Source organism: Drosophila kikkawai, chromosome X (assembly GCF_030179895.1).
Source record: "Drosophila kikkawai strain 14028-0561.14 chromosome X, DkikHiC1v2, whole genome shotgun sequence".
NCBI lineage: Eukaryota > Metazoa > Arthropoda > Insecta > Diptera > Drosophilidae > Drosophila > Drosophila kikkawai.
This window is the reverse complement of record NC_091733.1, coordinates 5,882,131-6,004,026: the sequence shown is the minus strand read 5'-3', so window position 1 is coordinate 6,004,026 and position 121,896 is coordinate 5,882,131. Positions and strand designations below refer to the sequence as shown.

Below are 121,896 nucleotides of genomic sequence, written 5' to 3'. Positions count from 1 at the left end.
TTTCAATTGCTCTTTGCCAAGTGTGTATACATTTTTCGTAGTGTTGGTCATATTTGCACTGTTAAAAAGAAGAAATCAGAGTTGCACCGATAAACTATCGCCAAACAAGCGGTCGTTAGATTCAGATGCGCTTTGATGCTGGTCCATTTAAGAAAATTCGGAACGGCAAAACCTTATGGACCGTTTGTTCAACGGACGGTGGATGCGCTTTGACGGTGTTTGGGAAGACCCTATTAGGGTAATTATTTAAGTGATTTTTTTACTTTTACATAAGCTCAGAAGTTCAATCCACGTTGCTTTAAAATTCAGATATACCAATAAATTAATATTAAAACAAATATCGGGATGTCGATATTTGGGCAAAAAAAATATCGATTTAAATATGTAATTTTAGAAATATATCGATATATTGACATTATGATATTTTATCAACAACCCTACTTTGAACGGCTTCTAATCTTTTAAAAATATTTGTAATATAAATGTGCAGGGGCTAATAAGCTAGATATTGTACAACAGCGATTATGATTTATTATCAATTTTATCTACGCAGAAGCCACTTCAACAATCTTTGTTTATTTTCTGAATAGCCACAGCTGTTCAATCAGCTATTTTCGTTTGATAGATGGCGGATGTGTTCTTTTTGGAATCGAATCCAACTATTTCACACGAAAAGGCTAAGTGGAAACGGGGTATTACCAATGTCCATTGGAGGGTGGTTTAACATTTAACTGGCGCTTAACAGCACAGTTTATTCGTCTTGAGTTCGCCTTTAGATTATATGTCTTCCATCACAAGATTTTTTATTTTAATAGTCGGTATTACTGAAAAATATTTTGTTTATTTAAGTTAAAAGATGTCAATTCAACTTGGATTGTAGCTAATAAAACTCAAAACCAATCAATTCAACCGCCATATATATATACATATGTACATATGTGCAAGAGTAGATGTTGATAAATTACTCGTACGATAATGTTTACTCTGTGAGTAATATAAAAAAAAAAAAACGAATGTAGATTACTGTGATGTTCCAACTACCAACTGTTTCATTTAATGTTAAAAAATCACAATTTGTACGTATAAAAACCGCAAATGCTTGGAAAAAATAAACGCCACAAAATTGCATAAACCAGCCGGGTTATTTTTAATAGTGCTGTTTTTCCATTGTTTAAGTATTTATTTATTAGTGTTCATTTGTACATTCATGTGTTTCTATGTATCTATTTATATATGCATATATAAATACCTAATGAAATAAATGGAAATACATCAACAGAATAAACAACGAACATATATACCTAGAATAGCATTGGATTTTTCTCCAAAAAGGGTATGTTTGCCAACTAATTTGCGACTGCAACCTGTTTTTACGTGCCTAAATACATGCGTACATATGTATGTTTGCATGTGTAGTTATGCACCTATGTACATATAAATTCAACAAGTTTCTGGGAATGACGCCCCTGGCCTTTTGTATTTGAATTCATGTTCATACTTACATATGTATTTTTTATCTGTATTATTGTAACATAATAATCTCGGCTGTGCACATTTGATCATATTGTTAATCATAGTATGACGTGCAAAAATATATTTAAATCCTTCATGTACGCGATAAAACACATGTACATACTTAAGTATTCCATATGTACACCTCTATTTAGAGTCTTGTATGTGCATTTGTACACACATATGTACATATGTATGTATGTATGACTAAAAAAAAAGCATTTCTGTATGAACATATGTATATACATACGTAAAATACATATATACATACGTAAATATGTACATACAGAGGTAGCCAGAAGTATTTCCATAAGTGTACAATTATTTGCACATTCCAACTTCTTTTGTTATTCTTGTTGTTGACCAATTTTTCTGAATTTTTTTTTTATCGCGTAGATTAATAAAATAGCTTAACAAACTTATGGAAAGCCTTCAACAATGCCAAAGCTTAATTTTCTAATTATTTATAAAGTAATTTACGAGATTTTTGCTCAAAACATTAAAATTGAATAGAATTAGATTTAGGATGAAAACTATTTATTTTTAAATACCACACTTTATAAGCGCTTATTAGTTTGCCTTTAGCAATTCCCTATGAACCGTTATCTTTCGTATTTCTCTTTTCTTTAAGGGGTTATATACAGTTGTGATAGTCGAAAAAATCGATTTTTTTTTATTGCATATTCTTAAAGTATATACTGTTGAGAATACTCTTACAAAAATTCATAACGATCGGAGCATTAGAACCGAAGTTGTAGCTATTTATAGCGCACGACCTGCACGTCGGCCGGAACAAACTTGAAACTTTAAACGCGATTATCTCAGAATCGTTTTTTTTCGAAGTTACCTTTGCGGTGGACACGATTACTAAAAAACTATTAATCCGATCAACACCAAATTTTGACCACTTATTTATTATCTCAAAAACTAGTCCGTGAACGAAGGATTTTCAATTTTTTTGAAAACTTCCTTTTTTAGAGCATAAAAACAGAAAATTTTACCCCTTAAAAAGGACATTTTTTGTTAAAATCGTCGCCATTTTTTTTTTAATCAAAATTTTTAAAAATCCTTCGTTCACGGACTAGATAATTCAATATACTAACGAAATGTTTTTGAATTTTTGATTTCTGATGAACCGTTCTCGGGATATGATGTCCACCGCAAGTCACTATCGGAAAAAGAGGGTATTTGAATTCGGCCATAACTTTTTTATTAGTTAATATTTTTTTATAAAAAAAATTTTAATAAGTACCCAGAAAGATGTACTAAACAACGCCGGTAAAACATTTTTAATAAATATTCTTTATGGTGTCAAAAAAAAATCGACAAAACTTCATATTTTTGCGCGGTACAACTGTATATAACCCCTTAAAAAAATTCAGGAAAATTGGTAAACAACCAAAATATTAACTAGAAGAAATTGGTAGGTGCAAATAGCTCGTTGTGTAAATCCTTTTTTTTTTTTTTTTTCCTATCTATAAAAAGTAAAACAAATAAGCAAAGTCAGGTTGTCAAAAAATTAGGGGTACCAATTGCAATCTTTAAAAATTTTTCATTCCTTGTTGGCTGTCAGTTTGAAATGGCCGTGGATCTTTGTCTGCGCCGAGTTTAAGTAGATGAGTATCGCTCTGTAGGTGTTTCTTCTTGCCGAGTCTGTTCGGACTTTTACACACTCTTTTTACACTCTGCGCGCCAATGTCCTTTAAGACTGCTCGATTGGCATTGTGCCTAGGATATCATTTAGAGCACCTCCTGTGCACGCTGCTCAGAGTAATCCTGTTAATTGTATGATGTTCTCCTCGGTGCGTGCTGGCCACCACACTAGGGATCTTTAGGTTGATACTAAACATCTGCATGAGTGGCTAAAAAATTGCATTCCAATGCACAAAGCTCAAAATGAGTTGAGTGAATTTGAAGCAAATGTTAAACTGAATTGAATGAGTTGACTCGCTTACGTACGACTCAGCCGCACAAAGAAGAAACGAATGGAATGAAATGAGAACTCAGAAAACTGAGACGCTGAATTTGAATGATTCTACAGTGACTCCATCGCATAATCGGACAAGTACCTTCTTATTATAAATGTGCTCAAAAACTATCAAAAATGTACGAAATGGATCGGTTCCTTCTGTTCTTATTCAAGATTAACATTCTTGTTATTCAATAACATACAAAAAAATAACATATTTCAAGGAAAACTCTTAATTTACGAACTAAAACATAATTATTCCATTATTTGACGCTCAACGTATAATCGGACAATCCCAAGATGAACACAAAAAATCGATATTTTACCCGAAATTCGCTGAAAGCTTTGTGTTTTTTGCATTGTGTTTGTTTAATAATAGAGATTAGGAGCAGAAAACATAATTTTGCTATTAAAAAGTGGAAAATGGCTCCAAATGGAGAGCAATCCTCTGTGGAACTTCGGCAGTTGGATGTTAAGCTAAATTTTGAAGGAAAAACAGTAAGAGAAATCTCAGAATTAGTTGGGAAAAGCAAATCTACCGTCCACGACATTATTAAGAGGTTCCGTGATGAATTTAGATTTGCCAATAAAAGCAGGGAACGCCAAAACAAAATCTTAAGTGACCGAGAAGAGCAGTCGGTTTTAAAAGAAGTTAAGGGGGGGGGTAAGGTATTTAATTTTTTTTTTCGTAAATTTTTTTTTATTTTTTATTTTAAAAGTTCAATATCTTAAGAATATTGTGTCCAAGTTTTACATCAATCATAGTAAAATTGACGAAGTTATGCGGAGCTGAACGAAGGTCGGTTGGTGTTCAATGCATGAGAATCACAAAGTTTAAAGCGCTCTCCTGAAAAATGCCATTTTGAAAATCGGTGTACACGATAACTAAAAATATACTGAACCAATCGGTTTGAAATTTGGAACATAACTTCTTTAGATAATTCTACAGGTATTCTCGTCGAGCTTTTTTTAATTTTTAATTTTCTTATATTTTTTATTTAACAAATTAACTTAATTTTTTAGTCAAAAATCGGGGTTTTGACTTCAAATTTTGATAAAAAATAGGGAAAAAATTTTAAAAATAAAAACGCTTCGAGAATACCTCGGGACACTTATCCTTTAACGAATGAGGTATAATTTTTGTAGATCGGATGATTCTGTGGACAGTTAGGATGTACACCGCAAACCAACTTTTTTTGGAGGCGACTCGGGAGATTCCCTATAACTCCTCTACCTCTAAATATTTTTCAATACAAAATTTATCACAAACTGTTCAAATGTTGTGTTATTATATGGTATTTAATTCGTTAAGCTAGCTTTAGCCGTTTCGCCACAACATTTTTTTGAAAAGTGGGCATTTTTGCACCGAATTAACCTTACCCCCCCCTTAAACAAGATCCCTTCAAAAGGCTAAAGAACTTAATATTTCTTTACAAAACCGAACTGGTAAAGATGTGTGTCTCAATACTGTGCGTAATACTTTAAATAAATTTGATTACTTCGGACGAGTTGCGAGGAAGAAGCCCTTTATTAGCCCCAAGAACAAACAAAAACGCATTAAATATGCAAAAGAATATTTGATGAAAACAGAGGATTTTTGGAAGACGGTAATATAATAGTTAATGAGCTCAGAAAAAGTTGTTGTTGATTTTTATTAATTAATTAAAGGTTCTATTTACTGATGAGAGTAAATTTAATTTACATGGATCCAATAAAAAGAAGTTTGTTTCGCGTAAACCAAATACCGAATTTAAACCCAAAAACTCAAAGGCCACAGGAAAGCATGGAGGAGGTTCTGTGATGGTTTGGGGCTGCATGTCCAGTGCTGGAGTGGGCCAATTGCATTTCATAGATGGCATTATGGATAAGTTTGGTTACCTAAATGTTTTAAAAGAAAATGTAAAGCAAAGTGCTCAGAAATTGGGTATCGCAAACAACTTTGCTTTTTACCACGACAACGATCCTAAGCACACATCGAGTGTTGCAAAGCTTTAGTTGATCCATAATTGTCCCAAAGTTGTCGAAACGCCAGCGCAAAGCCCCAACCTTAACGTAATTGAACATCTCTGGGAAGAATTGGCTAGAAGAGTGTACCAGGAGAAATTTAACACTATAAATGGCCTCAAGGAAGCTTTGTTGGAAGCATGGAACTGCATTGAGCCGGAAGTGTGCGAAAAATTGGGTGAAATCCATTCCTAGGCGCTTGCAAGCTGTTCTAGAGAACAAAGGATTCGCAACCAAATATTAAATCTATCCTTTTCCTATTTTTTTCATTCATATTTTTGTTTGTCCGATTATACGTTGAGCGTCAAATAATGGAATAATTTTGTTTTAGTTCATAAATTAAGAGTTTTCCTGGAAATATGTTATTTTTTGGTATGTTATTGAATAATAAGATTGTTAATCTTGAATAAAAACAGAAAGAACCGATCCATTTCGTACATTTTTGATAGTTTTTGAGCACATTTATAATAAGAAGGTACTTGTCCGATTATGCGATGGAGTCACTGTAGTTGACTGTAAATATCACTACAGTAACAAATTTTTCAGAAAAAATAGGTTTGATCCGCCACTTTTGGCTGCTGCCTAGTCTAAATTGAAACATAAGCAATTGATATGCGTTTTCATGTTTCTTTGTCTTTGATCCGCGAGCTCTGAAAATTCGAATTCGTGCACAACAACTCGAATCATTCGAATGTACCACGCATTGCCAAATTTGTTGTTTCTTTTTTCGCGTCATTCGTTCTCTTTCATTTCGTTCAACGTCCCAAGCTATGAAGCAAAACGAGAACGCATATCTGATACAATGTCGTTTCATTTCTTGCATTCCACTCCTTCCATTCTATTTCATTCGAATGTATTCAATGAAGCGTATGTTGTGAGTAGTTTCATGCAGACGTCTAGTTGATACACTCCTGCCCACAATTATATGACACCCCGAAAATTTTACTTTCGACCCTCGAAAAAAAAATGTGGAAGCATATTACAACAAAATCAAGTATGCAGAATTTAATCCGTTCTAAAAGCCGCGCCACAAAAGAAAACAACCTAAATTTTTAGGAAAAAAAAACCTTAGAGAGAGACTGCGCTTCGGTATGAAATTTCAACTTTTATTTGATTATACAGTTTTTTTTCAATATTTTTCGTTTTGATAATTTTTTCAGATAAAAAAATTATTCAGATCGCTTTCGGCACTATTGGACAGATTTGGGTGAGGTTACACTTATTTTTTCAAAACGTTGTTTCGGTGGCGGATACGCAATGTTTTGAGGAGCCTTTTATGCGTCTAGAACACTTGATCTGTGATTCACAACTCCAAGATAAACATTGGAGAATACAAAAAAGTATTGCAGGGTCGCCATCGTTTTTATACGGCATAGTTCACCTATTCACCATGTCAGAGAGAACCATCGCTTCATAAATAGAGTTTTGGGCTGGTCAGCGTGCTCCCCTGGCTTGAGTTTAATTGAAAACATTTGGTTTTCTTAAGTCAGGCTGGTTGAAGCCCATAACAAGAGATGTGAGTGTCAAAACCCCTTGAGGGGGGATATACATGTAAGCGGCCAAAATTTGTCAATTTTTTGTGCATTTTTTTTTTATAGGAAATAGTCAAGCAATAGCCGTGAAACTTTGGATATAGTTAAAAGTAGAATCAGAGATGATAAAAAAAATTAGTTATAAGCAATATTTTACAAAATGGCGGATTTATGGAACATATGCCGTAGCGCCTCGAGCTTTGAGTTGCCGTGCTATGGACACGATAGAGCTCGTAATTCCTGTCCAAAATCCGTAAACTAAATTTTTTTGTATTCATTACACCTGTATCTTCTATTTGAACCTAAAAAACCCAAAAGAAATCAAGACAAAAAAATTAAATTTTGATTTGAAGGAAAAAATGCCATTTTCAGGTGATCAGTTTTCACTTCCCACCCTCTTAAAAAATAGTAATACTCAGTTTTATAACAACCATTTAGGTTCAAATAGAAGATAATTTCATGCTGATCATAATAAAATTTGACTCACTCCGATATGTTACATAGTTTCTTGTGAATCGTGTCCAAAGCATAGGTAAAAATGCAAAAATTAAAAGCTGAGAAAATGACGTATTAAGTTTTTGATGCGCCCATGTTAACACTTGTATACCTTGCGTGCATACTTGATTTGAGGCACTTAAAGTTGGAATTCGATATTGAAACTTACACAGTATATTCTTTAAGTCATAAACTATTTTTTAAACCAAAAAAAAATTTGCCCAAAAAATGTTGGTTTACATGTATATATAAAGTGAAATTTTGGGTCAAAAGTTTCCATTAGACCATACCATTAAAAGACTAAAATATTAACTAAATCGAACAAATTGACATGTGTAGTATAGTTTTGATACAGTTTTAGGCATACCAAATATCAGCATTTTATGCTATTTTTAAACTCTACTAAAAAATCAAAATACTTCTCTTGCTCTCAAAGTATCGGCATTATGCTGTTTATGTTTGGCATATTATATTTTGGTGCCTTTGTTTTTCTGGTAATGAGCATTAATACCAAATCCGCAGGTTCTTGTTTAGGCGACACAGCGGTTTCTGTTTGGCTGTGTGGTCGTCTTGCCCGTTAGCAGAACTCCTATACACTCTGATACTTTTCTCAATGCCTGACTAGTTATAGGAGCTTAGGATGGAGTCTGCGTTCACGTTATTGAACTTACCTTCAATGTTTAGGCAGACGGCTATCGTGCATTGTAATAACAAAACAGATCTAAAAAAAAAAAAAAAATGTCTCTAAAAAATGGTTTCTGTTTTCATTCCAACTGTCTATAGAATCCTGCGACTTTAAAAAAGAAAATAATTTAGATAATATAATACTATCCCGAGGTACTAAAGGCAATTATTATTTTTTTATACCCTTGCAGGGTATTATAATTTTATTCTGAAGTTTGCAACGCTTTAAAGGACGAATTTCCGACCCCATAAAGTACATACATCCTTGATCAGCATCAACAGCAGAGTCTATCCAGCCATGTCCGTCTGTCCCCAAACCAGTACCTCCGTTTTTAAGCTTTGCAGATAGTCTTCTGACTACTCTCACACCTATAAAAGCAGGAAGGGGTCTAATTAGGCGACCATATCCCGTCATAGAAATGATCTGAACATTTTCCAAAAAAAATTAAAAAATTGAAAAATATCTAATACGTTCCGAGTTCTAGGCTTAGAAGAATTTCTTTACTTGATATTTTGGCCAACTCATTTTCATGATTTTTGGATAAAATTGATTCCTGTCTTAAAATTTGAAATGTAAAATCCTTTTTACAGTTATTCTTATTATCTGGTTTATGTACGAAAACTAAAAATAAAGTCTGTTTTTCATTAGGTTTGTTAAACAAATTTTATAGGACTTAAAACAAACCTTATACGCATGTTTTTTTCTTGCGCTCTTAATTAGAGTAGATTTTAACCCTTATGTTACAAAATCTTTATATACTTCACTTGTTCGTCGTATCTTAGAATAAGGATCTCGCGTTTGGAGCGTTCAGTATGGAGTCCATAGTAAATGCATAGAATCGGTTCAAAAGAATTTTTTACTTTTCACTTTGAGCGGCTTAAACTGGAATGCAAACCAGAGGTTGCCGTCGTATACTAGTCGACTCATTCTAATTAACTTACCATCTTTATCTAATCGTAGAACCATCTATAACCTAATCCGCGGTGACGTGGAAAGTGGTGACTTGCTGGGTCAGCTTTACTTTTACGTACCAAGTAGGAAACACTAGATCCTTTATACCATTAGTTTTGCCGCACTGAAGAACATCTTTTGAACAGCAAGAACCCTTTAGAGTCCTCTGTGCAAATTAATAAGGATTTGTACAACATAACATCTAGTGTAGCCTTCCCAAACTAAAACCTTTAATCCTAACCCACTTAGTTCGCAAGCAAGCAACCAATCCGGCAGCACGCCAGTAGTAGTTTCAACGCTTCCTTTTCTATTTGTTTCCTTCCCTTGGTGTCGCAAGTTCCTCTTGATATGTACTGTACGTAGTGCACCATGACGTTAATATATATCAGGTTGTTTGGTAATGACATACCGGTTTCTTTATTGATTTTTGACGATGATATTAACATAGTTAGCATTGTCCGATTTTAGTGCTTTATGTACCGTTGTCTTCGATGATTTTCTGCCATTTTGATGGTAACTTGTATATGCCTCTCCTAAAGAAGTCCTTGTCCCTACTGGCAAAAAACTCAGCGATTCGATTTTCACAATCCTCCCTTGAACTCAATTTTTGTCCATCGAAAAAATTTTGCATGGCCAAAAACAGATGGTAATCGCTTGGGGCAATGTCCGGACCATAAGGTGGATGCATTAACACTTCCCAACCAAGCTCCCGTAGCTTGTGACGCGACACCAAAGATGTATGGGGCCTGGCGTTGTCATGATTGAACACAACGCCCTTACGATTCACCATGGCTGGCCGCTTCTGTTCAAGTGCAATCTTCAATCTCTCCAGTTGTTCAGTTGTTTGCCACCGTTTGAGACGACTCACCGTGCTTCGACCAGGATCTTTTACGCTTTATGTTGTCATATGTGATCCATTTTCATCACCAGTCACCGATCCAGAAATGAGTCGAATTTGTTACGGTGCAACAAAGATTCGCAGATTGATACACGGTTGAAAAGGGTTTTTTGGGATAACTTATGAGGCATCCTTACATCGAGCTTTTTGTTAAATTTTTTGCCTTTAAATGCCTATGGACTGTTTCCGTGCTTAGTTGCAGCTCCTCTGCGATGGTTCTAATAGTCACATGACGATCTCGATCCACTATTTCCATGATTTTATCCGTATCAACGGTCACTGGTCGTCAGGAAGGCTTGAGTGTTTCGGTATCAAAATTGCCACTGCGGAATCGCCTAAACAACTGTTCGGCGATTTGATTCGAAAGTTTGTTATCTCCTAAGACAGCAATAATCTGTCGGCGAGATTCCGCAGCAGTTTTTCCCTGTGCGAAATAAATTTTCAAAACTGCCCGAATTTCTGCGTTTGTGAACTCCATTTCAATCGATTGTATCTTTTTAACGTGGAAGCTCATGTAAACAATCTATATATCATTTTAAAGGTGATACCAATACCTTTCAAACGAGATACTACATTGCCATGTACGATTATATTTGACTTCACAAGCGAAGTGCGAAATTTGAATGTAAAAACCGGTATGTCATTACCAAACAACCTAATATATAAAATATGAAATAAAAAAAAAATATATAACATTCATGTCTGAGTTTATTTCTCAGTTTTTTTTTCAATTTCTTACAATTTTTCTTGCCAGGCTTTGAGCATTCACATATATGGTAGATTCTTGGACCAGATCTCTGCTGTCCGAGAATGCGCACGGCTATTTAGTCTATGTTGATTTGTAATGTAATCTTAATAGGTATTAAAATTATGAGCTCCGCACGCATTTTAACAAAATTTTTGCAAAAGGTAAAGACGCTCACAACAAATATAAGCTTTCTTTTATACCGACTGATTTTAAATACTTTTAAATTTATTAAATAACAAATGCATTTAAAATTACAATTATGTTTAGCCGCGAAAATAACTATTTTGTAAAGCTTAACACTTGGTGTTAACTGCTTTTGGTGAAGTCGAACTTTTGCAGCAGCTGGGCAGCAGAGGGCCGAAATCCGACCTGGTCGAGCTGAGTCTCCTTTCTAGATCGCTTTGCCACCGAATTCATAATGTTACTGATTTGTGTGTTCTATGAGCGTGCTTTTCTGTTTATGTAAATATATTTACGTGCAAGCGTATGCACAACGGTTTGATGCGGTTTGATGTAATTAGTCTATGGTCGATTTGCACAGCACATTGTTTTCGATCTATTTAACCGGCTTTAGTTATTAACAAGAAAGGAAGCTAACATCGGCACGCTGAAGTTTGTATACCCTTGCAGATATTATTTCATTACATTTTACCCATACTTATTATGTTTACAGTTTGACAGTTACAGTTTTACGTTCAGACCTTTACATTTTCTCTACATCTACCGATCGCTTCTATGGCAGCTATATGATATAATTGTCCGATTTTTATGAAATATATACCAAAATTCTAGAATAATAAAATAAGCTTATATCTCAGAGTAGATAACAAGAAAGGAAGCTAACTTCGGCACGCCGAAGTTTGTATACCCTTGCAGATTGGTTTTCATATTTATAATATAAATTATAATGCCAAAAACAGACACTAAATAGAGTTTCATAACATTTTACCTATATTTATTATGTTTACAGTTTGACAGTTACAGTTATACATTCCCAGCTTTACGTTTTCTCTACATCTACGGATCGCTTCTATGGCAGCTATATGATATAGCTGTCCGATTTTCATAATATTGTTACCAAAATTCTGTCAAAGTAGATTAAAATAAGTTGAAAAACAACGAAGTTATAATTTTTTTCGATTTATTTCCCGATCCTTCCTATGCCAGCTATAAGATATAATGGTCCGATTTTCATAAAATTTTTACCAAAATTCTGGAATAATATAAAAAGGCTATATCTCAAAAATGATGGAATAATATTGAAAAACAGCCAAGTTATAATTTTTTTCCAAAAATTTATCGAACATTTGTATGGGCAGCTATATGATATAGTCGTCCGATCTGGCCCGTTCCGACATATATAGCAGTTAGAGTATATAGAAGATTATATGCAAAGTTTCATTCAGATAGCTTTAAGGGGGTATCCTGTATTAGGAGGCCAAAAATTAGTTGTTTTTCGCGAATTTTTTGGAAGGTAAAGAAACGACCAAGCTTCTTGCAATTTTTGGTATAATTTTATACATATTTGTAGTGCTTAAATAAATTAAAAAAAAAAAAAAAAAAAAAATTTAAAATGGCGGACTTATAAGTAGTTCACTGAAGCGCCTCGTCACAGCAGTCCCTAATTGGCGGGAAATGTGCAGCTCGTAATTCTTGTCTGAAACAAAAAATTTATAACTTCGTTGTTTTCCAACGTATTTTTATACCCTTGCAGGGTATTATAAATTCAGTCAGGAGTTTGCAACGCAGTGAAGGAGACGTTTCCGACCCTTTAAAGTATATATATTCTTGATCATTTGAACGTATCTTTCCATATAGTCTTCTAAATACTTTCACTGCTATATATGTCGGAACGGGCCGGATCGGACGGATCATATAGCTGCCATACAAATGTTCTATAAATTTTAGAAAAAAAATTATAACTTGGCTATTTTTCAACATTTTTGCATTATTTTTGAGATATGGCCATTTTATAATATTTCAGAATTTCTTTTTTAATCTTATGAAAATCGGACGACTCTATCTTATAGCTTCGTTATTTTTCAACGTATTTTTATCTACTCTAAAATATACGCTTTGTTTTTATTTATTATTTCAGAATTTTGGTATTAATTTTATAAAATCGGACGACTCTATCTTATAGCTGCCATAGGAACAATCGGAAAATTAATAGATAAAAGTTATAGCTTCGTTGCTTTTCAACGTATTTTTATCTACTCTAAAATATAAGCTTTGTTTTTTTTTATTATTTCAGAATTTTGGTATAAATTTTATGAAAATCGGACAACTATATCATATAGCTGCCATTAAAACGATCGATAAGTGTAGAAAAAATGTAAAACTGTGCCAAGTTAGTGAACGATTCAGTTTCTATGCGCCAATTTTGATTTTGCAGATCAGAATTTTTATACCCTTGCAGGGTATTATAATTTCAGTCAGAAGTTTGCAATATATATATATATTCTTGATCAGCATCAACAGCCGAGTGGATCTAGCCATGCCCGTCTGTCCGTCCGTCTGTCCGTCTGTACGTCCGTCTGTCCGTCTGTACGTCCGTCTGTCCGTCCGTCTGTCCGTTTCTACGCAAACTAGTCCCTCAGTTTTAAAGCTATCTGAATGAAACTTTGCATATAGTCTTTTATATACTCTTACTGCTATATATGTTGGAACGGGCCGGATCGGACGACTATATCATATAGCTGCCATACAAATGTTCGATCAATTTTTAGGAAAAAAATTATAACTTGACTGTTTTTCAATATAATTGCATCATTTGAAATATAGCCATTTTATATTATTCCAGAATTTTGGTAAAAATTTTATGAAAATCGGACCACTATATCTTATAGCTGCCATAGGAACGATCGGGAAATTAATCGAAAAAAATTATAACTTTGTTCTTTTTCAACGTATTTTAATCTACTTTGACACATGAGCTTTTGGTATTATTTCAAAATTTTGGTTTACATTTTATGAAAATCGGACGACAATATCTTATAGCTGCCATAGGAACAATAGGAAAAGTAATAGAAGTAATAGAAAAAATTATAACTTCGTTGTTTTTCAACGTATTTTTATCTACTCTGAGATATAAACTTTTTTTATTATTCTAGAATTTTTGTATAAATTTCATAAAAATCGGACAACTATATCTTATAGCTGCCATAGAAGCGATCGGTATATGTATAAAATATGTAAAGCTGGGAATGTAAAACTGTAACTGTCAAACTGTAAACATAATAAGTATAGGTAAAATGTAATGAAACTCTGTTTTGTGAGTGTTTTCAGCATTTAAATCTATAATATAAACCAATCTGCAAGGGTATACAAACTTCGGCGTGCCGAAGTTAGCTTCCTTTCTTGTTTAATAAAATTTTTAGAACTCGAAAAATCAACTTCAAATATTCTTGAAAATAATCGTTCACGAACTGGAAATAATACTATACTAATAAAAATTTTTTGGTTTTTTTTTATTTCACTTGACCTGCTGGACTTCCATCGTGGTCACCGCAAGTCGCTATAAAAAAAAAGGGTTCCGAGAGAATTACCATAACTTCGTAAATTATTTATATTTTTTCAAGAACAAACGCTTGTTGTTTCGATAAAAACATGTACTATCAATAAATAATAACTTCAGTGTCATAAAATAATTGCTACACACCTGAAAAAAAATCGAAAGTTCCCTCAATTTTTTCGCTCAAAAAGGTATATAACCGCTTAATACTAACATACTTGATTTAAAAATAATTATTTTGTGGGTGCACCTTAAAATCGGTTCGATTCTAACCTTCAACATAATTGCAAGGGTTGTCGGCGTTTAAAAAAAAAGACATATATTTAAGATAAATTTTGAACAATTACTTTTTATGTTGTTTTTATCTAAAAAAAGATCTGTACTTTACCCTGTACACTGCCGCTTACTTGAATAGCCCACCCAAGACATTCACATTAAAACCCCTATAACTCACAAAATAAAATATTTAAAAAAAAAAACAGTCTTATTTATTTATTAAACTTGTTTATATATGTAATAAAATAATACAAATTAATACTGGTTGTTCAACAAGAATAACAAAAAAGAAAAATAATTCCAAAAAGTATCCAAATTTTAACTGAAAATTTGGCTCATTTGAATAGCACTATTATTTGTATTATCATTTCACGATCGATATAAAGTGGGGAAGTCAAACAAAAATGATTATTTGAATAAAGTTTAATAATATAAAATCAAAAATATTTGAAACTACGAAAAATGGGAAGTGCAAAACCGTTGAACGACGAAGAAAAAGGAAAAATCCAAGCTTTTATGGAGGTTTGCCTTTCTTTACAAGAAATAGCAAAAAAAAAAAAAAACAAACCGAAGTCGTAAAGTTATAAGTAACTATTTGAAGAATACCCAGAATTATGGGAAAAACATAAAAGGACGAACCTAAAGTGCAATTAATCCAGCGGACAGGAGAGCTATTTTGAGGCATGGACCCAATTCCCATGACTCTGCTGCAAAGATTAGGGAAAAATCCGGTGTGAAGGCTAGCTTGGGCACAGTTAACACGTCATTTCTAAAGCAGAATATTTAAAGCGTCGTAAATAAAAAAAAAAAACACCGCTAAACACGTCACAGGCCCAACAGCTTGTGTTTTGCCGAGCTAACATGTCTCTCAATCGAGAGTGGTGTGGTATCTAGTCCTTTTTTTGGACGAAAAAAAGTTTAACTTTGAGGGGCCCGATGGATATATCTTTTATTTCTATGATTTCTGTAAAGGGGAACACCTTTTTAAAAAAAAGCACAGTCGAGAAGGTGGTGTAATGGTATGGGGAGCGATTTCCTACTACGGCACACTCCAACTGCAATTCTTAACATCAAGAATGAATGCAACAGCATATAAAGAAGTTCTAGAGAAAGCCCTTCCTGAGGCAAAGAATTGTTTGCAAACCTGGAATAGAAGTTCCAGCAAGACAATGCCCCAATACACACGGCAAGGATCGTAAAATCATGGCTTGATAAGGTAAACGTGTCAATATTACCATATTGGCCACCTTATTCGCCCGAATTAAATATGATCGAAAATGTTTGGGAATGGTTAGCAAGAAAGGTCTATGAGTCCAGAAAGCAGTCTGATAATAAGACCGATCTCATTAATGCCATCCAAGCGGCGTGGTTAACAATTTCCCTGGACTACCTTAAGAGTTTGTGCGACTCTTTACCCAGCAAGATGTTTGAAGTTATCCATAATCGTGGTGGATCCACTCATTACTAATTTTAGGATAATATGTCAAGAAAGCTTTTTATTCTTTAATTACATTATAATTATAGTTAATTCTTCCGAAAAAATAGTCAGAATATAAAGTTTTTATAAAATGTGCTATTCAAGTGAGCCAAATTTTCAGTTAAAACTTTGTCACTTTTTGGAATTATTGTTATTTATGTTAATCTTGTTGAACAACCAGTATTAATTTTTATTATTTTTATTACATATATAAACATAGTTCAATAAATAAATAAGACTATTAAAAAAAAAATTTTTTTTTTTGAGTTATTGGGGTTTTAAAATGAATGTTTTGGGTGGGCTATTCAAGTGAGCGGCAGTGCATATGAAAAAGTGTTTTTGTTTAAAAGTTTAATCTACAAACTGAACTAAGTGTTATGCGAAGGGAATTTTTTCTAAACCCTCGGCAACTCTTCTCGCGAGCATTTGCGACCAGAACAGCTGATTGCAATTATAAATATTTCAAAATGTTTATTTCCAGCCGTAAATGCTTATTCCTTCGATTTTATTAATTAAATTAGTGCTTCATTACTATCTATGAGTTGGAGACTACAGCGGGCCAAAATTTGATCAGCTCCTTTTAGCAAGTCTTAGACAAGGCAAACTCTTTTGTTGAAAGCGACCAGCTGATTTTGTTTGGGAATATAAGGGAAATTAAAAAAAATTTCCTTAAATCACCAAGGGAAATTCGCTTATGTTAAAGGGAAATCCGCAAATGTTATCAAATTCACTTCCGAGTGGAAACTAGAACAGGCCTGAATAAGTATAGGTAAAATGTAATGAAACTATGTTTTGTGTGTGTTTTCAGCATTTAAATCCATAATATATAATATAAGGTTGTCAAAAAAGTCTTGCGGTATTTTCATTGAATTTTCAATTGTTCATAAAATTGGTTATAATAGTGCGATTTAAGTCAAATATGCGCCGTTTTGTTCGATGACGAATTCCCAACGAGATGCCAACTTCATAACGCCCCTCTTATAGAAGCTCGCTTCCCTACTGGCAAAAATCTCGAAGAGCCAATTTTCAAAGGACTCTCTTGTGTCCAACTTCCGATTACCAAGCTCGTTCGCCATGGACCGAAATAGGTGGTAATCACTTGGTGCAAGATCCGGACTATACGGTGGATGCAAAAGAACCTCCCACCCGAGCTTCGGAAGCTTCTGGCGCGTCACCAAAGACGTGTGTAGCCTGACGTTGTCCTGATGGAAGACAATTCGGCTTCTGTTGATCAAAGATGGCCTCTTTTGCATGAGTGCTGCATTCAAGCGGTCCAGTTGTTGGTAGTACAGGTCCGGATTGAGCGTTTGACCATAGGGGAGCAGCTCATAGTGGATGATTCCCTGCCAATTCTACCAAACACACAAAAGAACCTTCCTGGCCGTCAATCCAGGCTTGGCCACCGTCTGGGCAGCTTCACCGCTATTCGACCACGACTGTTTGTGCTTCACGTTGTCGTAAGGGACTCACTTTTCACCGCCAGTCACTATCCGCTTCAGAAAGGGTCGATTTTGTTGCGATTCAAAAGCGATTCGCATGCATCCATACGGTCAAAAATGTTTTTTTTGCGTCGAGTCGTGTGGCACCCATACGTCGAGCTTCTTTTTGAATCCGAGCTTCTTCAAATGGTTTATAACGGTTTGATAACTCATGCCCAGCTCTTGGCCGATGCTACGGCTGCTACAATGCCGGTCTCTTTCGATCAATTCAGCGATTTTATCGCAATTTTCGACGACAGGCCTTCTGGAGCGTGGCGCATGTTCGACCACCTCTGCACCAGAACGAAAACGTTGAAACCATCGTTGTGCGGTGGAAATGGAAACTGTCCATAAACTGCACAAATTTTATTGGCAGCATGAGATGCATTTTTGCCTTTATCGTAGTAGTACTGTAAAATATGCCTATTTTCCTTTATTTTGCTTCATGTTTGCGGCGCTATAACTCACGAACGACTAAAAACAAACAACCATAAATCAAACAAATGTTAGCGCGTGAAAAGAGCTTTCCAAAAAGGTCTAATGTAAACCGATGCGGAATAAAACTAGAACTACGCGCTTGCAAAGACACCTAGCGAAAATACCGCAGGACTTTTTTGACAACCTTATATGTATATACAAACTTCGGCGTGCCGAAGTTAGCTTTCCTTCTTGTTTTCTTTATAAATATTTTTGTAAAAAAATTTATAAAACAAATTTTTAAATGTTTGCACCAAATAATAATATTTTATTTACTTTCTATCATAATTTTAGCGTCAGGAAGTTCTACATACAAAAAACGTTACAACGTGGGACTAGGTCGACCTTGGAAAAAATATTAACACTAAGTCGATATATTTAATGCATTAAGTTTAAAATTCGACGTCATTAAAAACATAACAAACCAAAATGGGCGGCGGCAAAAATATACGCCGCGGCCTAGAGCCATTGGAATTTGAGGAATGTTTTGTTGACAGTCCAGAGTTTCGTGAAAATTTAAATCGACATGAGAAGGAACTGGATCATACTAGTCATCAAATTAAACGCATAATAAAGGAGGTAAAAGATCTTATGAGCGCGGCAAAAGGTGAGTTAAATATATTAAACCCCAGTTTTTAAAAGACAATAGCTAAAGAAAAAAATACTTGTTTAATAATAAAAACTCAATGTAGCCATTAAAAAAATATGTATATTCTTAAAAATCACAAACCTAGACATGTTTGCACTATAAGATGCCTGTGAGGTATTACACTATTAACAAGAATTTCGACACTATAGTTTTTCTACCCACCATCGGTGAGAGTAATACCGTATCCGGTTCGGAAACACTTACTTTCCTCCATTCCCATGTAGGCTGTATAGAATTACCAATTCGAAGTTCGGATAGTTTAGGTTAGATTAACTCAAACAACCCTCGCGGGACCACGCATAGGCCAAGGTGTTTTTGACATGGACAAGTAGCTTGCCTGGCGTCTTGTTGACATCCAAGGAATTTCTGTGTATCATGTAGTCGCCTATGGTCATGTCTCAGTCTATTGGACTGAGTCGAATCCCGGTGCCGACATATTTCCTGATGCAACCAGGCGTTGTGCTTTCTTCTCTGAAGCCAGTTACACGTGAATGTCTAAGACGTCGACTCCGATTATGGTTTCGAGTGCTTTTGTAAAAGTTGACCTCAGCACACCAGATATGCAGAGCAAAGCATCTGTGTTAACGTTGTTGAAGGACCCATATACATATATCCACAAACACTCTGAGACTTACTCTCTGTACTCCTCCACCTTCCATTGCGCTTTTCTTTTTATCCCCTTGGTGCATGGTGCCTCTCCAGATTTGAGTATGTGTCGAAGACGGCACCTGAGCGACTGAGCTTGCTCTGTAACGTTTTTGTTGTTATAGTGGCATTAGTGTTATAACCACTGCTGCCGTCATATCTACCAGCGAAGGCAAGTAGGATTGCTCCCTTCCGTGTCCTCCGTTGGTAGCTGTAATGCCCTCCATCATCGTTTGGGCTGACATACCAGCCCCATTGGCCTTCTGCTGTATTTCAGGGGAACCAACCACTTTTGTTTAAACCTAACTCTAGACATCTCCAGCCATGGCTAGTGGATCATTTGCTCCGTATGTAGGGACGGAGAAATGTATCCGTTGCTTTAGCTATACACTGCATTACCCCAGACAGATAATACAGTCCCCATTTCCATCCGGCGTCTTTGTAGAGGATTTCACTAACGGTTTCGGTTATTATATAGTTAGGGTGTTCTATTTTTATACCCTTGCAGGGTATTATAATTTCAGTCAGAAGTTTGCAACGCAGTGAAGGAGACGTTTCCGACCCTATAAAGTATATATATTCTTGATCAGCATCAACAGCCGAGTCGATCTAGCCATGTCCGTCTGTCCGTCTGTCCGTCCGTCTGTCCGTCTGTCCGTTTCTACGCAAACTAGTCCCTCAGTTTTAAAGCTATCTCAATGAAACTTTGCATATAGTCTTCTATATGCTCTCACTGCTGTATATGTCGGAACGGGCCGGATCGGACGACTATATCATATAGCTGCCATACAAATGTTCGATATATTTTTCGAAAAAAAATTATAACTTTGCTGTTTTTCAACATTTTTGCACCATTTTTTAGATATGACCATTTTAAATTATTTCTGAATTTTGTTTAAAATTTTATGAAAATCGGACCACTATATCTTATAGCTGCCATAGGAACAATCGGGAAATTAATAGAAAAAAATTGTATCTTCGTTGTTTTTCAGCCTATTTTTATCTACTCTGAGATATAAGCTTATTTTATTATTCTAGAATTTTGGTATAAATTTCAAAAAAATCGGACAACTATATCATATAGCTGCCATATAAACCGATCGGTAGATGTATACAAAATGTAAAGCTGGGAATGCAAAACTGTAACTGTCAAACTGTAAACATAATAAGTATAGGTAAAATGTAATGAAAAAATTATTTACAAGGGTATACAAACTTCGGCGTGCCGAAGTTAGCTTCCTTTCTTGTTCAATTATAGATTTGTTCCAGGGTCTTGCAATGCTCGGTGTTGCAGCTATTCTAGTTGTTGATTGCTTTCACTCGTACCTCGCTTTATGCTGACGTGTTCCTGATGAAATTTCTACTGGGATTATATGCAGAATAGCATTCAGCGCTGCCGCGGGGCAATTAATTTGTGGCATATGTGCTTGCCACTTTCTGTATCCTTGTGAGTTTCTTAATGCTGTAGGTCCGTGTTTGTGCTGGCCACCATTATAGCCCAGCAGACAAAAACTTCGTAAAAAATATTTAAAACGGAAGTTTTGCGGATCTCAGGCGGACAAAACGTCAGATTTTAAGCTCAAGAACGATAAGACAGTAAATTACCTGTCCTGGGGTTTGTGGCAGCAAAAGCTATCATTTTCGGAGCCCGAAAATGTACCGCTTGCGAACCTGTGGCGAGACCGGAGAAAGCACCGATAGCAGACGCTTGACGATACCCGGAAAAATACAGTAAGTGGACCTGAGGCGATAAAAAGTACTGTTTGCGTACCTTTGATGATACCCGAAAAAGTACCGTTTGCGGTCTTTTGACGACACGTTTCAGATACATTTTTTATATATATTTCCAATTCAATTTTTTTTTTAAGAATTTCGGTTTTTTTAAATGTAAATAAAACATACATTATGTTTATCATTATTTATTATTTATCATTATTTAACTTAAACAATAAAGGAAGCTAACTTCGGCACGCCGAAGTTTGTATACCCTTGCAGATAGGATTTCATATTTATATTATAAATTATAATGCCGAAAACAGACACTAAACAGAGTTTCATAACATTTTAACTATACTTATTATGTCTACAGTTTGACAGTTACAGTTATACATTCCCAGCTTTACGTTTTCTCTACATCTACGGATCGCTTCTATGGCAGCTATATGATATAGCTGTCCGATTTTCATAATATTGTTACCAAAATTCTATAATAATAAGTAAAGCTCATATCTCAGAGTAGATTAAAATACGTTGAAAAACAACGAAGTTATAATTTTTTCTATTACTTTCCCTATCGTTCCTATGGCAGCTATAAGATATAGTCGTCCGATTTTCATAAAATTTATACCAAAATTTTGAAATAATATTAGAAGCTCATGTGTCAAAGTAGATTAAAATACGTTGAAAAACAACGAAGTTATAATTTTTTTCGGTTAATTTCCTGATCGTTCCTATGGCAGCTATAGTGGTCCGATTTTCATAAAATTTTTACGAAAATTCTGGAATAATATATAAATGGCTATATCTCAAAAATGATGGAATAATAATAAAAAACAGCCAAGTTATAATTTTTTTTTCCAAAAATTTATCGAACATTTGTATGGCAGCTATATGATATAGTCTTCCGATCCGGCCCGTTCCGACATATATAGCAGTGAGAGTATATAGAAGACTATATGCAAAGTTTCGTTCAGATAGCTTTAAAACTGAGGGACTAGTTTGCGTAGAAACGGCTAGATCGACTCGGCTATTGATGCTGATCGAGAATATATATACTTTATAAGGTCGGAAACGTCTCCTTCACTGCGTTGCAAACTTCTGACTGAAATTATAATACCCTGGAAGGGTATAAAAATTAACATTTTACTTAAGATTTGTCTTTTTCCTTAAAACTAATAATACTTAATTTTAATACAAACCGTCCTGTGCATACAGATTTTTGTGTCACTATCGAAATATGTGTCCTCCAACGCAAATTTGTTCATAAAAGCGGCTGTAAAAATATAAATTATTATAAGTATTAAAAAATATACGAAAAATATACATACCTTTGACGGATGACGTTATAAGCATCTCTCGAATGCACATTTTGGACTCTGTCCCACACCAGGACCATTGACGCGCCACTTCGTTGGAAATTAAGTCTCGCCAGCATTGCAGAATAAATTTAAATAAATAAATATAAATTTAGTCAATATTAGTAGATTAGTAGGAGATTGTCCATTTAATCAATTTAAATTTAACACTTACGTCCGCACAACTCGCCGGTCAAAAGGAAAAGAGTCGCTACGGTATAAATTCCTCACACCAAAAGAGTTAAAAGGTGATGCAATAATAACTCCTCTCCCTCCATTTAGTATTTGCCTCTCGATTATTTGCAGCGAAATAACAAAAAACTGGCAAGCGACAAAAGAAGGAAGGAGAAGAACCGTTCACCGAGTTCTAGAAATATTGTTGATGAAAAGATTTTAAATCCGCACTGAGACTGCTCTTTGTCTGCTGGGAGTGCTCCGTATGTTAGTACATTGCTGTGTAGTAGAGAGTAGAATCACTAACCATACAACATATAGACTGGTCATTTCATAGAACGAAAATGGACACAAAAATTTCTTAGCGAGCGGTCCCATGTTAACTGTTTGCTGTTAGCGACAGACCGTCTGTTAGATTTTAGCTGTTAGCGACAGGTCCCATGTTAGCTGTCAGCTTTTAGCGTCAGGCCTTTACATGTATGCGTGTTCATGCATTCACGTACACGAGTGCATGTGTGCGATCATTTCATTTCGGCCCAGTAAGAATATTTGGTCTTTTGCTGCTTTTCGCGCTAGGTACCCTAACAATATGGGCATATTCGATATTGGGTTAATGATAAAAATAAGAACGTTATATGTTATAAAACATTTCTTAAAGTTTCAGCATACATTTCATATTTGTTTACAATTCAAATCAGTGGCAGCAGTGAAATGTGTTGCATATATGTACATATGTATTCGAATGAATAACAATCCATCTACTGAGATAGGAACAGGGCATATTGCAGTCGGTGTCACTTAAAACAGAGACGGGCACGAGATCTAACGGTTTGGGTAGCAGCTCGGCGATGTGCTTGCTATCTGCGCTAAAAGTCAGTGTCGTTGTTTTTGTAAATCTTCACGGTTCCCTGATCGCGAGCAAAAAAAAAAAAAAAACAAGAAAGGAAGCTAACTTCGGCACGCCGAAGTTTGTATACCCTTGCAGATATTATTTCATTAAATTTTACCTATACTTATTGTTCAGAGTTTGACAGTTACAGTTTTACATTCCCAGTTTTACATTTTCTCTACATCTACCGATCGGTTTATATGGCAGTTATATCATATAGTTGTCCGATTTTCATAAAATTTATACCAAAGATCTGAACTAATAATATAAGCTTATATCTCAGAGTAGATAAAAATAGGTTGAAAAACAACGAAGTGATAATGTTTTTTCTATTAATTTCCCGATCGTTCCTATGGCAGCTATAAGTTATAGTCGTCCGATTTTCATGAAATTTATACCAAAATTCTGAACTAATAAAATAAGCTTATAACTCAGAGTAGATAAAAATAGGTTGAAAAACAACGAAGTTATAATGTTTTTTATATTAATTTCCCGATCGTTCCTATGGCAGCTATAAGATATAGTCGTCCGATTTTCATGAAATTTTTATTGAAATTCTGAAATAATATACAATGGTCATATCTAAAAAATGGTGCAAAAATGTTGAAAAACAGCCAAGTTATAATTTTTTTTCTAAAAATTTATCGAACATTTGTATGGCAGCTATATGATATAGTCGTCCGATCCGGCCCGTTCCGACATATATAGCAGTGAGAGTATATAGAAGACTATATGCAAAGTTTCATTCAGATAACTTTAAAACTGAGGGACTAGTTTGCGTAGAAACGGACAGACGGACAGACGGACGGACAGACGGACAGACGGACATGGCTAGATCGACTCGGCTGTTGATGCTGATCAAGAATATATATACTTTATAGGGTCGGAAAGGTCTCCTTCACTGCGTTGCAAACTTCTGACTGAAATTATAATACCCTGCAAGGGTATAAAAATCCTACGTGTGTCGATAGCCATAGGTATTTTGCATATACTGTCAAAATTTCAGATCGATCGGTTAAGGGGGTCTTCTCATTGGGCAACTTTTTTCTTCGATTTTTTTTTTTTGCATTTATTTATAGCTTGGGATGGTGTGTATATGTCCCCAAAAGGATTTTTAGAAATTCGAAATACTTTAGAAGATACAGCCTTTTTTGTGAAGCAAGATCTATGCAAAATGAGCTTTTTTCAAACTTCAAACGCGTTTATCTCGAAACCACGTTTTTCGAACTGGCGGCCTCATGGCAGATATCATTATCTCCAGTTCAACTGAACCGATTTTCATGAAACAAAGTTGGACCGACGCAGAATTGTCACCATTCTCGGGTGACGGAACAGATTTTTTAAAAAATTTTTTTTTTTACACTAATCTACAAAAAAAAAGCCCGAAATCGAAAATTTTTTTTGAATGGCCGCCATTTTGTTTAAAAAAAATTTTTAAAAAATCTGTTCCGTCACCCGAAAATGACTTCAATTCTGATTATAACCCCGTTTTTTTTTTTCATTTCGGACGCTCTGGAGACCCTGAATCGTGGCCGCCAGGACGACACCTATTTTTTCGACCACCAAGTTTGAAGTCTCATTACTCTTTGAACAACCCTCGTATCGAGGCAAGAACAACTTTTTTAGTTACTTTGAACATTTTTGAATACAATAAATAAAAAAAGTTTTCAATTATTCGTTGCGTTTTCAAATAAGAATTTTTTTAAAAAGGGTCCAAAAAACGGCTTTTGAATGAGAAGACCCCCTTAATAAGCTGGACTTGAAATAAAGGACTTTAGAGCCTCCTCCTAGCATTTAGAGCGAGCGCCAAGCAAATGTATGTTTAAAGCTTTAAAATCGTATATGATTACATGCGAGGCATCGCCGCAGAATGGAAAATTTCGTCACTTAGAAACATTTGCCGGACTTTATCTTTTGATATGTTATTTTTAAGACCCTAAAGTATTTTTTAAGCAAAAAAAAATTTTCGATTTTTAAAAAAAGTTACTCAGATGTCCCCCCTTAATCACTTTGGTCAGAAGTAAAGGAGTCATTTGCAGCCCTATAATGTATATATGTATATTCTTTATCGACATCAACAACCAAGTCAACCTAGCCATGTCTGTCTATGTAATATATCAAATATAATATTATTAATTGATTAATTTTTGTATGTATTATTTTATTATTTCTTATTATTACCAAATAGCCAATATCTGCCATTGTAAAACCATCTTATCTTATCTCTAATCGGATAAGGAGTGTTTTTTAACGATATGCTGCGACTAACATCAGGTGGGCAGAGGCAAGGATAGGTGTCTTAAGATATTTTGTACATTAAAGTCTAAGGACATTTCAACAACCAACAAAAAGAACAGTTTGTTGTAAAGCGAACATAAAACGCGGAAAGGATCATGCGCCTATACATTTTGTTTTCACGCCGGGCAGGTCTGACGATCTTTAAGAGAGGGCAGGTCCAAAAGGCGTAGCCTATTGGCATAAGAAGAGAGGCGACGAAGTGGGTCCTAGTCTAAACCCCAAAGAGCGAAAAAAATTAATAGCTTCTGTACCGATTCTATAAGGTGTCGATACCTTGCATATTGAGGGGACCATACACACGAACAATATTCGAGAATAGAGCGAACCATAGATATATAAAGGAGTTTTTTGGTGTAGGGATCATAAAATTCCTTTGATCGATCCAAGATCCGTTACTGATGGTCACGTTTAGGAACACTCGTCCCTATAGAATAGCTGGCATGGAAACAATTTTTAACAAAAATATAATTGCATTGGACATTAAAAGACGATCTTCTTTGCTGTACGCAAACTTTTGAGACTACTATTTTTAAATGGGTTTGGGTAAAATGGTCATTATAAGAAAACCGCTAGGCACATAATTCTGCAAAAATAAGGAGGCGACGTCAATTGAATGACTAATAGATTGAACCAATTTTTGATTCGCAATGGAAAATATTTGCAGAGTTTTTTGACATTAAAGTCAATGTTATGATTTTTTATTGCCCTGTACGCAGAGATATGAGAGCAAGTGTATTAACATTTACAGTTGTTAACAAACAACAGGGAAGGATGTTGTTCAAATCAGCTTGGAAAAGCGTAGTAGAGCCAGGATTCGCATTAGGCAAAAATAGTTTAAAAGGAAATGAAATGGCTGACAAAACAGCCAAATCAACATTAAGAATGCCACTTGTATTCACACCCAACCATAGCTCAAAAGACATAAACAAATTCCTAAAACACCAACTAAACCAACAAACACATAGCCTACTCATCAAGTGCAATAACTGGTACCAAAACATTAATACCAACTCACAAACATCGATCTACTCCAAGATAGCACAAGAAGAAGTCACTCGCCTTGACCAAATAAAGTTTACCCGTTTACGATTGGGTCATACAAACCTAACACACAAACATCACCTAGATACAACAACACGACGAAACTGCCCACTTTGCCATACATACACTCCAGTCACTATAGTTCACATCCTAAACCTTTGCCCTACAATAGCCCAAATTAAACAAAATATCCTTAAAAAACATAGACGCCACACACTATTTAAGTCACCCCTCCACAGAAAACATCAAAATAATAACCAAATTTCTTAAAAAAAACAACATTGTATCACAATATTTAACATACATTTGCTTGGCGCTCGCTCTAAATGCTAGGAGGAGGCTCTAAAGTCCTTTATTTCAAGTCCAGCTTATTAAGGGGGTCTTCTCATTCAAAAGCCGTTTTTTGGACCCTTTTTAAAAAAATTCTTATTTGAAAACGCAACGAATAATTGAAAACTTTTTTTATTTATTGTATTCAAAAATGTTCAAAGTAACTAAAAAAGTTGTTCTTGCCTCGATACGAGGGTTGTTCAAAGAGTAATGAGACTTCAAACTTGGTGGTCGAAAAAAAAGGTGTCGTCCTGGCGGCCACGATTCAGGGTCTCCAGAGCGTCCGAAATGAAAAAAAAAAAAACGGGGTTATAATCAGAATTGAAGTCATTTTCGGGTGACGGAACAGATTTTTTTAAAATTTTTTTTAAACAAAATGGCGGCCATTCAAAAAAAATTTTCGATTTCGGGCTTTTTTTTTGTAGATTAGTGTAAAAAAAAAAATTTTAAAAAAAATCTGTTCCGTCACCCGAGAATGGTGACAATTCTGCGTCGGTCCAACTTTGTTTCATGAAAATCGGTTCAGTTGAACTGGAGATAATGATATCTGCCATGAGGCCGCCAGTTCGAAAAACGTGGTTTCGAGATAAACGCGTTTGAAGTTTGAAAAAAGCTCATTTTGCAAAGAACTTGCTTCACAAAAAAGGCTGTATCTTCTAAAGTAATTCGAATTTCTAAAAATCCTTTTGGGGACATATACACACCATCCCAAGCTATAAATAAATGCAAAAAAAAAAAAAAATCGAAAAAAAAAGTTGCCCAATGAGAAGACCCCCTTAAGTTAATAGATATTCCATCGGTCGTATAGAGGTAATAGAAATAGCTACTAGTCCGAGAAACGATTACAAATGATCTAGAAGACCCTGTCGCCGGTGCGTACGTGCTGGCGACGAGCTCAGTGGTTTGGAATCTTAAACTCCACCAAGCGGGTCAAATCAAAGCCAGCGGGCACTATTACAGGCTATTTGGCTCCGTCCAGCAATGAAGTTTCCTTTGGTGGTCCTGCCGGAACTGGCATATTCTCCAAGGGCGACACATACTCCTCAGCGGGCTTCACACTTGCGACAGGAGTCTTCTTAATGGTTTTAGCTGGTTTCATCACAGGCTGGACAACAGGATCGTCGTGCTTTTTAGGTGTCATAATTTCGTCCAAATCTTAGTTGAAGTAGGCATCCAGGGCCGCCGAAAACTCGCGCAGAGGCGAGCGTTTGAGATCATTGCACTTCTGTTGCGAACCAACCCAGATCTCGGTGAAGGCGTGCTTATGCTTGGCCTCAGATCTTGGATCAGACTCTAGGTAATCTTTTAGACGCAGTTGCGGCGGGTCCATGTCGAAGAGCTCCTCGTTGGGCACCTTCTTCGAGGCGAGTTTCGGCACCTTCCTGAGGCACATGGGCAAGGGCTCCTCGATGCCGTTTAGCGGCGAGACCACAAACTTCTTGAGCGTCTTGAAGCGCTTCGTATGCGGCTGAGCACCGCCGTTGGTGGACACACCATCACAAGCAGCCGAATCGCTAGAACACTCGCTCTTTTGATCACCAGATTTTGAGTCCGATTTGCCAAACAAGGCCTTTGGAGGCGTCTCTTTTGTGGTCTGCGGCTGCTGCTCTATCGAAAGCCCATCCTCCAATGAACCCGAAGTCTCATGCTCCGACATCCCCGCGGCGCTGGGATGCGCTCAGAGCTCGCTGATTGGAGATCTCGCTGTCGTTGAACGAGTGAAAGGAGTCACTGTCCTCGTTATCGGAAACATCACCCCCAGGAGAAAAGTTCATCTTGATTTATTTTCCACTTATTTGCGGTCAGCTGAAAATTATTTTGTCAATGGCGCAAAAGTCAAAGTGACACTCCTACGCAAATTGTACATGTTGTAAATAATACACCATAGCCCCGTATATAGTCGGTGGCCCTGGCAGCTCGCTCTATATATTTACATGTTAGTCTTAGTTTTATAAACTATTCTAACATTCAATAAAATAAAAAAAAATAAATAAAACTTTCTTATCTATATTTTCAGTACTTTCCAGTCGAATGAAACAATTGGCCATTTTACTTACCGATTTTAACTTTGAGTGCATAGGTACGGCACAGACCGATGATGAGAACGTCATTTGTGAAAGCCTAAAACGTTTTGGTGCTATCATTGGCAATATTGAAGATGAACGCGAAAAAATGGTAATTAAATGCTGGATATCAGAGCTACTTTGCCAAAAAAGTGATTCCAATGTTATCCCTTTTCTTATCTTGTTGGTTTTTTACGCAGCTTACTTTAGCTGATAAACATATTATTGAAGCTTTAGAGGACTTCAGAAAAAAACAAATTGGAAGCGTAAAAGAAAACAAAAAGAAGTTTGATAAAAAAACGGAAAAATTCTGCCAGTCGCAAGAGCGTTTTCTGAATATGTCTATAAAAAAACCCGAAAACGCAATACAGGAGGTAAGTAATGAAATGTAATATTTTAGAATGATGTATATTACGTTATATTATATTTATAAAATAATGCCGCAAAAAACCTTGACAGGAAGAACACAACAGTTGCATTGAAAAAAATCAAACAATTTATTATACCTTTGTAGTGTATTGTAATTTTGGGACTTTCTAATTTTATATATTTTGGGACGGATCGAACTCCAAAGGTTACTTATTGATAACCTTTTTTGTCAGCAATTCTTGGATTTCTTTATTTTTTTTTAAATACAAGGTGCAAAACGGGGCACTTTTCAAACATTAAATTAAATATTATAATACAACAACACTTGAAAAATACATATATTTTTAATTTTTGTATTACAAGTAAAATAAAATAAAAAGAATTGAAAAACGACAAAAGTTTTCAAAACAATTAGTCCAGTAGATTTTACTTATCGCTTAAAATTTGCAATGCTCATACTTTTTACACCAAACTACCTCCGCTCAACTACCAATAACATTGTCAATTTTTCGATGATCAATGTAAAACTTTAACAAAATATTTTAAAGATATTGAGCATTTTGAACAAATATATTTAAGATATTGTTTTCCATGGGCTATGTCATTTATAGGGTCTTCCCACAGAGGGAGAAAAAAAACTTATAAATTAGTGCCCTAGTCACAACGGGTAGATTAAGGGGGGATATACATGTAAACCAAAATTTTTTGGGCAAATTTTTTTTTTGTTTAAAAAATAGTTTATTATTTAAAGAATACAGTGTGTAAGTTTCATTATCGAATTCCAACTCTAAGTGCCTCAAATCAAGTATGCACGCAAGGTATACAAGTGTTAACGTGGGCGCATCAAAAACTTTATACGTCTTTTTCTCAGCTTCTAATTTTTGCATTTCTACCTATGCTATGGACACGATTCGCAAAAAACTACGTAACATATCGCAGTGAATCAAAAAGTATTATGATCAGCATGAAATTATCTTCTATTTGAACCTACATGGTTGTTATAAAACTGAGTATTACTATTTTTTAAGAGGGTGGGATGTGAAAACTGATCACCTGAAAGGTATAATGAATACAAAAAAATGTAGTTTACGGATTTCGGACAGGAATTACGAGCTCTATCGTGTCCATAGCACGGCAACTCAAAGCTCGAGGCGCTACGGCATATGTTCCATAAATCCGCCATTTTGTAAATATTGTTTATAACTAAATTTTTTTATCATCTCTGATTCTACTTTTAACTATATCCAAAGTTTCACGACGATTGCTGGACTATTTCTTATAAAAAAAAATTCACGAAAAATTGACAAATTTTGACCGCTTACATGTATATCCCCCCTTAAGATCTCATCCGGTTTGACGGAAGACCCTAATCTTGGCCTTCCGAAATGGCGTACCAGAGTCAGGCAGACAATTCTGCTTAAGGGGTTTAGAACCACAAAAAAGGCCTATTTTCCAGAATTTTTTAAAAAGATCCTATGACAATTTTGCAAATTTCATTTATTCTACATTAATACATAAGGTTTGAACTAAATTCTGTAAAATTTTGAACAAAAAATATTCACAAATGAGCCGTTGAGGGAGGGTTGAACTTAACCCTAAAAAAAATTATGTCCTTGCGGTAGGCAGGATTTCTCCGTAAATTTTTATTTGAAATCAAAAAACCAAAATTTTTTTGTAAGCTTATGTGTCTGGTTTGTCTTTGAACGAAGGATTTTTTAAAAAATTAAAAATAGAGTTTTTGGGAGTATTTTCATGAAAAATGGCACTTTTTACGTCAATTTTGGCCATATTTTGGGTTATAAAATCGGTTCTAATTGAAGATATAAAAAATCCTTTGTTCAGAGACAAGAAAAACATGTCTAGAAGAAGTGTGAATCTTGACTACCGACTTCAAGAAAGTGGTTTTGAGAAAAACGCGTTTAAAGTTTTAATTGCCAGTTGTGACTCATACGACGCGCTGGGCTTTAAATTTCTCCCATTCCTACAGTTTTGCTTCGATCGACTTGAAATTTTCGGACAACATTCCTGCACTTTGTACTATTATATAAAATAGTTTGAAAAAAAATTCATTTTTTAAAATTTCAAAACCCGGATAACCCCTTAAGGGGGGACATCTGAGTAACCTTTTTTAAAAATCGAAAAAAATTTTTTTTGCTTAAAAAATACTTCAGGGTCTTAAAAATAACATATCAAAAGATAAAGTCCGGCAAAAGTTTCTAAGTGTCGAAATTTTCCATTCTGCGGCGATGCCTCACATGTAATCATATATGATTTTAAAACTTTAAACGCATTTTTCTCAAAACCACTTTTTTTGAGTTGGCCGAAAACATAACTCGAACAAATCTTAACCGATCGTTCTGAAATTTTGACAGTATATCCAAAATACCTATGGCTATCGACACACGTAGGATTTTTTTTGCTTACTTTTTTTTTTATCAACAATTTTGTGACGTTTTTTTTCATGAAAATTGAACATTTTATTTAATCACTCACCATTTTGCTAAAAATCAAAATATCGAAAAAATCCTACGTGTGTCGATAGCGGTTGAGATACAGAAACTAACAAAATTTGATTTTTTGTTCTAGATCAAAAATTAAGGACGTTAGGTTTTCGGCCATGGACCCCTTTCAAAAAAATAGGGTCTACGAAGACATGCTGCACAGCCGCCATTTTGTTTTCGATTTATAAAAAAAAAAAATTATTTTGTAGTTCACATCTAACATTATCAAACCTACCTTAAAATTAAAAAAAAAAAAAATTGTTTATTATTAAAAAAATATTCTGTGTTAGTTTCATTACCGATTTCCAACTCTAAGTGCCTCAAATCAAGTATGCAAGCAAGGTATACAAGTGTTAACGTGGGCGCATGAAAAACTTTAAACGTCTTTTTCTCAGCTTCTAACTTTTGCATTTCTACCTATGCTATGGACACGATTCACAAAAAACTACGTAACATATCGCAGTGAATCAAAAAGTATTATGATCAGCATGAAATTATCTTCTATTTGAACCTACATGGTTGTTATAAAACTGAGTTTTACTATTTTTTAAGAGGGTGGGATGTGAAAACTGATCACCTGAAAGGTATAATGAATACAAAAAAAATGTAGTTTACGGATTTCGGACAGGAATTACGAGCTCTATCGTGTCCATAGCACGGCAACTCAAAGCTCGAGGCGCTACGGCATATGTTCCATAAATCCGCCATTTTGTAAAATATTGTTTATAACTAATTTTTTTTATCATCTCTGATTCTACTTTTAACTATATCCAAAGTTTCACGACGATTGCTGGACTATTTCTTATAAATAAAAATTCACAAAAAATTTTTGACCGCTTACATGTATATCCCCCCTTAATATAATAAATTGGAGGAGGAGATACTTTGCTTTGAGACTCATTCAGTCCTCTCTGAGCTCTCAGACATTGTTTTGCCCTTTTGGCAACCTGATGCTTATCCTTACTGAACTTCTTCACCTGCTTGACGACGAATGTCGCTCTGACTTTCCTTTTCCCTTCTTCTTCTTAGTATTCTCCGAATAGAATTTCGAATTGTCGGCAATGTCCTGGGTCTACCTTGCCCTTTGTGCTCCTTTGCCAAATAGAAAACTTACTTCGTTGGCTCTAGCGTACCATTTCAGATGTGATAGCCGCTTATCTTCTCCACTGTTGAAGTCAATTTCGGTGTTTGTTACATTGGACTAGTGGAGTGCTAAGACTAGCGTTCCCCTCCGTTCTCAAAGGAACAGTGATGACCGGACTTGGGAACGGAAGTTCATCTTCGTCGATCTCCGAAGTTGGTTGAGATGCTAAGCCCTAAGAATTAGAAAATCCCAGGGACCGTAAATAATGATTATCAATGTTTTCTTTAAACAAAAAAATATCGTTTATTTAAGTCTTAATTTTTCGCTCAAAATATTAATAATTGTTCTTTGAGAGGTTAAGTAAATATAAAATATAATTATTAATGGTAAACAAAATATACTAAAATCAATGGATAATCATTGAACATTGATTTTTATTTTTTTTTACCTATAATGATTACGTGCTCAGGAAAATCCTCCTCGTTTAGTCATCCCACAAGGTCCAATGCATGAGGTTGGTCGTTCATTATGAATTCATAATCGCCCGGTGAAAGTCAGTAGGCAAGGGTCACATAACCTGGCAAACTTGCCCAGATTCGCCCGAGTACCATTCTTCAGCATCAGATACCAGTTCTTCCAGCGTGGTCGCAAAACTCTCAAAATATATTTAATTAACACAATTTTGTCGGTCTTTTCCAGATTGAAAACTTATTTTACCCGGGGACAAGTATTATAACTTAGCGTCAACTGAAATTGTATGTAACAGGCATGTAACGGGAGAAGGCATTTTCGACCACATAAACTGAATATGTTATTGAACAGACTAGTCGAGACTTAGCTATGTCCGTCCGTGTGCAACAACAGTGAGATCTGTTTAGGCTATTAGAGCTATATATACTATATGTTCATGTTTCTTTTAAAATTTGACCACGCCCCTTTGGCCCATATAAAAAACCTAACTGGGGAATATGTGAATGGTTCGGTTTTATCGGACAATGAGACCTGTGCAGAGCTACTCTGATCAAAATAAAAACTTGGAAGTTATTACATAATAAAGTTAATATTAAAAGCTGAACTTTTCAACCATTTTTGGGTTTCCGCTAGTTTACCATTCTTGTTTTAAATAAAATCTACAACAAACTCCAACCACCACTCTTACTCTACAACAATAAGAAATTTAATCACCAAACTGTTCCCAAAAATGTAATTAATTAGAATCCCGAGCAACATCGGCATAGAGAGCAACAAGAAAGCCGGGAGTGAATTGCGCTAATCCCCACTCACATTTTCTGTGAACAACAGCACCAAAGACATCACACAATACCTAAGGAATTAATACACTCTCTTACAAAATGGACTGCAAAACCAAACCACCCAACGGTATAAACACATCTACATCAAACTTTTCATTCAAAAGCACAACCCTCAACACAAACAAACAAATAATAATTCATTTATTTCATGGATATTTCCCCAAAACAACTGCCACAAACAAACAAATAATAATTCATTTATTTCATGGATATTTCCCCAAAACAACTGCCCCTTCATAGACTGCACTGCACTTTTCCAAAAAAAATTTTTTGTTATGTCGTGAGTTAAAATTTTAAATCATTTTATTTGACATAAAAAAAAAACAAAAAACGTTGTAAACTTGTTGTTATTCATTTGTAATACCAACACAAATTACATTTACCTACAGAGAGTCACAAAAGTATTCGTTGCAAAGGTGGTTATGATGAAAATGACTTTAACTAACAACTTCAAAATGTGAAAAAATTAATTACTATCTTAAAGATGTATATTTTGTTGAGCATATATATAAAACAGAAAACGTTTTCAATAACAAGTTGCAGTGAAATATTTAAAACTAAATCGATGTTAAGGCTCACAAAAGTATTTCAGATTTTTTTTTTTTATGGGATGGTGCTATTTTTCTTTAAGGGTTTTGGTTGGGTTTATATTTTAAAATTGAATTCGGGGCAATCACAAACTTTCATTTTCCAAAAGAACATTATTTTACACCTTGCTTCTTGATTCTTTGAATATATTTCTGGAATGATTAATAATAGTTGTTTTACCAAAATGTACGTAATTTTTCGACTGAAATCAAGAAATTCGCCGGCCGAAAACAGTAATTGACTATCAGGGAAGATAGGAAATTTCGTTAAGAAAACAGAAAAAGCATACATTTATAGGCTGCAAAAATGGACACCGCCATGGGCACATCTGTGGGATCAAATGTATCCACTTAAACTGTCGGGAGAGTGCTCAGAAGCCATATTTTGCATGGTACCATAGATAGCCTATAAAAAATCTTATCTTTCACCTATCAACATGTCGAAGCTATTTTCTTTGATAAAACGTATTTGTACCGAAGTTTAGAGTATTGATGCTGATGTATATTTTAATATATTAAAGTGCAATTTACTCTCCAGTGCTACCAAAAGGGTTCAGAACACGCCAAGTTGAATTTTCTTAAGCTAAGATTCCAGGAATATCGGATTGCTTAAAAAAAAGGAACTGGAAGACATAATGCGGAAGTAATTATCGAATATACCCTAAGACAGGTGCCGAAAATTGGTAGAGTCTATGCAAAGACGAATATAAGCTATTAAACAAAACAAAGGATGGCACATAAGGTATATCACAATACAAAAATTATAAATATTTAAAGCCGAAAAAAAAAAAAAAAAACAAATACACTTTTGTGACATGAACTTTTGTAGTTCACAGAAATTTCTTAGAATAAAATAGCAATGAAGCTAGTTTTTTAAAGAACATTTTGTTTTTAATAGGTTAGGTTTGTCCGGACAGCCTTCATGGGGCCACGCATAGGCCTATATGACCCTTAGTTATCCGGGGAAATTCTTGGATAGACCTAGAGACTATTTATGAGGGTTTCGAGATCTTTGAAGATCAAGGTGTATTTCTCAAAGGCAAGGAGTTCGCCTGGCTTCCTCCTGGAGGCATATTCTAGTAATCCCAGAACCGGAGAGCCTAGGTATCTCATTCTTGCCCTCGTTAGGGCCGGACATTTGCGAATGAGATGCTCCAAGGTTTCGGTTGTCTCAGGTTGTCTCTGCAGACAGGCAGTGACCTGTTCGCATACCCCTTTCATAAATCCTTTCCCGGAAGATGCAGCACGTAGTGAGTGAGTTTCTCTTTGCACATGATTTTTGATATTCTTTAGGTTGTGGAATTACTCCTCCACCTGCTTTTTGCGCTTGCGTCAGCCCGTCTCTCTAGCTCGCTTTGGAGGGTTCTTAGGAAGACAGGGACGTTTTCTGCTCTTTCACTCGCCAGTCCGACGCCTTCCTTTGCAAGTTCGTCAGCGGTCTCGTTACCGTCTATGCGTTGGTGGCCGGGAACTCAATAGATCCTCACTGGCTTTGTCGTGCTCAGACTATCTAGTGACTCCCTGCTTGCCAGTACATTTTTGGAACTGACCGCTGATGATTGCATGGATCTTATTGCCGCTTGACTATCTACGAACAAATTAAACGCCTCATGTGGAGGTAGCAAGCTCTGCTGCTACCTTATGGTGAATAATTCTGCCTGGAATATTCTGCAGTGGCTTGGTAGCTTATACGTAGTTCTGTTGCCATGGGAACCAGCAATCCAAATTTGCACTTAGCAACCAACTCGCCGACATATACAGCTGTGTTCACTGAAATAGCAGTGCGACAGAGGAACAACTTCAAAACGTTTTTTTGTACATATTCCTTTTTGCAAGCTGATCTATTGCACATTGTTTTTGTAAAATGGAACATAAAGATAAGAATCGAGAAAAAATTCCGTTAGATTTGCTCTATTTTTATGTTTTATTGATATTTTTTCACATATGCAGCTCGTTTTGGCCGATCACTAAAATAGCAGTTTTTAATTTTCTTTCGCAAAAAGTGCCGAAATTTCTTTTAATTTTGTAAAAAATGACTTTAATTAAGGTCGTTATTATAGTTTATACTATAATACACCTTTACAACGCAAAAAAAAATTATTTTAGTGGGCGCAGGACCTCACTGCTCCATGAGAGAAAGGTATCAGATTACTTAGCCTAGAAAGAAGGGCAAAGCATGTAAAGAGTCTCTAAATCTTTCAAATTGTTCTTTTTAAATAGTTTATAAGTCATAACATTTGAACCGAACCCAAAAAAAGCGAGGTACGATTCGCAAAACCACAATTGTACAGGCTCGACGCGTACTTCGCTTCAGCAAAGCTCGTCCTTTTTGCATCCTCTAGGGATATATGAGCGGGAATTGGCATGGGAATCAGTCATGGGACCATTTCCCGGGGACTTATTGAATAAATTTTAGATTCTCGAAGTCCATGGAAAATGTCACTGCTTGATTAAAGGCATATCAAGGCCAGATTGGAGTTCGCCAATAGCCACTTGAACTGCCACTATTGAAATGGCGTAATATCCTTTGGATAAATGACTACAAACTGGTTTTATTTGGTGGAATAGGACAAGACAATATGTCCGTCGACCTCCAAATAGATAGTATCCTCCAAACCATACGCTGAAGACAGTAATGCACGGTGGCCTAAAAATCATGGTATGGGTATACTTTTCATACAACGTTGTAGGTCCCGTATATATGATCTGTGGGATCAAAGACCATTATGTTTATGTCCAAATATTAAAAACTGTCTTGCAGCCGTATCCTGAGGAAAATATGCCATTAATTTGGACATTTCAGCAGTACAGTGACCCTAATCATACCATCAAGGTGGCCAAGGACTGGGTTCTTAATGAAAAAGTGGATGCAATGCCATGGCCTGCACAGTCCCCGAATATAAATCCGATCGAAAACTTATGGGAGACATCAAGGGCTACGTATTAAAGAAGTTTCCGACTTCTAAGCCGCGGCTTTGGCAATTTGTGCAGGAGGAATGAGGCCATATTCCCCTCAAGCGTTGCTAAGACTTGGTGGACTCCTTGCCACCCAGGTATAAGGCTATGATAGCTTCTAAAGGCTATTTAACAAAATATTAGATCATAGTCAATTAGAATTTAAGAAGAAATAGGTTTCGTATACGATATTTTTAAATTTATGAAGAATTTTAGTTTTTCACTGCTATTTCAATGAACGGCATAATATAGACCTTTTTTGTTGTTATTAGCTATATCTTCTAAAGGGTTTATGTTACCTAAATTAAATGATTGTGGTATTGTTAATAATTAAATATACTAAGCTTTTATGAAAAAAAAATTTATGAAAATAGTGTTTGTAACAGGATTTTCCGATCTTAAACGTGCAGTTCGTTGGGCAATGCTATTTCCGTGAACACAGCTGTATATATGTAGAGTTTGTAATGTAAAATATATACTTTATTTAGATATGTAATGATAATTCTAAGATGATTTATAATAAGTGTGTGGGAGTAACATAAACTTTTAGCTTCTTTCTTTTACTGAACAACAGTAGGCGACTTTAGCAACTTTTTGACAACAGATATTTTCAACTTCATACGACTTTAGTGGCTGTCTTTAACAACTTAATCCAATCGCTCCGGAAACCCGACTACTCCTTGCGACTTCTCTCTGCGACTGCTTTTCGTCTACCTCTCTTATTGTATGCCAACTCTGCAACTCTCCCTCTTGGACTTTTTGCTCTCATGATCGGCTAGTTGCCATTCGCAACGACGCAGAATGTCTACTCGCTGCCAGGCTGTACCTTAACACCTTGCCCTCCTGCTCATATTCATCTGACCCAGATGAAGCCAACTCGTCGTCGTTATCGGCTATGTACCTCCAAAGCTTCATGTTATCGCATTTGGTACTTGTTATGTCTGGCCCTTCGACATGGGCTGCTTTTCGAACGTCGTATCGGCCATTTCGCTTTATTCGAACGACTTCGTACGGTCCTAAATACGGATTCGCCAGTTTTCTTTCTGCAACAAATTGAGTCCTCTTGATTGCAACGAGATGTGAGCACGCTTGCGCTTTCTTTTCTTTCTTTTTGTCTTCGTCTCACATTTTTGTCGCTCAAGATTAAACTAAGAAACAAACTCTTCATTCAGAATTTCTTGTTGACGCTCTTCTGCTTGGCTGTACATTTTTGTGCCAAAAAACAGCTTAAATGGGGACAGTTTTGTTGAGGAGTTTACATGTGAGTTAATTGCCTTTTGCACCTGAGGTACATATTTGAACCACTTGCTAGGTTCTTCTGCGAATATTTTGGTGATGACGGCAAGCATCGTTCTATTGATACGCTCGACTTGGCCGTTTCCAAGAGCCACTCCTGTATGTAGTAGAACAGATGTAGTAGAAATTTGGCGAAGCCATCCACAATTGTCAATATATTTTTAAACTGCTTCGATGTGGCATCCATCGGTCCCAAGTGGTCGATATGTACACTGTGTGCAACGGCATATCTCCTTTGGCAATGCAGTGCAAAAGCTCTTTTTGCTTTCCCAGCTTCTTACTGTAAATAATACATTGGTTGGCTATAAACTCTGTTATCTTTCTCTCCATGTGGGGAATCCAAAACTGCTGCTTTACGGAATGAACAGTTTTTTTAAACTGCAAAGTTGCCGGCTTCGTGTGATTCTCGAATGACATCTCTTTCCATCGATTTCGGCACAAGTATAAGATCGTATAGAATATGGCCTATCATCTTAAAGTTTTGGTATGGACGATCCGGGAAATTGATCAAGTGATCCACGTGCTTCATCTTGTCTCCTGGCTTGTGGACAACATCGCAGCTAAAATCCTGTAGATACATAACGTAAGCTGCATCTTCCCTCGAAATATCGTCTTTGCTGGTCGTGTCCTTAACTGCGAAGCAGTCCGTGACAAGCATGAAGTGAATGAATGCCCATGAGGTAATGCCGAAATTTTCTGAGTGCCAAATAAATCGACTTCGCCTCTAAAATGGAGTTGTGTCTTTCGGCCTCTGAAGGTGACGTCTTCTTACTCCAGAAGTAAACTGGGTGTAGTTGACCATCAAATATCAGCAGAAGAACTGCCCCAAATCCGTCCTTACATGCATCAGTGTGCAGCTTAGTGTATGCTGTTCTCGAGTATATGTGTAGGACCGGTTCGCAGGTCAGAATCCTCTTGAGCTCCTGAAGTGAATGCAATTCTGCATTTCCTATTTGGAATTCGACGTCCTTCCTGAGGAGATTAGTTAGCGGCATGGCTGTCTTTAGTACGCGTCTGGTTTTCCATCATCCATATACAAGTGCATAACATGGTAGTTGATCAGGTCTTGGAATATGTGGTTGACAAATCTGATAAATGCAGCCGCTGAATTATTAAAACCGAATGGAGTTCTGTTAAATTCATAGAGTCCTTCTTCTGTTAAGGGGTTATATACAGTTGTACCGCGCAAAAAAAATGCAATTTTGTCGATTTTTTTTTGACATCATAAAAAATATTTATTAAAAATGTTTTGCCCACGGTGTTTAGTACATGTTTCTGGGTACTTTATAAAATTTTTGCATAAAAAAATATTAAATATTAAAAATGTTATGGCCGAATTCCAAGATCGTCTTTTTTTCGATGGTGACTTGCGGTGGACATCATATCCCGAGAACGGTTCATCCGAAATCAAAAATTCAAAAAAATTTTGTTAGTATATTGTATTGCCTAGTCCTCTAGACCATGGATTTGTAAAAATTTTGATTTTTAAAAAAATGGCGACGGTTTTAACAAAAAATTTACTTTTTCAAGGTATACGATTTTCAATTTTTATGCTCTAAAAAAAAAAGTTAAAAAAAAAAAAAATTAAAAATTCTTCGTTAGAGGACCTAGCTATTGTTATAATAAATAAGTGGTCAAAATTTGGTGTTGATCGGATCAATAGTTTTTTAGTAATCGTGTTCACCGCAAAGGTAATTTCGAAAAAACAAGGTTCTGAGATAATCGAGTTTAAAGTTTCAAGTTTGTTCCGGCCGATGTGAATGTAGTGCGCTATAAATAGCTACAACTTCGGTTTTAATGCTCCGATCGTTATGAATTTTTGTGAGAATATTCTCAACAGTATATACTTGAAGAATATGCAATAAAAAAATATATCGATTTTTTCATCATCACAACTGTATAGGTATAACCCCTTAAAAAGGCAGTTAGCGGCTTGCTAGCCTCTTCCACCGCCACGTTTTTCCAATACTTCTTCCATAAAAGGTACAGGAAAACGATCCGCCAACACCATGCTGTTCAGTTTTCTGTAGTCAATACAGACTCTAAGGGTACCGTCTTTCTTCGTGACCACTACCACTCTGTTAGCTACGTTTGATGCTGACTTTCGTATTATCCATTGGGCCAACCATTCATCGATCTGTCCCTTAACCGCCCCTGCGAGATGTCATCGGGCACAACCAAAATTTTTTGTTGTGTAAGTAACTGGTCTGCAACAACATCAGCGGTAAAAAATCCAATCGGCTTTGTTTTCTTCTGCCCCAGACCACTTAACAGAGATGCACTTTTATAAATTTCAATTTTTTGCAATATTACCGTTTTCATTGCATTTGAAGCACTTCGTTGGAGACGGGCAATCTTTGATTTTATGCTCTGCTCAACCACACTTGAAACAAAATTCTTTTTCTGTCTCGCTCTTATTTTCTTTCTGCTTTGCAACTGGTGATGCACGTCTGCGCTTTTGGGGCTGCTTGCAAACTCGTCAATCAGTGCTCTCTTTAGTTCTTGTTACTCGCTCACACACACAGACTGCAAAACCAATTTGGAATCTTCTTTAAACATCAGAAAGAGAAAACCACAGCAATAATATAATAATTTTCCATGAATAATTAAATATTTGTCTTGTGTAAATACTTCTGACGCAAAAAGAAAGTGTGTAAATCATAGCTTGCAAATAACTGTCGACCGTTTTTTTCTTTTGCTCTCGTTGCGAGCACAACCGAAAAAGTTCATACTTTGCTGTCTTCATTTCTGTTTTCTGTTGAGCCCTTTTCGTTAAGCTCTTTTTACTTCGATCGTTCAATGAGCAGTGCGTAAAGAGCGGAACGAGAAACGCTCGCACAAAGAGAGCCAGCAAAAGACCGATTGACCGAAAAACTTAGCGCAAACGGTCTGCACCTTTACTTTCGTTGTTGTTGCAATTAATATATTTCGACTGCAAAACGAACGCTTGTGAATGTATACCAACACGTATGCAAAGAAATAATACAATTTGATTAATAGAACAATTAAATTTTATTTTTAAATATTTATGTTAACAAGTGTCATTTAGATTCCATATTTCATATAACACATTTTCATTCATATCTCTTCCCATTTTACAAAAACAATTAGTTCGCAACTTCACACACTCAATTGACGATCGCAACTAAACGTTTAACGATTTGCTTGCCTATGCGTGTGAATGTATACTAATACATACGCAAAAGACCTTTCTTCACTGAACACGGTCTTGGAACAACCGAAACAGAATAGAAAATAACGAGTTCGCTCTGAGCGCGAGCGAGCTCATTCGGGAACCCATGAAACGGTTGCTCTCTCAGTCTATTCGTAAAGAGTGAGAGAGAGACACTTATTTGCAGACAACGAGAAACGGTCGACAGTTATTTGCAATGCCTGGTGTAAATACTTTTGACAATTTAAGGCCTATTTACACCAGACTGCGTTATTGCGTTAGCTTAGCAAACGGAATTATACCCTTGCAGGGTATGTATAATATTTCATTACAAATTCGGAGCTTCTGAGAGCGCACTAATTATTGAAGTTAAGCTAATCGTTATTTGTTTGAGGTCATCATTTGTTTTTATTTTTAGGCCGATGCCAGTTTAGGCATGCATGAACGGGAGCATATTCAGGAATCATTGAGCTATGTTTTGCGCATACAAGAAGTGCAGGAAAGAATAAAATTCGAATTTGTCGAAATATTGCTGGCTTTTATTTCCGGCTGGTTAGTTTTTTATCACACAGCACACGAGCAGGCTGAAGATCATAGAGACTATCTGCAAGATTTAAGGCACAAGGTACAAAAGGTAAGGTAGAAAATAACCAATTGTATATACATTTTTCTGAAATATAACATTTATTCTTTTAGACTCGTGAGAATTTTGAGGAAGCTCGTGAAAAAGTAACTGAACTAAAAACCAAATACATGGAAAAACGCACAGTAAGATAATTGAGATTACATTTCATTATTCGTTCTAATCTTTTTTGTTAACAGAAACCTGAGGAAGTTTTTACAAAACGTGGTTACCTATTTTTAATGGAAAAAAGTACGTATTTGATTGTATTTATTATTATTTATTGCTTTTATTGTGGCAATTACACACTGGTAGACAGAATAAATAACCTTACAATATACTACTTACTATATGTCACAATACGCAAAGTAGTATGTTTTCACTATTTTTTATTTTTATTTTTATTTTTATTTTGTATTTTTTATTTTTATTTGTATTTGTATTTGTATTTGTATTTGTATTTGTATTTGTATTTGTATTTGTATTTGTATTTGTATTTGTATTTGTATTTGTATTTGTATTTGTATTTGTATTTGTATTTGTATTTGTATTTGTATTTGTATTTGTATTTGTATTTGTATTTGTATTTGTATTTGTATTTGTATTTGTATTTGTATTTGTATTTGTATTTGTATTTGTATTTGTATTTGTATTTGTATTTGTATTTGTATTTGTATTTGTATTTGTATTTGTATTTGTATTTGTATTTGTATTTGTATTTGTATTTGTATTTGTATTTGTATTTGTATTTGTATTTGTATTTGTATTTGTATTTGTATTTGTATTTGTATTTGTATTTGTATTTGTATTTGTATTTGTATTTGTATTTGTATTTGTATTTGTATTTGTATTTGTATTTGTATTTGTATTTGTATTTGTATTTGTATTTGTATTTGTATTTGTATTTGTATTTGTATTTGTATTTGTATTTGTATTTGTATTTGTATTTGTATTTGTATTTGTATTTGTATTTGTATTTGTATTTGTATTTGTATTTGTATTTGTATTTGTATTTGTATTTGTATTTGTATTTGTATTTGTATTTGTATTTGTATTTGTATTTGTATTTGTATTTGTATTTGTATTTGTATTTGTATTTGTATTTGTATTTGTATTTGTATTTGTATTTGTATTTGTATTTGTATTTGTATTTGTATTTGTATTTGTATTTGTATTTGTATTTGTATTTGTATTTGTATTTGTATTTGTATTTGTATTTGTATTTGTATTTGTATTTGTATTTGTATTTGTATTTGTATTTGTATTTGTATTTGTATTTGTATTTGTATTTGTATTTGTATTTGTATTTGTATTTGTATTTGTATTTGTATTTGTATTTGTATTTGTATTTGTATTTGTATTTGTATTTGTATTTGTATTTGTATTTGTATTTGTATTTGTATTTGTATTTGTATTTGTATTTGTATTTGTATTTGTATTTGTATTTGTATTTGTATTTGTATTTGTATTTGTATTTGTATTTGTATTTGTATTTGTATTTGTATTTGTATTTGTATTTGTATTTGTATTTGTATTTGTATTTGTATTTGTATTTGTATTTGTATTTGTATTTGTATTTGTATTTGTATTTGTATTTGTATTTGTATTTGTATTTGTATTTGTATTTGTGTGATATATTAACTTGATATTGGATTTTTTGATCTGAGTTATTGATCCAATAGTATAATGTTATTTAATTTATGTTTATTTTTTATATTTCAAACTAATCCTAGGTTCCCTTTTGAAAATGTCACTTCTGGAGCCATTCAAAGCAACATGGTCAAAATACTATTGCACATTTAAGAAACAAAAGCGCGAATTCACCATGCTTCAATTTAATCAAATGAACCACAATTTTACGAGACCAGAAACTCGGGAAGACGAAAAGCTGACTCTTTTTTCCTGCCAACGCCGGGCTTCCGAGTTCGAGAAGCGATTTTGCTTTGATCTAACCTTTAAAGAAAGACCCGGATTAGTTTACACTTTCCAAGCTTTAAGCGAAAAGGATCATTGCTATTGGCTGAACGCGATGGATGGAACGGAGCCGGTAAGTAAACAAAAAACAAAACTTTGAAAAAAGCATTATAGTCATACAAATCTCTTTAAGAGGGGGACGTACATGTCGGAATTCTTTATTTTTTTTGTGAAATTTTTAGGAAATGGAATTTAATCTTCGCGAAACTTTGTAGATAGGTAAAAGTGGAATCGGAGATGATAAATTAGCCATTAACAATATTTTACAAAGTGGCGGACCTCTGGAATATATGGCGCAGCGCCTCGATCTTTGAAGGTCTCGGTTATTGACCTCGTAATTCGTGTCGGAAATCCAATATCCAACATTTTTTGTATTTATTATACGTTTAAATTCAATTTGAACTTAAAAACTATGAGCGATGTTCTACCGATGTATCGATGTTTGGAAAAGAATACCCAACATCGGTACATAATTTCAAGCATCGATATTAACATCGATGTTTCTATCGCCGTCAGAATACTAGGCTTAAAAGTTAAAATATATAACTAAACCAAACCAAGGTAAGATAATTTAGTATTAAAATAAAATGACATATATGCAAATATGTAGTAGGCATGCGTGTAGTAAAATAGTGATAGGCACCTATTAAATTTCACATTACGTTCTTTTTAATAGCATTTTTGAGTTTACAACGGCAAAAAATGATCAGGCAATTGCCGATTTTTTGGTTCAGTTGTTTCAAACAACTTATTCAAATTCAACAGACTCAAATCAGACTTATTTTTATATCATTACCAAATCGAACCAAATCTTCAGTCCTACCTTAACCAAAAGCTTTTTTTTTCTTAGATCTTCATCATGTTTATTAAGTTTTTATGCCAGGTCCTGAATACCTGACTGTGTGCTTAGGTATTGTGCCAACGCCCTGTGCAATCCCTTTCTGAAATTGTTTACCTCATCCTTAGACTTCCCCCTTATTTGAAGAAATCATTTATTATTCCTCTCCACAAAAAAGGTGGCCAACAACTGTAGAGGAATCTCGAAGTGGTCGCCCATCACCTAATTGTTTGAAAGTGTCATAACTTCTCACTTGTACGGTACGGTATTTAATTTTTTGATTTTTCAATATCTTAAGAATATTCTGTCCAAGTTTTACATCGATCATATGAGAAGTTATGCAGAGTTGAACGAAGGTCGTCTGGTGTAAAATCTATGAGAATCACAAAGTTTAAAGCGCTCTTCTGAAAAATGCCATTTTGGAAATCGGTGTACACGATAACTCAAAATCTACTTAACCAATCGGTTTGAAATTTGGAACATAACTTCTTTAGGTAATTCTTCAGGTACTCACGTCGAGCTTTTTTTAATTTTTAATTTTATTATATTTTTTATTTAACAAATTAATTTAATTGTTTAGTCAAAAATCGGGGTTTTGTCTTCCCATCTTAATAAAAAATCGGGAAAAAATTGTAAAAATAAAAACGCCACGTGAATACCTCGGAACACTTATCCTTTAACGAATGAGGTATAATTTTTTATATCGGATGATTTTGTGGACAGTTAGGATGTACACCGCAAGCCAACTTTTTTTTGTAGGCGACTCGGGAGATGGGGAATAACTCCGCTACCTCTAAATATTTTTCAATACAAAATTTATCAAAAATTGTTCAAATGTTGTGTTATTATATGGTATTTATTTTATTTCATTAAGCTAACTTGAAAAGTGGGCATTTTTGCACAGAATTAACTTTACGAATGTTCTGTACGTGATTGTGGAAATGCCCATAATTATGTTGATGTAGATTAATGTATGTAATTTGTATAAAGGCTTGGTAACGCCCAGTAATTCTGATCCATCCGCACGCACAGGTGGCGGGCGTACTACAGAAGCTATAAGATAATGATCTTTGCAAATACGGATGGTGAATTCCAGTTTGGAATTCTTTCGTATGCTGGACTCGCAGCTAAAGCCCGCAGGGAAGCACTTCTTTGCCATGAGAGCGCCACTGGAGGGGCAGTAAGGACACCAGCCGTCCGTCGACCTTCTCGTCCCGATGCGCCGTTTTCACGATGTTGGTGAGGAAGTAGTTGCACCGTTCGATCTTGTCCCAATAGAAGAGGAAGGCCTGCGAAACTTAGAACACGTCCAGATTGTAGTTCTTTATGAAGGGCAGGCAAATGCAGTTCAGGGTCGCAAAGAGCCAGCATCTTTCGGAACTCCTTTGGTTGTTGATCGGTTTGCCCTGGGCTCCCACCTTGTAGTTGACAGCCAAACATCAAATCGGTCCACGCGGGAACAGGCGTTTTGAGCAAGCCGGTTCTTTGATTCGCTGTAGAAGTTCTTGCGCCATTGTCCAGGCAGGTCGTTGGTGATAACACTGCTACTAGGTAACTCCTACCAGACCGTAAACTTTTCTTTCCACCAATGGCCAATGGCGCTGTTGTTATTACCGTCGGACTCGGTGTTAGTTTCAGCTGCAAGTAAATTGGAGTGGTGACGGTCACCAGATTTTGAGTGACGTGCGAACGTACTCGGACTCCTGGCATAGTGCTTGCCGCCGCTTCCCCTGCCAAATCTTTCTTAGACTCCCATTCGAGGTTTTGAACTTGAGCTTGAGCTGTCGTCCTTCTGGACTGGGCTTTGGGCTTCACCGCCCAAACTGGTGGATCAGTATCGGTAACAGATACTGTGACAGGAACGAGAACCCAGAAAAGAAAGCAAAAACGAGAATTTTTTTGTGACGTTGCAGATAAAAAATATATTTCGCTACTGCCAATTTGAAACACGTAACAAGCAGCGTAGGGAATGAGAATTGATACCTTAACTGAAATTAAAACAGAGCCAAAAAACTATTTATCACTTTTAATATGTATAATTTGTTTAATTTAATTTGGTTCTATAAGTTTTTCTTTATTATAAGATCAATCGCTATTAATATATTAGCATTTTATTAATGCATTGCAAAATTGAGAAAACAATCGAAAAACTACAGTCTGCAGTGATGTAATCGCTTGAACAAGGCTTCTGCGACAAGTTACAAAACTTACAAAATACTGTAAAAACAGTGGGACTATTACAGAAATAAATGTGGGTAACGATATATAATTTTCAATGTTAATTTAAATAACACCATTCATTTTAAGTTTCCTTTAAAAAATAAATCATGCTGATACTCGCGAAACTTAAGTTGTCAAACTATTGACGCCCACCCAAAGCTCTAGCCAATATGATCGACGTATATTCATTCTTATGATTTTAGGCATTCAGATTTTTTTTTTTTTTTTTTTTTTGGTGAGGAAGTAGTTGCACCGTTCGATCTTGTCCCAATAGAAGAGGAAGGCCTGCGAAACTTAGAACACGTCCAGATTGTAGTTCTTTATGAAGGGCAGGCAAATGCAGTTCAGGGCCGCAAAGAGCCAGCATCTTTCGGAACACCTTTGGTTGTTGATCGGTTTGCCCTGGGCTCCCACCTTGTAGTTGACAGCCAAACATCAAATCGGTCCACGCGGGAACAGGCGTTTTGCGCAAGCCGGTTCTTTGATTCGCTGTAGAAGTTCTTGCGCCATTGTCCAGGCAGGTCGTTGGTGATAACACTGCTACTAGGTAACTCCTACCAGACCGTAAACTTTTCTTTCCACCACTAACACTTTCGGTGTTAGTTTCAGCTGCAAGTAAATTGGAGTGGTGACGGTCACCAGATTTTGAGTGACGTGCGAACGTATTCGGACTCCTGGCATAGTGCTTGCCGCCGCTTCCCCTGCCAAATCTTTCTTAGACTCCCATTCGAGGTTTTGAACTTGAGCTTGAGCTGTCGTCCTTCTGGACTGGGCTTTGGGCTTCACCGCCCAAACTGGTGGATCAGTATCGGTAACAGATACTTCGACACGAACGAGAACCCAGAAAAGAAAGCAAAAACGAGAATTTTTTTGTGACGTTGCAGATAAAAAATATATTTCGCTACTGCCAATTTGAAACATGTAACAAGCAGCGTAGGGAATGAGAATTGATACCTTAACTGAAATGAAAACAGAGCCAAAAAACTATTTATCACTTTTAATATGTATAATTTGTTTAATTTAATTTGGTTCTATAAGTTTTTCTTTATTATAAGAACAATCGCTATTAATATATTAGCATTTAATTAATGCATTGCAAAATTGAGAAAACAATCGAAAAACTACAGTCTGCAGTGATGTAATCGCTTGAACAAGGCTTCTGCGACGTTACAAAACTTACAAAATACTGTAAAAACAGTGGGACTATTACAGAAATAAATGTGGGTAACGATATATAATTTTCAATGTTAATTTAAATAACACCATTCATTTTAAGTTTCCTTTAAAAAATAAATCATGCTGATACTCGCGAAACTTAAGTTGTCAAACTATTGACGCCCACCCAAAGCTCTAGCCAATATGATCGACGTATATTCATTCTTATGATTTTAGGCATTCAGATTTTTTTTTTTTTTTTTTTTTGGTGAGGAAGTAGTTGCACCGTTCGATCTTGTCCCAATAGAAGAGGAAGGCCTGCGAAACTTAGAACACGTCCAGATTGTAGTTCTTTATGAAGGGCAGGCAAATGCAGTTCAGGGCCGCAAAGAGCCAGCATCTTTCGGAACACCTTTGGTTGTTGATCGGTTTGCCCTGGGCTCCCACCTTGTAGTTGACAGCCAAACATCAAATCGGTCCACGCGGGAACAGGCGTTTTGCGCAAGCCGGTTCTTTGATTCGCTGTAGAAGTTCTTGCGCCATTGTCCAGGCAGGTCGTTGGTGATAACACTGCTACTAGGTAACTCCTACCAGACCGTAAACTTTTCTTTCCACCACTAACACTTTCGGTGTTAGTTTCAGCTGCAAGTAAATTGGAGTGGTGACGGTCACCAGATTTTGAGTGACGTGCGAACGTATTCGGACTCCTGGCATAGTGCTTGCCGCCGCTTCCCCTGCCAAATCTTTCTTAGACTCCCATTCGAGGTTTTGAACTTGAGCTTGAGCTGTCGTCCTTCTGGACTGGGCTTTGGGCTTCACCGCCCAAACTGGTGGATCAGTATCGGTAACAGATACTTCGACACGAACGAGAACCCAGAAAAGAAAGCAAAAACGAGAATTTTTTTGTGACGTTGCAGATAAAAAATATATTTCGCTACTGCCAATTTGAAACATGTAACAAGCAGCGTAGGGAATGAGAATTGATACCTTAACTGAAATGAAAACAGAGCCAAAAAACTATTTATCACTTTTAATATGTATAATTTGTTTAATTTAATTTGGTTCTATAAGTTTTTCTTTATTATAAGAACAATCGCTATTAATATATTAGCATTTAATTAATGCATTGCAAAATTGAGAAAACAATCGAAAAACTACAGTCTGCAGTGATGTAATCGCTTGAACAAGGCTTCTGCGACAAGTTACAAAACTTACAAAATACTGTAAAAACAGTGGGACTATTACAGAAATAAATGTGGGTAACGATATATAATTTTCAATGTTAATTTAAATAACACCATTCATTTTAAGTTTCCTTTAAAAAATAAATCATGCTGATACTCGCGAAACTTAAGTTGTCAAACTATTGACGCCCACCCAAAGCTCTAGCCAATATGATCGACGTATATTCATTCTTATGATTTTAGGCATTCAGATTTTTTTTTTTTTTTTTTTGGTGAGGAAGTAGTTGCACCGTTCGATCTTGTCCCAATAGAAGAGGAAGGCCTGCGAAACTTAGAACACGTCCAGATTGTAGTTCTTTATGAAGGGCAGGCAAATGCAGTTCAGGGCCGCAAAGAGCCAGCATCTTTCGGAACACCTTTGGTTGTTGATCGGTTTGCCCTGGGCTCCCACCTTATAGTTGACAGCCAAACATCAAATCGGTCCACGCGGGAACAGGCGTTTTGCGCAAGCCGGTTCTTTGATTCGCTGTAGAAGTTCTTGCGCCATTGTCCAGGCAGGTCGTTGGTGATAACACTGCTACTAGGTAACTCCTACCAGACCGTAAACTTTTCTTTCCACCACTAACACTTTCGGTGTTAGTTTCAGCTGCAAGTAAATTGGAGTGGTGACGGTCACCAGATTTTGAGTGACGTGCGAACGTATTCGGACTCCTGGCATAGTGCTTGCCGCCGCTTCCCCTGCCAAATCTTTCTTAGACTCCCATTCGAGGTTTTGAACTTGAGCTTGAGCTGTCGTCCTTCTGGACTGGGCTTTGGGCTTCACCGCCCAAACTGGTGGATCAGTATCGGTAACAGATACTGTGACACGAACGAGAACCCAGAAAAGAAAGCAAAAACGAGAATTTTTTTGTGACGTTGCAGATAAAAAATATATTTCGCTACTGCCAATTTGAAACATGTAACAAGCAGCGTAGGGAATGAGAATTGATACCTTAACTGAAATGAAAACAGAGCCAAAAAACTATTTATCACTTTTAATATGTATAATTTGTTTAATTTAATTTGGTTCTATAAGTTTTTCTTTATTATAAGAACAATCGCTATTAATATATTAGCATTTAATTAATGCATTGCAAAATTGAGAAAACAATCGAAAAACTACAGTCTGCAGTGATGTAATCGCTTGAACAAGGCTTCTGCGACAAGTTACAAAACTTACAAAATACTGTAAAAACAGTGGGACTATTACAGAAATAAATGTGGGTAACGGTATATAATTTACAATGTTAATTTAAATAACACCATTCATTTTAAGTTTCCTTTAAAAAATAAATCATGCTGATACTCGCGAAACTCAAGTTGTCAAACTATTGACGGGCTTTGCTTTTATTTATTAAATCTTCTCATTTATGAGACTAACAATAAAAGTATCAAATCTTACAATACTACCTACCTAGCAGTCATGAGACTGGTACAGAGTAAATGGCCCTGACTAATTATGGCTGGGTTGGATGGTCGTTACGTAGTAGGCGGCTTCTTCTGGAAACTCGTATCAAGTCCCTTGCTAAAGGATTTGGATGGCTGGAGAGTTTTTCCTTGTAGGACGCTTTTTGTTTTTCTATTTCGTTCTTAACTGCAAGAATGCCGAGATCCCTGTGGATGTGTTCGTTGCGAATATACCATGGTGCCCCAGTGATAGTTCTCAGGATTTTTGATTGGGCGCGCTGTATGATGTCTAGATTGGTACTGCACGCGTTCCCCAGAGCTGGGAGCCATACGTCCATATTGGCTTTAGTGTGGAGTTGTAGAGCAGGACCTTGTAGTCCAGACACAGGGGTGATCGGGAGTTTATGAGCCAGTGGAGGCTGCTGGCTTTTAGTTTTAGATGAAGTTTCTTGCATTCAATATGTCTTCGCCATGTTAGGTGTCTGTCCAGGTGGACGCCCAGGTACGTTACCACGTTGACTTCGGGGATCAGTGTGCTGTTCAGGTAGAGCGGGGAGCATGTTTGTCTGTTGAGAGTGAACGTTATGTGCTTACACTTTTGTTCATTTATTTTGATACGCCAGTCAGATAGCCACTTCTCGACTACCTTGAGGTGGTTGGCGAGCTGGGCTGTTGCACGGACTGGGCATCTGGAACGGCAGAGGATCGCAGTGTCATCAGCGAAAGTGGATAATGTTAGCTGGTCGCTTGTGGGGATATCCGCTGTGTATAAAACAAATAGGGTAGGCCCAAGTGCGCTTCCTTGTGGGACTCCAGCTTCGATTGAATAGGTGCCGGATGTTGTTGCGTTGCACCTCACTGCGAAGACTCTGTTGTAGAGATACGACTCAAGTAATTTGTGTGTGTATACCGGCAAAAGTGTTTTTATTTTGTGCATGAGGCCGTTGAGCCAGACGCGGTCGAATGCTTGAGAAACATCGAGAAATATCGCGCTGCAATATTCTCGATGCTCGTAGGCCCAGCAACCAGATGACTTTCTTATCGGGGTGATGGTTTCATCCGGTGAGCTTAAATTTGGGTGAGCTCTCCATAAGGGATGCTTTGTGCTGGTTGGCGAGAGTTTTTCAATATATCTTAATTGTGCTTTTTCGGCATCTTGCTTCAGGGCCCGGCTTAGTTTGCGTGCGGCTTCATTTAGACGTTGCTTTGAGCATGGCGATCTATTGGTTTGCCACGCCCGTCGCAGACGCCTCTTTTCTTGGATAAGCTGTTCAATTTGCTGGTTCGTTTTGAATTTGATTTTTTGCACATCCGTCTGTTGTGGTGTTGAGATTCTGGCTGCAGTCACAAGTACCTCTTCCAGTGCGGAGGTGGAGGAGTCGATGTCATTCAGATAAAAAAGAAAGAGTTAAAACTAATATTGGCAATAATTTAGGTTAGATTTATCCGGACGGCCCGGGCGGCCCGACGGCGTGGGGCCACGCATAGGCGAATATGGTCCTTAGTTATTCGGGAAAGTTCCTGGATGGACCTACATACTATTTATGCGGGTTTCGAGATCCTTGAATATCAAGGTGTTTTTCGCAAAGGCAAGGAGTTCGCCTGGCTTTCTCCTGGAGGCATCTTCTAGCGATGCCAGAACTGGAGAGCCTAGGTATCTCATTCTTGCCCTCGTTAGGGCCGGACATTTGCAAATGATGCTCCAAGGTTTCGATTGCCTCGGATTCATCACATTTCCGGCATTTGGCGTTGTCGGTAATACCCAGCTTGACTGCATGTGCAGCAGACAGGCAGTGACCTGTTAGAATACCCGCTAACCTTCTGCAGTCCTTCGCGGAAGATGCAGCGCGTAGTAGGTCAGTTTCTCGTTGTGCTCTTTGCACATGATTTTTGATATTCTGCAGGTTGCGGAATTACTCCTCCACCTGCTTTTTGCGCTTGCGTCAGCCCGTCTCTCTAGCTCGCTTTGGAGCGTTCTTAGGGAGATAGGGACGTTTTCTGTTCTTTCACACGCCAGTCCGACGCTTTCCTTTCCAAGTTCGTCAGCGGTTTCGTTACCGTCTATGCCTTGGTGGCTGGGAACCCAGTAGATCCTCACTGACTTAGTCGTGCTTAGGCTATCTAGTGACTCCCTGCTTGCCAGTACATTTTTGGAACTGACCGCTGATGATTGCATGGATCTTATTGCCGCTTGACTGTCTACGAACAAATTGACCGCCTCATGTGAACGGTTTATGCTCTGCGCCAACTCTGCTGCTTTCCTGATGGCGAATACTTCCGCCTGGAATATACTGCAGTAGTTTGGTAGCTTATACGACAGCCTCATTTCAGGGTCTGAATAGTATATGCCCGCTCCAACTTCTCCTTCCATCTTGGAGCCGTCGGTGTATATATTGAGGTATTGAGCATGGTCCTGGGCTGACTTCCAGTCATTTTGGTCCCATGAATACTGTTATGTTTACATCCGGGCACGTTCTGGGTATCATGTAGTCAGATGTACTCCTCATGTCTCGACCAATTGAACTGTGCCCGAAACCTTGTAGCGACCAGTTTCCTGATGCAACCAGACGTTGTGCCGCCTTTCTTGCCGTTAGTTGCGCTTGGATATCTAGGGGATATATACCGATTATGGTTTCGAGTGCTTTGGTGGGGGTTGACCTCAGCGCCCCTGATATGCAGAGCAGTGCCTGACGCTGGGTTCTCTCCATAAGCTTATTATACTTTTCTTCTCCATGGCTTGCCACCACACTAAGACTCCATACAGCAGAGTCGGACGCACCACCGATATGTAGACCCAATCCATTAGAACGGGTGAGAGGCCCCATGTGCTGCTAAGCATCTTCTTGGATGCATAAAGCACTATGGTGGCCTTTTTTACCCTCTCTACTACATTGACCTTCCACGTCAGCTTGCTGTCAAGTACAATACCGAGGTATTTGACTTGTGTTTTCGGGGTCAGCCTGGTTTTTGGGGGGATCCATTGCGACACCTTGTATCTCTTGGTGAAGAGAATAAGGTCCGTCTAAGCCGCATTGATATTGAGTCCTACCTACCTAGTGGCTACCAACGAATGTAGTGCCATCTCCACTGATTTCCCCTTCGTGTAGGCGTGCTGGTTGGTCGACAGTTGTCTCCCTACATCGTTCCTGATGTATAGGTCCAACAGCTTTTCCAGCGTTTAAAGTAGGAATGAGGTGAGGCTTATCGGTTTGTAATCCTTGGGGCTCACGTGGCTGCACTTTCCTGCTTTGGGCAGGAAGACAATCCGAGAGGTCCTCCTTTGGATAGGGATATAGCCCGTGCTTAAACAAGCTGTATATATTGCGTAGAGCCATGGGGTGATCACTTTCTTGGTCGCCTGCAGCATGGCTGGGAATATTCCATCTAGTTCTGGTGCTTTTATCCTCGGAAAGGAGTCTATAGCCCAGTGGATTCTACTAGAGGATATCAGATCTTTTGGGAGATGCTCTACTCCAGTTGCTAGGTCCTGGTGCTTATTTGCATCGGTTACCTCAGTGCATCCTGGGAAATGCGCGTGCATTAGTGCTGTTAGGGCCTCTTCGCTGCCCTCAGTCCACTGTCCGTCGTCGCGTTTGAGCTGACTCTGTATGGTTGGCTGCTTCGATAGAAGCTTCCGGAGTCAAGCTGTTTCTGGGGCAGTCTATATATTGGAGCAGAAGTTTCTCCATAAGTTTCTCTGCGCCTTGCGTATTTCCTTCTTGTAGTCCCTAAGTAGGTCTTTGTATTCCTCATTGATGATATCATCTTTCGCCTGTTTGGCGATTTTGAAGAATTCTTTGAGTTTTTTTCGTAGTTGAAAAAGGTCCACCAGGATGGCCTGGTCCTCTTTCTTGTGTCCGATATAGGCATGATGCGTGGTACGCATCTAGCAGTTCTTTGGAGAGGGTCTCTAGGGACTTTTCTATATCTTCCGCGGACTTTACTATACCCGAAAAGGTCGCGAGCCGTGTCGCGATAATCTCCTTGAACTTTCCCCAGTTAGTATTCCGGGGGTTCCTGAAGACTGATTGTTTTGGAGAGTGTTCGAATGCGTATTGGAACCTATTGTACTTATGATCTGAGAAGGATGGTCTCTCAAGAACTCTCCGATACCGGAGTAAGATCTAGCACGTCTGAGAAGGTGGGACCTACAAAAGGTGTGTTCTTCCCCCACGTTTGCTATACTTAGGTTGCTTGAGAGTATAAAGTCTAAGAGTGACTTACCTCTGTCGTTTATGTCGGGGCTCCCGCAAACGCAGTGGTGCGCGTTGGCGTCTGCACCCACGAGCAGTTGCTGGTCCTTCGGGCTGGCTTCTACCAGGGTCATGAGTTCTTCTGGTGGTGCCGTCCTGTCGTGTACCATGTAGCAGTAAGCTACCAAAAGGCGCTTTTTTCCGCTCTATGGCATCACCACGATCAGGTCATCAGAGCTGTAGTGAGACAATGTTAGCATGTAGACCCATCCGATCAAGTACGGCGGTTCTATTCTATTGGTGGATGGAGCAAATTGTAATTTGTGGACTTTAGTCCGACGATGGCATTGCCTGAATATCCGGATTCTGACGCCCGGTCTTCTTGGATGGGTAAGAGTACCTTCGCTTTTGGAGTTACTAGTAGCTCCCGGTCCACCACTTCTAGCTTGGCTCCCTCCCACAGCGCCTCCAACTGGCAGACCGCTTGCGTCAGCCACTTTCTCGTCGGGTCATCCATGCACTTTAGGATTTTGACTCCATTTGGCCAATCAGCGCCATCGAAGGTGGGCATGGGAGCTTCGGGATCATCCTCCATCCGTGCGTACAATGACTCAACGAGCCGCGCATGCACCATCTTCCACTGCGCCTCGGTCACTTTGCCGGCTTCATCGCTTATGTCAATGAGGGTCACGATCAAGTGTCGTTTGGTCACCTCACTGACTCTTATGGTTAACATAACATATAAGAGATGGTGAATTAGATGTTATATCCAATAAATGATTCCTTCCAAATAGGGGGGAACTCTGAGGTTTCTAAAGATAAGGTAAACAATTTAAGAAGGAGGTTGCACAGAGCCCTTGCACAATACCTGAGCACGCAGGCTGGTATTCCATCGGGACCCGGTGAATAAACTGGTTTTACACAATGAAGATCCAAACTAAGAAAGCTTTTGTTTAAAATTGGACTGAAGATTAGGTTCGACTTGAGCATATCAAAAGAGTAAGTCTGATTTAAGTTAGTTTTAAAATACACAGCAAAGAGATCGATGATGGCCTGATCAGAGTTTGCTGTAGTGTTGTTAAATGAAAACGATGAAGGATATTAATTTGGTTTACGTTAAGTGTTAACAAAGTTATAAAACAGTTTCCGGCCCTGCGTGATCTGAACCCTGAACCCTACAGCCAGTTAAATAATGTTTGTAACACTGCGCCTTGAGCTCGTTAAAGTTCTACCGAGCGCTAACATAACTAGAAAGAGCAGTACTAGAACCAGTACATTTATACTTAATATAAAGCCTAGACTTAATATTTTTTAGGCGTGTCAGCCGACAAATATGTTAATGGAACACACGACAAAATGAACGAATTCATAGCACTGCAAAAAATATCCACGGCGGACACATGTAAACATGTATCATGTACACATGTCGACGCATTTTCGCGAAAGTATCGTATGTCGATAAATCCAATTTTACAGGAGAAGCTTTTTTGTGCTTTAATCTCTTAGGAAGCACTATAGAAAAGACAAAATTGAAACTTAATTTTTATCGGAACTATAGGGGTTTCAGTTATAATATTTCACAGGGTAGTGAGACATTAGGTGCCTAACAATTTTGCATTAAAATCTCAATTTCGAAAAAAAGCGACATACGATACTTTCGCGAAAATGCGTCGATGTAAAGATCAGACCAAATAAATTCGGAAATTAAGATATCTAGCCTTTGAAAGTTTTCTATACGAAAGCAGCAAACTTTATTGGCTAAGCGATCAGATTTGTTCGTTACGTTACGTTATGTTAGTCCCCAAATCGATGGTCACTTCGAAAGTAGGATGGTAGGGGTCTTTAGGAAGCGTCAATGGTTTAACTCTTGTTAAGTTTACACCTACAGGATCGGAGACGATTCGTTAGATCTATTAAGCGATTTAAAAAATTTAAGACATGGTTAACTTAAGAGAAAGAAATGTCAAGCCATCTATGAGGTCATGCCGTGCCGCAGTTTGGAGGACATTAGACGTACCATCTGATGACCAATGAGATCAAGGTACATTGAAGTCTCCTAGAGTTACTAGTTGGTCTCTATCTGAAAGCATGTTGGAAACGGCCTGAATTGCCGAAAGGTGTTTCCAATAAATAGGCTCTTCAGCAGATGGAGGAACGTAAGAACAGGTTATACAGATAAAACTACATGGAAATTATAGTTTTACGCAGATAAATTCAATACCTGTGAGATCGTAAATTTGAACCAGGATATAAGGCTGGAGTCAACGGCACGTCGCAATCTCCTGGGATGCAAATAAAAAACTATCGGAATACAACTTCGAGAGCTTGCTGCGTAAGGCTCTAGTATTCTGATAGGAAAGTAGGTAGGAGGGAGGTATTTAGTTTTTTGGCACTGCCGTGACACCGGTTTTTTAATTTTATTTGTTTTTTAAAATTCGTTTTTTGAAGAATAAGTACAAAAAAGGGGGGGATAGAAGGGTTGGGTCACACAGACACAAACGGTGTGTAAGCGCAATGCTTCGCGCGGACGCTGATCCCGACCTATGATGCCTCAAGGTACCTGCGTCGCTCCTCTGCTCGAAGCTTCGTCATTGTTTTCTCTGCGAAGTCCGACACGGCCTGGCAGTTCGTTTCGGACATCAACATCAGCGGAACCTAGTTTTCCACTGAGATGGTGTTGCTCAGCCTGGCCCCCAGTGTTTCTCGCTCACCGGCAAATCTCACACAATTAAAGACAGTGTGTTCTGCCGTCTTCTCCAAATGTCCTTGACAGTACGTGCGGGTGTCATACTCCTCGTGGCCGAATCTCCGCAAATAGCTCCGAAAACAGCCGTGACCGCTGAGAATCTGGGTCAGGTGGAAGTTAACCGTGCTTCCGCTTTAGCCAGCAATCCAACTGGAAAATCAGACGATATCCATCTTCCCTTGGACGCTGACTCCCACCGCGTTTGCTCCGCTGCCGAAGTTTCGTCTTTCGTGGCGAAGCGTAACACCTGTTTGTCACAAGGTGTCAGCGTTCTACCATTGGTCTGGCCGTGGATACTGGCACTCTATGTTGCTAGCAGGTCCAGCGGCGAAGTCCCGGCTAGGACAAACGCGGCCTGATCGGACACCGTCCTAAAGGCGCTGCAGATACGTAGTGCCGCGGGGCGATGGGCCGAGCACAGTCCGTGACTATAAGCCGAGGTCGCTAGTGCATGCCCCCAAACTGCAATGGCAATGGCCTTCTCAAGCCTCGTCCGCATCAGTTGCTCCAACACCTTGCCAGCCCCATCAATCAGGCAGATTGGTCTGTAGGCGGATGGGTCTTCTGGCGACTTTTCTGGTTTCGGAAGCAGGACCAGCCTCTAAACCTTCCATCTCCTAGGAAATGTTCCTTCTCTAACGCACTTTCCGTAACTTTTCGCCCCGGCTCTGCTGAAGGTGGGCTGCACCCCAGGCCTCGAGGAGGGTCCTACCTCTGGCATTGGTGAGGGAGCTGCCCCAGTCCACCGCCCAAGCGTTAAAGTCGCCGGCTATAAGTGACGGAATGTGGCCCGTCGCGTCTGTGGCGAGCCGATCCACGGCGTCCCCAAATTCCGCGAGTGACATGCTCGGTGACAGGTAGATACTATAAATCCACCAGCCTGCCATCTTGGCACGCACAAAGACTCTTTCTGAGCAAACGTCAGCCATTCGCTTAGGTGCGTTACCGCATAACCACAGGGCAGCTTTGCCAGAGCTGTCCACCGCACAGTATGGGCCAGGGCCTACCCTGTACGGCTCTCTAATAGCGGCAACATCGGCACCGCGTTCTCGGACCTGAGAGAGCGGGAGAGTAGGCGTGGGAGAGCAGAAAAAACAAGAGCTTAGAACCGCTTAAGTGCTTAGAACCGCTTATACGCAATGTTGAAAACTAAATGGGACAGCATAAAAGGGGGACAAGAAAACGCAAAAACTAAAAGTGTTTTTAAAATATATATTAAGGGGGTCTTCTCATTCAAAAATCGTTTTTTTGACCCTTTTAAAAAAAATTTTTATTTGAAAACGCAAAGAATAATTGAAAACTTTTTTTATTTATTGTATTAAAAAATTTTCAAAGTAAAAAAAAATTATTTTTGCCTCGATACGAGGGTTATTCAAAGAGTAATGAGACTTGGTGGTGGAAAAAAAAAGGTGTCGTCCTGGCGGCCACGATTCAGGGTCTCCAGAGCGTCCGAAATAAAAAAAACGGGGTTATAATCAGAATAGATGTAATTATCGGGTGACGGAACAGTTTTTTTTTTAATTTTTTCAAACAAAATGGCGGCCATTCAAAAAAAATTTCGATTTCGTGCTTTTTTGTTGTAGTTTAGTGTAAAAAAAATATGAAAAAACATTTTTTTTAAATCTGTTCCGTCACCCGAGAATGGTGACAATTCTGCGTCGATTCCACTTTGTTTCATGAAAATCGGTTCAGTTGAACTGGAGATATCATGGCATCCAGTTCGAAAAACCTGGTTTCGAGATAAACGCGTTTGAAGTTTGAAAAAGCTCATTTTGCGAAGACCTTGCTTCACAAAAAAGGCTGTATTTTCTGAAGTATTTCGAATTTCTAAAAATCCTTTTGGGGACATATACACAACATCCCAAGCTATAAATAAATGCAAAAAAAAAAATCGAAAAAAAAAGTTGCCCAATGAGAAGACCCCCTTAATTAAACACTGAAAGATACATGCACATGCACTCTCGTAGCTAAACGGCAAAGTTAAAGAATTGTATTTTAACAATTAAAGTTGGACCCCGGTGGTTTTTAATGCAAAATAAACAAAATAAACAGAAGTCACCGAAACAAGGTTCGAGAGCAAAACCGTGAATGCAACTTTTGAGTTCAGTTTAATAGTCGACGTGACGGGAAACCCAACTGTATAGGTTTATTAATTAGTTACTGATGGTTCACCTAATCAACGGCCTTTGCTGATATCTGTGAAGCAACGTCAGTCTACGTGTTATTTTTGAACGCGTTTCTAGAAAATGCACAAAAGGAAGGAAAGGTTTGTAGACGTTGATTTGCCTTAGATAAAGCCATACTGCAAGGAGGTGGGTCCTTGAGCGGGAGTGGGAGTGAGCTATTGAGCTACATTATTGCTAAAGCTAAGCAGTAATTAAAAGTTAAAATAACTTTGGGAATCACACTACATTTTGCTTACCCCTATAAAGAAAAATGATAAAGAATTTCAAGCTTCGGAAAAAAATGAATTTTTAAGGGATATCTAACAAAAAAGAGGTGACAGTGGTATAGATAACACACTCGTACAATTTCTCAAAACATATCTACAAGATCTACCGCAATTTGGGTTTGAACTGAGTATGGATACGATGACTAATTGATGAGACAAATTTTGGGAATAAATTCACCATATGAGGCTCGATAGAAGCGGACACCGTGTTGAGAAAGAAATTGTTTAAATTTTCGTCTTAAATTGACGAACGCGTAAATTTGCTTGGGGTTAGACTCATTTCTGTACCGATTTAAGTGATTTCTGTAAGCTAAATAATATAAGCAAGTAGTTAAGTATTTCGAATGACTCAACTGGTCGTGGACGGAAATATCTCTTCCGCTGCGTCGTGTAGCTTTAGCTAATATTATAACACGCTCTGCAAATGTAACTTATTTAACATAACTTATTTTCTTTTCATAGACATATCTAGCTCCAGGAAAAATTAAAGTCACCGAAGCATATCAATTAGACGAGCCTGGATTTATATTTGTTCGGCGCTGTATACAAGTATTAGAAAGCCGTGGACTGGAAGATGAAGGAATTTATCGAAAAAGTGGTGTTGGAACAAAAATTAGCAAGTTATTAACTTTAGGTATAAATCGAAAAGAAACCGAAGATGTTTTCACTGACGATAAGTACCGCGATTTAATGGAAAGTAACACTATTGCCAGCGCCCTCAAAATGTATCTGCGGAATTTAAACGAACCATTAATGACGTATCATTACCATGGTGATTTCATCGAATCAGCTAGTAAGCATTAAATACTTAATAAAATTGTTTACATGCTAATGGATATTTAACATAAATTTGTAGAACTGGAAACCCTGAATCAACGCGTAAATGAAGTACATAAGTTAGTCTACAAATTGCCAAAACCCAATTTCGAAATGCTGGACATAGTTATTTGTCATTTAACTGAGTGAGTACAATCATGTATATTTGTTAGACACGTGTATATATATTCATAAGCAAACTTTCTTTAAGACTTTAAAAAGTTCGGAGATACCAGTGAGTAGATTTCCTGGGCAATTTATCTACGAAAATAAAAACCATTGCACACATACAATACGTACAATTTTAATTCCGACTCATATATTGTGGCAAAACAACCGCTTAAATTACAATCACAAGGAAACCTGAGAAAGTACATGCAAATAAGGATTTTTTGAGGTATTTGTAAGAGCAATAAATGGTAAACTGGCTTTTGCGTGCTCGGCCTTTATTCAGGGGGGTTTCCTGAATTAGGATAGATAGAATTAAATTTTCTTCTAAATGAACTAAAACGGTTGTTGAAAACCGCGTTTTTTATATTTTTTACAGCATGTTAAAGTCAATATTTTATCCCGAAAAATGCAATATTGACTTTAACATGCTGTAAAAAATATAAAAAGCGGTTTTCAACAACCGTTTTAGTTCAACTAATTCTAAAGAGAATAAGCCTTTATTCGTTTCAATCGGTCAATAAGTTTTTTTGTTATCTTTCCCGCCAATTCGAAAGAATCGTAAAAATGAAAAGTCAGAAAACGGGCCTCAAAGTTCGCCAAGCGCCTGCAAACCTACCCGGCGCTCCTTTGCTTTCATCTCTGTATCTTCGAAAATACTTCGAATTGGCTTCTGAAATTTTTGTGGTATATTCTTAGATAGTTTATCTATCGATTTAAGCAATAAAAAAAAAAATCGATTTTTTTTTGCCTCCTAATTCAGGAAACCCCCTTAAACAGGCGGATAGTTTTTTTGAACCAAGAACCTTAATATACTTTTCCTATATTTTATTATACGCTGAACTTAAACCAAAATAATTCAACTTAAAAGGGCACAAAATACGGTTCTTAGGTACTTTTGAAGTGCTGTAACTTCAATACGTTTTATGTTTTTATAGCCTTGCAGGGTATTATAATTTCAGTCAGAAGTTTGCAACGCATTGAAGGATACATTTTCCATCAACATTAAAAGCCGAGTCGACATGGCTAGCCATGTCCTTCTGTCCGTTTCTACGCAAACTTGTCCCTTAGTTTTAAAGCTATGTGAATGAAACTTAGCATATAATCTTCTGAATACTCTCACTGCTATATACATATGTCGGATCGGGCCGGATCGGACGACTATATCATATAGCTGGCATACAAATGATCAACAATTTAAAAAATGTCTAACTTGGCTGCTTTTCAACATATTTTCATCTTGTTTGAGACATGGTCATTATATATTATTTGAGAATTCTCGTTTTATTTTATGAAAATCGGACTACTATATCTTAAGCTATCATAGAAGCGATCGGGAAACTAAATTATAACCTTTTTTTCATCTACTCGGAGATATGAGCTTTTTTCTTTCAGAATTTCGGTTTTAATTTTATGAAAATCGGGCGAATATGTCATACAGAAAAATGGAAACCTATTAATAATGTTTATTGTATTAGGTATTTCAGGTTAATTCGGTGCAAAAATGCCCACTTTTCAAAAAAATGTTGTGGCGAAAGGACGAAAGTTAGCTTAATGAAATAAATACCATTTAATAGCACAACATTTGAACAATTTTTGATCAATTTTGAATTGAGAAATATTTAGAGGTATAGGAGTTATAGGAAATCTCCTGGGTCGCCTCCAAAAAAAGTTGGTTTGCGATGTACATCCTAACTGTCCACAGAATCATCCTCATTCGGTAAAGGATAAGTGTCCCGAGGTATTCACGAAGCGTTTTTATTTTTAAAATTTTTTCCCGATTTTTTATAAAAATTGGAAACCCCGATTTTTGACTAAAAAATTAAGTAAATTAGTTATGTTTGTGGGGAAGACAACGAATTTGCCACCCTTTAGTTCATAATAAAAAACGCACGATAGGTATTTTAATATAAGCCGTGTTTAATGTGTTTGTTTCATCGGAGCTGCAGACTGAGTATGTAAAAAGTTTGGCTTCAATATATATACATGTTTATGGGATAACAAATGTAGTTTTGCTGATAGATAACGCGACAGCTTTAGCGAGATAAGAAAAGAGTAGCAAAGAGAAACCATAAGAGCGCTGCAGGTGCAGCGGTACGCCTGTGCGCGCGTGACTAGGTGCCGGCGGTCTGCTCCGAACATACTCCCCCCGTTGGAAGAGGTACGGTTCCAACCATTTCGGAGTCGATGAGCAGAGCGGCTAGTTTGGCGACGGCTCTCTTGATAAGACCCGTAGCGGTACGGACCATAGCTACTCTGATGACGCCGTCCCCGCCGGGTATAACTTCCTCGATGCACCCAAGCTGCCATTTCAATGGGGGAATGCTGTCATCCTTCAGCACCACTATGCTTCCAACCTTGATGTTGAACGTTTCGACGCGCCACTTGCTCCTTTCTTGAAGAAGGGACAAATATTCGCTGCTCCATTTTTTCCAGAAGTGTTGTTGCATCTGGGTCACCCGTTGCCATCTGCTGAGGCGGCCTTCGCGAAGATGAGTGATGTCAGGCTCAGGAAATTTTGTGAAGCTGGAACCCTTCAGGAAATGCGCAGGCGTTAGCTTGAGGTGCTCTCAGCATTTTCTGAAATTGGACAGAGTGGACGGGAGTTAAGGATGGCAGAAATCTCATAGGCAAGAGTTCTTAGTTCATCGATGGCTAAGACGGATGCACCGACGACTCGGTAGAAGTGATATTTGGCCGACTTCACAGCGGCCTCCCATAAACCACCGAAGTGCGGGGCACGCGGAGGGATGAACTTCCAATCGATCCCATCAGCTAAACAGGCCGAAGATATCGATGCCGTGTGTTGCTCGCTCAAAAAAAGCTCCTTCAGCTCGGCAAGCTCGCTCTTTGCACCGACAGAGTTCGTAGCATTGTCACTCCAAATGGTACGCGGACTGCCTCGAAGGCTGATGAATCTCCTCAGCGCTGCGATGAAAGAATCCGTCGTGAGATCCTGAACCACTTCCAAATGAGCGGCCTTCGTGGAAAAGCAGACAAAAACAGCGATGTAGCACTTGTGGGGTGCCTTATTTCTGGTCTCTGCTTTGTGATAGAATGGCCCACAATAGTCCACACCTGTTGTATGAAAGGCTGGATTAGGCTGCACTCGATTTGCCGGCTACCCATGACGTGCTCCCAAGTCACAGGCTTCATTCGGAAACATCGGACGCATTTGTTGATGACGCTGGCGACGAACTTGCGGCCTCCAATCGGCCAGAACCTTTGCCGTAATGCAGCCAGCAACGCCTGCGATCCTGCATGCAAATATTTTCCATGAAAATAAACGATGATTGCCTTGGTGACTGGATGATCCTTGGGCAACAGTATCGGATGCATCGTATCGTAGCCCAAGTTTGCGTTCTGAAGTCTTCCACCAACTCGAAGTAACCCGTCGGATCCGATTATAGGCCTAAGCGAAATCAGCTTGCTTTTCTGGGGACAAGACTTGCCCTGGCTAAGAAATCCATACTCCTTCGCCAAGTTAACCTGTTGGATGCTCCTCAAAAAGAAGTATAGTTCCAGAGTTGATCTCCTCCACCGAAAGACGACCTTTTAACGGCGCACATTTGGCTCTGCAATTTGAAATGAACCGATAAATGTATGGAAATACTCGCTGCAACTTGTCGAAAGAGTTCAGGTATTTGCAGTTTGAAGAACTATCCATGCAAACGGTCCCAATTAGAGTCGCAGAACGGCGCTCTGGAAGATCCTTTACTACATCCAGCAGGGACGGCCAATTCGACGAACTTTGCAGAAGGAATGGAGGCCCATTAGCCCAAAGGGAATGCTCCAACAATTCTCTCGGGGTACATCCTCGCGATACGACGTCCGCTGGGTTTAAGGCTGTAGGAACGTGATGCCAAGTCATTTCTTTCGTCATCTCCTGAATTTTCGCGATCCTGTTCGATACGAAAACGTTAAACTCCCTCGGAGGTTGCCGAATCCACGCTAACACAATAGACGAGTCCGACCAACAATGAAAGGCGCAATCAAGCTCAGCCAATAAAAGCGCTGCAGAAAGCTCTAAACTTGGAATTGTTAAGGCCTTCAATGGAGCTACTCTCGACTTGGCACAGAGCAGATGGACTTTCAATTCTCCATTGGTCTCTGATCGCAAGTATAAACACGCTCCATAAGCTGATATGCTAGCATCGCAGAATCCATGCAACTCAACGGAAGCCCTTGGCTGTAGTACAAATCGTGGAAATTTTAAGTTCTGTACGACCGCTAACTGTGAGGTCAACTCCCCCCATGACGAAAGAATGGGCTCTGGCAGTGCGTCATCCCAATCCACGTTCGCACTCCATAGAGATTGCAGAAAGATTTTGGACCTTGTGACAATTGGAGTTATTAGACCAAGCGGATCGTAGAATTTGGCTATTGTTGACAATGCAACCCGCTTGGTGGGTCGTTGATTGGTTGGCAGTTGAGAAAAATTAAATAGGAGTTCATCAGAAAATGGATCCCAGACTAGTCCCAATGCCTTGGCGATATCCGATCCATCATGAAATTTGATTAGCTGCTCCTTGTCGCAGTCAGACACTCCTTCCAGGGCTGCTGACTCATTCGAAAACCATTTGCGGATTGGAAAGTGGCCTCGCGACAGTAGTTCCTTCACCTGACGACGAATTTCTCTCACCTCCTCAACTGAGTCCCCACCAGAGATTAAGTCATCCACATAGAAATCTCTACGAACAATTCTTGCTCCAATAGGAAATGATTCCTCCTCATCGTAAGAGAGTTGATGCATGGCTCTTATAGCCAAGAAGGCAGCAGGCTTAGTTCCATAAGTTATCGTGTTTAATTTAAAAACACTCAACTCATCCGTGGGGTTCTCTCGCCAAACGATACACTGCAAAAAGTCATCCGGATGCGAAACACGCACGCAACGGTACATCTTGCAGATATCTCCACAAAGGGCAACTTTAAAAAATCGAAAGCGAAGCAGTATGTTAAAGATTTTCTGCTGAATAGTTGGGCCTGCAAGAAGTAAATCGTTAAGAGAGCTACCAGAAGTCGTTTTGGCAGATCCATCAAACACGACACGAAGCTTCGTGCTCGTGCTCTCCTGCTTATGCACGCAATGGTGAGGCAAAAAGAATTGTGGCACCGATGGTTCCTTTTTAACAAGCGACATGTGGCCTAAATCGATATACTCCCTCAAAAATGCTGAATACTGAGCTTTCAGGGCTGGGTTTCTATCTAGTTTGGCTTCCAAACTCCTGATCTCAAATCTTCCGGCAATAATGAAGGCTTTGACGAAGTGAAGTCCTCAATTTCCCAAAATCGCTTTACTATGGCGGCGAGTGTGTCATCAGGATGATAATCAGGGTCCTTGACTATGGCTGCTAAAACCGATTTGTGATTTGGCATACTCGATATCCCTCCAGAGACTATCCAACCAAGTTTGGTGTTCTGAAGAGTAGGCAAAGTCCTGTCCAAATGAATTTTTCCCATGGAAATTATTTCGAAAAACAAACCAGCGCCAAGCAAAAGGTCAATTCGTTGCGATTGATTGAAATACGGATCAGCGAGCGAAATGTTCTGCGGAATTCTCCATGCTGTTGCATTAATATTGAAGTGGGGCTGATAATCCGTGATACTGTGCGTCACAACAGCAGCGAATGACGCACGATAGCTGGCATCCCGAGATTGCGCAACAATATCGACTGTGTTATCAGAAATCATGGAAGATTCTCCTATCCCAGAAATCGAGGTTTGCGATTTTTTATGCTTCAAATTAAGTTGACTAGCTAAGCGAGAGGTTATGAAGTTTAGCTGAGAGGCAGAATCTAAAATTGCTCGGCAAGGCATAAATGCTCCAATTCTATTTCTCAAGTAAATAATTGCAGTCGGAAGCAACACGTAATCGATCGGCATAATATTTGAGGCTTTGGGTGGAGGGCTTGATATGTGATGATCAGGATGAGGTGATGGTTGAGCACATGACACTAATGCTGATGATGAAGTGGATGGCAATGGCTGAGAGCTCGAGGATGGATCGATTGATTGATGAGAGATTGATGGAGATGCAAATGAGATGGATGATGCGGATGGGTCATGGTTCATGTGTAACAATGAATGGTGCTTCATGCGGCAATATCTGCAGTGAGTCGACTTGCATTGCTGCAAACTATGCCCCTTGCGCAAACAGTTCAAGCAAAGGTGCAACTTCTTTGCTTCTCGATACCGAAGATTCGGACTCAAATTTAAAAATCGAGAACACTTTGGCAAATAGTGATCCCTTGCATCGCAAAATAAACAAATGGGCTGACTTGAGTTAGTGGCAGAAGCAATAAGTGTATTTGGGTTAAATTTGTGCATGCCTTTTCCCACCTGCTGGCCTGGTGTTTGCGTTACCAAGGCTTGATCCAAGTTTTCCATCATCCTGCACCTCTTCTCCAAAAACGACTCCTCGCATCCCAGGTAGACAGCTCGGTGATTGACAAATCCTCTTCCCATTTTTCCCGCGTCCTCTGGTCCAGCTTTCGAGTGACGATGTGTATCAGAAGCCCATCCAAAATCTGATGCGTAGTGGCCAGGGTTCGAATCGCTCGCAAATGTGAATTCATGCAATCACTGAGCTCCCGAAGACCCTTTGACGATCCCTTCTCGACACCCTTTAAACCGAATATTGCCTGTACGTGTGCCTCAAAATGTAAAACCTTGTTATCAAATCGATTTATCAGCAAAATCATAGCCTTATGATAATTGGCATTTGAGGGTTCGAGCGAGCGTATGGTCTCCAGAGCCACGCCGCCTAAACTCGACCGCAAATATTGTAATTTCTCAATATCACTTAGCTCATCATCATTTCCGATGACCGCCCGGAACGTCGCCAGAAAATCCGGCCACTCAGCATAGGATCCATGAAAACGAGCAATTTCCAGATTTGGCAAACGAGGCTTTTCAATGGATGTTGAATTGGCAGCGGTTGAAGCTGGCAATTGCGACTTGCGATAAGCAGCTAAGCCTCGGCTTAGCTTCGCCTTTACATCCATAAAAACTCCGGAAAATTCAATCCGGTGGTCACTCGAGATCTCCGTAAAATCCAGTCGCTCCAACGATGTCTGCGCAGCATCAAATGCCTCGTTTAAGGGGTTATATACAGTTGTACCGCTCATAAAAATGCAATTTTGTCGATTTTTTTTTTACATCATAAAAAATATTTATTAAAAATGTTTTGCCGACGTTGTTTAGTACATGTTTCTGGGTACTTTATAAAATTTTTTCATAAAAAATATTAAATATTAAAAATGTTATGGCCGAATTCCAAGATCGTCTTTTTTTCGATGTTGACTTGCGGTGGACATCATATCCCGAGAACGGTTCATCCGAAATCAAAAATTCAAAAAAATTTCGTTAGTATATTGTATTGCCTAGTCCTCTAGACCATGGACTTGTAAAAATTTTGATAAAAAAAAAAATGGCGACGGTTTTAACAAAAAATTTACTTTTTCAAGGTATAAGATTTTCGATTTTTATGCTCTAAAAAAAAGTTTAAAAAAAAAATTAAAAATTCTTCGTTAGAGGACTAGCTATTGTGAAATTAAATAAGTGGTCAAAATTTGGTGTTGATCGGATTAATAGTTTTTTACTAATCGTGTCCACCGCAAAGGTAACTTCGAAAAATAGCGATTCTGAGATAATCGCGTTTAAAGTTTCAAGTTTGTTCCGGCCGACGTGCAGGTCGTGCGCTATAAATAGCTACAACTTCGGTTCTAATGCTCCGATCGTTATGAATTTTGGTGAGAGTATTCTCATCAGTATATACTTGAAGAATATGCAAATAAGGCCGATTTTTTTTTATCATCACAACTGTATATAACCCCTTAAGGAGTTGATCCAATCCATTCGCGCGAGTAAATCAGCTTCATCAAACTGATTGACCGAATCACCATTTAAATAAAATTTCATCGAGTTTATTTGCCTCAAAATAGAGTCGGCTTTGGCTCGGTAGAAGTCCACGTCACTTGGGGATTCATTTGGTGCCCGAACCGAATTTTCCGTATCAGACATATTTTTTATTCGATCACAAAAAAAATAAAATAAAATAAATTAAAATGTCTGACCGCGTCAGAGGCACGAAACACCCTATGCTTTCTACCGCGAAAATGTAGAGGTTACAAGCGTCGCCGAAATGCAACGGAACCTTAAACTTGTTGTTGTTGTTTTTGCCGGTAAATTGCCTGCTTAGCAACAGCGGATATATGCGAACGAATGCATGTATGTATGGCGGTGGCTATATGTACATATATATGTATATGTATATGCACTATGCGAATTTAACAACAATTAAATTCGATTCACTTTTATGTCGAATTATTTGCACAACACAGTTTTGATTTTTCACACCGCGAAATGTACAAAAAATCAAACGGCCGGCAGCGCACTGTATGTACATATGTATGTTCGTGTGTTTGTGACCGCATGCCCGCAAACGACAGCAAACAAGCGTTTTTATTAAACAATTACGAAACCGAAATGCAGACTCCGATAAAGATCACGTCGGGGTCACCAAAATGTTTGTGGGGAAGACAACGAATTTGCCACCCTTTAGTTTATAATAAAAAACGCACGATAGGTATTTTAATATAAGCCGTGTTTAATGTGTTTGTTTCATCGGAGCTGCAGACTGAGTATGTAAAAAGCTTGGCTTCAATATATATACATGTTTATGGGATAACAAATGTAGTTTTGCTGATAGATAACGCGACAGCTTTAGCGAGATAAGAAAAGAGTAGCAAATAGAAACCATAAGAGCGCTGCAGGTGCAGCGGTACGCCTGTGCGCGCGTGACTAGGTGCCGGCGGTCTGCTCCGAACAAGTTAAATAAAAAATATAATAAAATTAAAAATTAAAAAAAGCTCGACGTGAGTACCTGAAAAATTACCTAAAGAAGTTATGTTCCAAATTTCAAACCGATTGGTTCAGTAGATTTTGAGTTATCGTGTACACCGATTTCCAAAATGGCATTTTTCAGGAGAGCGCTTTAAACTTTGTGATTCTCATAGATTTTACACCAGACGACCTTCGTTCAACTCTGCATAACTTCGTCAATTCTCATATGATCGATGTAAAACTTGGACACAATATTCTTAAGATATTGAGCCTTTAAAATAAAAAATAAAAATAAAATTAGGTAAAAAAAATTAAAAACCTTACCTGGAACCATCTTCTTGCGATGCCAGAACCAGAGTGCCTAGGTATCTTATCCTTGCCCTCGTTAGGGCCGGACATTTGCAAATTTGATGCTCCAAGGTGAGTTTCTCGTTGCGCTCTTTGCACAGGATTTTTGATATTTTGCAGGTTGTGGAATTACTCCTCCACCTGCTTTTTGCGCTTGCGTCAGCCCGTCTCGCTAGCTCACTTTGGAGCGTTCTTAGGAAGACAGGGACGTTTTCTGCTCTTTCACTCGCTAGTCCGACGCCTCCCTTTGCAAGTTTGTCTGCGGTCTCGTTACCGTCTATGCCTTCGTGGCTGGGAACCCAATAGATCCTCGCGGTCACTTTTCGTTTTTCGTGCCTCCCATTCCGCCAATATTTTTACACGACGCACTTCTGGACTTGGCAAGTCGTCCCATGTCTCGATCGCACCCTTAATGTTTCAAATCATCTCCAATTGTCACTCCGATCTCTTTCAATTTCTTCACTGCATCGAAAAAACCGTTGATGTGGAGATGGGCGTCGTCGCCCTCACTCACGCGACTATACGTTTAAACAAGGTGGCCTTTCGCACTGGCCCTTTTGATTGACATGTGGTTTGCTATTTCAACCAAAAATCTCTCAATGTGGTGCAATCCTCGATCAAACCTAACTCGGATGTACTTATCGACAAAAGTATATCTGCTCGACTTTTCTCGTCTTTAATGGTCCTTTCTGCGAGATCACTTTTATTAGTGGGACACTATTTCGTACCGCTCACATATGGCCATAAATCATTCTTCACAAGTATGGCACACATTTTCAATTTCAATATGTCGTAGTTCTCCGCGTTTAGCGGTTCGATGCGCATGTATGTACCAGTCATTTTTCACAGCGTCTCTCGTTTCTTTCCTTTCGCACTTATAATTATTTTTCTGTTTTCGATACTACGCGTCCTGGGCCCATAACTTGTTGGATGCATGAGTAACCAGATTAAATAAGTACACTTAAGCCGTTTAAGAATTATACAAAAGTTTATTCTAATTGAATATATATATGGAGAACAAAGAGTACGCGCAAGATCGACTGCTCTTTTCTAGATACTTCGCCGCGAACGCCGGAAATCAAAAGTGTGGCCAGTTACAATGATATTAGATTGGCCAAACGGTTCCCAGATTGGGTTACCAGATTGGTACTTTGAATAAAGCGCTTAATTCGAACATTTTTCTTGGGTGAAAGTCCGACTGGGTATACAAACTTCGCAGAAGTTATCATCCTTCTTTTTTTTTTTTAATCGTATTAAACAATAAATATATAAAATTTTATACTTGAAATATTTAATATAACTCAGGCCGCTAAAACACGTAGTCAAAAATCGCAAAACCAACAATCGAAATATACTTTTCAAAAGTTTTTGGTGCTGTTGGAGGGGGGCGGCTTTAAGTTGAAATGCACTCTGATAAATAATAACACGTATAACTTTTCGGGTGTTACGCGACACGCGTCGATATGTTTATTGCAGAAGGTAAATTGGTACTGAATACAAAGAACAAAAACTAAAGCTACGGAGAGCGGATTAGAAGCTCTAGGACTGGAAGTCCGGAGGAAGAGGGAGAGAAAAGGAGAGCGTACGAGATCACACTGCCTCCCGAAATTAAACGCCTATCTGGCGCGAACAAGAAACCGTTGACATTTCCGAAGAGGATGGTTCCCTTGGCAGACTCGGCATTGGTAGGATAAAATACCTCGGGAACGTCTGCTCTTGCTGTGGTCGTACGGAACCCAGTAATTGGAATCGGCAGAAAGGGTCACTCGTGTGGAGAACGAAGAAATCCTTTGGATGGGTGCAAGAATTTGTGGTGCGTCATCACGAGGATTCGAAACACTGGATGAAGTGTTGCTTGGATGCAACAATGTGTGATGCCGACCGTGACAAGTAAGACAGCTGTGGGCGCTTGTTCAATTACGGAGTGGATGACCGCTTGCAAAGCAATTTAAGCACAACTGCTTTTTCTGGATGTAATATGATCGATCGGCTATCGTCATCTGAAGGAAGCGTGGACACAAACGCACTGGATGGTTCTCTGCAGAACACAAATCGCATCTTTTGGATATGGGAACAATCCGCGTACTAAAGGATTTTAGTACTCGCGGTGCCACGATGGATTTTGTCGGTTTGGACGGACTGAGGCGTATCGTAGGAGGCTGGAGAGAATCGATGGTTTACAGAGATCTGTGGCGCTCAGTAAGGAACGAATCAAGTTCTAGCCACGTCGGAATTTCGGTTTTATTTGGTAGGGATAGCTCCCATAAGGAGAGCGTTAGCTTTGGAAGCTTCGAGGAACACAAATAAACCAATAGACAATCCCAATTATCCGTAGGAAGGCCGGACAGAGTTAGGAATGTGAGGCAATTTTGAATTGTATTCTGCAGCTCCTTCAAGGCTGCCGAGGATTCGCGTTCGATGGATTGTATGTTTAGTAATTTCTTCAGTTGGCTGTTCACCAACGCGCGTTTATTTTCGAAACGCTCAGTTAGTTCTTAGGAAGACAGGGACGTTTTCTGCTCTTTCACTCGCTAGTCCGACGCCTCCCTTTGCAAGTTTGCCTGCGGTCTCGTTACCGTCTATGCCTTCGTGGCTGGGAACCCAATAGATCCTCGCGGTCACTTTTCGTTTTTCGTGCCTCCCATTCCGCCAATATTTTTACACGACGCACTTCTGGACTTGGCAAGTCGTCCCATGTCTCGATCGCACCCTTAATGTTTCAAATCATCTCCAATTGTCACTCCGATCTCTTTCAATTTCTTCACTGCATCGAAAAAACCGTTGATGTGGAGATGGGCGTCGTCGCCCTCACTCATTCGCGACTATACGTTTAAACAAGGTGGCCTTTTGCACTGGCCCTTTTGATTGACATGTGGTTTGCTATTTCAACCAAAAATCTCTCAATGTGGTGCAATCCTCGATCAAACCTAACTCGGATGTACTTATCGACAAAAGTATATCTGCTCGACTTTTCTCGTCTTTAATGGTCCTTTCTGCGAGATCACTTTTATTAGTGGGACACTATTTCGTACCGCTCACATATGGCCATAAATCATTCTTCACAAGTATGGCACACATTTTCAATTTCAATATGTCGTAGTTCTCCGCGTTTAGCGGTTCGATGCGCATGTATGTACCAGTCATTTTTCACAGCGTTTCTCGTTTCTTTCCTTTCGCACTTATAATTATTTTTCTGTTTTCGATACTACGCGTCCTGGGCCCATAACTTGTTGGATGCATGAGTAACCAGATTAAATAAGTACACTTAAGCCGTTTAAGAATTATACACAAGTTTATTCTAATTGAATATATATATGGAGAACAAAGAGTACGCGCAAGATCGTCTGCTCTTTTCTAGATACTTCGCCGCGAACGCCGGAAATCAAAAGTGTGGCCAGTTACAATGATATTAGATTGGCCAAACGGTTCCCAGATTGGGTTACCAGATTGGTACTTTGAATAAAGCGCTTAATTCGAACATTTTTCTTGGGTGAAAGTCCGACTGGGTATACAAACTTCGCAGAAGTTATCATCCTTCTTTTTTTTTTTTTAATCGTATTAAACAATAAATATATAAAATTTTATACTTGAAATATTTAATATAACTCAGGCCGCTAAAACACGTAGTCAAAAATCGCAAAACCAACAATCGAAATATACTTTTCAAAAGTTTTTGGTGCTGTTGGAGGGGGGCGGCTTTAAGTTGAAATGCACTCTGATAAATAATAACACGTATAACTTTTCGGGTGTTACGCGACACGCGTCGATATGTTTATTGCAGAAGATAAATTGGTACTGAATACAAAGAACAAAAACTAAAGCTACGGAGAGCGGATTAGAAGCTCTAGGACTGGAAGTCCGGAGGAAGAGGGAGAGAAAAGGAGAGCGTACGAGATCACACTGCCTCCCGAAATTAAACGCCTATCTGGCGCGAACAAGAAACCGTTGACATTTCCGAAGAGGATGGTTCCCTTGGCAGACTCGGCATTGGTAGGATAAAATACCTCGGGAACGTCTGCTCTTGCTGTGGTCGTACGGAACCCAGTAATTGGAATCGGCAGAAAGGGTCACTCGTGTGGAGAACGAAGAAATCCTTTGGATGGGTGCAAGAATTTGTGGTGCGTCATCACGAGGATTCGGAACACTGGATGAAGTGTTGCTTGGATGCAACAATGTGTGATGCCGACCGTGACAAGTAAGACAGCTGTGGGCGCTTGTTCAATTACGGAGTGGATGACCGCTTGCAAAGCAATTTAAGCACAACTGCTTTTTCTGGATGTAATATGATCGATCGGCTATCGTCATCTGAAGGAAGCGTGGACACAAACGCACTGGATGGTTCTCTGCAGAACACAAATCGCATCTTTTGGATATGGGAACAATCCGCGTACTAAAGGATTTTAGTACTCGCGGTGCCACGATGGATTTTGTCGGTTTGGACGGACTGAGGCGTATCGTAGGAGGCTGGAGAGAATCGATGGTTTACAGAGATCTGTGGCGCTCAGTAAGGAACGAATCAAGTTCTAGCCACGTCGGAATTTCGGTTTTATTTGGTAGGGATAGCTCCCATAAGGAGAGCGTTAGCTTTGGAAGCTTCGAGGGACACAAATAAACCAATAGACAATCCCAATTATCCGTAGGAAGGCCGGACAGAGTTAGGGATGTGAGGCAATTTTGAATTGTATTCTGCAGCTCCTTCAAGGCTGCCGAGGATTCGCGTTCGATGGATTGTATGTTTAGTAATTTCTTCAGTTGGCTGTTCACCAACGCGCGTTTATTTTCGAAACGCTCAGTTAGGTTTCCCCATGCTGAGCGGATACCGTCATTGGTGAGTGGCGAATTGGAAACTATAGAATGAGCTTCACCACTAGTCTTGGCATTTAAATAGAACAACTTTTCTACAGGGGTCAGCGTAGGATTGTCGATATAGACCGCTGTGAAAAGGTCCCGGAAAGTCGGCCAGCGAAGATAATCGCCCGAGAAATCTTCCGTTTCACACGGAGGAAGCCGACAGCCAAACGAAAAGGAATTTTGGGGCGCAGGGCATTGAACTTCAGCTGCTTTAGCAGAGATCGTATCGATCTGTTCCATGAACTTGTTCACCGTTCATAAATGGAATAGATGTCGTCGTATTTTGCCTTAAGAGTAGGCAAGGTGTCTGCAGCGCCCTCTAAACCAACTGAAATTAGCTCTGAACAAGCTTCGTACTCTGTCTCTACCTTGTCCCATAGCGCTCGGACTTGGTCGAGATGGATTTGACAAGAGTACTTGGATGGAGTGGGTGCTGCTGGATTGCAGACTCTGGACGCGAAGTGACTCAGACGGTCACAGATCAAAGTAAATTTGTTTAAAATTGAAGGAGCCATTTTGGATATTTTTTTTTTACTATAAATAGGTATATATTACAAAATAATTTATAGGTCGAAGTTGGATTGGGAATTTAGGAATTTGTGCACTTGTCGTATGCAAGTGCAAAATAGCGGAGATAAGGAGAGGCGGCAAAAATTGCCAAATATTGGAGCGTCGACTTGCAGATGATTATATATGTATGTATATATGTATATTTAATTACCCAGCAAACAAAAACTTCGTAAAAAATATTAAAAACTGAAGTTTTGCGGACCGCAGGCGGACAAAACGTCAGATTTTAGGCTCAAGAACGATAACAAAGTAAATTACATGTCCTGGGGTTTGTGGCAGAAAAACCTCTCATTTTCGGAGCACGAAAATGAGAGGACGCTTGCGGACGCTGTGGCGAGACCGAAAAAAGTACCGATAGCAACCCCTTTACGATACCCGAAAAAGTACCGTTAGTGGACCTGTGGCGATACCGGAAAAAGAACCGTCTGCAGCCCCTCGACGATACCCAAAAAAGGACCGTTTGCAGACCTGTGGCAATACCGCAAGAAGTACTATTTGCGGACCTTTTGACGATACGTTTCAGATACATTTTTAATATCTATTTCCAACTCAATTTTTTTAGATTTTCGGGTTTTTTAAATGTAAATAAAACATACATTTATTTATGTTAATTATTTTTTATTATTTATCATTATTTAACTTAAAAAATTAACATTTAACTTAAGATTTGTTCATTTCCTTAAAACTAATAATACTTAATACTAATACAAACCGTCTTGTGCATTCTGCTTTTGTGTAGCTCTATCGAAATCTGCGTTCTCCAACGCAAATTTGTTTATAAAAGCGGCTGTAAAAATATAAATTATTATAAGTATATAAGTATTAATTATTTTAGGAATATTCATATATTGGGTTATATATTTATTTATTATATTATGTTTCGGAGTGAAGTGGACTGTATTTGTAGTATGTATGTAATGTAAATAAATGCTAGCGGGAACACAGTAAACGAGAAAGAATTAAGAATAATTCGAAATTGGAAAGTTTTACTGTGGCGCTTAGGCATTGTTTGGGAACGAGACACCCTGTATTGGGTTTCGCGCTCTTTGTTTTGATCGCCGCTGCCGGCGGCCTTATCAGCGGTCGCTAAGCGAGCAGCGCATCGCTGCTCATGCGCGCGAGCTTCTGCCCAGTAATTTTCCATTCATTTCTAACTCCTAACTGTAACTTGTTTACGTCTTCGACTAGCATAATCGAATGACGTGCATAGCCAAAGCTTAGTCAGTCACATTTTTGCTCTCAATGCAATCTAACGCAGCGCGGTCGACAATATTAAATGTAATTGTTCGGAAAAAAATAAAATTATATTAAACAGTATACACTAAGGCGGATTCATTTATAAACATTCTAAAAAACTGGTCCTTCGAGCCGGATCCACCAATACTGTTTATTTTCGGCCAATTAATTTAATTATTGAGGTTTTTGTCAACGGTAATCTATAGATTTCAAAATCGTATAGAGTCGTTATCTTTTCGCGATCGCCATGCGGAGTGTGATTCAACAACGGGGCTTTTGTAAAAGCCAAATCACACGGGCGCATAATAATGCCCTAAAATTTGTGGATGACATTCAATCAGTGGACACAATTGTGGTGCGCCTGTCGCAAATTCAAGACAATTATTTGCGGTTTGTGCGACATTCGGAAGAGCTGTACGCCTTCCAATCAGAGTCGGATTGGGAGAATCCGGACGACGATTTTGATGCCTATGAGGAGAAACATTACGCTACACACGCCATTCTAAGCAACACTCTGGAGGAGTTACGGCGTGATCAGACGTCTAACAATATTTTGGCCACTGTCCAAGCAACGGATGCGCCCCAGAGAAGCCATGTGGATTTCCAGTTCGAGCGAATCAAACTCCCAACCTTTTCCGGGAATTATGAGGACTGGAAACATTTTTCGGATATGTTTACGGACTCGATTGCTTCCAATTCGAGCCTGACGGATTGTCAACGATTTCATTATCTCAAATCGTATCTATCCGGAGACGCCCTCAATTTAGTCAAACATATTCCTGTGACTAATGAGAACTATCGGGAAGCATGGGATCGGCTTGAGCAGCGATATAACAAACAATCGCTAATTATCCGATCATTCCTCAACAGTTTCATGACCCTTCCCAGTGCTACGTCTACTAATCTCAGCACAGTGCGGAAACTGGCCGATGGCGCAGACGAAGTTATTCGTGGTTTGCGAGCCCTTGACTGCGAAGAGAGGGATCCTTGGCTAATCTTCATCCTATTGTCAAAATTGGATACCGATACTTGCCAAGCTTGGGCGCAGTGCGCAGACTCCGAGGGAAAAGGTGTGACCATCAACCAATTCCTTAAATTTCTCACCTCTCGCTGCGATACTTTGGAGGCTTTTCACTTAGTTCGACCAAACCAAGCTCGACGCGCAGCCACAACGCACCACGCAGATACGCATCCTAGACGAGAAGAACCCAAATGCACATCGTGCCAGCAAACTCATCAACTGTTCAAGTGTCCTCAGTTCAACGGACTCGACATCGCAGCTCGCCGGGAGTTTCTCAAGACGAAAAAGCTATGTTTCAATTGCCTCAGCCCAAGTCACGTGGCGGGTAACTGTACATCGAGACATACTTGTCGGATTTGTCGCCGCAAGCATCACACCCTGGTTCACCCTGGCTCGGCGCAGCCAACTCAAAACGGTAACTACTTGGAGAGAGCCCGTACGGACAGCCGCGATCGTCCATCAACCTCACAAGCGGCATCTACGATCGGCCAGAATCAACCGCCTGGTCAAGAGATTCATCAATCAGGGAGTTTACCTCCCGCGGAAAATAACTTCACGCATCATACGCTGGAGAATATTTCAGCTGCAGGTTCGCAGACTCTGTTGCCAACCATCCTTGCAGACGTCGTCGACGCCTGGGGAAATACTACAACCTGCAGACTGCTCTTGGACACTGGGTCCACAATCACCTTGGCGTCGGAATCATTTGTCCAGCGAATAGGCGTACGTCGAACGCACGCCCGGATTTCTGTACTCGGTCTTGCAGCCAACAGCGCTGGCGTTACCCGAGGACGCGCACATATCAAGCTGCGCTCTCGTCATTCGGACCAAACTGTCGAACTAGTCTCGTTTATTCTCAATTCGCTGACATCATCACTCCCGGCCCAGGCTATTGACACCTCATCTTCTACGTGGAAGCAAATCTGCGAGCTTCCTTTGGCAGATCCCACATTCTGCACGCCAGGATCCATGGATGTCATCGTTGGATCAGATCAACTCTGGTCTCTTTATACTGGAGAACAGAAATGCTTTGGTAACGACTCTCCTATCGCTCTGAATACTGTTTTTGGTTGGATTATTGCAGGCTCTTACAATGCATGCGATGATCACCTGACTTCAGCCGTTACTCATCACGCGGACCTCGACACGATGGTTCGCTCTTTCATGGAGATGGATAATATACATCCTAGCCAGGCTCTTTTGGACGCCAACGATCCAACAGAGCGTCATTTTGCTGCCACCCACACGCGCTTGGAGAACGGGGCTTACGTCGTCGAGTACCCCTTCAAGGAGCATGCGCCGCCAGTTGATTCAACTTTACCGCAGGCCATCAATCGCTTCCACTCGCTGGAACGCAAGTTTCGTCGATCTCCAGACTTGAAGCGGCAGTACGAAGCATTTCTGGACGACTACTTGCGACGTGGTCATATGGAACAGCTGACATCGGCTCAAATGGATGAGTCCCCAGACACCTGCTTCTATCTGCCGCACCACGCTGTCATCAAACTGGACAGTCTTACTACGAAATGTCGCGTAGTTTTCTATGGATCGGGAAAGGACAGCTCTGGAGTGTCTCTCAATGATCGACTTCAAATTGGCCCACCCATTCAACGCGATCTTCTCGGCGTTTGTTTACGTTTCCGGCAGCACCCATATGTTTTCTGCGCGGATATCGAGAAGATGTTCCGAGGAATTCAAGCCGCACACCAATTATCAGCGCATTGTTTGGCGCAAGAACGAGAATGAACCACTGCTTCATTTTCGCCTGTTGACGGTCACCTACGGATTGGCGCCGTCACCATTTCTGGCTGTTCGAGTTCTTAAGCAACTAGCTGAGGATCACCGCCACGAGTTCCCCGCAGCAGCCCACGCGCTTCTACACGACGCTTATGTAGATGACATCCCAACGGGGTGCAACTCATTCGAAGAGCTCATGATTCTTAAAAACGAGCTGATTCAACTGTTGGATAAGGCGCAATTCAAACTACGGAAATGGAGTTCCAACAGTTGTCGTCTTCTAAAATCATTGCCAGAAGAGGACCGATGCTATGAGCCTATCCAGCTCCTCGACAAATCAGCTGCGGATTCACCAATCAAAATTCTTGGCATCCAATGGAATCCCGGAAAGGACGTCATGTACCTCAATATCAAGGAGTGCGATCCGACCATTTCTCCGACGAAAAGGGAACTCTTGTCGCAGCTATCAAGAATCTATGACCCGCTTGGATTGGTAGCGCCGGTCACAGTTCTACTCAAGCTTATCTTCCAAGAAAGCTGGACAAGTGTTCTGCAATGGGATGACCCGATTCCTGAAACTCTACGCTCGCGGTGGAAGGCCTTGGTGGAGGATTTGCCAACACTTACGCAATGTCAAGTACCACGATACATTGCGTCACCATTCCAAGACGTTCAACTACACGGATTCGCCGACGCATCCGCGCAAGCCTACGGTGCGGTTGTATACGCTCGAGTAGCATATGCAGTTTTCAAATCACCCTAGTTGCTGCCAAAACCCGTGTAGCCCCGATCAAGCGTGTTTCGATCCCACGTCTGGAACTGAATGCTGCTTTACTTCTTTCTCGATTGCTCTCGATTGTCAAAGCCTCACTAACGATTCCTATTTTCGGCACAAGCTGCTGGACAGATTCAGAAATTGTGCTACACTGGCTTTCAGCTCCCCCACGAAACTGGAACACATACGTCTGCAACCGAACGGCTGAGATCCTGAACGACTTTCCTCGCAGCTGCTGGAATCATGTTCGCACAGAGGACAACCCTGCCGACTGTGCTTCTCGAGGACTTCATCCGTCCAAGCTTCTGGAGCATCGACTGTGGTGGAAGGGTCCATCATGGCTGGCCACACCGCCCTCTGATTGGCCATCGTCTACAAGCAAGTTCAGCGTATCTTCAAATCTCGATGTCAACACCGAAGAGCGATCTGTCAAGCCCACAACTCTACATAACTTTCCTGATGAAAGTATCTACGAGTTACTCATCCACAAATTCTCAACCTGGACGCGTCTGCTAAGGGTATCTAGCTACTGTTATCGCTAGCTACTGTTATCGTCATAGGAATCCGGCACCATTCCTTACATCCGAAGAGTTGCAGGCCGCACGTTGCCGACTCATCCGACACGTGCTACAAAATTTCTTTGCCAGAGAATATGCGCAGCTAGAGAATCGACGCCCGCTTAATGCTAAATCGCATTTAATTCGGTTCTCCCCATTTCTGGACGATCATGGAATTATGCGAGTCGGTGGAAGAATCGACAACTCTACACTCAACTTCAACGCCAAGCATCCAATCCTAATACCAAAGGATTCACCACTAGCTGGACTCCTGGTTCGTCATTTTCACGTTTCACATCTACACACTGGAGTTGATGCTACGTTCACCAATCTTCGTCAGCAGTACTGGATTCTGGGTGCACGCAATCTGGTCAGAAAGGCAGTTTTCCAATGCAAACGCTGCTTTCTTCAACGGAAAGGCACCAGTAACCAGATCATGGGAGAGCTGCCAATCCCTCGAGTTCAGGCTAGTCGCTGTTTCCAACATACAGGGCTGGATTACGCTGGACCGATCGCCATCAAGGAATCAACAGGACGAACTTCTCGGATCGGAAAGGCATGGTTTTCTATTTTTATCTGCCTAACTACAAAGGCAATCCATATCGAGGTCGTCAGTGATCTGACTGCAAAGGCCTTCATCGCAGCCTTTCAACGATTTATTGCCCGACGCACAAAGCCCACCGATCTGTACTCGGACAACGGAACCACATTTCATGGCGGAAAGCAAACTTTGGACGACATGCGACGCCTCGTCATCGAACAATCTAAAGATGAGAAACTGGCTGGATTCTTCGCCAACGAAGGCATTTCTTGGCACTTCATACCCCCATCTGCCCCTCATTTTGGCGGAATGTGGGAAGCCGGCGTTCGTTCCATAAAACTTCATATGCGACGGATACTTGGATCCAAGGCTCTTACGTTTGAGGAACTAGCGACTGTTTTGACCCAAATTGAAGCCATCCTCAACTCTCGCCCACTGTGGCCAACTGGGGATAATTCGTTGGACCCGCTGACTCCCGCTCATTTCCTGACTGGAGTTCCTTATACTGCCCTCTCTGAACCCTGCCGTCTGGATATGCAAATCAATCGACTGGAGAGGTGGAATCAGCTGCAAGCTATATCCCAAGGTTTCTGGAAACGGTCGCATATGGAATACCTGACATCGCTTCACGAACGCACAAAATGGCATCTAGAAACTGAGAATCTGAAGATCGACACACTGGTGGTACTCAAGGAGCCTAATCTACCTCCCTCTAAATGGATTCTTGGACGCATCAGCGAGGTGCACGCAGGATCAGATGACAAAGTACGGGTCGTAACAGTAAAGACGGCCCATGGATCCAATTACCAAAATTGCTGTCTTGCCTCTGTGCTGAACGACCGTTCAGGGGGGCCGGTGTGTTTGGGAACGAGACACCCTGTATTGGGTTTCGCGCTCTTTGTTTTGATCGCCGCTGCCGGCGGCCTTATCAGCGGTCGCTAAGCGAGCAGCGCATCGCTGCACATGCGCGCGTGCTTCTGCCCAGTAATTTTCCATTCATTTCTAACTCCTAACTGTAACTTGTTTACGTCTTCGACTAGCATAATCGAATGACGTGCATAGCCAAAGCTTAGTCAGTCACATTTTTGCTCTCAATGCAATCTAACGCAGCGCGGTCGACAATATTAAATGTAATTGTTCGGAAATAAATAAAATTATATTAAACAGTATACACTAAGGCGGATTCATTTATAAACAGGCATTTATTTAAACAAACACTTTATGAATTTTGGAACCCGTAGATCTTGTATAGAAATTATTTGGATATAATTTCTCGAATTGGGGAAATGTCAATGTTGACAGCGATTGTAGTCTTGTGGAGTGGACTGTATTGAATATGTATGTAAATGTAAATAAATGCTAGCGGGAACACAGTTAACGAAGAGGAATTGAGAACTATTGGAATTAAATTCTCACTGTGGCTATTGCATTTATTTATTTATTTAAACACACACTTTTGGATTTTGGCACAAATGTAGAAAATGAATACCGAATTATTTTGGATTTTTTGCCGTAGTGTCGGATTAATCGGACTTGGATTTAGACAATAATCATACAGAGAAGTTAAGACGAATTGAGTTTCGCAAAACCTAACTGTATGACCGGCAGCAATAATGTAATGGACTTATCTGGTGCGGTGTTAAAGCCACCGGAGCTGCTGGTGGATGAAATCCGGCTCTGATGGACCAAATGTTGGAGGGGGGCGGCTTTAAGCTGAAATGCACTCGGATAAATAATAACACGTAGGACTTGTCGGGGTGTTACGCGACGTGCGTCGAGATGTTTATTTATGTAGAAGTAAATTGGTACTGAATACAAAGAACAAAAACTAAAGCTAGGGAGAGCGGATTAGAAGCTCTAGGACTGGAAGTCCGGAGGAAGAGGGAGAGAAAAGGAGAGCGTAAGGTAAGGTATTTAATTTTTTTTTTTTTTTTATTTTGAAAGTTTAACATCTTAAGAATATTGTGTCCAAGTTTTACATCGATCATAGGAATATTGACGAAGTTATGCGGAGTTGAACGAAGGTCGGTTGGTGTTCAATGCATGAGAATCACAAAGTTTAAAGCGCTCTCCTGAATAATGCCATTTTGAAAATCGGTGTACACGATAACTCTAAATCTACTGAACCAATCGGTTTGAAATTTGGAACATAACTTCTTTAGGTAATTTTTCAGGTACTCACGTCGAGCTTTTTTTAATTTTAAATTTTATTATATTTTTTATTTAACAAATTAACTTAATTTTTTAGTCAAAAATCGGGGTTTTAACTTGAAATTTTGATAAAAAATAGGGAAAAAATTTTAAAAATAAAAACGCTTCGTGAATACCTCGGGACACTTATTCTTTAACGAATGAGGTATAATTTTTGTAGATCGGATGATTCTGTGGACAGTTAGAATGTACACCGCAAACCAACTTTTTTTGGAGGCGACTCCGGAGATTCCCTATAACTCCTCTACCTCTAAATATTTTTCAATACAAAATTTATCAAAAACTGTTCAAATGTTGTGTTATTATATGGTTTAATTCGTTAAGCTAACTTTAGCCGTTTGGCCCAACATTTTATTGAAAAGATGGCATTTTTGCACCGAGTTAACCTTATTATGGTATATTAGTAGGAACGGCCCGGATCGGCCGATCGGCTGTAGCTCTCCTAGTTTTTTAATTGTAGGATAGATTCGATTATTAGGGCAACTTCAAGATTATTGTAAATGTTTTTACTTTTGTGATTCCTTTTAACTAAAATATAAACTTTATATAATTATTTTCAGGGTGTCACGCAAATACGAAAAAAATAAAATGTCCGTATTTAATCTCGGAGTAGTTTTTGGACCAACTTTGCTCAGACCGAAAGAAGAAACAGTTGCAGCCATATTGGATATTAAGTTTAATAATATCGTAATCAATATACTCATTGATAACTATGAGAGGATCTTTAAAACCTTTCCAAGTGGTGGTGTCACATCCATAGACGTCAGCAAGACACCGTGCATAATGTACCCTACCAGTACCAATAGTCCGCCGGCGCGCATGCCTCGCGCCTCCCAAATAGGAAAGGCAGCTTCAACAGGTGCAGTGGGGGGGAGTAGTACCGAACGGAATGCAATGTTCTCATCGCAGCATAAAACCTATCGTTCAGTTGCGCAATCCAAATCAAGCTATACGGACCCCACAATGTCATCCAGCCTGCAAAATATTCCAAACGGAACAAACACGAGTTACGCCCCTGCCCAAGGCCAGACAAGTGCCAGTAACGCATCTTCTACTACAAGTGGGGCAGCAGCTGTAAGTAGTTTTCGTGGTGGGGAATGTACATCACTCTCGCCCTCCCTTCACATTTCAAATGGCCTAGTATCACCCTCTACAATTGGAAGTATTAAGAACTTAAACGCGATAGCACAGAACGAGCTAAGCTCACGACGTTATGTTGATCCTGTGGCCGGTACCGTTTATGGACTCTTAAATTCTAACATTGGCAGCAGTGGTGCAAGTAGTACGAGCAATTTGCGTCACCCTGAGTACCTGTTGGCCACGGCCACTCCAGTGTCTCAGTCTGCCTCTAGTACCCACATATATACAAACACGGTTGGTGTGTCGCCAAGCAATAGGATGAGTCTAACTAATGTTTCCCCGCCCATTACTACAGCACGAAAAGAACGTTTAGTTAGTAATGCGTTAGGAAGTGCTGCCACATCAAGTGGTCCACAGCAGCACCCTCCAGTCCAACGCGGACTGTATTCCTACGGACAGGCAAAGCACTATTCTCCCATGGTGCCAGCATCGACATCAAGCTCTAATGACAGTGTATGTGACTCGCTGTCATCTAATAATGGCTTCACCTCCGTGGTAGTAAATACTAACAGCGGCAACACCGGTAGTGGCAGTGTGCCTGAGCCTCACATACGGAATATAAAAAACTATGCTCCGACAGTTGCGTCACAAACGGCATCCTTGTCAACACTTCTTGGGCCAACTTGTGGTGAGGATATTGTAATGGCAACAGTGGCGCCTTCCGTTATAGGTAATAATACCGTAATAGGTGGGAGTCTTAGCGGAAGTGGCTCCATCAACGAAAACTCAGACTATCCGCCTGCTAAAATGCATCGCAATCGTGACATAAACCAAATTGAACGTGATTTGTCAACCGGAACAGCGTAAGTATTAAAAGCTATGTACTTACGTTTAATTCATAAGTTAATAGAAGAAGGAAACGCTATGGTCGAGTACTATTATCTTATAATGCTATTCATAGTATTCTTTAAATTAAAAAATCAATCAATAAATACTTATCAACCAATATTATTTAAATACCAAGCCATAGCCTTTAGGAAATGGTGCACGTAACTAACTACCTTAGCCAATCACAAATACCAATACATCTAAATCGATAATTAAAAAATAACTAATTTTGATATGTTTCTAGTCGTGTTCGTACCCTATACGCTTGCATGGGAGAAAGTGAGGGTGAACTTTCGTTTGAGCCAAATCAAATTATAACTAATGGTAAGTTGAACCATTAAGCGCCGCTTTTTCAAAGTCAGGTTAACTTTTGTCATTAAGGTAAATTGTTGCTTCAGAGAAAAGTGGTGCCCAAATATAACTTTTGTCTCTATCTGAATAACACATTTTTAACTAGGGGAATGCCTCTAAATAAAGTTTTCATTCAGATGACATTAGGAGACATTATTAGCCTATACCACTCAAAATAAAAAAAAATTACCTCAATGACAAAACTAACAAAATATTGAAAAATCGGCCTCAGGAAAAACAATTTTTTTTTAACATATGCTTTGTCTCATATATAGTTCGATATTCTCACGAGCCTGGTTGGTTGCAAGGCACACTAAATGGTAAAACAGGACTCATTCCGGAGAACTACGTGGAACACTTGAAAACACATCAGTAGACCCTGTTCTTATAAAGCTATTTCTAATTTTAATTTATATTTTCATTAACTTACGCTTTTAAAAAAAAATTACGACTTCGTATTCAGGTGCTCCGGGTTTCGTAAATTTGTTTTCATAGTTTTGTTATATTTTTTTATATTATATGCATATCATATTTAAATTTTCCTTTCTGCTCGGACATCTGACTTAGTTGATTTCAGATGCTACTGACTGTTAAAATGTATTTTTTTTTTCGATTGTTAGTTTTGAAGTAAAATAAAGGCAGACATTTCAAGGAATGGTAGAATTATACAAGGTAGTCCCGTCGGAAAAATAAGCCCTAGTTCGGCTTATTAAAGTGTGTGTGAGACGGGTATAGCCTGAAGGTTTGAATGAAATGACTAACTGAATAAGCACGAGTTGTCAAAATAAGCCCTAAAACCCGAACGATTTGGACCCGACGGGACTACCTTGTATAACTCTATCATGTTTCAAGGTAACTATTTTCTGTCTCTAGCAAATAGTATTCGATTTTAAAAACCAAAACACTTTAACATTTAATTTGGCAGAGACCAACTGCCTGTTTTCAAAAACGCAAACGCATCGCAAGAAACTTGCGAAAAACCGGAGCACGACTGAATGGTAAAAAATGCAAAGTGAAAACAAGAAGTTTTAACATAATCGGTATCTAAACAAAGTTTAGATGTTTGTTCTAAAATGCCAACCCTGAAACCACCAGTTGATCCTAGAAGTAAATATATATATTTCCATGACTTTAGATGTACAAACTTATATTTAGATCATATGAAGTATAAATACGAAAGTCTAACGGCAAAGATTTTTTTTATTGATTGTTATGCGCTTAATTTGTTGCTTATTTATAAATAATTCTAAAAACAAAATTTTTAAAGATTATAAGGTATTTAATCTTAATTGCAATTCTAAGAAAATAAATAGCTAGTGCCTTATAAATGTATAAGAATTTTGTCTTGCCACAGAATTCTACCATAACTCATCTGTAAAGCTTCTTCAATTCTTTGTTGTTTATGGTACGTAATTGTTTTTTTTTTCTTTGTTACATATATATATATATATTTTTTTTTTGGCATTACTGCAACTATGGGATCTTTTCGATTTTTTTTTCAATTTGAATCGCTATTTTGTTTTATACTTTTTGTAGCCCTTGAAATAATATAACATGTGTATTGTAATTAATAAACATATAAAACTAATGAAATAGAACTAATTATTTGCTATTTCTACTGTGGAGGAAGTTCTGTACCACCGGGTATATGCCTATGTGCATATGCCCGAGATTCCTAGGGTCCATTCAACAACGTTTTTAGAAGCGGTACAATGTGATGACTACAAGCTTCAAATCGCATCGATCCCGAACCATTGACGCAGTTTCCATAGGTGGCGCAAGGGTGTAAGTGTTGACCCACTTTTCATTTGTACCTTCTCAGTAACCTTTTGATTTACTTTTAGTTGTGTCTTTCGTTGTAACAGTCAGAACCATAGTATATTTATTCAAAGGTAAAATCGTATCAAATCTATTGCCATTTGTTTGTCAGGTTGTTTCGGTTAGTATATCAAACTAAATAAAACAAAAAAGTGTCCCAGAATCCAGGTCAGTGCATTTTTATTTGATTGAAGGGGAGAGTTCTTTCAATTGGTTTTACACTGACATCTAAATCAAAAAGCCTACAGGAATGCAACGATAGTTACCATCCGACATCCCTCTATCATCAAAACTTGCTACTCTTCCTTCTGGAAGATAGGTATCTTAAGGGGTTATATACAGTTGTACCGCGCAAAAAAATGCAATTTTGTCGATTTTTTTTACATCATAAAAAATATTTATTAACAAGAAAGGAAGCTAACTTCGGCACGCCGAAGTTTGTATACCCTTGCAGATTGGTTTTCATATTTATATTATAAATTATAATGCCGAAAACAGACACTAAACAGAGTTTCATAACATTTTAACTATACTTATAATGTTTACAGTTTGACAGTTACAGTTTTACATTCCCAGCTTTACATTTTCTCTACATTTACCGATCGTTTATATGGCAGCTATATGATATAGTTGTCCGATTTTCATAAAATTTATACCAAAATCCTATAACAAAAGGTAAAGCTCATATCTCAAAGTAGATGAAAATACGTTGAAAAACAACGAAGTTATAATTTTTTCGATTAATTTCCCGATCGTTCCTATGGCCGATATAGTGGTCCGATTTTTATAAAATTTTTACGAAAATTCTGGAATAATATAAAATGGCTATATCTCAAAAATGATGGAATAATATTGAAAAACAGCCAAGTTATACTTTTTTTTCCAAAAATTTCTCGAACATCTGTATGGCAGCTATATGATATAGCCGTTCGATCCGGCCCGTTCTGACATATATAGCAGTGAGAGCATATAGAAGACTATATGCAAAGTTTCATTCAGATAGCTTTAAAACTGAGGGACTAGTTTGCGTAGAAACGGACAGACGGACGGACAGACGGACAGACGGACGGACAGACGGACATGGCTAGATCGACTCGGCTATTGATGCTGATCGAGAATATATATACTTTATAGGGTCGGAAACGTCTCCTTCACTGCGTTGCAAACTTCTGACTGAAATTATAATACCCTGCAAGGGTATAAAAATGTTTTGCCGACGTTGTTTAGTACATGTTTCTGGGTACTTTATAAAATTTGTTCATAAAAAAATATTAAATATCAAAAATGTTATGGCCGAATTCCAAGATCGTCTTTTTTTTGATGGTGACTTGCGGTGGACATCATATCCTGAGAACGGTTCATCCGAAATCAAAAATTAACAAAATTTTCGTTAGTATATTGTATTGCCTAGTCCTCTAGACCATGGATTTGTAAAACTTTTGATTAAAAAAAAAATGGCGACAGTTTTAACAAAAAATGTACTTTTTCAATGTATAAGATTTTCGATTTTTATGCTCTAAAAAAAAAGTTTTCAAAAAAAATTAAAAATTCTTCGTTAGAGGACTAGCTATTGTGAAATTAAATAAGTGGTCAAAATTTGGTGTTGATCGGATTAATAGTTTTTTAGTAATCGTGTCCACCGCAAAGGTAACTTCGAAAAAAAACGATTCTTAGATAATCGCGTTTAAAGTTTCAAGTTTGTTCAAGCCGATGCGCAGGTCGTGCACTATAAATAGCTACAACTTCTGTTCTAATGCTTCGATCGTTATGAATTATGGTAGAATATTCTCAACAGTATATATATATGTTATGTTTGGGAGCGAGCAGACAGAAGCGATCACGTCGAGTGCTTATTACCAACTGTTTATTCATATAGTATACTGAAGAAGTGTAAGGTTGCCAGATAGGATAGAATGTGTGTTGTACAATGTGAACATATTTTGTGAAGGTTTAAAATTAAGAATACATTTGATTATACATAACACATCTCCTCCTTTAATTTACGAGCGATGCGGATGTTTTTGTTGTCTGAAGTCCTTAGGCTTGTAACGATCGACTTCTTGGCGAACTCTGGTGCTTTGACGTATTGGGATGCCCGAACGACGACGTGTTTGTTGTAACTGCACCGGTTGTTGGTTGGGTGCTGCTATGTTCTCCGGTGGATCAGGGACAGGATCAGGTTCTGAACAGCTGGCGTAGTTAACGGTTGATCTGGTCGTTGTGGTCCTTGACTGGAAGCTGACTGTGGGAGTTCAGGAACCCACCAAATCTCTGGAGATCTCTTTATGTCGTTGAGTACTGGCAACTTCGGTTTCAACTGATTGAAATGGCGCTTGAAAAAACCATTTTTTGTTTTTACAACATAAATCATTTTTCCAATGGAACGGTCGATGATGCCTTCTATCCACTTTTCTCCCCTTGAATAATTTCGAGCATAGACCATTTGATTTGGAACGTACTTTGTTGCTGGCTGTTTAGCTTGAGTAGGTTGCTCGAAAAGTTGACTTAAAACGGTACGGACTGGTCGACCATGAATTAACTCGGCAGGAGTTTTCCCTTGTGCATTAGGAGTAAACCTGTAAGAAGCAAGATATTTAGTTACTGCTACTCGTACTGGTATACCGTCTTGAAGGTTCTTCTTGACTGAGTATTTAAACGTCTGTACAAAACGTTCTGCTAATCCGTTGGATGCTGGGTGGAACGGTGCTGTTGTGATGTGCTTTACGCCGTGTAGTTTGCAGAATTCTTTGAAGGCGTCAGCCGTAAGCTGTGGACCGTTGTCGCTAACTAGAGTCTTTGGGTATCCTTCTATAGCGAAAATTGATGATAATGCAGCGATCGTGTTATCTGTGGTTGTAGACGACATTTGAACAACAAATGGAAACTGCGAGTAGGCGTCTACACATATAAGCCACATATTGTCGAAGATTGGGCCTGCGAAATCGACATGAATTCGCTCCCATGCTGCTGTTGCTGCTGGCCAACTTTGGAACTCCCTTGGTGGTGCTGGATTGTTGCATTTGCAGATGTCGCATGACTGAGCAATATTTTTAATGTCATCGTCTATGGTAGGCCACCAAACATGCTGTCTAGCTAGCTGCTTCATTCGAACAATGCCCCAATGACCTTCATGTAAAAGTTTCAGGATATGGGCACGTAGGCTAGAAGGAATTACAATACGGTTTGCGTCTTTGTGTAGGCAAAGCAACTGCTTGTTGATGGTGAGAGCAAACTTCCGGTTAAAGTAAGGCAATAAGGCTTCGTTGCCTTGCTGAAGTTTTTCTGGCCATCCTTCAGATACATATTGAAGGACTTGTTTCAGAACTTTGTCTTTATCCACATGGTTGCGAATGGTCTCTGAATTGATTGGTGGAGTTGATTCCAATACTGTGTAGCAAGCTTCCTCTTCTTTATCAAAGTCTGGATCTGTGCCCACTGGAAGGCGCGAAAGTGCATCTGCATTACCATGAGCAGATGTGGATCGGTACTGGATCTCAAAATTGTAGGCCATGAGAATAATGGCCCAACGTTGTAGTCTGTTTGACGTCATTAACGGCAGGTGCTTGCTTGGATTAAAAATAGTTACAAGCGGCTTATGGTCTGTAAGTAGAATGAACTTTCTTCCATAAAGATACTGGTGGAATCGTTTAACTCCAAATACTATGGAGAGTGCTTCCTTTTCGATTTGGCTGTACTTAGCCTGGTGCTTGTCTAGTGTTTTCGATGCGAACACAATGGGTCTCTCTCCGCCGTCTGGTTGAAGATGCGAAAGGACTACCCCGATGCCAAAGGATGAGGCATCTGTGGCGAGGACTAGCGGTAATTTTTCATCAAAATGAGCTAGTTGCGTTGCGTTGATGATGTGAGACTTCAGAGCTGTAAACGCTTGTTGCTGTTGTAGACCAAAGTAGTACTTTACGTCTTTTCTTCGAAGTTGATTCAAAGGAGCCGCCAACTGCGAATAGTTTGGAATAAAGTTACAATAATAATTTACTTTACCCATGAATGCTTCCAACTGTTGTAAATTAGAAGGTGGACTCAAACGTTTAACTGCCTCTAAGCCTGAGCTGTCTGGAAGAATCCCGTTTGCGCTGATTCTTCGCCCCAAATATTCAATTTCGTCTTTGAAAAAGAAACATTTTTCACGTTTACATTTGATGCCGTTCTCTTGAAGAATGCTGAGAACTTGTTCGATGCGTTGAAGGTGTTCTTCGCTTGTAGGTGCTGAGATGATGATGTCATCTAAGTAGTTGCCACAACCTTCTATCCCTTTTAGAAGTTGCTCAAGATATCTCTGGAAGATTGCTGGTGCGCTTGCAATTCCGTATGGTAGGCGCTGATATTGAAATAGGCCCAGTGGTGTGTTAACGACCATGATTTGCTTTGCAGCTTCATCCAATTCCATCTGAAGGTAGGCATCCTTAAGATCTATTTTGCTGAACTGCTTACCATGACGTATGATGTGGAACAGCGCTTCTTTTGTTGGCAATGGATACTGTTCGACGTCGATTTGTGCGTTTACTGCCTGCTTAAAATCGCCACAAATACGAATTTCGCCACCTGGCTTAGGTGCGAGCACGATTGGGGATGCCCAATTGCTAAATTTTACCGGTTTCCAAATTCCTGCTAAGGTGAGTCTTTCTGCTTCTGCTTTGAACTTGTCCATCAGTGCGAACGGAATTTGGCGGCTTTTATAAAACTTTGGAGTTGCTGAAGCTTTTAAAAATACGCTGGCTTTGAAGTCTTTTATGACACCCATGGCTGGTTCAAAAACTTTATTGTACTTGTTGCATACATCAATTACTTTTTCATGGTGCACCTCATAAATGTTTGACACTTGCATAATCTCAAACCCAAATATGTTAAATAAATCCAAACCGAAGAGATTGGTTGATGTTTCGATGTTTGCTACGATTATTGTTATTTGTTTTTGCTTTTCTCCACACTTTGCAACAGTGTGCAACTCCCCTAGTAGTGGTATTGGTGTATGACCAAACGCATGTAATACTCGGGAACACTTGTGCAATTTTGGCTTATTCAATAGCGCGTATGTATTAGAGTTTATTACTGAAGCTGTAGCTCCGGAATCCATTTGAAATGAAATCACTTGATTAAGTATTTCAAGATCAATTACTTTTTTGTTCTGTATACTTTTCACAAGACTTGTGACACTGTGCACTGCTTCGATATTTTCTATTTCATTTACTTTGCTTGTTTGCTTTCTTCCTTTTTTGTACTGCGCATTATTTGACTTTACATGTTTCGACATACACACGACAGATATATGCCCTTTTTTACCACACTTGTGACAAGCTGCTTCGCGAAATTTGCATTTTTCTCTTTGATGAGATTCACCACAGCCAGAGCAAGACTTTAAGTCATTTTTGTATGGTCTGACGTCACTTGCACTGCTTGCTGACTTTTTTGCGTATGTGTGGATCGCATTGATTGGATCCTGTCTCGGTAAATTCTCTTTAAGCGCTGCAATGGTTTTTGTTGTTGTCTCATAGGTTTCTGCAACTGTGAGCACATCTTCAAGAGTTGGCTGAGACTTTTGAAGAGCTGACGCACGAACGGCGTCGTAAGGCGTATGTACTATGATTTGATCTCGTATCATTTCATCTACATAGTTTGACAAACAACCGTTAGCGTTACACACAAACTGACACTCACGAGCGATCCCGCGCAAATCGGCTACCCACTCTCTGTGTGTTTGTGTATGTTTCATTTCTCTTTTGAAAAATTCGTAGCGAGCCGCGACAACATGCCGTTTTGTAGTGAAATGTTCCGTTAGTTTGTCTGTGAGCACTTTGTATGTGTATTCGTTTAAGTTATTGCTATCGAACAGATTTTTTAATAGCTCAAATATATTTACACCACACCATGAAAGGAAATAGGCTTTCTGTTTCTGTTCTGCACTAACCGAGTATGCGTTAAAATGCTGCGATAATTGTTCAAGGTATGATTCCCAATTCTGATTGTCTTTGTCAAATTTATGAAACGGTGGACACATTGATAATTCACTTTGAAGAGACGGTGAACTAGCTGCTGCTGGAGCACTTTTTTCCATTATTGCTTCCATCCATTTTCGTTGTTGCTCTAATATAGCTGATGTAAATTCTCGGTGTTGCGCAAGTATTGTCTGAATTTCGTTTTCGTTTTCTTTTTCTTTTGCCGCCATCCTGATGAAAATCAACGACTATGCGACACAATTATACATAAGAATGTAATATTCCTACGGCTGCGTTTGCTGGTATACACAAGAATGTTGTATTCTTGCGGCTGCGTTTGCTGGTATACACAAGAATGTTGTATTCTTGCGGCTGGGTTTACAGTTATATGCTGTTTTCTTCTCTTTTGCCTCGTCGCCAATTGTTATGTTTGGGAGCGAGCAGACAGAAGCGATCACGTCGAGTGCTTATTACCAACTGTTTATTCATATAGTATACTGAAGAAGTGTAAGGTTGCCAGATAGGATAGAATGTGTGTTGTACAATGTGAACATATTTTGTGAAGGTTTAAAATTAAGAATACATTTGATTATACATAACAATATATATATTTTTTTTTGTATATAAGTTTATATTTATTTATACGTTAATCAACCAAATTAATGATTATAAAACGTAGGGACTAACACTAATAACAAACATAACATGGAAACATAACAGTAAACGATAAATACTAATTTATAATTTACAAAGGCATTTCAGTTATTGGTGTAGGACTCGGGTTCTTTGCCTCCCTCTTAACCAAAGATCACCTGGATGTCGTCTCTTCAGTCTTCGTCTGGACATGGGGATGGCCAATGATGCCGCTAGGTGGTTGGTGTGGGCCAGAAGCCGTTCATTGTACCGACTTGAGTGCCTGTTGATCTGCTCCCTCACTGTTGGCATTTGGAGGTCGTTAGCGATGTCTGCATTTCTAGCAAACCAGGGTGCATTTGTGATTGTGCGCAGCGCCCGGTTTTGGACCCTTTGCACTTTCATTACGTTAGAGTCGGACGCAGTACCCCAAATCTGGATGCAATAGGTCATAGAAGGAACAACTATTGCTTTGTATAACAGCACTTTGTTGCTGAGGCTCAGCTTGCTAGTGGGCTTTAGCATCCAGTTTAGCTTTCTGAGTTTTCCACGGCATGCTGCTGCTACTTTGGTGGTGTGTTGCCTCCACGTGAGCCGCTTATCCAGGATCAATCCCAGGTATTGGGCCTGAGGAGATTGAGGAATTAGCGTGTCCTGAAATTTGACCCTAGGGAGGATTTTGTGTCTCAGGGAAAAATTGCAGTGTTGCGATTTATTTCCATTTATGGATATGTTCCACCTCTTCGTCCACTCGCTATATGTATCCAAAAAGCTTTGCGTTTTTCTAGAAGCCTCGATTCGACACGCTGAGTTTGCGATAAAGGCTGTGTCATCAGCATACGTTGCAAGAAGTGTCCCCGGTTCTCTGGGATTGGGCAAGTCAGAGGTGTAAAGGGTGTATAACACAGGACCCAAAACACTCCCTTGCGGTACTCCAGCTCGACTGCTTCTAATGGATGATCTTTCACCTCTCACATCAACCGTAAATTTTCGCTCTAGCAGGTACGATTTCAGAAGGAGATATTGAGCAGCTGGCAGGAGTGTTTTTAGCTTAAAAAGCAATCCATTGTGCCACACTCTATCGAAGGCTTCCTTTACGTCTAGGAAGATAGCAGAGCTGTACTGACCGTTTTCAAAAGCATCTAAGATATGCTGCGTTACTCGATGAGCCTGTTCTGGCGTTCCATGGTGATTTCGGAAGCCAAACTGGTGATCTGGAATGGCATCCTGAACACTTCTTACTGCCATCATTCTGCTAAGAAATATTCTCTCGAATATTTTAGAGAATGTTGGCAGCAAGCTTATTGGCCGGTAAGAAGCAACAAGGTTCTCCGGTTTGCCTGGCTTAGGTATCATCGATATCACTGCGCACTTCCATTGTGTGGGGAAGTGGTAGATACGTAACATGGAGTTGAACAGGAGCACAAGGAATAATATGCCCTTTTTGGGCAGAGCTTTGGCAACTCTATTATCGATTCCGTCAAATCCTGGTGCTTTACTAACGTGCAGTTTTTTAATTTGGAGACAAACTTCTTCCGGACTTACATGACGAATGGGCTCTACATCTGGGCAAGAAGTATTAAGAAAAGCCAGTGTTGCTTCCACGTCCTCACTCCTAGCAAGGTCAAACGGCTGAAATCGACCTTCTAGTTCGTCAGCAAAAGCCAGAGAAATATCTGCATCCGATCTGCACCAAGTGTTGTCAGCACGCTTTATAGGGATTCTGCGTGGGGGCTGCCGTTTAACTGACTTTGCTGCTTTCCAGAGGTTAAATCCATACGGTTTTGTGGGGTCTGCGTTGCGTAGTAGATCTGAGAAATAGTCATTTTTTGTCTTATGCAGCAACTTCTTTAGATCGTTCTCAGCGCGACGATATGCTCTTTTGTCGGCCGGATTTTGCGACCGCATGAATCTGCGACGCAAGGCTCTTTTCGACCTCACCAAATCCAGGACCTCAGGTTTTAAAAGAGCATGAGGTGGATCTGATGGGTTTATTGAACCTTGTCCACAAGTTGAAGATTCGGCAGCAATGTGAATGTTACGCACAAAGATCTCAGTGGCATCATCAATGTCTTCAGGGGAGCTCAGGACCATGTTGAGGTTTACAAGCTGGTTAATTGCTGCCTGAAACCGTGGAATGTTCGCGTTTCGAGGGAGAATATGTGTTTTTTGGGAGACCTTGAAAGCAGCACTTCTTAGCTCAATTAATAAGGGGATGTGATCAGAACAAAGTTCCAAGCTCCCTGAGATGGATAGGAGCTCAGAGCGAATCCCCCCATATATGGCAAAATCAATTGCAGTAGGCGTACGCTGGCTGTACGGGTAGTGGGTAGGACCTCCGGTTGCAAGGACTTGAATGTGAGAGCTGAGGATATAGTTTGCTAATACTCTTCCACTAACAGAGGAATTTCGACAACCCCAAAGTCGATGGTGTGCATTCCAATCACCGGCAATTAGAAATTTGGGTCCTAGTTCCTCAAACAGTGTTCTAAAGTCCTCATAGGTGCGCTGGAAGTTTGGAGGACAATAAATAGAGGCAATAGCAATTTCACCTTGATCCGTATTGACTTTGACTGCGACACATTGAGCACTTTGATGTTCCATTGTTAAAAATTGGTAGTGTTTGAGACAGGACTTTATGATGACTGCAGAGCCCCCACGGTGGCGATCGGCGGGATGGTTAGATAGGTGAACGTCATATCCGTATAGTTTGTAATATGATCGAGAGCAGAAGTGTGTTTCGCTGACCAACATAATATCTATGTGATGTTTATGAACAAAAAGCTCTAGCTCCAGTGCTTTGTTGGCCAGCCCGTCGGCGTTGCACACACCAATTTTGAGTCCAATTTGACTCATTGTTGGACTATATTAGCTGGGAAAAATCCAGCAACTGCTTGTGCAGTTCCTGGAGAAGTTTGTGGTAGGAGTCTAGAGACAAGACCCATCATCGACACCATCATTTGGAATAATTTGTCAAACTGGGCGACAAGGACCGAAATTCTTTCGTTCGATTGCAAGAACATTTGCTCTTGGCGCTGCCACTGATGGTCGTTGAAAGATTGCTGCGAGCTGCGTCGCTGTTGTTGAGGGAAAGACTGCTGCTGTTGTTGTTGTTGTGAATGCTGCGGCTGGTGCTGTTGCTGCTGTTGGTGCTGCTGCTGTTGCTGCTGCGGCTGCTGGTGGTGCTGCTGCTGCTGCTGGTGATGCTGCTGCTGCTGGTGCTGCTGCTGCTGGTGCTGCTGCTGCTGGTGCTGCTGCTGCTGGCGCTGCTGCTGCTGGTGTTGCCGTCGAGGGGGTTCCTTTTGGTGGCGTAGCTGACTTTTCTTAGCATAGTTGCTGCCCAATGGGGGAAATTGTTGACTATGCAGGACATTAATAGGAGCATGGTGCTGGGGGCGACTAACTTGCCCTCGAACTGCGTTAGCGTAGGAGCTTGAAGTAACAAGGTTAGACCGATTTCTTTGTTATTTGTCGCTGGTTCCAGTTCAACAAAAACTAAGTTAACGAACTTTGTTTTGTCGAAGCGGCTTCTGGGCCTGTAAACAAATCGAACCGTGTGACCAGCCGATGTAAGGCTTTCCTTTATGTTTTCATCCGGGACAGAATGATGGACACCACGGATGACAACTCGATAAGACCTTTCTTCTTTCAACTGCCAAGAATGGAAAGGAACTTTTTTAAGAGTCAGGGATTTTGTTTTAGCTCTATATGTATCAGAATCAGCAGCTAAGATGGAAACAGAGTTGTTGGAATGACATTTTAGGGAGTATTTGGTCGAGTCAACGATTTTGTCTGTGGATCTGATAAGTCCGTTCAGATTCTCACAGTTATCAAACACAATCGGAGGTGGTTTGTGGGTGGATAAATGTTCCTGACTCCCAGGCCGGCTGAGATTGTTGTTGTTGCTTCCGGCATTGTTGGTAGAGCTTAAGCCGGTTGAAGTACTAGCTATTGCTGGGTCTTCGGGGCTAACTGCTTGAGGACCTTCGATGTCTGTGTCCATGTCTGACAGTTCATCGAATTGGTTGGTAGAAGTATTAGGAACGGAACAACATATTGAACGGACGTGTTTTTTTCTTGCGCTCCCGATTTGTGTAGAATTTGTCTATAAACCTCCGGGGTTTACTAACATTTAATATTTGGTGTTTCAAATAATTCCCGTTCACTTCGCGTGTGCATGCTACTTGTTTATTTTGTGCTATTTAATTCAATTTAAATTGCATTTTAGTTTGGGCTGCTGCGGTTGCTTTGCATTTTGCTCTTTTTGCTCTTTTTGCATTCCCTTTTGTGCCTTTAGCGTTTGTTGTTGTTTGCGTTGCCGCGACAGCTATAAACGGTTCTACTCAGCGCTTATCTCTCGCTCTCCTGCTCGTTGCCCCCCCGCTCATCAAGTGCCGCTGCATTTAATCCCTTGCGCCCTCTCTTAAATATCGAAGTACAGTGGTAAGTCGTTACAATGTCCCATAATATGGTCTGCTTCGCCAAAAACTGTAAGAAAAATATTACTTACGGTGAACTCACCATCACCTGTTGGCTGTGTGACAACATAGTACATGCCAAGTGCATTGGCGTTGTTGCACGGACAGTAGATGACGTGGCCAAAAATATCGGCGTACGTTACTGCTGTGAGGCCTGCCGCGAGGTGGAGAGGGAAATGATGTCTTTTATGCGGCAAACCAGGGGTGGTTTTAAAGAGCTATTATTGAGTTTTCGCAAAACTCAAGATATGCTCTTGGCGCTGGATACTCAATTTAATAGCCTCAAGCTGTTAAATGAGTCTCCTAGGCGCAAAAAAACCGCAACTGGTGGGCAGCATATTGGCGGATCCCAGCCACCAGTGATAGGCACTGCACAGCAGCCTCCCTCGACTCTGCCCCCGACCCCGGGACAAATTCCAAGAGTCCTGAGATCGAGCGCTAAAAAAGATTCGGTACCCGAATGCGTCGCGGGTGCGACCGTGCCCCCGGTGTTGCCCAGTTCCGTTTTGTCCACTGGGGGGTCCCAACTGTTGTCTCAGCCCTCTCAGAGCCCTAATCCCAGTCCCTGCCAGGGTATTAGGCCCGGACTACCGGCCGAAAGTGGTATGGCGGCTCAGTCTGCCGTGCCAAAACCCCTTACGGCAATTCCACCAACAAAACAGTTATTTGTTTCTCGGCTTTTCCCTGATCAGACATCGGAAGATGTCATAGCTTTTATCCAAGGCAAAGTAAAAGTCGATAGGGAAAAAATTAAGGTGGAAAAATTTAAATTTTCCTACCCCAGGAATATTTCGTCTTTCAAGATAAATGTTCCTGACGAAGTCTTTGGCACTCTATGCTCGGCCGAAACCTGGCCACAGTATGTGGTTGTCAAAGAGTTTGAAGGTACGAAAAAGAAAAAGCGGCCTGTAGGAACTACTCTTCCTAGGCCAGATTTGCCCAATGCTCCGTCTACGTCTTCCAATTCCGTCCCAAAAAACTAACCATTTCCCTTGGTATTTCCTATCAGAATGCTAGAGGCTTACGCAGTAAGCTTCCTAAATTGTATTCTGACAGCGTCGCATTTGCTTCCCAAGTTATTGTGTTCACAGAAACCTGGTTAAAGCCGGAGATTCTGAGCTCCGAAGTTTTTCCAGCTGCGTTCACAGTATACCGGCTAGATCGGCCTATCAGACGTGGGGGAGGTGTCCTTATAGCGGTCGACTCCACTCTCACATCCGAATTAATAATTTTCGAGGAATCCAACAATGTTGAATTTCTTTGCGTGAAGCTATCAGTTAATGGTAGCTCCATTTTTGTTACATGTTCCTACATTCCTCCATTGTCGGAACTTCCTATTTATTGGAACCATCTTTCCGCTATTCAGTTGGTCTCCAAAAGACTTTCGGATAGGGACCATTTAGTTGTTCTTGGTGATTTTAACATCCCAGGGGCTATTTGGACCCTAGATAATTCCACAAATACACTTCTTACGACAACACATCATGATTTTATTGCTGGCTTGTTTGACATTTCGCTGTCCCAAGTCAATCATGTTCGAAATTCCTTAGAGCGCTTGCTTGATCTTTGTTTTGTCTCAGATCCTGAAAGAGTTAGTTTAGCTAGGGTGGCGCCCCTGACGCAACCCGAAGATCCCTATCATCCCACTTTCGATGTGACTATCGACATGGGGACTGTTTCACGGAATAAATCTGATAGTCCAGCCCAAGAAGTCTTCTGCTTTAGCAAGACAGATTTCGTACGGCTGAATAATTTCATAATTAATTACAACTGGTCCGACCTATACACATGCACTGACATGGCGGAAGCCGTGGGTATTTTTTATCGTGTTATGAATTCATTTTTTATTGACTGTGTTCCGTTATACTGTCCGTCTACATCAAACAAGCCTCCTTGGTTTACCAAAGAGTTGACCCGCCTCAAAAATAGAAAATCAAATCTATATGCTAAATATCAACGTACCGGTTCTCCGATTGCCCTATCTAGTTATTTATCAGCTCGATCCACTTTTACTGTGTGTAACGCGCAGTGCTACAATAATTATTTGACTCGTTGCGGGTCCCAGTTTTCTGAGGACCCAAAACAGTTTTATAATTTTGTTAAATCCAAGCGTAAATCCATTACTCGTCCGTCCTCGCTCTCTTTTGGTAATTCAACAGCAGAAAATGATCAGGCTATAGCCGATCTTTTTGCTCAGTTTTTTGAAACCACTTACTCCAACTCAATAGACCCAAATCAGGCTTATCCTTACATTATCCCGAAATCGAACCAAATCTTCAGTCCTACCATTAACGAAAGCTCTCTTCTTAGGGATCTTCATCGTGTTAAGCCAGTTTTTTTACCAGGTCCCGACGGAATACCAGGCTGTGTGCTTAGGAATTGTGCCGAAGCCCTGTGCAATCCACTTCTCAAATTGTTTACCTTATCCTTAGAAACCTCCCACTTTCCCCTTATTTGGAAGGAATCATTCGTTATTCCTCTCCACAAAAAAGGTAGCAAATTGGATGCCAACAATTACAGAGGTATCTCTAAGTTGTCGGCCATCCCTAAACTGTTCGAAAATGTTATTACTCCTCATCTGCAGCACCTGTGTAGGTCAATTATTTCTCCATGTCAACATGGTTTTATTAGGCGAAGATCAATTACAACGAATCTGTTGGAGCTTACTTCCTTTATTATAAAGGGATACCGAAATAACTTTCAGGCAGATGTAATCTATACTGATTTCAGTAAAGCATTTGACTCTGTTAACCATTCCCTTCTTGTTCGGAAACTCGATTTAATGGGATTCCCGACTGATCTTCTTAATTGGATCTCAGGTTATCTAAATGGCAGGACGCAGAAGGTCCTTTTCGAAAATAAACTATCTAATGTTCTTAGGGTTACATCTGGCGTCCCGCAAGGGAGTCATTTGGGTCCCCTACTGTTTACATTATTTATCAACGATCTGCCCAAAGTTTTGACCAACTCCAGAGTACTTATGTATGCTGATGACGTCAAGCTTTGTGTGCAATATAATGATGCTACTTGCCAATCAGACTTACAGACAGATCTTAACAATTTTCAAACATGGTGCTGCGTGAACCTATTAAACTTAAACGGCTCTAAGTGCAAGCTAATGACATTCTCCCGTGTCACTCCTAAGCCTGCAACTTATACGCTAAACGGCTGCTCTTTGGAAAAAATTAATATAGTTGATGATTTAGGTGTCCGACTGGATCCTAAACTCGACTTTATCGATCATATTTCGTGCATGGTGAATAAAGCCAGGGGCGTGCTTGGTTTCATTAAACGGTGGTCTAAGGAATTCAATGACCCCTATGTCACAAAAACGTTATATACTTCACTTGTTCGTCCTATCTTAGAATATGGATCCTGCGTTTGGAGCCCTCAGTATGGCGTCCATAGTAAACGCATAGAATCGGTTCAAAAGAACTTCTTACTTTTCGCTTTACGCGGTTTAAACTGGGATGCAAACCAGAGGTTACCGTCTTATTCTAGTAGACTCTTACTAATTAACTTACCCCCCTTATCTGATCGTAGAACCATGCTAGGTATTACATTCATATACAACTTAATCCGTGGTGACGTGGAAAGTACTGACTTGCTCGGTCAGCTAAATTTTCACGTACCAATAAGAAACACTAGATCCTTTTTACCATTAGTTTTGCCCCACTGTAGAACATCCTTTGAACTGCATGAACCCTTTAGAGTCCTCTGTGCAAATTATAACGATTTGTACACAATAATATCTAACGTTGATAGCCTCCCAAAACTAAAAACTTCAATCTTAACCTACTTTGCGTGAAGCTATCAGTTAATGGTAGCTCCATTTTTGTTACATGTTCCTACATTCCTCCATTGTCGGAACTTCCTATTTATTGGAACCATCTTTCCGCTATTCAGTTGGTCTCCAAAAGACTTTCGGATAGGGACCATTTAGTTGTTCTTGGTGATTTTAACATCCCAGGGGCTATTTGGACCCTAGATAATTCCACAAATACACTTCTTACGACAACACATCATGATTTTATTGCTGGCTTGTTTGACATTTCGCTGTCCCAAGTCAATCATGTTCGAAATTCCTTAGAGCGCTTGCTTGATCTTTGTTTTGTCTCAGATCCTGAAAGAGTTAGTTTAGCTAGGGTGGCGCCCCTGACGCAACCCGAAGATCCCTATCATCCCACTTTCGATGTGACTATCGACATGGGGACTGTTTCACGGAATAAATCTGATAGTCCAGCCCAAGAAGTCTTCTGCTTTAGCAAGACAGATTTCGTACGGCTGAATAATTTCATAATTAATTACAACTGGTCCGACCTATACACATGCACTGACATGGCGGAAGCCGTGGGTATTTTTTATCGTGTTATGAATTCATTTTTTATTGACTGTGTTCCGTTATACTGTCCGTCTACATCAAACAAGCCTCCTTGGTTTACCAAAGAGTTGACCCGCCTCAAAAATAGAAAATCAAATCTATATGCTAAATATCAACGTACCGGTTCTCCGATTGCCCTATCTAGTTATTTATCAGCTCGATCCACTTTTACTGTGTGTAACGCGCAGTGCTACAATAATTATTTGACTCGTTGCGGGTCCCAGTTTTCTGAGGACCCAAAACAGTTTTATAATTTTGTTAAATCCAAGCGTAAATCCATTACTCGTCCGTCCTCGCTCTCTTTTGGTAATTCAACAGCAGAAAATGATCAGGCTATAGCCGATCTTTTTGCTCAGTTTTTTGAAACCACTTACTCCAACTCAATAGACCCAAATCAGGCTTATCCTTACATTATCCCGAAATCGAACCAAATCTTCAGTCCTACCATTAACGAAAGCTCTCTTCTTAGGGATCTTCATCGTGTTAAGCCAGTTTTTTTACCAGGTCCCGACGGAATACCAGGCTGTGTGCTTAGGAATTGTGCCGAAGCCCTGTGCAATCCACTTCTCAAATTGTTTACCTTATCCTTAGAAACCTCCCACTTTCCCCTTATTTGGAAGGAATCATTCGTTATTCCTCTCCACAAAAAAGGTAGCAAATTGGATGCCAACAATTACAGAGGTATCTCTAAGTTGTCGGCCATCCCTAAACTGTTCGAAAATGTTATTACTCCTCATCTGCAGCACCTGTGTAGGTCAAATATTTCTCCATGTCAACATGGTTTTATTAGGCGAAGATCAATTACAACGAATCTGTTGGAGCTTACTTCCTTTATTATAAAGGGATACCGAAATAACTTTCAGGCAGATGTAATCTATACTGATTTCAGTAAAGCATTTGACTCTGTTAACCATTCCCTTCTTGTTCGGAAACTCGATTTAATGGGATTCCCGACTGATCTTCTTAATTGGATCTCAGGTTATCTAAATGGCAGGACGCAGAAGGTCCTTTTCGAAAATAAACTATCTAATGTTCTTAGGGTTACATCTGGCGTCCCGCAAGGGAGTCATTTGGGTCCCCTACTGTTTACATTATTTATCAACGATCTGCCCAAAGTTTTGACCAACTCCAGAGTACTTATGTATGCTGATGACGTCAAGCTTTGTGTGCAATATAATGATGCTACTTGCCAATCAGACTTACAGACAGATCTTAACAATTTTCAAACATGGTGCTGCGTGAACCTATTAAACTTAAACGGCTCTAAGTGCAAGCTAATGACATTCTCCCGTGTCACTCCTAAGCCTGCAACTTATACGCTAAACGGCTGCTCTTTGGAAAAAATTAATATAGTTGATGATTTAGGTGTCCGACTGGATCCTAAACTCGACTTTATCGATCATATTTCGTGCATGGTGAATAAAGCCAGGGGCGTGCTTGGTTTCATTAAACGGTGGTCTAAGGAATTCAATGACCCCTATGTCACAAAAACGTTATATACTTCACTTGTTCGTCCTATCTTAGAATATGGATCCTGCGTTTGGAGCCCTCAGTATGGCGTCCATAGTAAACGCATAGAATCGGTTCAAAAGAACTTCTTACTTTTCGCTTTACGCGGTTTAAACTGGGATGCAAACCAGAGGTTACCGTCTTATTCTAGTAGACTCTTACTAATTAACTTACCCCCCTTATCTGATCGTAGAACCATGCTAGGTATTACATTCATATACAACTTAATCCGTGGTGACGTGGAAAGTACTGACTTGCTCGGTCAGCTAAATTTTCACGTACCAATAAGAAACACTAGATCCTTTTTACCATTAGTTTTGCCCCACTGTAGAACATCCTTTGAACTGCATGAACCCTTTAGAGTCCTCTGTGCAAATTATAACGATTTGTACACAATAATATCTAACGTTGATAGCCTCCCAAAACTAAAAACTTCAATCTTAACCTACTTACGCATGCAAGCAACCAATCCGGCAGTACGCCAGTAGTAGTCTCCCCGCATCCTTTTTTTTTTTTTAAGTCCTTCGCGTTTTACTAATTACTAACAGAACAAGCACGTGCTTGGTGTCGCAAGTTCCACTTGATATGTACTGTACATAGTGCATCAACGTCTTGCAATAAAAATAAAAAAAATAAAAATAAGATTAAATACAATATGTTTTTTGTGTACGATAGTATGTAGTTGAACAATTGGGAATTATAAAGATGCTTCTCCATCCATCCCAATGTATAAGAATTTGTATTTAGTTTGAAAGGAGAAGCGACTTGATCGCTCACTCCAGTGTACTTTTATTGAATGCTCTTTAATGTTATTACATTGACGCATATAGCTAAAGATCGCTCAGCGATGTCGGCAAAGAGGCGGCAGATCGGCAGTCGACGCTTATGTATAAATGGGTAAATATGTGTGGCTGACGGAGGGTCGCCGCGAGAGAGAGGCGTACTATGTTCACTTGGAGACAGAGCGGTCGCGCATGGCAATTATGCTGACTGCAATGTCCAGTCCCAGAACACTCAAGGGTTGTCATGTTACCGAGCGCCTGGGAAACTGCTTGGCTCTTAAGGGGTTATATACAGTTGTGATAGTCGAAAAAATAGATTTTTTTTATTGCATATTCTTAAAGTATATACTTGTCGGAGAAAGAGTATTTTCAGGTTCTGCCATACCGATAGCACAGTCAGTCCCGATCGCGCCAAGAGCCAAATTCAAATGTGTCCACACTTCAGAATACAAGGGCTTTTATACTCATGCCACTTTTCCATTCTCTGTCCCTTTCTCTCTTGGGCGACCGGGCCTCACTCAACGGTTACGCCACTCTTTAAGAGAGCTGGCAATGCCGTTGCGCTACGACTATAGCAGCAAGGAATTCCCAGAATCCCTGTCTTACCAGGAACCTATGTCGCAGCTGCGCATACTCAGCGACAACCAAAAGTGAGCGCCAAATATATTTAGCGTTCATGGAATTCAAATTATTCTGAGATCTGCGACATACTGTTGAGAATACTCTCACAAAAATTCAAAAACGATCGGAGCATTAGAACCGAAGTTGTAGCTATTTATAGCGCACTACCTGCACATCGGCCGGAACAAACTTGAAACTTTAAATGCGATTATCTCAGAATCTTGTTTTTTCGAAATTACCTTTGCGGTGGACACGATTACTTAAAAACTATTAATCCGATCACCACCAAATTTTGACCACTTATTTATTATAATAAAAACTAGTCCATTTTTTTTGAAAACTTCCTTTTTTAGAGCATAAAAACCGAAAATTTTACCCCTTAAAAATGACATTTTGTTAAAATCGTCGCCATTTTTTTTTAATCAAAATTTTTACAAATCCTTTGTTCACGGACAAGGCAATTCAATATACTAACGAAGTTTTTTTGAATTTTTGATTTCTGATGAACCGTTCTCGGGATATGATGTTCACCGCAAGTCACTATCGGAAAAAGAGGGTATTTGAATTCGGCCATAACTTTTTTATTAATTAATATTTTTTTATAAAAAAAATTTTAATAAGTACCCAGAAAGATGTACTAAACAACGCCGGCAAAACATTTTTAATAAATATTCTTTATGGTGTCAAAAAAAAAAAATCGACAAAACTTCCTATTTTTGCGCGGTACAACTGTATATAACCCCTTAAATTTATAAATTTTATTCTGTAAGTGTTGTGGCCAAGTGCTACAATCGGTTTGTGCTTATATTAATGCATAACACTGGATACAGTGGGCATTCGATATGTGAACATACTACATCTGCCTCCTGTTGAAAAATAACGTAATTTTATGAAGTTATTTTCTTACTATTTCTATATATAATATAAATGAACAAGTATTTTTTAATAATATTTTTTTGTTAGACAGTGTTTTTTTTAGTGTTTTTTTTTTCGAATCAGAAATTATTATTTATGTTTATTTTATTATTTCTTTTTTATTTTTATTTTGTATTATATTTTCATTATATGTATGGTTCTTAATTTATGTATACATGATATATGTAAAGTATATATACATATATTATAGTAGATTTCGAATATAATATTTGTTTTTAGAATTTGCAAGTTTTTCTATTATCTGATTTTTTGCTTTCTTCAACTTTCGTTATTTTTCTCCGCTTACAACATTCCTGCTGAAAACCAAACAACTGAATGAATCTTTTTTCGTCTCCGTTCCTTCTTTTGCTGCCGTCACTATCAGGCTCTCAGCCTAATACCAACAATCCCCTTTTTACATATATATAATTAAATAACTGGATATTCATAAGTTAAAAAAAAATATAATTTTTTATTTATCTGAATATTACAATTAGTTTTACAAAGGTTTTGTATTTTAAATGAAGATCACCGACCCAACAATTTCGTGTCTCAAACTGAACTCTCCTAATTGATTTGGATTGATTGACGTTCAAGCCTCGGTCTCTAGCTTTCAAATATTGAGTTAAACTTTTAAAGTTCTGAAGACAATTTGGAGAGAGCTTGGAGTTAGTAATTAATCTTCTCTTGGATTAAAGTGCATTCGCTCTTGGATACAAGTGCTCTTTGATTTTACGATTTGTTATTGAAATCTAATATTTTTGTTTTCGACTTGGCGAGTCCGAACTTTGAACGTGGGAACGTGTGATGACTTAAGTCATAAATGTTTAGTCTACAGAAGGGACTGTCTGGAGTTTGTTTAGAGTTTCAGATTGCAGTCTTTGTGTGGAGCCTGGGTTTATTCCACTAGCTTTGGCTTTAGGATTCTTATAAACATCCGATTGCTATCTGGTGCTCTGGTTACTATCTGGTGTGTACTGGATATAACTAGGGTAGAAAAGGGTGTATTGGGCAAGGGTAGTTGTGTTACAGGGTATTACAATAATGTGTGTTTGTGTTGTGTGTAAAGAAAGTAGGCATAGACAGAGTCCTTGGGACTTGGATATGTCACTCCCCCAATCGTTGAATTTTGCCTGTCCTCAGGAATTTAAATTTGGGTAGATTAAAATATTTTCTGAATCTATGGGTTCATTAATAATTTGGTCCGGTGTGTCTTCAGGTTTAGTATATTTTACACTTAATTTCTGTGGTAGGCTAGATACACATAAGGCCCACTGTACATTGTATTAGCATAGAATCAGGATAAAGCCCATTGTATTGAAGAGGCATACAAGATAAAATCCCCGTTAGAGTTAAGTATAACACTGTCATCTCTGTCTATCTCGCACATTAGCTTTAAGAGATAAATATGTACGTATACCTATCTCGCTTACACATCGAAAGGTATAAGTAAAGGAAAAGAAACGACGCCGCGACATTCGGTGGTTTGTGTTCGAGAAGAAAAGTTTAAATAAAGCATAGGATTTATATTCTTACGTTTACAACTATAACGTTTACATTTCTTAGGAATATTCTTAAATTTATAAATTAAATACAGGATTAAACCGGCTATTGTAATTACAAATGTGGTTATACATATGATTTGGAATGTTGGGTAATAATTTACATTATTGTCTATTAATTCTTTGGTCTCCAAATAAACTAATGGTTCTATTTTGGTGATATTATTGTTTATATAAATTGTTTGTGTAAAATCGGCAAAACTATTGGAAATTATGAATTCATCAATTTGGATCGTACAATTTTTAATTTTGATCATGTTATTTCCTATTATTGTGACTTTACTATTTTGTGCAATCTTGGTTTACCATTGTTTGTAGAAGATTCCATGTAATTAAAATATTGTATTCAATGTAGTTTAGTTGGAAATTCTTCTGTGTTTTTGTGTATTTGCACTCTGTGGTCTCTTGTTTAACAATTCCAATAATGCATTTGTCAAATATTATTTGGCCTGTATTCTTATTATAAACCTTATCATCAAAGATATAATACTTATCGAATAGATGTTCCGTCAGGATATAATTATGTTCTTCTGGGTATGGAATGATTTCGAAAACTGTCACTTCGCAATATTGTTGGAAATATGTGAGGTAATCAGGATTTCGTTAGTATCTGTTTTAAGCCAGGTGGATGTTTTGATTTTTAGAATCTTTTCGGAATTAACTTGTTTTAGGTAATCATGCTTTAGTAGTTTTGGGTTGAAAATTCCTAATCTGGTTAATTGCATGCCAAGTTGTATGTCTTTGATATATTCCGTGAACTGCTGTATATTAAACATCAAAATTGCTAGATGCTGGTCTTTCTCCTTATCTTCCCTGAGCTTGTTAATAATGTCTATTCCGCTATTGATATGATAATCATATTAATGTCATGGTTTTGGACTGAACTTTCTGACAAATTATTAATTCTTTCTTCTAGCTCTTCTCTGTCATTTTGGTCTAAAGTACCGAATAGATATTTATACGCCGTACCTACTACATTAAGGAGACCTCTTTTGTTACGCTTGATAATTCTTATACCGGTTATTTCCCTCTTTAACTTTTCAACTAAATATTGTATTTGTAAAATACTCGGGAATTCTTTTGCTTCATTTAACAGGTTGTCGAATATTAGCATGGTCTTTGTCAAATTTATACTCAAGTAGTGATATTCGTTATTTATTGGGATGTCCGTGGTTCCTGTTTGGAATACCAGATATCCATTCCTTGCACTTATTGGGTTTACTTCGATGTTACTCCCTTGGACCAAAGACAATAGAGCTATAAGATAAGTAACGCCATACGATTTTTTTGCACACGATTTTTTTGTGCTGGCTTTTGAACTGGCTCCAGGCTCTCTCTTAGATTTTGTTCAAAAGCCAGCGAAGAGAGCGCTCTAGAGCCAGCCGTTCTCTTGTACGCATTCAGCGACGCCGCCGGGTGTTTGTGTGCAAACGGGCCTCAGAAGGCCAATTTCGCTAATAAATTTATTTTTTATTTAAACATCTCTTTAATTTTATATACTTATTGATTTATAAATGAATTTTTTATAATGTATGAATCATAATAATATATTGTTAATTTATTAGTCAATTGAATTTGATAATTGTAAATACATACAAACATACATAAATCAATTATTTGTATTAATTTGCATATTTATTTAATAATAAAATTATAAAATATACATACAGATGAAAATAAAATTTAGTTAACTGATTTTCTGGATTGAACTTGTATACAAATACAATCCATATTCGAGATCAGCTGTTTTTGCTGCCGCTACTATCGCACAGTGGCGCCTTTTCTCAATTAGCGTTTCAAAAATCATATATTTTGAACCAAATAAGATAATCTAATAATTTGAACGGACAGATAATTGTTGTAAAATATATATATGTACTGCATAATAATAAAAAAAATATGCTAACTGTAGCGCTCACGGTTTTGTGGCGGTTACACTTAGAATTAAAAAAAAAATTTTAATTGATTTTATTACAGATTCTCAATCCTTGAGAAATGTTCTGTCGAATAAGTATGGTTAAAATCGTTTTTGCGAACATGACTTTTTCGATTTTTGCAACGCTAATTGTTCGAGAGGCGCTACTGTGCATCGCCTCCTAACAAGCGGTCGCTAGCACAAAACACATTTTTACATTTTTTGGTGCTTGCGCACTGGCGCACACATATTCTCGCACACATACGCGCTTGCGTGTTCTTGTGTTTACTCATACAAGCAAACGCATTCTATTTTTAGAACGCGATTGTCGTTGCCATCAAAAATGAAGCCCCATATTGCAAAACGAATGTATGGGCGTGAGGCATCTTGTTAATTGTATTGTCTTTGCTTGGACCATATGAATCATGGGGATCATACATATCAGCAAAATTGGAAGTATCAGCCGTTTACATTTCTTCGTCCGGTCTGAAAGTATCGTATTTGCTTTTGTTAAATTTCTTTTGCCTTTTGAATTTGGACTTATAATGAACGATTTTCCTGCCGCGATTAGTTTCTTCGAAATGTTTATCATCCACTTGTTTTATTTGTCCTGTCTTTTTGAACGGATTTGTGACTTTACTTTTTACAAGTGGGGCCTGCCTATACTTTGTATTAACCTCAAACTGTTTTCTTTTTTCGTTGAGCTTGTTAATTCGGTCAATTTTATTTTGTTTTGTATTAAAGTCGGGGCTTCCTGCATAGAGAAAGATATCTGCTGGGGTTCTCTTGGTAGTATTATGCTTTGTTTTGTGATTATAAACATATAAGATAGATTCGTACTTTGTACACTTGTCCTCTATGTTCGCTTCACTACCAATGATCCTAAGATTCTCATTAAAAGTTTTGTGAAATCTTTCTATGTCAGACACTCCGTTTTTGCTTGTGGTTACAGAAATATTTACACCTTCAGATTTTAACCAGTTCTGTAGTGCAATGCACATGAATGCTGAATCTTTGTCCGCTTTGATTTCTTGAGGTTTTCCCATATCATTGAATATCTTCATAATGGCCCTTTTTGCTTCAAGCCAGTCTCTTTTTACTTCGACGAGCGTCGCAAATTTAGAGTAGATATCTATGCAAGACAAGAAAATCTGATTTCCCGTAAGATAAAAATCAATTACGTATTTTTCTCGAGCGTGTAATATTTCTGGTGTGGTTTCGAACCGCAAGTTTGTATTTCTATGTTCGGTTTTGGCAACATTGCAGATTTCGCATTCATTGATAATGTTCTGAATGAGCTTCTGACTGTCCGGATAATAATAGTCTTCTTTAAACCAGTTGATAGTTTTTTCTATTCCGGGGTGTAGAAACTCCTTATGTTTCTTGAGGATCAAGTCTTTGAATTCAGCATAAGTTGAAACATCAATCAATTTTCTGGTACATCTCAACAATTTAGTTAAACTGTTGGGCTTATAATCTCAGTATATGCCCTTTGGAATACCAAAAAGTTCTCGTCATTTGGGAATAAAATGGCGCTTTTCTTTGTGCACACATATTCTTTAATGAGGGATTTAGCTAATTCGTTAGTCATTTCTTTATATGGTATCTTGATTTTTTCTATCTCGGTTTGTCGAGAGTAGAAATTCAATGGTCTCTCAGAGATGGATATGTAGTTCAAATTATCTTCTCCTGCACTATGGATAGTGGCATCATTGCTGTTTGCAATTTCACCGAGCATTACTTCCTCAATTTTCGTTCTGGAGAGGGCGTCTGCTACATAGTACTCTTTTCCAGGGAGATATTTTATTTTGTAATCAAATTCATTTAGTTTGATCTTCCATCTTTGGAGCTTCATATTTGGTTCTTTGATATTATTGAGCCATACCAGTGGTTTGTGGTCACTCTGTATTTCAAATGGCCTGCCAAATAGGTATGACCTGAAATACTTCGTTGCCCAAACTATTGCTAGCAGTTCTTTTTCGATCGTAGCATAGTTTATTTCGTGCTCATTTAGAGTTCTACTGGCATAACATACAGGCTTGTGATCCTGAGATAATACGGCACCTATTGCCAAATTACTTGCGTCAGTTGTTAGGGAAAAAGGTTTTGAGAAATCAGGATAGATTAAAATCGGTTCTGAAGTTTCAATACCTTTAGCCTTTCAAATGATTCAATGTATTCTTTACTCTTGGTGTTGATTACCGCTCCTTTCTTCAACTTCATTGTCATTGGTTTGACAATTTTTGCGAAGTTGGGGATGAATTTTCTATAAAAGCCACAAAGTCCTAAGAATGATTTAATTTGTTTAGGGGTCTTTGGCAATGGAAAATTTATAATAGCATTGGTCTTATTTGGATTAGGCTTTATACCGTCTGCCGTGACGACGTGTCCAGAAACTCAGTTTCTTTTTTCATGAATTCGCACTTGTCTAGCTGCAGTTTCAAATTAGCATCCCTTAATTTTCCAAAGACTTTCTTGGGTGATAAGATATGCTCCTCCAATGAAGTGGAGTAGATAATTATATCATCTAGGTACACTAGGCAATCTTTGTAGATTAAATCTTTAAGAAGATTGTTCATGCATCTCTGGAATGTTGCGTGTGCATTTTTCAAACCAAAGGGCATACGTGTGTATTCGTAATGTCCATGTTTGGTCGAAAAGACTGTCTTTGCAATAGAATTATCATCCATTTGAATTTGATAAAATCCTTTAGCTAGATCAATCGTAGTGAAATACTGGCAACGACCAAGTTTGTCCAATATTTCATCCATTCGCGGGATAGGAAATTTGTCATTTACAGTAATCCATTTAGATTTCTGTAATCGACTACTAACCGAAATTTCGGCTTCCCTGAGGCATCAGCCTTCTTGGGGACCACCCAAATGGGAGAACAGTAAGGAGATTTCGATTTACGAATTATTTCCTGTTCTATCATTTCCTTGATTTGTTTGTTTACCTCCTGATCCACGCTTTGGGGATACTTATAAGGCTTTCGGTAAACTGGATCTTCGTGTTGAGTTTGAATGACGTGCTTAATTGTACTTGTGAAAGTCAAATTTTCACTTTCCATGTACTGAATGTCCCTATATTCATAGAGAACCTTCTTTAAGCACTCAATTTCTTCAACATTTAGATGTTCGAGTCTATACTCGTTGCATTCGCGTAATTCGTTTTCAACTGCGAAGCTGACTATATCGTTGTCAACGGACTGAGGGTCAATTTCGGTTACTTTTTGGCCCTTTAAGTCTTTACTTGGAGTAAGGCACTTTGACGGTGCGGTCTTCTCCTTCTTTTGTCTCGATTTTACTCCCTTTGTAGGTGCAACTTTATCCACTTTTGTTTTTTCTACGTGCTGTTCTGCAGATGCAAGCTCATTTTTGGGTTTTGGGTCGAGGCATTTTGCAGATGCGGTCTCGCCCTTTTCTTCTTTGAAACAGAATTTATAGGTTTTGGAGCCTAAAGTTACTGTCTCCTTCTCATAATCGATTTTAGCTTTAGTATCTTCGAGATACGGGCGACCTAACAGGAAATCATAACTTTCGGAAAAATTATGCACATAAAATTTCTGCACGGACGAACACACAGCACTGGGTTTTAACTTGATACTTTTTACCAATTTTATTGGCCCCTTTAAAGTGTATACCGTGAGCTTTTCTGTGTTTTCTTTTACATTTGCGAAATTTTCCTTTATGATGTTGATGGAAGAACCTGTGTCAACCCTGCCCTTATAAAGCTTGTCTTCGTACGTTATTTTTTAAAACGGACCGACCCTTCCTCTTCTGATTCCTGTGTCTCCGAGGCAGCTTGATGAAAATTTACATCCATGCGGCTTTTTCCGCTTCAACTTTCTCTTTGCCTTTTGACACCTCCGCCACTACTCGCGTTGTTGGAAGTTTAGGGTTGGTAATTGAGGGGGTTATTTTGCCTAGCCTGAGTTAAACCATCTCTAACTTTATTGTAGTTGCCTCTCTGATTTGGTGGAATGGGACGAGAAGTGTTTTGGTTCTGGTTACTCTGGTTAGTATTTTGTGTTAAAGAATTTTGATTAGTAGAATTGTAGTAATTACCGGGGTGATTATGTTTGTTATTGTAATATCTCTGATTATTTCTTAGGTTCTTATTCCCCCCGTTCTTATGATTGTGCCAGCTCGATTTAGAATAGCTATCCTCTGGATTTGAGTTTCTAATCGTTCAATAAACTTACTGATGCTACCTGGGTAGGTAGTTTCTTCCAGCTGTTTCATCAGTGTTACATAAGGGCGATGGTCCTTGAAGGATATTGCTAGGGCTGTCCTCATCTCGTCCATGACGTTGCTCCTGCTTGAATTACTGCTTCTAGTGCGTCGTCGACAATAACTCTTCGGATTGCTCCATAGATCACATGTGCCTGACACGCATCTTGGGTTGGATAGAGCGTCAGTAGCGTCACTTGGCTGATAAAGCCGGATAGCTTTCCAGGGGTTCCATCATAGAAATGGAGTTCCTTGATTTGGGCCAGCAACTGGTTCAGGTGTACTTCGGAGAGTTGTGGAACTGCCATTTTTATGATTTGTTGGTTTGGTAAGTTTTTGATTGATTCGATTGGTTGCTTGCAGAGTTTTATTTCTGACCACAGGGGATTTTTTCAGTTTTCACATAATTAAATAATTTCTTGTTGATATTATTTCTCTGACCGCACGGGATTTTTTGTCACTTCGAATCACGTAGATTCTTTTGCGGATCACTTTAACTTCGGAATCACTGTTAAAATTCGCTGGTTTCAGGATGCTAGTTGTATAGCGTATCCTTTCAGTTAAACCAGTACCGTACTTTAAGGACTCTTTCTGTTTGATGATCCTACCGGCGGCGCCAATTAAATAACTGGATATTCATAAGTTAAAAAAAATATAATTTTTTATTTATCTGAATATTACAATTAGTTTTACAAAGTTTTGTATTTTAAATGAAGATCACCGACCCAACAATTTCGTGTCTCAAACTGAACTCTCCTAATTTATTTGGATTGATTGACGTTCAAGCCTCGGTCTCGAGCTTTCAAATATTGAGTTAAACTTTTAAAGTTCTGAAGACAATTTGGAGAGAGCTTGGAGTTAGTAATTAATCTTCTCTTGGATTCAAGAGCATTTGCTCTTGGATACAAGTGCTCTTTGATTTTACGATTTGTTATTGAAATGTAATATTTTTGTTTTCGACTTGGCGAGTCCGAACTTTGAACGTGGGAACGTGTGATGACTTAAGGGGGTCTTCTCATTGGGCAACTTTTTTTTTTCGATTTTTTTTTTTTGCATTTATTTGTAGCTTGGAATGGTGTGTATATGTCCCCAAAAGGATTTTTGGAAATTCGAAATACTTTAGAAGATACAGCCTTTTTTGTGAAGCAAGATCTATGCAAAATGAGCTTTTTTCAAACTTCAAACGCGTTTATCTCGAAACCACGTTTTTCGAACTGGCGGCCATGATATCTCCAGTTCAACTGAACCGATTTTCATGAAACAAAGTGGAATCGACGCAGAATTGTCACCATTTTCGGCTGACGGAACAGATTTTTTTTTAAATTATTTTTTCTATTTTTTTTACACTAAACTACAAAAAAAACGTCCGAAATCGAATTTTTTTTTTGAATGGCCGCCATTTTGTTTTAAAAATTAAAAAAAAAAAATCTGTTCCGTCAGCCGAAAATGACATCTATTCTGATTATAACCCCGTTTTTATTTTTCATTTCGGACGCTCTGGAGACCCTGAATCGTGGCCGCCAGGACGACACCTTTTTTTTCGACCACCAAGTTTGAAGTCTCATTACTCTTTGAACAACCCTCGTATCGAGACAAGAACAACTTTTTTAGTTACTTTGAACATTTTTGAATACAATAAATAAAAAAAGTGTTCAATTATTCTTTGCGTTTTCAAATAAGAATTTTTTTAAAAAGGGTCCAAAAAACGGCTTTTGAATGAGAAGACCCCCTTAAGTCATAAATGTTTAGTCTACAGAAGGGACTGCCTGGAGTTTGTTTAGAGTTTCAGATTGCATCCTTTGTGTGGAGTCTGGGTTTATTCCACTAGCTTTGGCTTTAGGATTCTTATAAACATCCGGTTGCTATCTGGTGCTCTGGTTACTATCTGGTGTGTACTGGATATAACTAGGTTAGAAAAGGGTGTATTGGGCAAGTGTAGTTGTGTTACAGGGTATTACAATAATGTGTGTTTGTGTTGTGTGTAAAGAAAGTAGGCATAGACAGAGTCCGTGGGACTATGGATATGTCACTCCCCCAATCGTTGAATTTTGCCTGTTCTCAGGAATTTAAATTTGGGTAGATTAAAATATTTTCTGAATCTATGGGTTCATTAATAATTTGGTCCGGTGTGTCTTCAGGTTTAGTATATTTTACACTTAATTTCTGTGGTAGGCTAGATACACATAAGGCCCACTGTACATTGTATTAGCATAGAATCAGGATAAAGCCCATTGTATTGAAGAGGCATACAAGATAAAATCCCCGTTAGAGTTAAGTATAACACTGTCATCTCTGTCTATCTCGCACATTAGCTTTAAGAGATAAATATGTACGTATACCTATCTCGCTTACGCATCGAAAGGTATAAGTAAAGGAAAAGGCTTGTGTTCGAGAAGAAAAGTTTAAATAAAGCATAGGATTTATATTCTTACGTTTACAACTATAACGTTTACAACATCAGAAGTGGTCATTACTCACTATGCCTGACGTGGATTTGAAGCAATTCTCGGTGCTCCAACTGAAGAACTGGTTGGGAGCTCTCGTACGCCCAACTTCCGGCACTAAAGCGGAGTTAATAGCGCGTCTGCAAGCAATCTGTCCAGAGACACGTGGCGATCCGCCAACCAAGACAAACCAAGACATCGAGCAGCCAGGGCGACCAACCACCAAACGGCCGATCGGCAGCAGAACCAGCAGACGAGACGGATGGAGCTGCATCTTTGCTGGTACTGCAGGGGCCACAGGGTGCTTGCAAGAGGTCTCAGGCGACGCGCACTCAATGGCGTCGCATACCGTGGACAACGTCGAGTTTGAGCAACTATCACTCGTGGATGCCGAAAAAGCCACCCTACAGAAGATTCGTGATGAAATAGACGCGAGCATGGCCGTATTGCAGAGGATTCACACAGAGATCGACGGCGCAATCAAGAAGAAATCCGTTCATGTTCACCAAACCCATGACGTCATCGTCTGCAAGCAATCTGTCCAGAGACACGTGGCGATCCGCCAACCAAGACAAACCAAGACATCGAGCAGCCAGGGCGACCAACCACCAAACGGCCGATCGGCAGCAGAACCAGCAGACGAGACGGATGGAGCTGCATCTTTGCTGGTACTGCAGGGGCCACAGGGTGCTTGCAAGAGGTCTCAGGCGACGCGCACTCAATGGCGTCGCATACCGTGGACAACGTCGAGTTTGAGCAACTATCACTCGTGGATGCCGAAAAAGCCACCCTACAGAAGATTCGTGATGAAATAGACGCGAGCATGGCCGTATTGCAGAGGATTCACACAGAGATCGACGGCGCAATCAAGAAGAAATCCGTTCATGTTCACCAAACCCATGACGTCATCGAAAATGCCATGGAATATTCTAGAAGTGCTAACATTGGCGCTAACAGCGACGCTGTTAAGATTAACAGCACCAAAGTGACCATCACCGCCGATAACATTGGTCCGGACAATACCAGGGTTGGAAAATGGATCGATGGCAGTGATGATCAACGCATGAACACAAATGTAAACAAACTACTGGAATCTCCGGCAGCATCGCTTGCTTTGGCAAAAGAAGTTACAATGGAATACAACGGCAGCGTGTGTGCGCGCAATTGGGTCACACAGCTTCAGAACATTTGCAAGTTATATAATTTAGACGAGGGCTGCATGCATATGCTCCTGATTGCCAAGCTAAAGGGAAACGCGCAACGCTGGCTACACGCAAACGCCACGCGCATTCTGGACTCAGCCGATCAGCTTTGCGAGCAACTTATCATGACGTTCGGCGTTAAAATGTCCAAAGGAGAGCTGAGGAGCGCATTGCAAAGACGTCAATGGCGTCCAGAAGAGAAGTTCGCCGCTTATTTTGAGGACAAGGTTATGCTAGCTAACGACATCAACATCGATTTGGAGGAGCTTCTGGAGAACATCATAGAAGGCATTCCAGCACCAGCGCTGCGCAACCAGGCACGCATACAGTGCTTTTCCGAGCCGATGCAGATTCTGCGAGCCTTCGCGGAAGTCCGTTTACCAGAGCGCAAAACAGGAGGCAATTCGACAAAGCAGCTATCTGGAAAAGTTGCAAAAATTTTGGGAAAATTTTGTGTTACGTATTAAAAGAAAGAATAAAATGTTATTTTTATATGTACGTGGTCCCAAACGAGTCTATGAGTCATAATGTAGTTCTTGGAAGAAACTTTATGGAAGCTTGCCAGCTGAAATTGGATCCAGACACTTTGGGAAAGGTTACAATTGACCCTTTAGATATTAAAAAAGATAAAAAAACAAATAATGATACACTTAGTCATACAGTCAGAGAGACAGTTAGTGAAACAGTTAGTGAAACAGTTAGTGAGACAGTTAGTGATACAGTTAGTGATACAGTTAGTGAGACAGTTAGTGAGACAGTTAGTGATACAGTTAGTGAGACAGTTAGTGAGACAGTTAGTGAGACAGTTAGTGAGACAGTTAGTGAAACAGTTAGTGAGAAAGTTAGTGAAACAGTTAATGAGACACTTAGTCATACAGTTAGTGAAACAGTTATACTGGCATGACACTGCCGCATTAATTAGAGACTTCATTAAAGATTTGACAGCGCTATAGCGTTTTACACAAGTGCGAGCAAGACGACTATATGGCGCTCTAATGCATTAGAATAATGCATTAGCTACTTCATTGGCGCGATAATCGATAGATCTACATAAAAATACTAGATACTCGATAACAAAATACGGGTTTAATGAAGAAAATTGTAATTGAAAAATGTATTAGCCAGCTCATTGACAGTATGGTCTCACAATGAGAATTTTATTTTTATATAATTTCGCTGGTTTTTTGAACTGAAAAATTATTAGAAAATTAGCAAAAATAATATGTTTTGCGGTAGCAAGGTTCCTGCGCTGTAAAATTAATTTAAATTGTTTTTTTTTTTTAATAATTAAAAAAATTTTAAGCATTATAGGTTAAAAACACAAATTTAAAGGATTCTGCATTTATTTTTGCAAGAATACTTCGACGAGGAATTCAGAAATTCATAATAATACGCCGCGAATGGCGGCCGTTTTTTTGTTTACCTTTTACGGTCGGTGTGACCGTAGTCGTATTACCAAAATAATCCAAGCAAAATTCAAGCCAAATTACACAAAATTACACATATAGTGGTCTCTTTCAAGGTTTTAATGAAGTAGCTAATTAATGAAAACTGCATTAGTGTATCATATGGGCATTAGCGAAACAGGTAGTGAAACGGGTAGTGAAGCGTTTAGTAAAATAGTTAGTCCTGAAATTAATGATATAGTTAATCCTACAGTTAGTAAAACGGTTATCGATACAGTTATGCCTTTGAATACGGTTATGCCTAGTTATGAGGAAACGGTTAAAGAAATATTTAGTATTGATTATATGGAGGATGAGCAAATGAGTTATATATGCGGCACAAATAACGACCAAGGCTTAAACTGCCGATTAGAAGAGATTATTAAATGCAATTACTTTAGTGTAGAAAAGCCTGCAGAACCTTTCGTCCAGGGTTTGCATTTACTACTCCATAGCAGCAAAATTCATAAAAATATTGCTATGCTATTGCTACCGCTCTCGCTTTGACGAGACCCGTAGCAGAAGATCGGCAAAGCCTATGCTCTGCTCTGCTCGTAGTTTTCTCGGATCAAAAACTACGGCTATAGCTATAGCAAAAAATAAATAGCAGTGCTCTGCGTAGCCGTAGCCGTAGCAAAAAATTGAGAGCGAGATGAGAGCAGAGCAAAAGGAGTTTCGTCATATGCTACCTGCTGTCGCGTGCCCCTGTTTCTCTCTCTTTCTGTCCT

The 121,896-nt window shown here is 38.9% G+C and overlaps 1 protein-coding gene and 1 long non-coding RNA gene across 5 annotated transcripts; one reads left to right on the top strand and one right to left on the bottom strand.

Annotated features, from left to right (window-relative positions):
- Positions 1 to 775: 775 nt before the first annotated feature.
- Positions 776 to 88,882, top strand: Graf (GTPase regulator associated with FAK). Of its 4 annotated transcripts, XM_041774970.2 has the most exons (14): positions 776 to 986; positions 1,280 to 1,333; positions 18,311 to 18,623; positions 29,134 to 29,291; positions 29,380 to 29,553; positions 42,875 to 43,090; positions 43,153 to 43,224; positions 43,279 to 43,330; positions 44,812 to 45,125; positions 61,749 to 62,079; positions 62,143 to 62,248; positions 85,522 to 86,904; positions 87,174 to 87,253; positions 87,556 to 88,882. In XM_041774970.2, the coding sequence occupies exons 3-14, from the start codon at positions 18,446 to 18,448 to the stop codon at positions 87,654 to 87,656; spliced, it is 3,165 nt and encodes a 1,054-aa protein (XP_041630904.1). In that variant the 5' UTR covers positions 776 to 986; positions 1,280 to 1,333; positions 18,311 to 18,445; the 3' UTR covers positions 87,657 to 88,882. The 4 variants fall into 4 exon arrangements, with proteins under 4 accessions (XP_041630904.1, XP_041630903.1, XP_041630902.1 ...); XM_041774969.2 differs by lacking the exon at positions 1,280 to 1,333; XM_041774968.2 differs by lacking the exon at positions 1,280 to 1,333 and having other exon boundaries at positions 776 to 1,076.
- On the bottom strand, positions 18,706 to 19,727 carry LOC138929149 (uncharacterized). The gene is made up of 3 exons (XR_011445592.1): positions 19,475 to 19,727; positions 19,301 to 19,412; positions 18,706 to 19,241 (listed from the first exon to the last, which is right to left on the bottom strand). It is a non-coding gene; the product is annotated as an uncharacterized lncRNA (long non-coding RNA).
- Positions 88,883 to 121,896: the final 33,014 nt, after the last annotated feature.

Excerpts from the sequence above, each read along its gene's own strand:
- Graf (XM_041774969.2), top strand. The coding sequence starts at position 18,446 with ATGGGCGGCGGCAAAAATATACGCCGCGGCCTAGAGCCATTGGAATTT. Across the intron at positions 43,091-43,152 it reads TAAGGCACAAGGTACAAAAG|ACTCGTGAGAATTTTGAGGA; the intron begins GTAAGGTAGAAA and ends TTATTCTTTTAG. Across the intron at positions 43,225-43,278 it reads AATACATGGAAAAACGCACA|AAACCTGAGGAAGTTTTTAC; the intron begins GTAAGATAATTG and ends TTTTGTTAACAG.